Below are 123,294 nucleotides of genomic sequence, written 5' to 3' on the forward strand. Positions count from 1 at the left end.
AGTTCAAGCCCTAGTACTGGCTTAAAGAGTCTAGGGAATTTTTCTGCCCAGGCTGGCTCTGAATCACGATACTCAGATTTCAGCCTTCTGAGTACCTAGGATTATAGGCATGAGCCACTGGAGCCCAGCCACCTCTGCCTTTTGTGGTTATTTTACAGAGGAATTTTCTTTTTCTACCTAGGCTGGCTTTGAACCAGCTAAGATTACAAGAATCAGTGACTACTGCCCTGTACTTTGTAAGACAAAAATCTTAACAAAAAGAGCTGTTAGTAAAACAGATTACTCATAACAGATCTCATAACCATAATTAAAAGGCAGAAAATCACAGTGACATAGGGATTACTAAGCTAAAGAACCTTCAGCTGGCTTTCTAGGGACACATTCTAGAAACTCTAGCTCTTCACTGAAGTTTTCAAGTATTAAAGAGGTAATAGATTATTCTGTATTGTCTACATGAGGAACTTTAAGAGGTGTGCTATTTACCTTCCTCACTGTAGAATATTCTCAGAACACAGCCTCTCCAAGCTAACAGTTACTTAGTGATGACTCAATATCTACATGAATGCCATGTGACTATTAATTTAAATACACATTGTAAGTATCTGCACTGCAATTATGCGTCTTATGACATGGAGAGAGAATTTTCCCAACAGGAAGTTTCTAGAAGCTGGGTGCAATACGTCTAATAACAGCATGCACACAAATCTTTTGAACAAGCAGTCTGCATACTAAACTGTTCAGTCTGCAGTAGGCATCCACAAAGGTAAACTAAAATGAGCCAAGGGAGAAGTCTACTGGCCACATGGAGACCAAGAGGCAACACATGGTTCAGCCAAAACTCCTAACATGTACAACTAAGAGTAAATCCTGGATCTGCCCTATCAGTTGGATGACCCCAGAATAGCTACTTAATTTCTGTTTTTTTCTTGTAACAATTCTGCATAAGAATTTAAGTCACCCAAATGCTAGAGGGGATGTGGAGAACAAGGAACTCTACTCCATTGCTAGTGGGAATGTATACTAATACAACCACTTTGGAAAGTAGTCTGGAAGCACCTCAGAAAGCTAAATATAGACCTCCCCTATGACCCAGTCATAACATTCCTAGGCATCTATCCTGAACAACAGGAACCAATATACAAAGACACATGCACCTCCATTTTTATTGCAGCACTGTTCACACTAGCCAAGATCTGGAAACAATCCAGATGCCCCACTACTGATGAGTGGATACAAAAATTGTGGTACCTATGTACAATGGAATACTATGCAGCCATTAGAAAGGACAAAATAATGGTATTTGCAGGGAAATGGGTGGAACTAGAGCAGATTATTTTGAACAAAGTAAGCCAAGAACAAGGAGACAAATAGCACATGGTCTCCCTGATATGTGGATGCTAAAGCCAAAATACAAGAAGATATGGCAAAGTAACAGGACTCAAGAAACAAAGGACAGCCACCCATTTTGTCATATCATTGCTAAATGACTCCATGTTCTAAGCATATTATGGTAGATATACGCACACAACAGAGGGAAGCTAGGAGGAGGAATAAAGTGGGAACAGACCACATAAGCAAAAGGAAAAATGTAAACATCACCTGATGTGGAAAAAATAACCTGTATTGTCAAAACTCATAGAACTCACAAACTGTATAGACCATGATAATGACAATTTGCCTTGTAAAAGTTAAAATGTGTTTGTGACTTTAACTAAGTATCACTATTCCACAATACTGTGAAATGTGTGAAATTTATGTAATCACCTAATCTCAATAAAAGAAAAAAAGTGAGAGAAGGGATGGGTTAGGAGAGATGGGTGGCAATGTTGTCAGACACTTTGTACTCATAATACTGTTTTGTAAAATGGGAACTTCTTTGTACAACTACTTAAAGATAACAAAAAAATAAAAATAATTTAAGTCATCAATTTTGCATAAGAATTAAGTTAGGGGCTGGGAAGATGGCTCAGTGGTAGAGCTCTTGCCTTGCATGCCTGAGGCCCTGGGTTCGATTCCTCAGCACAAAAAAACAAAAAGAAAAAAGCCGGAAGTGGCGCTGTGGCTCAAGTGGTAGAGCGCTAGCCTTGAGCTGAAGAGCTGAGGGATAGCACCCAGGCCCAGAGTTCAGGCCCCACAATCGGACCCCCCCCCAAAAAAGAATTAAGTTATAAGATTTGACTTAAATAAGTTATTTAAGTCACGAGACTTAAATGAATTCAATGAATTATGAGACTGGAATGTGTGCTAACATACTCCTTGTAATCCCTGCATTAGGGAAGCAAAGGTAAAGAAGATCATGATTTTGAGGCCAGCCTTTGTAGGATGGAACCTAAAACTAGGAGAAATCTATCATTTATCAGTCTGGTATCGGACTGCTAAATAGGCTAAGAATCAGAAGAACTAAATTGTACTTACTGAGATTTTAGGAGAATTTCCAGACACTCCAGCTTCTCTAGAACTCCTAGTGCTTGGCCACATCTGTCTTTCTGCTAGTAACTGAAGATAAGAGTCTCACAGATTTTTCTGTCCTGGCTGGCATTGAACCGTAATCCTCAAATCTCAGCCTCCTGAGTTGTTAGGATTACAGGCTGGGTCTCTTAGGCCTGTATGTCTTAAGAGAAGCAGCAGTAGGAAACTGGTCCTAGATTATACACGATAACAGGAGCTTTCTGGCTCCTTGCATACCTCATTTCCAAAAGTTCAACAGGACCTTGAAAACTTCATGACCTCCCAAAAAGCACGTAGTTTCTGTGTCTTCAACTCCTTCTACCCCCAACCATTCTTCTTGCCTTTAAACCTTATGTGATAGCCATAAGGGCCTTTCCTGATAGCAGAACTGAGCCTTAAACACCTCTGCCTCAAGACATTATCAGTGAAGGTGCAGGGGCCTAAGGCAGTGCCACCTTTCCTGGGAATCAGATCAAACCACCGCATCCACATAGGAACAAGCTGTCCTTTGGACTAGCACTAATGCAAGCCCATGACAGCTGGTGTTCTGAGACAGTTGTGTTCGTTTACGAAGGAATGTCCTTGGGTCTGCCTTTCACCCAAATACCTCCCTGTGAAGGTGGGAAGAAGAGTATTTACCAAAACAGTCTTTAGCTATTTCTGGTGGTACTAGAGTCTAAACTCAGGGCCTTGCACTTGTAGGCAGGCAGACTACCACTTGAGAGCCATGACCCAGGTGTTTGAGTGGTGTTGAGATTCAACACAGCTCCTCACACATTCTAGGTGTGTGTGTGTGTGTGTGTGTGTGCGTGTGTGTGTGCTTGAATTCAGACACTGTCCTTTAGTTTTTGTACTCAAGGCTAGTGTTCTTCCGCTTAAGCCACATGTCTACTTCTCTGGCCTTGACAGCTGCACAAGCTAGTTTACTTGGATCGCTGCCTCATCTTTCTTTTTATGGGCTTCAGCTTGCATGTGCATCCAGTTCTCATGGCATAGAGGTTTCTAAGAAGACAGAGCTCAGGCTGAGAGTCTTAGTATTACTATACTCTGTAGATTTGTACAGTATTTAGAATTAAAAGTAATGAAAGGCTGGGAATGTGGCTTAGTGGTAGAGTGCTTGCCCAGCATGCATGAAGCCCTGGATTTAATTCCTCAGTACCACATAAACAGAAAAAGCTGGAAGTGACACTGTGGCTCAAGTAGTACAGTACTAGCTTTGAGCAAAGAAGCTGAGGGACAGTGCCTAGGCCCTAAGTTCAAGCCCCAGTAGGAAAAAAAAAAGTAATGAAAATGGTGGGGGAAGAGTGTCATGTATTGCCTCACCCCTATCTCAAATAATTAAAAAAAAAAAGGCAAATTCAAAGTAGGAAAGCAGTCAGGCACTGATGGCTAATGTCTGTAATCCTAGCTACCCAGGAGGCAGAGATCTGAGGACTGAGGTTCAAACTCAGTCCAAACAGGAAAGTCTATGAGACTCTTATCTCCAATTAACCACCAGAAAGCCAGAAGTGGCTCTGTGGCTCAAGTGGTAGAGCATTCATTCACCTTAAGCTAAAGAGCTCAGGGACAGGGCCCACACCCAGAGTTCAAGCCCTATGACCAACCAAAAAAAAAAAAAAGGAGGAAAGCATAATCTACAGCAGCTATCACATACCACTTTTCTTTTTTGGGCTCACATACTGTCTTCTCATAAAGCTTTTCAAAGTTAGACAAATATGACCTTCAGCACAACATTTGGGAATTTTTTTAAAGTTAATAAATAACCAACTGTGTGATGGAGGAAGAATAAAGTTGAGTATGTGTGGGTGGTAGGGTTTGTTGTTGTTTTTGCTTTGTAATTTGCTAATTATTAGTAATTTGCTATTACTAAGCAAAAGGAAGGCAGGAATTTTTCCCCTTGTCTTCCAATATAGAAAGATAATGTAGCTCAGTGGCACAGAACTTGCCTGCCACACACAAGGCCCAGAAGGGATTTTGGTTTTGTTTTTTTGGGGGTCCGGTCGTGGGGCCTGAACTCTGGGCCTGGGCGCTGTCCCTCAGCTCTTCAGCTCAAGGCTAGCGCTCTACCACTTGAGCCACAGCACCACTTCCGGCTTTTTTCTTTTTGTTTATGAGGTGCTAAGGAATCGAACCCAGGGCCTCATGCATGCAAGGCAAGCGCTCTACCACTGAGCCACCTTCCCAGCCCGGGATTTTGGTTTTGTTTTGTGTTTTTTTTCATCACATACCACCACACACAGAAAAGAAGGAAAGGAATGAAGATTTATGTCTTTCAAACAGGACTTAGAGGGCATCTGGACCCTACTTCCCTCTATTTCCTTTCCTTATCTTCTTTCCAATACAACTACGTGGGACCCTACGTGGGAACTCTGCCTGCTCACTGAGTCTTCCCTGTTCCCTCTTGCCCCTCTGGACTGCCTTGGAAACAGTTCATCTGCCTCAGCACACAGTGATCTTGCTAGAAAACAGCTCAAATATCTATGGAAGCGGATGGCTAGTGGGGGAGTGACATCACATACTATCAACATTATGCTCATGGGCTCTGTGACTACAAAGAAGGCTAAGACTGCACTTTGGATTTCAAATAGCACTTGCCCACCATGTATGAGGCCCATGAGAGAAAGATAAATGGAAAATCAGAAAAAGATAAACAGGCACACCACTGTATAAACACTAATTGTACAATACAGACAACTGTAGTAAAGACAAAGCTTATGTTCCAAATTTTCTAGAACAATTCTGTTTTGTTTTTAGTTTGTTTTATGCTGGTACTGGGACTTAAACTCTGGGCCTGGATGCTGTCCCTTAACTTTTTCACTCAAGGCTAGCACAGTACCACTTGAGCTACAACTCTACATCCAGCCTTCCTGTCTGGGTTGGCTTCAAACCATGATGTTCAGATCTCAGCTTCCTGAATGGCTAGGATTTTAGGCATGAACCATTGATGCCCGGCTTCCAGAACAATTCTGATTTCAAATATCCTTTTCCACCAGTTTCTTCACTACAACTGTACATTTGGATCATGAGTTTTTTCATTTTTGGTAGGAAACATACAATCATAACAGCTACTTAAGAGGTAAGCTGATCAACTAAATCAACAGAAGTCAAATAGCATATAATAATAAAAAAGAATAAACAAACCAAATAGCATGATGTAAAATTGTTTTAATCATGCTAGCACCTTCCACAGTACCAGCACAGTGCTTTAATAAGCTCTTAAGTAATTGCAGGATTGAATATGAAATGTAATAAACCAGGCGCTGATGACTCACACCTGTCATCCTAGCTACTCAGGAGGCTGAGATCTGAGGATTGCAGTTCAAAACCAGCCTGGACAGAGCAGTCTGTGAGATTCTTATCTCCAATTAACTTCCAGAAAACTGGAAGTGGTGCTGTGACTCAAAGTAAGAGCTCAAAGAGAGCACCCAAGTCCTGAGTTCAAACCCCACAACTGACCAAAAAAAAAAAAGCAATGAAATCAGAGTCTCCTAAAACTAAGACAGCTAATCAGGAGAAAGGTAGAAACCCAGAACACTTGAAGAAGTTTAGGCAAACCAGTTACAGGACACTGGTCTCTGTTGTGCCATCCTTCTCCAAGGCCCTTCTCAAAGTTACTGAAAACTATGACAATAATTAGGCCTGTGATACTCCTGGGAAAGAAATAAATCTATTCCTGTGACAAAAATTAGTTTTCCCACTAAGCAGAAAGAAGAGACTATCTTCCCAGTTGCTCTCTGGCACACAAAGTGACAGCACAGTTATCATCACACAATTACCTCTTTCTTCTCTCCCTGTAACTTTCTTCATGTATCTTATTAACTTATATCTATAAACTCTGTCCATATAATCAAGGAAATCGCAAACAAGAGTCAACTAGAAACTCTTAAAAACCAGATTTCCAGTCCTACTCTCATATTTACCAAATAGGAGTTTGGAAACCTGTGTCTTAGATCAACCAGGCGCCAGAGACTTTAACATTTACCAAGTATTATCAGCTCCCCCCCTCCCCCCTTCTTTCTCTCTAGTCCTAGGGCTTGAACTCAGGTCCTGGGTACTGTACCCAAGCCAAATTTTGCTTAAGGCTGGCACTCTACACTTGAGCCACAGCACCATGTCTGGCCTTTTCTGTTTAGGTGGTACTAAGGAATCAAACCCAAGGCTTCATTCATGTTAGGTAAGCATTCTACCACTGAGCCACCTTCCCGGCCCCAACAGCCTCTTTTTTATTTTTGTGGTAATAGGGTTTGAACTCAATTCAGGAGCTTGGGTTTGCTAGAGCTACACCTTGAACCAGCCCCTTTTCCACTATTACTTGTCAAATAGGGTCTTGCTTTTGGCTGAGGCCAAATCCTCCATTTACGCTTTATGTATAACTGGGATGACAGGCATATGGCACCACATCCCACTTTTTACTAGCTGACAGTCCTTGATTTAAAATATTTGCTTAAAATAGTTATACCATTGTAAGAATAGATGGTTAAAATGGGCATGGTAATATACATCTGTAACCCAAGCACTTGGGGGGCTAAGGCAGGAGGATCTTAATATGGACATGCAAGGAGAAAAATGGTGAAATCCTGTCCCACTCCAGGTCAGGTGGTCATAACTGAAATTTAGATGTCATTTTAGATACGTTGGGCTGTTTATAAATGGCTTCCCTTTACAACAGCTATATATCTTGCCTCATAATAACCCCAAGTAACTACTCTTAGTTATTACTATTAATATTACTTTAATAAGAGTAATATTATGTTGGTATGTGCCTATAATCCTGGGGACTCAGAAGATGGATCCTGAGTTCAAAGTCAACCTGGCCAAAAAGATATCAAGACCCTGGTCCCAAATCAAAAACAAATGGCAGCTGGGCGCTGGTGGCTCACAACTGTAATCCTAGCTAGTCAAGAAGCTGATATCTGAGGATTGTGGTTCAAAGCCAGCCCAGGCAGAAAAGTCCCTGTGAGACTTTCACCTGCAATTAACCACTCAAAATCTGAAAGTGGCACTGTGGTCAAGAGGTAGAGCACTAGCCTTGAGCACAAAGAGGCTCAGGGACAGCACCCAGGCCCTGAGTTCAAACCCCACAACCAACGATAAATAAATTAATAAATAAAAAGGATCTGGGTTCAATTCCCTCTACCACAGAAAAACAAAACAAAACCCCACAGCTAACGTTATTATTAAAGGAAAGACTGAGAAGCCTGGCCCCAGTGGTTTATGCCTGTACTCCTACTCAAGAGGCTGAGATCTGAGAATCTTCAATGTCTTGTATACAAAAGGGAATGTGGTCTTGAATTTTCACTTAATATTTTTGGCAGAACTGGGGATCAAACCCAGGGCTTTTGGCATGATAGGTAAGCATGCTACTACTGAGGCACATCTCATCTCCAGAATTCTTGATTCTCCGTTTAGCTACTATCCGAGAAAAAGGCTATGTCGTTTATGTTTGTAACTTTTTAGTTAACTATGACCAGCAACGTAGGCAACTTATAGGTCAAATTTTTCATCTTTTTTTTCTCCAAGGAGTGACAAGGTGAGTTTTACATTTCATGTCAAAACATAACAATTCCAATTTCTAAAAGATCTGCTCTCTGTAGGAATTATATTCCAGTTTTTGGTGCAATCTACATGCAGAGCCCAACTGTCCTATAACAAGTCACCTACTTAAAAGAAATTTGAAAATGAAGGCAGCCCTAGGTGTCTTATTGAGGGGTAAGCTAAAGGTAATAAACATTAAATTTTATGTAACTCACTGGTATTGTCATTTCTAAGTAGGTCCTATTCTTGCTTCCTTTGACTCAAAGCAGCTCAACTTATTGGCCCAAGCAAAGGAAAAATGGAAGTCAAGTCATTCAAAGGGGAATCATAGGATTTACTCTTTATATCCCTAGCTGGATTAGGTCATTCAATGAACACAAGGCCCCCATATTCCCAAACCTACATCAGTGTTTTGGCTCTAAGACTATTTTTGGAAACTTTTTCCTTTTTTTAGTTGGTCATGGGGCTTGAACTCTGGACCTGGGCACTGACCCTGAGCTCTGCAGCTCAAGGCAAGAGCTCTACCACCTGAGCCATAGCACCACTTCTGGTTTTCTGGTGGTTCATTGGAGGTAAGAGTCTCACAGACTTTCCTGCTTGAACTGGCTTTGAACTGTGATCCCAAGTCAGCCTGGCTACACAGAACAGGCTCTATTAAAAAAAAAAAAAAAAGCAAGAAAACAAACAGAAAAGCCCACATACACACATGCAAGAGGCCCTAGATTCCGTCCCATCACCAAAAAATGATATACACTTGTTAATGAACACCATGCCAGAAATTCAAAGGCACAAAACCATTTTATATCCTTTTACTTGACAGGAGTGAAGGAAGACCACTTCAACAATGTAATCCATTTCCAATTTCTACAACTCCATTTAGGAAGGAGCACAGTATCTATCCGGAACCAAACTGCCGAGTTCAACATCACCTGTGCTATCTTCTTGATTGTGGGATGTAGGTCAAGTTACTTCCCATGAGTCTCTTGTTGATCTCCTTTTACAGACAGGAGAAATGATCAACTCACAAGATTTAGGGAGAGCTTGAGAGCAAGAGGTCTTGCTCTCAATTATAGTGCATTATAAAAGGTTACCTTTCAAACCCGGTCTTGTCCAGTTTATGGCATCATCAACAAAGCACAGTAAGAAGAACAGCCACCGGCCACGACAATTGGTCCTTCAGAACCAATTTAAGGGGCGTGACCCACAGACAGGCCTCATGCAAAGACTGTGCAAGGCGGTCCCGACAGCTTTTACAAGGCAATTAGGACGCCTAAAGCACAATACTCAGGAGGTGACTAGTGAACTCCTCATCCAGACTAACCAGCTTCACTTACAGGTCATTGCTCCTCTTGCTGAATTCTGCACTGAAGGGTACCAGTGGCTCATGCCAGTAATCCTAGCTACTCAGGAGGTTGAAGATATGAGGACGGAGGTTTAAAGCTAGCCAGAGCAGGAAAGTTCATGTGACTCTTCAATTAAACACCCAAAAGGTGGAGGTGGAGCTGTGGTTCAAATGGTAGAGCGGCCCCCCCCCAAAAAAAATAAGCTCAGGGGCAGCCCAGGTCCTGAGTTCAAGGCTCCAGGCCGGCAAACACACACCTACACACAAAAGGACACCGGAGGTCACCCCCAAAGTCCCCACGCTGATGCAAAGGGCGCCTCCCACGAGGTGAGTCACTACAAGGACGGAGCTTGCGGCCGACAGCCAGCGGGACAGCGACGCCGGGCTCCGGTCGCGGACCCCGGGGTCCCCTCGCCAAGCTCACCCAGGACGCTGCGAGGGCTGGGCCCCACGGGACATCAGGGAGCCGCTGAGGCGGCCCGGGCCCCCCCAGGAGAGGCTTCGTCCTCACCTGACACTCCCGCCGCCGCCCGGGTCCCCGCGGTCGGACGCTCCTCCGCCTCCCTCAGCGGCTTCCGGCCGCCCCCCGCCCAGCGTCCCCTCAGCCCGGCGCCCCGACGAGTTCCTGAGGAGCCCCGTCAGGTCAGGACCCGCGGGGTCCCGGCGGCGCTGTCCGAACAGACGACAGCAAGGCCAGGGAGAACGCGGGTCACTCACCCCGCAGCGAGTGCGCTCCCCAAATCCGCCAATCCCCAAGTCAGCGACTCCCTCAGCGGCGCCGCAGCCGAGCGGGCGAGCGACAGGACGGCGCGACGTGTGCACGCAGCGCGTGGGCGGGGCCTACTAGCGACACGCCCCCAAACACCACGCCACGCCCCCTACGAGAGGCGGGAGGCATTAAACAAGGACTGAGGTTGTTTCGCTCATTGGCCGAGCAGTCGTCTTGCCCGGGTAGTGGGCTCCGCCCCTCGCAGGGGAAAAACAAAAACCCCATCATCTTGTGGGTTATCTCAAAGGCTAGATTATAACTAAAACAGCAGCCGCTTTCTGACTTGACCTCATAACTGCAGTGCCAGGCTGTTCAAAAGTTGTTTCAATGTCTGCCTTGTTCCAGATACCATTTCCGGTGCTAAGAATCAGCAGTGCCAGCAAAACAGATGCTCTGCAAGATGACCTTGGGGGCTGGGAATGTGGCTTCGTGGTGGAGTGCTTGCCTAACACGCATGACACCCTGGGTTCGATTCCTCAGTAACACACACACACACACACACACACACACAGCCGGAAGAGGCACTGTGGCTTAAGTGGTAGACTGCTAGCCTTCCACAAAAGAAGTTCAGAGACAGTGCTGTAGACCAGAGTTCGAGTCCCAGGACTAGAAAAAAAAAAAAAAGATGACTTTGGTCTGGGATCTTGATACAAGTAAGGAAAAAAATAGTGATCTTAAGCCAACAGCAATAATTTTTTAGGAGTCATTTCAGAAGTTTGATTAAACACAAGACCTACCACGTAATAAAAAGGATTGTAATCAGTGCAAGTCCTGACAACTGCAAACGTGACTCAGGCATACCCAAGCACTGCGACAGGCCGGACTTTGGAGGTTAAGAGTCATAGCCACAGGCTTGGTTGGCGGTAAGAGAGAAAACGCAATGAGTTTTTTTTTTTCCTTTCCTTTTTTTGTTTGCTTTTTTCCTCCCGCCTCAGGCCGGGCAGCCTCCCCGACACGTGCACTAGAGGAAGAAGTGATTTGCAAGATTTTTCCAGGCGTGCGCAAACACGTTTGCATCCGGCCAGGATCCGGACAAACCATCTGGGCCAATATGTGGGGAAGAGCAAGGTCTGCGGCGTGTAGGGCCATGCTCAAGACAAGGACTGCGGGCGTCCAGAAGCCGCGAACTGGAGGGGGGGGCTTCTCGGGTACAACGCGGCCTACGGGGGCTCTGCCAGGATGGGTGGGAGCTGGAGTGGGTCAAGCAGCTCCTCAGGGCAGAACCACCCCTCGGCAGTGGGCTCTGCTGCAGGCTGGCGGGGGGGGGGGGGGTGCACCAGAGTCCCCAGGCAGGGCCCCGCCCAGTGGGCGTTTCCCATTGGGCAGCTGCGAGGGAGGCGGAGATCTCGCTTGCCAGAAAGAGGGGCGGTGGGCGTGTCCGGAAGTGGGCGGGCCCTGTGGTGGGCGGGCAAAGGGGGCGGGTTGCAACCACCAGCCCGCTCTTCTTTGGTGCGCACGCGGTTCTCCGGCAGTTCTGCATCCAGACCTTTGTCTATTTCCACTTCTGCAATCCCGCAACCTCAGCCTTGGGACCTCGCCCCTCGCCTGGAGCCCTTCATGGCGGACCAGAAACTGGTGGTGGTTTTTGGAGCCACAGGTGAGCCGGCGGGCCAGGCCTGCGCGAGCCACAGCTGCTCTATCCTGGGTCTGCAGGGACTCAAGGCGCAGAACTTGAGTGCAGATGACTTTTAGATTAAAAAAAAAGTTACATGTACAGGATACCAAATTGTATTTTCCTACGCCCCTCTTCCATCAATTAGCAAATTTCTGGGGTTACCTCCCAGTAGACACTATCTTGCCACCCCACTTTTCTTTTTGTGTGTTTGTATGCATGCATGCATATGTGTGTGTGTGTGTGTGTGTGTGTGTGTATTCTTTTTCTGTGCTAGGGGTCAGATTCAAGACTTACCACATGCTAAACCTAAATTCTTTCACTGAGCTACACCTATGAGGGATTTTTTAATGGTGTTTTTTTAAGAAATTAGTTGTACCAAATGGCTTCAGTTCAACATATTAACTTACAAGTAGAATAAGGATTTTATTTACTACTTTGCTTTTTAAATCCCCTGATATTGAAGGCTTGATCTCAGGGCCTTGTCCCTTGCTAAACTTTCTTCCTAGGCTGGCACCATACCTTCAGCGTTTTGGATTGTCTGCTCCTCCTGGCTCCAAACCTCAATTCTCAGATCTCATCTTTATGAGTAGCTAGGATTACAGCCCTGCTTGCTTGTAGGCTTTTTAAACGTGTTTTCTGTTCCAGGCATGGAACCCAGGGCCTGGAAAAGCACTACCCTGTACATGAAAAGAAAAAAAAAAAAGGTAGTATCCTCCTGACACTGAGGAGGCTGAGGCAGGAAGATAATACAGTTTGAGGGCAGCCTTAATTTCATACAGAGGCCATGCGACAAGAAACAAACAACCCCGACTAAAGAGTGTTGGGGTTGTTGAGCTGGGGATGTGGTTCAGTGTTAGAGTACTTGCCTAATAATCTTTTTTTTTTGGGGGGGGGTGGGTCCAGTTTGTGGGGCCTGAACTCTGGGCCTGGGTCCTGTCCCTCAGCTCTTCAGCCTACCACTTGAGCCACAGCGCCACTTCCGGCTTTTTTTCTTCTGCTTATGTGGTGCTGAGGAATCGAACCCAGGGCCTCATGCATGCAAGGCAAGCGCTCTACCACTGAACCACCTTCCCAGCCCACTTACCTAGTATTTTACAGACCATAGGTTCTATCCCCAGGACTGAAAAGGTAAATGTTATGTAAGTGAATTATATGTGAATACACCACAGCTCCTTGCTGTGGTGCAGCAGTCGCTTCTGAGCTCTGCTTTCTCAGGACTGTCAGTAGTGACTCTGGAAGTTTTCTGACTCTTCACAGGTGCCCAAGGGGGCTCAGTGGCCCGCACACTCCTGGAAGATGGAACATTCAGGGTTCGAGTAGTGACCCGGGACCCTGGGCAGAGAGCAGCGAAGGAGCTGAAACAGCAGGGTGCAGAAGTAGTACAGGGAGACCAGAGTGATGAGGCCAGCATGGAGCTGGCTCTGACTGGGGCTCATGCCACCTTCATCGTGACCAACTACTGGGAAAAGTGCAGCCAGGAACTGGAGGTCAAGCAGGTGAGGGCAGATGGGAGAGGCGTCTTTGACCCTAGTTGATCTGCTTTGCTAGGAGCCAAGCACTGCAGGCCTTCCTCTTCTCAAACCACCTGTAACCTTTAGCACCAGAACCCTGGGAGGCAAACTACGTGGAGACCACAACAGAGTGGACAATCTCTGGGTGAAACAAATTGTGTGTGTGTGTGTGTTGACTCTGGGGCTTGAACTCGGGACCTTGGCACTGTCCCTTCGTTTTTTTCATTCAAGACTATCACTCTACTACTTCAGCCATATTTCCATTTGTGGCTTTTTAGTGGTTAGTTGGAGATACAAGTCTTACAGATTTGCCTTTCCAGGATGGCTTCAAACCTTGATTCTCAGATCTCAGCTGAGTGGGTAGGATTACAGGTGTGGGCCATGGGCACCCAGACAAATCTCATTGTAGTCCTTGAAAACCTGTGTGAGCATCCAGGATCTACTGTGGTAAATGACCATATTTGTGGTCTTTTTATTTTGTTTTTTTCTTTGTTGTTGGTGATGGTGGTCATGGGGCTTGAACTCTGGGCTTGGATGCTGTCCCTCAGCTCTTCAGCTCAAGGCAAGCGCTCTACCACTTGAGCTACAGCGCCAGTGGTTTAGTGGAGATAGGAGTCTCACAGTCTTTTCTGCCCGGGCTGGCTTTGAACCATGATCCTCAGATCTCAGCCTCCTGAGTAGCTAGGATGATAGGCATGAGCCACCAGCGCCCAGCCATATTTGTGTGGTTTAAAATCACAGCATACTCATACTCCCTCTCCAAAGGCCCTAGAGGGGGAGAATCTTTCCTCACCTCTTCCACCTTCAGTAGCTCCAGGCATTCTTTGGCTTGTGACTGTATCACTCCAACTTCTGCCTGTCTTCATATGGTCTCTTCATGTGTCTTCTCTTATTCCCTTTTTTGAGTTGTTTTCAAGATAGAGTCTTGCTTTATGCCCAGGTTGGACTGTCATCCTATTTGTGCAGGTGTGCACTTAAGCACCAAGTCACTGTGCTTACCCTATAGCTTAGGAGGAAAAGTCTGCACTACCAGTGCCCAGCCATTGTCAAGATGGGACTCCTTCTTGACTTCATGAACTCCATGAGACTTCATGAACCTTTTTTGCCCAGGCTGGGCTTGAACTGAGATCTTCTGATCTCCATGTCCCAGGTAGCTAGGATCATAGGCTTGAGACACTGCAGCCAGCTTTGTTTTTGAGATAGGGTTTTGAACTAATTTTGGCCTATGCTAGCCTTTGACCATGATCATCCTAGCTGTATCTCCTGTATAGCTGGGATTCTTTTTTTTTTTGGGTCCGGTCGTGGGGCCTGAACTCTGGGCCTGGGCGCTGTCCCTCAGCTCTTCAGCTCAAGGCTAGTGCTCTACCACTTGAGCCACAGCGCCACTTCCGGCTTTTTTCTTTTTGCTTATGTGGTGTTGAGGAATCAAACCCAGGGCCTCGAGCATGCAAGGCAAGCGCTCTACCACTGGGCCACCTTCCCAGCCCAGCTCCTATATAGCTGGGATTCTAAGTGTATAACTACCATGCCTAACTCCTGACTTTTATTATAATTATTAGCATTATTAAATAGTTGTACAAAGGGGCTATAATCCCTTAAGTCAGGTTTTGAGTACAATGTTTCTTGGCCAATTCCCCCCCGCCCCCCCCCCGTCTTCATTTTCCCTGTCCTTTCCTTCCCAAGTTATATAATGTATATTGACTATAATGACTATAGTTACTCACCCTTCCTCTCTCCATTCCTGTGGCACCCCCCTCCCTGTGCCCATGTTTCAAAACATATTTTCACTTCCTGGTATTTGTTTTGATAAACAGTATTTATTTTTTCTAGTTCTGGGGCTTAAAGTCAGGGCCTCTTGCTCAGCTTTTTTTTTGCTCATGGCTGGAGCATTATCACTTGAACAATTCCTCCAGTTCTTTTTGCTGGTTAACTGGAGATAAGAGTCTTATGGGACACTATGTTGAAAAATGAACTTTACAACTTGGGGAGGGGGAGTTGGGGAGGTGGAAGGGATGGTAGGGGAAAAACAAAGAAGGTAACAATGCTTGATAGGAAAAGTACTCATTGCCTTACTCATGTAACTGTAACCCCTCTGTAGGGTATTTTTACAATAAAAAATGTATTAAAAAGTCTCATGGATTTATCCGTCCAAATTAGCTTCAAACTTCAGTTCTGCATAGCATATGGAATTATAGGCAAGAGCCAGTAGTGCCTCTTTGACTCTTGTAAGGACACTTGTATTGAATTAATGGTTAATCTAGGATGATCTCATCTCAAGATCCTTGGTGACATCTCCAGTGACCCTCTCTCAAAATAAAAAATCCTTACTTAGGAGGCTGAGATCTGGGATCGCAATTTGAAGCCAGCCTGGGCAGGAAAGTCCATGAGACTCTTATCCCCAGAAAACCAGAAGTAGCGCTGTGGCTCAAGTGGTAGAGCGCAGCCTTGAGCACAACGAGGCTCAGGGACAGTGCCCAGGCTGAGTTCAAGCCCCATACCAACAAAAATAAATAAAAGATCCTTAGGTTTCACAGATTTCTTTCAGAGATGGTCACATAATCTTAACAGCCAGGCTCATTGCTGAGTTTGACCAGTGGGGTCTTAATCTTGTGATCTCTCCTGTCCACCAGGGAAAGCTGTTGGCAGATCTGGCCAAGCGCCTGGGCCTCCACTATGTGGTCTACAGTGGCCTGGAGAACATTAAGAAGCTGACGGCAGGGAAGCTGGCAGCAGGCCACTTCGATGGCAAAGGGGAGGTGGAGGAATACTTTCGAGACATCGGCGTTCCCATGACCAGTGTGCAGCTGCCCTGCTATTTTGAGAACCTCCTCTCCTACTTCCTGCCCCAGCGAGCCCCAGATGGAAAGAGCTACTTGTTGGGTGGGTTCCCCCACAACTCACAGTTCTCACCCTGTGAAGCTGCAGGTGTAGCTGAGAGGTGTAACTTGTCATTAGGGTAGTCCTGGTGCAGGCCCTGACTCTCTCTCATTACGTGCGAGCTCATCCTCATGTGCAGGCACTAGCACTGGCAGAGAGCTAGGGGAGCCCTAGCCCATGGAAAGTAGAATCTGGAACCACTAGTAGGCCACTGGCATGGTCCTTTGTAGTTTGCAGAACTATTGCCAGGAATTTATGTCTCTTTGTTGGGCTCCATCCCCCTGGGTTCTTGGGTGATTTGGACAGACCACTTTTCCAGGGTGAGGAAGACTGGTGGATGCTGAAGTGCTATTGTCATCACACCTGGACGCTGACCAGGCTGATGGATGCAGGTTCCTAGAGGACTGACTGCTGAGAAAACCAGTCCCAACCCCCACAGAGGTACTCTGTCCCTGCTAGCACATCTCTCTGTCCCCACAGACCTACCCATGGGTGACGTCCCCATGGATGGCATGGCTGTGAGTGACCTGGGTCCTGTGGTACTTAGCCTGCTGAAGAAACCAGAAGAGTACGTGGGGCAGAACATCGGGCTCAGCACCTGCAGGCATACTGCCGAGGAGTACGCCACACTGCTCACCAGGCACATCGGCAAGACTGTACACCATGCCAAGGTGGGCTGTCCCCTCCCCAGGGCTGTGTGTTCCAGCGCCTGCCAGGCAGGGCTACTTGAATCCCAAAGGAACTTTTGGGGGTTTGTAAGAAAGGAGTCTGTAGGGTTTATGCAACCCTCTTAACAAGGCAAATCTAAATTCATAGTCAGGGTGAATGTCTGTGTCATGCTGTTGCTGGGAGCTAAGTGTAGCCAGAGTGAAATTTTTGCCTTAGAGGTTTTGACCAAGGTGGGGGATAGAAATTTCTGCAAGAATGGACAGCAGTCCTGGCTGGACAAAGGCCTGACCTGTCCTCTACTGTGCCTGAATGGGTAAAACAGGAAGTTCCCCTACCCTCACTTTTCTCACAAACTTTCATGCCTTGGCTGGCTTTGAACCATGATGCTCAGATCTCAGCCTCCTGAGTAGCTAGGATTACAGGCGTGAGCCACCGGCGCCTAGCTCCCTCAGGCTTCTTGTTCAGACCCCTGAGTGCCTTGTTTCTTTTTAGAAAGTAGGACCTACTACTCATGTAAGAAACTGAAAAATACCAAGTTTTTGCAGCTCCCACTCAGACCTAAGCAGAACCACAGAGGGAAAAGGAGGGATGGAGGGCCCAAGCTTCTAGATTCACATCCAGGTTCTAGCCCTAATCCACCAATGTGTGAGCATGGTAAGTCCCTGGCCTCCCTTATTCATAAATGGGTATATACAGTCTATCCCCATGGGTGGCTGAGGATTAACATGGTAGTTTGTGTTAGAGCTTTCTTAGCACTTTCAAAGGAAACTTTGAAATGGACACTAAGGAGTCAAGTTACATTTTTTTTTTTTTTAAGAGGGCTTAGGTCAGGGTTGTGAAGATTTGAAGATTCACTTCTGTAGGGAAAGGCAACCGTTTTGACTTTTGAGCTAGAAAGTGATGTTGCATTTTCTACTGTTTTGAAAGGCTTTCATTTTATGATTTTGAAAGAAGATCTAAACCAACTAATATCAAATAGATCTCCAGGGATACTGGCTTCCAAACTTTTTATCTTTCTAGTACAAAATTTTCACATGACTGCAGACTATGGCCAACAGCGACTGGGGGCAGGGTGGGAAGCAGGTCTAGCTTCTCCCCACATTGGAGACAAGATGGAGCAACATGGGTTTTCTGTTTCCAGACAACTCCTGAAGACTATGAGAAACTTGGCTTCCCTGGGGCCCGTGACCTAGCCAACATGTTCCGTTTCTATGCCCTGAAACCCGACCGAAACATCGAGCTGACCCTGCACCTCAACCCCAAGGCCCAGACCCTAGACCAGTGGTTGGAGCAGCACAAAGGGGACTTTGCCCGGCTGTGACCGGCCTATCTGGAAGCCCCTCTAGTGTGTGTGGGGAGGCTTTAGAGGCACAATCATCTGTCCTGTGTACAAGTTTGTTGTTGTTTTTTTGAAACAAAGCCATTGTTCTTACAGATGGTTTCAAAAAGAAAAGGGCTCTGTCTCTGGGACGTGGGTTGGAGTGGCAGCTGTTGGGCACCGACAGCATGAAAAACCCAGCAGGAGACATGAAATGGCTGGTGTGGGAAGATACTTGTATCTCTCTCTTCCCTGAAATAAAGGGGAAATGGGAGAACTGGCTAGCCAGAAGGTAACTGCAGAGAAGAATATGTTAACGTTTACGTGTGGAGTATTCCACCCTGGCCAAAAGGGACGCCTCAGACTAGCTCCCACCATCCTCGGTACACAGATGTTAGATGTGCACTAGGCACAAAGAGGAGCCTCAGCATCAACAACACCCTGTACGCACCCCTTGCATCTCCAGAGCCAGTGGCCATCTGCACATTTATTTTGAATAGTGACAGACTTGGAAGGGAAAGAAAAAATTAGAAACCCCTCTCCTTTTCCCTTTCTGTGCATCTGATATAGCCCAAGATGGACAGAACTTTCACAATAGTCAGGAGGGTGGGAGGGAGGATGGCAAAGTTGTAGACCACAGGACAATGGTGCTGCCTACAGCGAAGACCATTGTGGTGAACCAACTCCAACTTGGCTCCTTTTGAAGAACACAAGTTACCTGCTGAGATTCCATGATCAGTGAATGTTAACCTGTGTATGAGTTTGTGTAATCACTATCAAACTCCACCCTGACCTATGAGCTGAGGTATAAAAGGAGTAGCATCCCCATGAGATTTGTTCTACATCTAGAAAACAGGCATTTCCTTGACACAAAAAAACAACTTATACCCTCTGCCTTTAGAAGTTTATATGGTGAGAAAGCCAAATAGAAACAGAGTAGACACAGTTGACACCAGGGCTGCAAAAGACCAGGCCAGAAAGCCGGGCACCAGTGGCTCATGCCTGTAATCCTAGTCATTCAGGAGGTTGAGATCTGAGGGTTGCAGTTCAAAGCCAGCACAGGAAGGCAAGTCTGTAAGACTCTTATCTCCAATAAACCACTAGAAAACCGGAAGTGGCACTGTGTTCATGGTAGAGCACTATCCTTGAGCACAGAGGCTCAGGGACAGTACCCAGGACCCAGAGTTCAAGACCCAAGACAGACCAAAAAAAAAAAAAAAAAAGCCATACAATGGATTGTTTTTACTATACTGTGTAATGACATTCTGATTCATTCTATAGCATAGATAAGCCTGATGAATATTAATTGAAAGAAGTCAGATTCAAAGGATCACATGTATAGGAAATGTCCAGAACAGGCAAGTCCACACACAGAAAATAGAAGATGAACCATCAGAGACTAGGGGGCACCAGAGAGCCAAGAATGAGTGAATGCTAACCCACACAAGGTTTCTTTGTAGAGTTCTAAAATTGGTGATGTTCAATCAATGTGAACTAAAAGCCTTCATTATATACAAATTTAAAGTATGTGAAAGATATCACAACAGCGTTATTGCCGGAGAGATGATGTTAGTAAGATCCCTGTGTAAAAGCCTAGTATCTGAGCCAGGTACTGGTGGCTCGTACTTGTAATCCTAGCTACTCAGGAGGCTGAGATCTGAGGATGCTGGTTCAAAACCAGCCTGGGCAGGAAAGTTGGTAAGACTTATCTCCAATAAACTACTCAGAAAAAGCTGGAAGTGGTACTATGGCTCAAGTGGTAAAATGATAGCCTTGAGACAAAAGAAGCTCAGGGAGAGTGCTTAGGCCCTAAGTTCAAGCCCCAGGACCAGCAAAAACAAACAAGTGTTTTGGTTCTCCTAGAAAGGCCAAACTCAAAGGACTGGGTTTGGAATCCCCAAGAATCCCTTAGGCTGGAGGAGGAACAGGTGACTCCAACAGACAGGGCACCTGGTCTGTACCTCTTCTCACTGTATAGACACAGGTGCAGGCCATGTCCTTGGCCACATGACTGTAAATCTACCTTACTCTATTATGTAAAGATCCTGACCCTTTAAGAGTGTCATGCTTGGGCTGGGAAGGTGGCTCAATGGTAGAGCGCTTGCCTTGCATGCATGAGGCCCTGGGTTTGATTCCTCAGCACCACATAAGCAGAAAAAAAAAAAGCCAGAAGTGGCGCTGTGGCTCAAGTGGTCGAGTGCTAGCCTTGAGCTGAAGAGCTGAGGGACAGCACCCAGGCCCAGAGTTCAGGCCCACGACCGGATCCCCCAAAAAAGAGTGTCATGCTAAACAAGCAGAATTCTAGCTAGAAGATACAGAGTATGTGTTTAATGATGCTTAACAAGCAAGAGTATTTAAACAAACCATCAGAGATGTTTTCATCTGCCTCAGAGCCAGCCCAAGGATACACAGCAGGATAGGCCAGGGCAGTTTTGGCACAGAGGTGGCAAGGCTTGTGGGACTAGCAAAGGTTCTGGTTTTTGTTTTTTGTGTGCAGCCCAGGCTAGCCTGGAACTCGTTCATGCTTCTCTTGCCTCAGCCTCCTGAGTGCTAGGATTACAAACCTATCACCAAGCCACTATGCTTGGTGAAAAGGATTCTAGTCTGCTGAGGGGTTTTGATGATGGGGAAGGGCGCAAAGGTCTGAGAAGGCAGGAGCTGAAGGCTAATTCCCCAAGAGGCCACTTTGTCCACTCCATTACTATACCTGTCCCAATGGATCCTCCTAAGATTTCAGCAAAGGCTGAACAGCCATCTACCTTCTCCCTATTTGTAATCCCCAGAGGTCACGGGCCTAGAAACAACCTTTTTAAAAAAAAATTACTTATTTATTTTGCCAGTCCTGGGGCTTAAACTACAGGGCCTGGGCACTGTCTCTGAGCTTCTTTTGCTTACGTCTAGCACTCTACCACTTGAGCCATAGCACTGTTTCCAGCTTTTTCTGATTATGTGGTACTGGGGAATCAAACCCAGGGCTTGATGCATGCTAGGCAAGCACTCTTACCACTAAGCCACATCCCTAGTCCTGAAACACCTTTATTTTAAATATACCATATTGCACACTAGCTCAGAGGGCACAAAGAAGTCTGGAATCAAATGCTTAGAAGCTACATGTAGAAATGAACATGAAAGCAGAAGTCTGTAAATGTTGTATAGCACCTTCTACCTGAGGAGGCCTCACAGCAGCAATGCTATCCTTCTAGACAGAGGACAACACCTTCCCCCCCCCCTTTGTTTCCCCTTCCACCCCCCCCGTCAAAGCATCCCCCCCCCCCCCCCCCCCCCCCCCCAGTCCGAGGGCATGAACTCTGGGCCTGGATACAGTGTCTAGCTTCTTTTGCTGAAGGCTAGTGCGCTATAATTTGAGCCACAACACCACATCCAGCTTTTTCTGAGTAGTTTATTGGAGCTAAGAATCTCATGTACATTCCTGCCCAGCTGACTTAGAACCATGATCCTCAGATCTCAGCCTCCTGAGTAGTTAGAATTATAGTCATGAGCCACCAGTGCCCAGCTTGTCCCTTAGCTTTTCTGCTCAAGGCCAGCACTCTATCATTTGAACTTTTTGCTGCTTGACTGGCTTTGAACCAGAATCCTCAGATGTCAGCCTCCTGAGTAGCTAGGATTACAAGTGTGAGCCAATGGTGCCCAGCTATACACCTTCTTCTAAAGTCTTCCTAGAATCCCTCTTTCCAAGTACAGAAGTAAGACTCTTCCCACAGACCTATGCTTTCCTGAGACACTGTCTAACCTCACTGCTTTATCCCCACTCTCTAGAATTGTGTCTGAGCACTATGTGAATGAAATAGGGGAAAATATCTCAAGTTTGAAGAGAATCTCTATTGAGCCTTTCTTATCCACCAGCTTTTGTGTGTGTGTGTGTGTGTAAGAGAGAGAGAGAGAGAGCGCACTAAGGCTTTCTTGGAAGCACAGGTGGGTTAAACTCATCAAACTCTCAGTGGCTTACATCTATAATCTTATCTACTCAGGAAGCTGAGACCTAAAGGATAGTGGTTTGAAGTCAGCCTGGACAGAAAAACCTATGAGGCTTCCTTTCCAAAATAATCAGCAAAAAAACAGGGCTAGTGGGGCTGGGAAGGTAGCTCAGTGGTAGAGTGCTTGCCTTGTATGCATGAGGCCCTGGGTTCTATTCCTCAGCACCACATAAGCAGAAAAGGCTGGAAGTGGTGCTGTGGCTCAAGTAGTAGAGCGCTAGTCTTGAGCTGAAGAGCTGAGGGACAGCTCCCAGGCCCAGAGTGCAGGCCCTGCAACTGACAAACAACAACCAGGGCTGGAGGATTCACTCAAGTTGTAGAGCACACAAGGTCTTGAGTGTAACTACAAAAATAGGTGAAAACTTTCTGAAGGTAATGAAGGAAAAGGAGCCAATGTACATCTTAGCACAGACTCTCCAAGTCAGCCAGGTGCGAGAGCATTTGCACAGGAGAATACTGTTCGATGGGGTACCCTGCTTTGGGTTTGGGCAGTGGGGGAACAATACTGTCAAGACACTATACCAGCTAAGCTGCAGGGGAGTAACCTTGTGGAGGAAGGCAGCTGACCCTCCAGTCACCCCCTGTGGGACTGCCTGCAGGTTGTTTGAACTCTTTCAAAGAAGAAATGACCACAATGTAGGTTTTAAATATCTTTTGCAGTAAATAATCTTATTTACATTGATACAGAATCATTTTACATTCTTGAGTCAGACGCTAATAGTGCTTTACTTTTGTAAATTATAAACGAAAATACAAAGGAGGCTACTGAGAAAGTGTTCTTCATTATCCTCTCTTATGCTAGTGCTCAAAACCTTGAAACACATGGACAATGACATGTTACCAGTATGAAGCTACTGCTACCAGGCTGAGGATGGATTGTGTACTCTAGCTGCACGGTGGGAGCCTTCACTGGCTCACACTGCACTCTGCTCTCTTGAGCAGACCTTCACATAGGAAAAAGACAATGATTCATAGCATAGCATTGAGTAATTTAAACACACAGTATAAGTGGGGAGAACGAAACCCTCCCAGCACAGCTCCAAGAACCCATAGCATCTGAAGTCTGCCCTATGGGGCTACAGTGTAGTCAAGTCCTACCACACCAGCAGCAGCTGAGGCAGGTGGCCATGTGAGGTGGGCAGGAGGAAGAACTGTCCTTTGCCTGGCCCCAGTACCCGCTTTCCAGCTGCATGGAACCTTGTGGACTAAGAACACACTCCAAGAGGAGAAACATGCGTTGGCAGAGCCTACTGGGAGAGAGCTGACCTGGTAGGGTGTGCAGTCCTCTGTTCCTGAAGACAACCTGTCAGGAAGGACTTTTTCCAGAACCTCTAGGAACTTGCTGAGAGGAAAATTAATCACATCACAACTTGATGCAGCTTAAGGCTTCATTTTTAAGCAGTAAGCATGGCCTTTAATTTTTTTTTTTTTAACTAAGATCACCATATTTGATTCCAAATTAGAGTTTTACTACTGCAAGAAGAGTCCAAGTGTCTTACCCTGCCTAAGCCAGAAGTGGAGAATCTTCTACTGGTGGACAGAAAACTTCTACCAGCCCTCGGGTGCTACATGTCACTGCCCATGGCTGCCTACTGTGACCTTTCTATGCAGAGGTGTTGTCACATGGTTGTGCTGTTGCCGGGCGGTCTGGAGGGCTCTGCAGGCAAAGGCTCAGTGCTGTTGCTCTGGGATCCTCCTATCTCCGAGGTCCTGGCCATGAGAGAGGCTACTGCTTCCAGCCTAGTTTCCAGTGGACCGTTTTCCTGAACCAAGGGGACAAACGGTTACATTTCACAGTTCACAGAACACACTCCTGTCCTGTCAGAGAGCTTCCATTAATCCCTGGAGAGCACCAGGAGTGCACAGGAGAACACATAGTAGTACATTTCAAAACACCATAGTGTGCAAGTACTACCCCCACAGCAGCCCCAGAGTTGGCACAACGCTACACTGCCCAGGCAATGGGAAACAAGCAGGAGGTGGAGGAGATCTGAGTTCTAGGCTTGGTTCTGCCATACGCAATTCACTCTTCGTGACCATGGGCAAGCTGATCCCACCGCTAGGATGGAGAGCCCCTGGGAACTGGCTTAAGGAGGGTCAAGTGGCAGCCCCCAAAATACAAATTCCCCAGGTAGGAATTTGAAGCAGCCTGGTCAGCCCTATGCTGGCTGACTGTGCCACATTCTCTTCCTACTGGCTAAGAAGATGCCAGATTCATCACTATTTTCAACTGGTACCTCTTGCAAATCCTGGGGTGGGTGGGGTTGAATAAAATGTTAAAGTGAGACAAAAGGGGATTAGTTCACAGAGGGAAACAAAGGAAGAAACCTCACAGGTTTTCCTACCTCAGCTGGGATGGGTATCAGGAGATAAAAATTTTCTTAAGTTTGGAAAGGAATCCCTCTTTGTCCTCCCCAGCCTCACGCCTAGCATTGTTTCCTTCGGAGCTATCCATGGTCCTGCCACCTGGGCACAAACAGCAGAAAGAACTGGGGTCAAGGGTGCTCTCTTTCATGTGGCACATCCCCAGCCCCCACCTACCCATGCCTGTGTGCTCAGGCGGTAGCACTCAGTCAAGAAACAAGTAAATGCTACCCCAGAAACAGTGGGAGGTCACTCCCACATTGGCAAGGGCTATCTGAACTGTCTCAACAATTCAAATGGGCTACTCAGAACTCTGTTATCCCAATTCCTCTTCAACTCATGGACCCACAGCAACCAGTTATCTCTAATCTGAACAAAAAGTAAATAATGGAGCCAAATGACAGATGACTTCTAAGCCACGCCACACTACTTACTTAGGGTAGCATTCATTATCATAGATGTGATGTAACAACATGGAGGCACAGTTCAGGTGGCCCCAAAGTCAGTTGGCAGGGGAGCAGATCTGAGTTCAAGTACAAGCAGCCTGAACCTGAAGCTCAGGCTCTTTTCATGCTACTAGCAACAACAGATCCTACTTCTAGGTCCACTACCACATTCCATATGCATGCACTTGTAACGTGCCCGGGAAACGCAGTAAGGAAGTCACTGCCGTGTGAAATCCACTATTGAGTGCACTTCATCCTGTCTACCACGCCAGCAGGGGGCATCTGTGGCTCTAAGCAAAGTCTCTGTGGCTGGCTCCCAACCCTGACTGCTAAAGGTACGAGCAGCCCCAGTGATGGGTCCCCAGGGCCCAGGCCAAGATTACCTACGTAACGCTGCTACACAAGATTCACAATGATTTGCAGTGACGTGCACACCAACATTTAGAACTTACAGGAATACTGAGTAGTGTGCAAATAAAATAGTCATGGTCTCCTTGAACTCATTCTGAGTCAAATGAGGCCTTTCACAGGCCTTTCCAAAGCATGGACAGAAGGGGTAGAAACCTCTGGGTTCTGCACAAGCAGCATAACTGGGGCTCACTTCTCTGACAGGCAAAACTGCAGAGCTCAGGTGTGCCCTTACAGAAAGAACAGCCACCTAAACAGCACTCTCAATAAGGTCTGGATAATTGTCAAAGCTGCAGGGACTGTGTCCAAGTTCCAGAGCTGCACAGAGAAAGATTCAGGCCCTGAACAGCACGCTGAAAAACTGGGGTGCTTTCCTTCAGTTCTTGGCAACCTCTTGCTTACGTAAAGACTTGAGTAACAAAAAGAACCCTTTTGCCAGGTGCGGGTGGCTCACACCTGTAACCCTAGCTCCTCAGGAGGCTGAGATCTGAGGATCGCGGTTCAAAGCCAGCCCGGGCAGGAAAGTCTGTGAGACTCTTATCTCCAATAAACCACTAGAAAACCGGAAGTGGCGCTGTAGCTCAAGTGGTAGAGTGCTCGCTTTGAGCTGAAGAGTGCAGGGACAGCCCCAGGCCCAGAGTTCAAGCCCCACATGGACAAAAAAAAAAAAAAAAAAAAGAGTCCTTTTAACAATCCATAAACTGTACTGGACCTCCTAAGACAGGAAGAGTATGGAATTTTGTCTTACCATTGGTAAGCAGATGGCAAAACTTGGTGAAAGGTATTGTATGTGACACTTGCTTTTTTGATATATGACAAGCACTGTGTTGCAGGCTTTACTCACACAATCTTATTTAACTGCTCAGAAAGCCTATTAAGTGGTATTACTACTGTCCTCGGTTTAGTAACGATGAGGCAGGTTCACAGAGGTAATCTGCCTAAGGCTTCACTGCCAACAATGATAGCTGGGATATAGAACACCCAAGCTCTAAGTGGACATAAAAACACTCAGCAGGCTGAGAATGTGACTTAGTGGTAAAGCACTTGCCTAGCATGCATGAAGCCTGGGTTTGATTCCTCAGTAACACATAAACAGAAAAAGCTGGAAGTAGCACTGTGGCTCAAGTGGTAGAGTGCTGGTCTTGAGCAAAATTAGCTCACAGAAGTGCCTAGGCCCTGAGTTCAAGCCCCAGGACTAGCAAAAAAAAAAAAAAAAAAACACCTACTCAGCATCTGCCACTCCCACCTCCCCCAACTCTGCCACCCCACCACAACCAGGAAGTGGTTTGTGCCTCATAACTATAGATACACCACAGCCAGAGTGGTTGAAGTCTGCAAGAGTTAAAATAAGCACCTGGTTAGCTAGTAGGTGGTTCAAGGAGTAGAACAAAAAATGCCAAACAAGCTAGACATGGTGATGCATGCCTAAAACCCCAAACAAAATAATGCAAGGAGGTAGAAACATGTGCAGCTGAGGTAATGACTCCTGGGTGCAGCCTGACCTGACTTGAGCAAGGTCCCCATCAACGGAAGAGCCTACCTCCCGGAAGGGGGCCAGTGGCCGCCAATGCCATCATCAAGCAGGCAGCTCCAGCAGGCAGGGGAGCTGATGGCAAGTCACCAATGTTCAACTAGTCTCCCAATACAGCATGACATCTGAAGTAACGTGCCTGTACACTGCAGGAAGAAGTCAAAGCTAGCCTGCTCTAAAAGACAGAGTCCTCTCCAATACAGTTTTCACTGTGGCTTGCAAACATCCTGGTGCCCCAGCAAGATGTTCAGGGTAGGGAATGTACAAACCCATCCAAGTCACCTCCTTAAGCTGTTACAAGAAGCTCTCATGGAGGAAAGTGCCCAGTCACAAGGGAAGTGGCAGAATCAAGGCTAGAAATCAGAACACTTGCTCTGAGACACAGAGCTGCCTGGAGAGGAAGTACTCCAGCACCTCCTTGGCACATGAACACAAGCTAAGAATGGGAGAGAAGCTTTCATAGGGAGGGGAGATTCGAGACTTCTCTCTGGCTGTTCCTGCCCATACCTCCCTCTCTCAGTAGTGCTTCTGGGGGGCTTCATGAAGCCTGACTGGAAACTGCAACATTTCGCTCCAAATTATTCACCCTCCAAGGGACTACGAAGCTCCCTTATGCCACCATGTCACCTCCAGACCCCTTACCGGTGCTTGTGTGGGTCACGCCATTCACTGTCCCCTCCACATCTGTCTCGTCCTCAGCGTAGCTCAGAATCAGGCTCTGCTGCCGGCTGGTGAGCCTCCTGTGGACCCAACACAACAACAGTGCTTCCTCTGGGCATCACCACACAGACAGACAAGTTGCTGGTCTGGGCAGGAGCGTACCCACAGCCAGTAATAAGAACCTGAGGGCCAGGGACTCAAAGCTCCCAAAGTACACCAAGTCATTTAAACAACTGTCGAAGTGGCAATGCTGCCACAGTTATACGAGGGGCCTACAAGTAAGCATGTAATGAAGCAACAGGCAGGAGACTATGGAAAGGATGAGTGCTGGAAACCAGCCTCCAAGCGAAGCCAGTGCACACCTAGTTTTGGTGTATACCCAGCCTTAGTGCATACCCAGCCTTGGTGCCCACAGCATTCTGCCCATAGCAACTCAGTAGCAGCTAAGCATCTTCTATGTGTTATTCACATCATTCCCCCACAATTCAGTGAGGCTGACCTCTGGTATGTCTACTCCACAGATAGGGAACCTGGGCTACACACACCTGATGCCCAAGACTGGGACTCATAGGACCCTGAACTGTTGGCATAGGGCTTGGCAGGTGACAGGCTCGGAGGGTGCCTGGAGCATTGTGTGTAGGGAGGGTGCAGGGGGTAGGCTTGGCCACTGAGCTAGAGAGGACACTTACTTTGGAACTCTGATCTTCACGTGAATGTAATGATCACCATAACCATAGCTGTTTATCCGGGGTATGCCTTTCCCAGTCAATCGAATCTTCTGGTCTGTCTGAATTCCAGGGGGAATCTATATTGAAAGGAAAGCAGTACATTCCTTGGTCACCACTACCCAAATGTAAGCCATTTCACTACACAAAAACAATCCTGAAAGGACTCAAGGAAAAAAAGACTGCATTCAGGAGTATGGAGCAAGCCCATCAGTAACCATGAAGGCAATGGCTGAGTTGCAACCAGAACTTGAGAGCAGGAGTTATGTGGGGTGAGCCCCGGAAGCAGAAGTGAGGGTCAAAGCACTGGACACAGGGATAGAAAAACACAACTCAGGATCCAAGGCTGAGCTTGCTCTAGGGCCCTCACGGGGCTGGAAGGCATGGACAGGGATGACCCTTGGATAGAGGCAGCAGTGTGTCCACAGTGTCCACTCCATGGACAGGGGTCACCCCAAAATCCCCACACCGAGTCTGGAGAAAACCCTAGGTAAATGCTAACAGTGGTGGGACCTGGAGATAGAGGAGAGAGGTTCAGGTGGAACAAGAGGCTGTGTACTACTGCTGAAACCTGAGCGGAGGAGACATAGCTCCTGAGGATCTGCTACCATCATCAGACCCTGAGGAAGCAGACGCAAAGAGCACCAACTTCAACAACACACCTCTGTGTCACAGTTTCTGGGATTGCTAACCAGCAAAGGAGGGGACCCAAGTCAGGAACTGCTTTAAATGGCAATACACCAAGGCCTGGGCTTATGATTCTCACAAGGAATAACCTAAAGCTTCTAGTGTCCACCCCAGGCCTCTTCTCTCAGAATCATTGACAGGCTAGATAGAGGCTTACAAGTCTCATTTCCCACTTCAAAGAAAAAGTTGCTGGGTATTGTCTCATGCTTATAATCCTGGCTACTCAGAAGAGTGAGATAGCCTGGTCACAAATGTTTGTGAGACCCCCCCATGTCAAATAATAAAAAGTTGGGTATATGGTGAAACACACCTGTCATCCCAGCTTACAAAAGCATAAAGAGAAAGATTGTGGTATAGAATTGCCTGGGAAAAAGTGAGATCTTATTTGAAAAATAATAAAATCAGAAAGGGCTGGGAACATGTGTCAAGTGCTAGAGTACTTGTCCACAAGTTTTCAATTCTAGTACTGCCAAAAGAAAAAAGAAAAAAAAAAGGCGCAACAAAATACTGCTGGCAATGTCATCCTTGTACCCTCTTACCGTCACATTGATGGTCTCGTACAGACCCTGGGCTCTTGCTGTCCCCCCAAGAATAGCCTGAGCTATTGAAATAAAAAGGTCGGAGTGGATATCTGCGCCGTCCCTCTGGAATATAGGGCTTTTCTGTACCTGAGGCCAAAACACAAGATGATTGTGACCATCACAAAATTCACCGGCATGAGCCACATGGCTTGGCAGGCCTGAGCTTTCTGCACTTACAGCTCAGCACTGAGAAAGACCTGCATATCACCAATGTGTGCTAGCCCCTCACAGCTCTGGAGGGGACACAGCCTCCATACTTGCACACTGCAGAGGAACAACATCTACCCCTTCCTCACAGTGCCCAATTGGAGAGGGAAGAGAATGAAAATTAGCTTTTTTAGCTTCTTTTTTTTTAAAACTTCTATTGCTTTTGCTATGTATTTCCATGTCCCTAAATACAGTCCATCTCATGTATCTATGACAGCTCTATGGAGATGGTATTTAAGGCAGGAAAGCCTCCCAGGACTCGCTTTCTTCTCTGTTTAATGACAGACAAGGTGACTTGTGCTCTCACCTGTGGCTCTGGTGGTATTCTGATTATTAGCAGCCTTCGCGCTGTCACTCAGCAATTTGCAGACTATTCTCTTATTCAAAACCAGCAAACCGTTGGAATCTTACAAACAGGGCTGTCAAATCACCCCTGTATCTGTCACGTGTAAGTATACCCTATACGTTTACAAGTGTTTTTCTCAGGTACACATCTAGGAGTGTAATTGGTGACAGAAGCCATTACTTTCTTTTTATCTGCATATTATAACATATAAAACTTTAGCTTAGGGGGCTGGGAAGGTGGCTCAGTGGTAGAGTGCTTGCCTTGCATGCCTGGGTTCGATTCCTCAGCACTACATAAGCAAAAAAAAAAAAAAAAAAAGCCAGAAGTGGTGCTGTGGCTCAAGTGGTAGAGTGCTAGCCTTGAGCTGAAGAGCTGAGGAACAGCGCCCAGGCCCAGAGTTCAGGCCCCACGACTGGACCCAAAAAAAAACAACTTTTAGACCTGGGGATGCTTGCAGAGTATGCCAGAGGGCCTGAGTTTAATTTCTGACAACACACACACACACACACACACACAACTTCGTTGTAACTTCTTCCCATCAACAGATCTCTGTATGTTCTTGTGTCTTGTTTCTAACTTGTAAACATCATGAGGAAGCTTTATTTTCACATCAAGCACAAAACCTCCACAAAACAGTTAATAACCACATGAACACAGCCATTCTTCCCTTTAAAAACAGCAACACATGCACCCACAAAACTCAGGCCAACAGCAGCCTCAGAGACACTGGGAGGGCAAAGACCCAACAGAAGGTAAATAGCAAATGCCTACCCTGAATGTGACAAAAATCTCTCGTTTTCCCACGGGCATCCGCACAGTCTGGCCATCCTCAACTCCTAGAAGAATCAAAGTTCCAAAAACAGCAGTTAGGTGGCACCTCATACAACACTGACTTCCCAAACGCCTTGCTCATTCCCAATCCTTGTTAATGGTGGCTCTCATTGAATGAAGACAGAGGGAGGGGAGAGGTGAAAACCACAGACTGGGAGCTGCTCCTTCACAAGCTGAAGTAGAGTGGGCACATTTTAAAGATAACTGGTACAAAAAAAAAAAAAAAGATTTCAAGAGCCCATGTCTACAATCCTAGCTACTCAGGTGGCTGAGATCTGAGAATTGAGATTCAGAGTCAGCCTAGGCAGACAAATCCAAGAGATTCTTATCTCTAAGTTTAGCAAAATGCCAGAAGTGGAGTCATTGTTCAAGTGGTAGAGCACCAAAAATGAACAAAAAAGCCAAATGAGAGCAAGAGGCCTTCTGTTTAAGACCCAGTACCAGCAAAAGAAAAAGGTGGGGGGGCTGGGAAGGTGGCTCAGTGGTAGAGTGATTGCCTTACATGTACAAGGCCCTGGGTTCCATTCCTCAGAACCACATAGGCAGAAAAAATGGAAGTAGCTTAAGTGGCTCAAGTGGTAGAGTACTAGCCTTGAGCTGAAGAGCTGAGGGACAGCGCCCAGGCCAAGAATTCAGGCCCCACAACTAGCTACTCAGGAGGCTGTCTCAGGATCATGGTTTGAAGCCAGCCCAGACAGATAAGTCCAAGACTCTTATCTCTAATTAACCACCAGAAAACTGGAAGTGTAGTAGTTTTTTTTTTTTTTTTTGGTCTGGTCGTGGGGCATGAACTCTGGGCCTGAGCACTGTCCCTCAGCTCTTCAGCTCAAGGCTAGCGCTCTACCACTTGAGCCACAGCACTACTTCCGGCTTTTTGCTTTTTGCTTATGTGGTGCTGAGGAATCGAACCCAGGGCCTCATGCATGCAAGGCAAGCACTCTACCACTGAGCCACCTTCCCAGCCCCTAGAAGTGTAGTAGTTCAAAGTAGTAGAGCACTAGTCTGAGTACACAAGCTCAGGGACAGTGCCTAGACTCTGAGTTCAAGCCCCAATATCAACATAAACAAATAAATAAAATAAAATAAAAGATTCTAGGAGATTTTAGCTCTTTCTCTAGCCTGAACTCCAGGGCCTCAAACCAAGCTCCTGCCAGATCACACAGGGCTCAGTGGGCCTGGCCATCTCCTGAACATGGGGCGCTCTGGGACCCACCTGCAGGCACAGGGATCACCACTCGCTTCTTCTGCTTGGCTTGTCCTGTTCCTCTACAGATCACACAAGGATTTGTGATAATAGAGCCTCGGCCACCACATCTCCTACATGTGGAACGCATCACAAAAGGGCCAGTATTGATGGTTTCCTAATGAATATGAGGGGGGAAAAACGGTAAGCAGGCAAGTACACTGACTCCTGAGAGAAATGTTTGGCTGAAGGCTTTTCTGGTGTGCACGTGCACCTAAAGAATACTAAGAACGGGCTGGGAAGGTACCTCAGTGGTAGAGTGCTTGCCTCGCATGCATGAGTCCCTGGGTTCAATTCCTCTGTACCACATAAACAGAAAAATCTGGAAGTGGTACTGTGGCTCAAGTAGTAGAACACTAGCCTTGAGCTGAAGAGCTGAGGAACAGTGCCCAGGCCCAGAGTTCAAGCCGCACAATGGACAAAAAAAAAAGAATACTAAGAAGCCAGGTGCTGGTGGTTCACGCCTGTAATCCTAGCTACTTGAGGAGGCTGAGATCTGAGGATCACGGTTCAAAGCTAGCCCAGGCAGGAAAGTCCGTGAGACTCTTATCTCCAATAAACTACTTAGAAAACCTCAGAAGTGGTGCTGTGGCTTAAGTGATAGACCGTTAGCCTTGAGAACAGAGAGGCTCAGGCACAACGCCCAGGCCGAGTTCAAACCCCACGACCAACAAAAAAGAGATCATATTGTCTGTTTGAACTTGTAAATACAGACTTTACAACCAATTTTTTTTTTTTTTGGGTCCAGTCGTGGGACCTGAACTCTGGGCCTGGGCGCTGTCCCTCAGCTCTTCAGCTCAAGGCTAGCGCTCTACCACTTGAGCCACAGCACCACTTCCAGCTTTTTTCTTTTTGCTTATGTGGTGCTGAGGAATCGAACCCAGGGCCTCAGGCATGCAAGGCAAGCGCTCTACCACTGAGCCACCTTCCCAGCCCTACAACCAAATTTTTATAGTTCAGTTTTAAATATTCTTTCCATGTCTTTTTGGCTATGTAGATTATGGTGGCATTAAACACTTGATCTCCTACTTCAGCCTTCCGAGTGTTAGCATTACAGGGTTGAGTTACCATACACAGCTAAATAATTTATATCATTACATATTCTGAAATCCTTCCTTCCTGCCATTAAGGATCAAATCTAGGACTTTGCACATACTAAGCACATGCTCTAACACTTTTAAATATTGAGAATCTTTAAGCAGAAATGTTTTCCACATTATATGGATTAACAATTCTAAAATGGTTAATTCTTTAATGTGTGTTATATGATGGAGAAAATGATTAAATATTTTGGGGATAATCACAGCCAGGTTTATCTTTGTTAAAAACTGTAAGCTGGGGACTGGGAAGGTGGCTTAGTGGTAGAGTGCTTGCCTCTCATGCATGAGTTCCTTGGTTCAATTCCTCAGCACCACATAAATAGAAAAAGCTGCAGGTGGCAGTGAGGCTCAAGTGGTAGAGCACTAACCTTGAGCTGAAGAGCTGAGGGACAGTGCCCAGGCCCAGAGTTCAAGCCCCACGACCAACCAAAAAAAAAAAAGTAAGCCAGGCACCGGTGATTCATGCCTATAATCCCAGCTACACAGGAGGCTGAGATCTGAGGATCACAGTTTGAAGCCAGCCAGGGCAGAAAAGTCCATGAGTTTCTTATCTCCAATTAATCACAGAAAAAGCCAGAAGTGTGCTGTGGTTCAAAGTGGTAACATGCTAACCTTGAGCAAAAGGAGCCCAGCGTTCAAGCCCCAAGACTGCCCCCACCCCCCAAAAAAAATTAAGTGTGAAATGATTAGGTTAAATTCAGTCTGTGATGCACATATGTGCACATGTATATCTATAGCATTTGAACAGACAGATAAGGAAAGAAATGCATGTCTATACAAAATACTGACTCAGTGACTGAGAGGGCTGAGGGGCAGTCTTGTAATAGGAGCAATTAGTACTTCCAGGTGTAGATCTTGGTTTCTGGCCCATCATATACTAAGCAGAACCAGGGCTCGGTGGATAGGGCTAACTGCAGTATTGATAGTGCAAGTTCAGCTTAATAAACTTTGTTAAAAGGCAAGGTAAGAAAGTGCTGAACCTATGGTCAGAAGACAACACAAGGACATAGGACCAGATGGAAGGGACTTCAAAAGGCCAAATCAGGGACAATTTAAACACTGAAGTAGGGCTGGGAAGGTGGCTCAGTGGTACAGCGCTTGCCTTGCATGCATGAGGCCCCAAGATCGATTCCTCAGCATCACATAAGCAAAAAAGAAAAAAGCTGGAAGTGGTGCTGTGGCTCAGGTGGTAGAGTGCTAGCCTTGAGCTGAAGAGCTGAGGGACAGCGCCCAGGCCCAGAGTTCAGGCCCCATGACCGGACCCCAAAAAAAATAAAATAAAATAAACACTGAAGTAACTATACTGACTATAACATAGGAAAAATCCTTGAACTCATACAGCTATAAATAAATAAATAAACAAAGATGAAAAGAAAAGCAGCATACCATCAATGACAAAAAAGCAAAGGGGGCCAAATGCTTCAAGTGGGTGCATCTGAATAAAAGGAGAGAGAATGATGATACTTGAAGTAAAATCTTAATCCTGATTTTCAAATTCTCTGTATTTCCCAAAGTACATTTTCTAAGACAATGGTTTCCTTTTGCCATCTGTACTGTTGTCATGGACAGAGAACTAGTGCAAAGTGCAGAAGGTTCTAGATTTAAATACTCTCTGTAGCTATGAATTTTCAAAGCCTAGGAGTCCTTGAATAAAAACCTATGGGAGCACATAAAAACAGAGCGGTGTAAGTAGCAGGATTAGGTGGTAGGAGGGTGGGGAGCCTGCAGGGAAGACGGGGCACACCCTTACCATGCCTGAGCCACCACAGTAGTGGCAGTGCTGCACCTTGGTGCCAGGCTCATTGCCCTTGCCATCACAGCGCTCACAGGTGTCCATGATGTTCACGGTGAACTCCTTGTTGACACCCTTGGCAGCCTGGTTGAATGTCAATTCCATGATGTACTTTAAAAAAAAAAAAGAAGAAGCATGGCTTGTCAGTCTTTCCTTGACAATAATCACTGGGATGTACCATTTGAGGACAGAAAGGCACTGACTACCACTTGCAGCTACTCTGTCTCTACTACTGTTCTTATGTAAGTCTCCCAGGCAAGAATGACTGGGACTCAGTTGGCAGGTTTTGTTCTACTTCTCAGGAATTTTTTTTTTTTACTTCTCAGGAATTTTAACAGATAATATATGTCTTAGTTTCAGTGAAAATTTAGTTTCCTTTTGTGCTTCACAGCCACAAGATGAGCAACTATATTCTACCATGCATTCCTCATTGGGATATGAGGTCAAGTCAGAGGCCTAAAAACAGTGGGGCCATATATATATATATATATATATATATATACAGTCAAATGAATGTGCTCAATATTATCTATAATACTTTTCAAATGTTGGACTTACTTTCCCCCAAAAAGCTACCTCAAAATCATTCCATTTAAGCTGCTTTGCCTCTCTCAGAAAAAGAAACTGACAAAACACTGTTTACATCACCTTTGGAGGAGTCTTCAAAATAAGAAACTTACTTCTTGCGGTTGATCAAACACACTCTGGAAATCTCCAAAGGAAGATGATGAAAACTCCCCAAAGATCTTCCTGAACAGCTCCTCTGGGTCAACAGAGGGCCCCCCCCTCCAATAGCTCTGTCCAGAGCTGCTGGCCCCAGGATCAAAGCCAGCAGAACCGTAGGCATCATACTGTTTCCTCTTCACCTCATCACTCAGAACCTACAAGAAAAGCAGAGTTATCAGGTCTGGGAAGGTTGCTCAGTGGTAGAGTGCTTGCCTCGCAGGCATGAGGCCCTGGGTTCAATTCCTCTGCACCACATAAGCAGAAAAAGCCATAAGTGGTGCTGTGGCTCAAGTGGTAGAACACTAGCTTTGAACTGAAGAGCTGAGGGACAGCGCCCAGGCCCAGAGTTCAGGTCCCACAATTGACCCCAAAAAAAAAAAGCAGAGTTATCAGAAATTTCTGGTTTTTTTGATACCCAGGAACAGTGATAAAATTCACACCAAGTAACCTCACATACAAAAACATTCAGTGGCCGGGCGCTGGTGGCTCACGCCTGTAATCCTAGCTACTCAGGAGGCTGAGATCTGAGGATCGCGGTTCAAAGCCAGCCCGGGCAGGAGAGACCGTGAGACTCCTATCTCCAATAAACCACCAGAAAACCGGAAGTGGCGCTGTAGCTCAAGTGGTAGAACGCTTGCCTTGAGCTGGAGAGCTGAGGGACAGAACCCAGACCCAGAGTTCAAGCCCCACGACCGACAAATAAAAACATTCAGTGAGGGCTGGCACGTAGCTCACTGGTAAAGTGCTTGCCTAACAAGTGCAACATACTGGGTTCGGTCTCCAGTACCAAAACACACACGCACACACGCACGCATGCACGCACACACTTTAAAAACAAACAAACAAACAAAAAACAGCTGGGAAGGTGGCTCAGTGGTAGAGTGCTTGTCTTGCATGCACAAGGCGCTGGGTTCAATTCCTCAGCACCACATAAGCAAAAAGAAAAAAGCCGGAAGTGGCGCTGTGGCTCAAGTGGTAGAGTGCTAGCCTTGAGCTGAAGAGCTGAGGGACAGCGCCCAGGCCCAGAATTAGGCCCCACAACCGGACCCAAAAAAAAAAAAAAAAAGAAGAAAGAGATAAAAAAATAACCAAACCTAGAGTTCCCAAATACAGCCACAATAAATTGCTTAGGGAGTTAAGTCAATGCAAATTTCTGGATTCTGTTCTTCATTGAGATTCCAAGGTAATAGACCTAGTATGAGGTCTTGGAACCCTTTTTTTGGGGGGCGGTCCGGTCGTGGGGCCTGAACTCTGGGCCTGGGCGCTGTCCCTCAGCTTTTCAGCTCAAGGTTAGCGCTCTACCACTTAAGCCACAGTGCCACTTCCGGCTTTTTTCTTTTTGCTTACGTGGTGCTGAGGAATCGAACCCAGGGCCTCAGGCATGCAAGGCAAGCGCTCTACCACTGAGCCACCTTCCCAGCCCCTTGGAACCTTTTTTTCTGTTTTGAGAGTACCAGGGTTTGAACACAAGGCCATGCATTTACTGGGTTTGCATTATTACTTGAGCCATGCATCTAGCACTGCTTTTTTGCTGGAAATGGAGACTAATGGGTTGGCTTCACCTCATGCGGCTCCAGATCTCCACCTCCTGAGCACCTAGGATTATAAACATGAGCCACCAAGACACAGCTATGGCAATTCCTTTCCTTTCTTTTTTTTTTTTTGTCAGTGTGGGGCCTGAACTCTGGGTCTGGGCGCTGTCCCTCAGCTCTTCAGCTCAAGGCAAGCGCTCTACTACTTGAGCTACAGCACCACTTCCTCCTTTTCTTTCTTTATTTACTTTTTTGTCAGTTGCAGAGCTTGAACTCTGGACCTGGGCCTGGACACTATCCCTGAGCTCTTCAGCTTGAGGCACTCTACCACTTGAGCCACAAAGCCACTTTAAGTTTTCTGTGGTTAATTGAAGATAAGAGTCTCAAGAACTTTCCTGCCCTGGGCTTTGAACCATGATCCTCAGATCTCAGCCTCTTTAGTAGCTAGGATTATAGGCGTGAGCCACCTGCGCCCGGCTTGTTTGCTTGCTCCTTTCCTTCCTCCTTTTTCTATTGGAGGTGCTGTACCTAAGCTCTTTTGCTTAAGGCTAGCACTCTACCACTTTGAGCTGCAGTGCCACTTCCAGTTTTTGAGTGGTTAATTGCAGATAAGAGTCTCATGGGGACTTTTCTGCTTAGGCTGGCTTTGAACTTTGATCCTCGGCTTTCAGCCTCCTGAGTAGCTAGGATTATAGGCATGAACCAACAGAACCTGGCCTCACTTTTTTTTTAATAAAATCAACGTGACTTGGTGCCTTCACACTAGACCTCTGACACGCCAGGCCATCCTGTGAACAAAGCAAGCACTGATTCATGGACACAGCTGAACAAAATGACTGCACACATTTACCTCATAGGCTTTTTGAACTTAGGGGCTGGGTAATTTACCTCATAGGCCTCTGCCAGCTGAGAGAATTTTTCCTTGGCTTTGGGATCATCCTTATTTGTATCAGGGTGGTATTTCTTAGCAAGCTAAGGGGAAAAAAATTATTAAAGACATAGAATGGTTACCAAAATAGAGCCCAGAACCCAAATAACAGCCACAGTTATACCTTTTTTGATTTTTGAGACAGGATCTTATTCTGTAGTTCAGAAGAGATTTATACTAACAATCCTCCTACCTCAGCCTTCTGAGTACTGGGATTATAGGCATCCATTACCATGCTCACCCTACAATTATTCTTTATAAATGTTTTGTTTCTGAGCCAGTCACCAGTGGCTCTCACCTGCCACTTCCCAGGAGGCTGAGATCTGAGGATCATGGTTCAAAGCCAGCCTGGGCAAGAAAAGTCAATGAGAATCTTTTTTTTTTTTGGCTGGTCGCGGGGCTTGAACTCTGGGCTTGGCGCTGTCCCTCAGCTCTTCAGCTCAAGGCGAGCTCTATACGGCTTGAGCCACAGCGCCTCTTCCTCAATGAGAGTCTTATCTCCAATTAGTTACTAAAAAGTCAGAAGTGAAGCTGTGGCTCAAGTGGCAGAGTGCAAGTCTTGAGAAAAGAAGCTTGGGGACAGCACCCAGGACCTGAGTTCAAGCCCCAGGACAATCAAAAAAGTTGACTTTCACACTCTAACTTAGCCTTTCCGCTTAAATCTGGTGCTCGTCTACTTGAACCACTGCTCCACTTTCAACTTTTTACTGATTAATTAGAGATAGTCTCTCGAGCTTGTCTGCCCAGGCTAGCCTCAAACCTAAGATCTCAGCCTCCTAAATAGCCAGGATTATGGATTACAAGTGTGAGTCACTGGTGCCCAGTTTACTTTTACGTTTTTGTTTTTTTTTTTTTTTTTGCCGGTTGTGGACCTGAACTCTGGGCCTAGGCTCTGTCCCTCAGCTCTTTAGCTCAGGGCAAGCGCTTGACTGCTTGAGCCCACAGCGCCATTTCTGGCTTTTTCTGTTTATGTGGTGCTGAGGAATCGAACCCAGGGCCTCATACATGCAAGGCAAGCACTCTACCACTCAGCCACCTTCCCAGCCCTACTTTTACTTTTTGATTCTGGGGTTAAACCCAGGGCCTCTCACAAGCTAAGCACACACAGAATCTATAGCTGTGGTCTGTTTTGTTCCTTCACAGGTACATGCTGGCTGGTCATTTATTCACAATTTCCATGGAAAAAAGGATCGTTTTGCTAAATAGTAACTGACTATACAATTTCATATACTAAGAATGTATCCAGCAAAGTCCACTTTTCTGGAATCATTCCATGGTTCACAGAGCTTCATGTTCCCCATCCATGTGGTCTGTGCCTTGTACCTATCAGGCCCAGATTAGACCAAAGCTCTCTTTATAGTCTTTTTCACTAAATCTGAACAATACAGACCTGATAATAGGCTTTCTTGATTTCTTTCTGGCTGGCATTTCGGGGCACACCTAATATCTGGTAATAATCTTCTTTGGCCACAAAGGCGCTCGTGTGGAAGGAGGCAGTACAAACAAAAGGGTAGCTTTTAGTTCCTGAAAAAGAAAAAAAGTAAATCACTCTGGGATTGTATTCAACAAAAGGAAATAGGAGTAAATGGGCAGCTGCGGTACACCTGTGAAGGACCTTACAAACCAGACCATGACTAAGAGATCTGTTCCCTCTCAACATACTGGAAACTACAATTACCCACTGCCATAGATAACACAACAAAGGGTGTTGTTGATTCTGTTGGGTTATACTATTGGTGTAGTCTCATTATACCACCACAGGAATAGTAAATACTTCAGATAGAGGGGCTATCCCAGGGAAATTATTAGAAAAGGATTCTCTTTTTAAGTTATATTATTATCTTTAAGTAGTTGTACAAAGGGGTTACCATTCAACAAATCAGCTTATTAATACAATGCATCCTGATCAGTGTCACCTCTTTCATCATTCTCCCCCACCCCTAGAAAGGGATATAGCTCCCTCTCTTAGATTGCCTAAGCATTTACTACTGTTGTATATTCCCATAGGCTGGTCTCATTCACTTACAATCCTCCTTGTCTCAGTAATGTCTTAGTAATTTTTTTTTAATCCCCACATCTTTCTTCTATCGTACAAGCCTGGGGATCTGCTTATAGGTTGTGTCTCAAAATGTGGTCCCTGGACTAGCAGCATCATAGCGTGTTGAAAATGTAACACACTGTAAGGTACTGGTGGCTCAAACCTATAATTCTAGCTACTCAGAAGGCTAAGATCTGTGGATCACAGTTTATATCCAGCCCAGGCAGGAAAGTCTATCTTATCTCCAATAAACTACTCAGAAAAAGTCAGCAGTGTGCTGTGGCTCAAGTGGTAGACTGCTAGCCTCGAGCATAGAGAGGAACAGAGCCCATGCCAAGTTCAAGACCCAGGACCAGCAAAAAAAAAAAAAAAAAAAGCAACATACAAGTTGTTGGCCAAAAACCAACAACTCTGAACCAAATGTCCTGTTGATTAGAAATTGTCCATTGATATAAAATCTCTAACCCTAAGATATTTAGGGTAGATGCCTGTGCAAATGGCATAAATTTACTTTCAGCAATTCAGGTCGTGGGGCCTGAACTCTGGGCCTGGCACTATCCCTCAGCTCTTCAGCTCAAGGCTAGCATTCTACCACTTGAGCCACAGCACCACCGCTAGTTTTTTCTACTTATGTGGTGATGAGGAATCGAACCCAGGGCCTCATGCGTGCTAGGCAAGCACTCTACCACTGAGCCACATTCCCAGACCAAGATTTTAGACTCTAATTTGGGAGGTGAGTTGCTGAATTTGGGACATGAGGTGTGGTAATAGACTGCAGCTTGAAGAATGTTACTTTTTTTTTTGGCAGCACTGGGGTTTGAATTCAAGGCTTTGAGCTTAATAGGCTGGTACTCTACTACTTGAGCCATATCTCTAGCCCAGATTGACACTTCTCACAAGTGTATGGCACCTGATATAAACATGCCAATCACAGGCTATGGGGTCACTTGGGGAAAAAAGAAAAACTGATTCTTTTCCTTAGTAATAGCCTCACACTAGGTTTAGGACTTAGTTCCTATCTCTCTCCGTAACACAATTATAAAAACGCTCTAGAGGGAAAGTAGGAGAAAAATGAGGGAAGTAACAAGTTTGAAGAAATGTACTTATTACCTTACTTATGTAACTGTTGTAACCTCTCTGTACATCACCTTGACAATTTTAACTTGGTTAAGATAATTATTTTTAATGCTCTGGGTAGAACATTTACCTAACATTTACGAGTTCAATCCTCTACACTACGAAGGAAAAAAAGTGCTCTGTAAATCTGTACAGATGTAATAATAAATTTAGTTTAAGAAGCTAGGCATGGTAGCACATGCCCATAATCCTAGTACTTAGAAGGTTCAAGTAAGAAAATGTAGATGTAACCAAACCCATACTGAATTGTACAAAGGACCACAAAACCACCAAGACCACAGCTAAGAGGCTCAAAGAGATTAAATCATGCACCCAGATTGCAATCTGAGATGTAAATTGTTATTATCACTCATACACTTTTTTTTTTTTTTTGCTAATCCTGGGGCTTGAACTCAGGGCCTGGGCACTGGTCCCTGAGTTCCTTTTTGCTCAAGGCTAACACTCTACCACTTTAGCCACAGTACCACTTACAGCTTTTTCTCTTTCTGTGGTAATGAGGAATTGAACCCAGGGCTTCATGCATGCTAGGCAAGCACTCTACCACTAAGCCATATTCCCAGCCCCTTTCTTTATAAATTTAGGTAGCTTAAATATCACTTGCACAAAATATAGGGATATCTAACAACAATTCAGAGACATGGTCATTTGTTCATTGCTTCCTTCTTTTCTTCTCATTAAAACGGACGTCATCCACTAGATAAGAAAACAGCATGCTTAAGCATTTCAAGGCTTAATACATGTAATTTTCTATTCCAACCATTAAGGAAGGCAATTTTCAAATGAAGGCACTGCTGTACTGTTTTTTAGCTTTGTGATTTTGTACAAGTTGTTTAACACCTAAACCAGTTTCTCTGAAAAATCAGTGACTGTCACAGGGACCTAGGAAGATAAACCATATCTGACACACTGTTACGAGCTCAGTCTACATTAGACTGTGTTATTACACGGATTTTAGGCTCTCAAACGAAAACAAAACCTGTTAACTGCACCCTTCGATTTACACCGTGTGGAGAAAAGGGCAAAAAGCTATGAAATGATCATTCATCCACACTTGATGACCTTGATCAGTTCCTCGGTTCAAAGCCTCCGTTTTCCATTCTTTAAAACGGGGGTGGCGATCCGCAGCTTATAGGACTTCCCGAGTGCCTCAGTTCACTCACCCAGTGGCACTCGCCTCTCCCTTCCCCTCTCAAGGAGATGGAACGGTGGGGAGATGGGGAAGGCGTGAGCAGGGCAGCAGCGGTCTGGAGAAATGTTGACAGAAAGGTGAAGGTTCACGGCCTTTGGGGCGTTTCAACACCCCGGGCTCCATGCAACTCTTCCCCCTAGACGGCATGTGTACGTCGCCATCCGGGCCTCCCCGCCTCCTGCTGGCCTGTCTCCTAGCAGTTTCGCACGGTAGTCGAAGACACCTCTCTCCCCGCTACCCCTGTGGCTGGAGAAAGGCGAACCCCTCCTTTCTAGGCCCGGGAGCCGCAAGTCTGCCCTCACCTGTGAGGCTGACACCGGGCCTCAATGTCAGCAGCGCCGGGGGGCCGCGAGCACCCAGGGAAGGCGCGAAGGCAGCGACGTTCAGCTTGCGAACCAGTGTCGCCCCCACCACGCCCTCCCGAGGTGACCGGGCCCCTCTCCCCGCTGTAGCCGGCAGCCGGCGGGTCCCCACGGCCACCAGCAACCAGCGTGTGGAACACCGTGCCGCCATCTTGGCGCGGGGACACTGCGCCTGCGCCGCCCGGCGCACTGGGGCGGGGCTTCTGGGGGCGGGGCCTCCGCGCGCACGCAGAGCATAAGCGTTGCGCACGCGCAGATGATCTCCGGACGCTCCTGGTATCCGGCGTCTGCTGAGGTTTACCTTGCAGATGTCTGCACGGTAGGCTTTCCTTGTAGGATCTCGCAATTCTGCATTGGACAAGGCAAATACTAAGCCTTATCTGTGAACAATGTGGCTGAATGTAGCGACTGTAACCGGCCCGCGGGTCCTAGCAAAGGGAAGAACTACAAATCCCGATAGGCAATGCGACACTGGTCTCGCAGATCCCAGCAGGCAATGCGCGGCTGCCTTCTTTGACCCTTAAAAGTTGCAGCTTGTTGCGTCGGTCAGTTTGCCAGCAGTTCTCCCGCTGTATTCCCCGTCTAGCAGGAATGGTAGCGCTTAGCTGTCTCCTAAGCACGTAAGCCTTTTCCAAAGCTCTGTCGAGTTTGCTAGTTTAGATGAGAGCCGAAAATGAACACAAAAATGAACGTCAGGTTTGTGAACACGTACTATGTCAATCACCTAATGCGTATCATACATCTATCTTCTGTTAAATACGTTCAGAATATTGGGAACACCAGGATGAATGTTACAGCAGAACTTATCTAGAGGAGCAAATCTCAATGGAGAGAAAAGACACCTTCCTTAACGAGTACCGTTTTGAATGCTTTCAAAGATATAAACAGTTGCAAGGGTAAGCAGTCATTCTGCTTCTAAAATGGGGTGTGCAAGGTTTGGGGTGTGAAGAAGGCATGGTTTGAATTGCACTTTGATGGAAAGTGCTTTGAGTAGGGCCACAGTATTCCAAGTAATGTAAGGACTTCAGAAGCGACATATGAAGATGTGAAAGTTTGGACATCTGAAGATGTGAAAGTTTGCAGAAAGTTTGCCCTAAAAGTAGGGTGTGTAACTGGAGATGAGGCTAGAAAAAGAGATCTGCCTGCTCATTTGCAAAGAGTTTGAATTTTTCACACTATCACCTTCCCAGGTCTTAGGAAGGGATCCTGAGACCTTGTGAATGGGTTTAGGATTATCAATGCTCCTCCCCTAAGGGCATACCTAGAGCATTGTTCACAAATGTTTTCTGTACATGGGTGTTAATCTAGATATATATGCATAGCTTTCATCAATAAGATTCAGGTTGGGTCTGATGCCAGTGGCTCAAGCTTGTAAACCTCCCTGTTAGGTGGTTGAGATCTGAAGCACGACGTGATCCAGTTATTAAACATGGATGAAGTGTAACATTTACTGTATTCCTAGGACATGAAAATATTAGGCACAAAGCAGGGCAAGATAGATGACCCTTATGTAGAACCTATTGTGACTTGAGCTTGGCTTCCTAGCAAGGGGAAGTGGTCTCTTGTGTGGAACGTTGGCACTGTAAGCTAGGGTTGCCTCATGATACAAATGCAGTTGACTCGGTAAAAGCCATTTGTGGCATCTCTTTCTGGCCCAGGTGTCATATCCCCAATGTCTTCTTCCTGTGGCAAAATTCCTCTCTCTTGTAGGAATCATCCAAATCTGAATTTAAAAATCCAGAGCACAGTTGACAAGCTCTTTTCTCAGAGTGGACCTTTAAGAGTCAGGTTCCTTGAATTCGTGGCTTAGGCACTCTCAATTGACTTTTCTGCCCCAAACTGGAGCTCAACCATTTGAGCCACACCTTCACTTCCAGTTTCTTGCTGGATAATTGGAAATCAGAGTTTCATGGATCAGTCTACCCAGGCTGGCTTCCAACCAAGAACCTCAGATGTCAGCCTCCATAGTAGCAAGGATTACAGGCCTAAACCACCTGCTCCCTCCAATCTACTTAAAGTAACTATTGTGGGAGAGCGCAATCAGCCCACTGGAAAAAAAAAAAAAAGTCTTGGGAACAAACTCAGAAGAAGCAATCACAACCACGAAGCACGATCCCCCCCCCCCAAGCACGCTGGAATGTCCGTGGTAGGGCGCAAAGCCGAGATGTACGCGACCTCTCACCCGCCCCGTAGCGTTTTTTAGGTGTGTGGGCGTGGCTTCATGGGATTGCCATGTGGTGATTGGCCAAGAGGCGGGGCCAGCGCGTGAAAGAAGCGGTGGGGCGTCGCCAGGCGGTCCGTAGGCGGTTTCGATTGGATAGCGGCGCGTTGGGGCGTGGCGTCGAGCGGCGGGCCGCGGGTGGGGCCCGGCAGGCAGCGGGAGTAGCGCGGCTTTCGGCGTGCACCTGAGAGCCGACGCCCCTCGTCTTCCAGGCTGCGCCGCCGCAGGTCTCTACTGCCATGAACCGCTTCAAGGTGTCCAAATTCCGGCACACGGAGGCCCGGCCGCCACGCCGGGAGGTGAGCCTTCGCCCCCGGCCCCTCGCGGTCCGCCCCGCCCGGCAGTGGATACCCGGTGCCGCCGAGTCCCCCACAGCCTTCCCCCCCGCCCCCGGGGCGCCTCCTTCAGGCCCCGGCCCAGCGCCCTGGCTGGGCTGTCGCTGCCGAAGAGAGCAAAGTCCGGAGCTGTGGTGACGCGCTCTGGGCCGCTCGGTGGTCCCCGCGGAGTGTCTCGCCCGTCCGTGTCGTCCCCGGACCCCGGAGACTGCGCATCCCTCCTGGCCCGGGCCAGGCCTGAGGCCCGCGGGGCTGCCTGACTTTCCTGCTTCCGGTCGGCCTCGCTGAGGAGCCGGGGCTGGGGCGCGGCGGCGGCTGCCCCCCGCGTGCCTCGTCCTCCGTGCGGTGCCATCCAGGATCGACTCCGTCCTGGGCCCAGCGGTGGCAGACGTGCCCCCTGTTTTCCCTGGCGCCCCTCGGCCGGGCGGCCCTCCCCTCCCTCGGGTTTCCGCCCGCGCTTCCTCCTGTCGCTGCTGGCGCAAGCTCTTCTCTGACTCTCTCAGTGATGCTTCCAGCGGCAGCTGGGTGTGGCTTGGGGGGAAGCCAGAGCTAGTGGAGCCCAGAGAAGCTGAGCCCCGTGCTGAGGGCTTCCATTCCCAGAAGCGCCGCCGGCCGGATGAAAGAATGCTGAGCCCTAGTCTGTCTCCACTGTGTTATCTGGAAGGTCTGGGAGTGTCCTCAGCTAATTGGGACTAGGAATTGACCTCTGGTGATCCCATTAGTGAGCCAGAGCCAGTCGTGGCATCTCTCTTCTTTCTCTCTCGTCTCTCTCCTTGACCTTTTTTGCTCAAGGCTGGCGTTCTACCACTTGAGCCACAGCTCTACTTCCTGCTTTTGGGTTGGTAATTGCCGGTGTCTCAGCAGGTTTCTTCATCCAACTGCTACCCTCAGATCTCAGCTCCCTGAATAACAAGGATTACAGGCATGAGCCACTGGCACTGGGCTTGACTTCCATTTCAATTTTTTTTTCTTTTACCAGTATTTTCTCTGCCCTACTATGTGCATTACCCAGCTTCTGCGGCCACAGCGGTAAATGTGATAGCATTTTCCTTCCCCTGTGGCACTTAGATATCATGAAGGAGACAGCCAGCACACAGAGAGAACTGGTTTAAGGACATTGCAAATTTTCATCAGTGCATTGAAGAGCATATGAGAGGCTGGGTTGGAGACAGCAAGGTAGGGGTTAACCTTAGAAGGGTGGTGGAGAAGGCTTGAAGGAAGTGGCAGATTAGTTGAAGCCAGAAGGTTGAGAGTGAGAAAGAGCCTGGTGGAGGAGTGGAAAATGGAACAAGTTGGGTGGCGAGCTTGGTGACCAATGAGAGCCCAGCAGTCCTGCAGGAGCCTGGGGACCACAGGAAGAAATTGGGTTTTATTCTAAGTGCAAATGGCACTTGTTCAGTATTTAGATTTACAACAAAACTGTTGCTCTGAGTGCAGTAAGTACTACATGAGGGATTTGGTGCTTGCTCCTGGATGGGCCTCCAGCCAGCCAGGTAGACTATAGGACCATGGAACCCGGAACTGCATGGCGAGGTAAAAAGGATTTATATCTGGGAGTCAGGAGAGCAAGTGATCTGCTTTTCAAAGATATGGTTTTGTCACTATGCAATAAACACGATTCAGGAGGGAAAAATAATACAAGGTATTCGTGTTCTATCAGTGGCTAGTAGACACAAATGAGAAATTTAGATGGTGATGCTGTAATGGAGGGAGGGGACAGGGAAAGTGCTGTCAAAGTAGGAAATAATAAGGACTTTGTTCATCTTAGTTTTAGAGAAAGTGTTACCGTGGAGCCCCACATGTTGGGAATGTTAAACGTCTCCTTGTGGGAACAAGGCATTCACTTACCTAGGGAACTTGGTGGAAGTACATGTTCTAAGGATTCTGGGCCTTGGTTTTCCCCTCCTGAGTAAGGGTGTTTTCTCTCCCAGTGTTTGGAAAGGGATCTGAGGGGGTCCTCAGCAGAGGGCTGGGGAAGCTGAGCCCATCTTCTCTTTTAGTAACTCACTCTGACTTCCTCTGCCTCCCTCCCTCCATCTTAACAGAAACAAGTCCCCTACCCACACACTTCCTTCTGACAGCCTCCTCCCCCTTATTAAGGAACTGACTTGCTAAGCAAAATCACCCCCTTAGGTTATTTCAAGAACATTTTTTTTCTAAGGGACTGTGTGAGCCAGAACAGGGTTTGAGCCAGAGGAATGAATCTATTGTGGTGCAGCTTTAAGATAGAATTCACTGGGCTGGGAAGGTGGCTCAGTGGTAGAGTGAACCCAGGAGGCCCTGGGTTCAATTCTTCAGCACCACATAAGCAGAAAAAGCCAGAAGTGGCTATGACTCAAGTGGAACAGCACTAGCCTTGAGCTGAGCAACAGTGCCTTGGCCCAGAGTTCAGGCTCCACAACCGACAAAAAAGAAAAAAAAGAATTCACTCGATTATGGTCACTGCTTTAGGCATGAGCAGAGAGACTCAGCCCTCACCTTGTATTTCTTGTTCTTTTCTAGGCCTGGATCAGTGACATTCGTGCAGGGACAACCCCCACATGTGGCAGCCATATCAAATCAAGCTGTAGCTTGATTGCCTTCAATTCTGACCGTCCAGGTAGGGGTGGTGATGGTCATGGGGGAATAGGTTATCATAGATAGGATGAGGAGGAAGGATAGGCTTAAACCAGCTGGAGAGCAGGAGCAGTGATGGTAGTGGGCTGGGAGAGTTCAGAGGAGAGCACCAAGTAGGGCTTCTATCAATACAAAATGGTTAATGTAATCAGATTGATTTATTGATTGATTGTGCACACGCGCGCACGTGCGTGCACACACACACACACACACACGTGTGAATATGAATACTGAGGCTTAGGGCCTGGGCTCTATCTTTTAACTTTTTCATTCAAGGCTAGCATTCTACAACTTAAATCACACCTCCACTTTTGGATTTACAGTAGTTAATTGGAGATAAGAGCCTAATGTAACTAACCCCTCTGTACATCACCTTTATAATATCAATAATTTTTTTTTAATTTGAAAAAGAGGCTTGTGGCCTTTTCTGCCTGTACTGGCTTTGAACTAAAACTACCAAAAATGCCGGAAGTAGAGCAATGACTCAAGTAGTAGGGCACTAGCTTTGAGCAAAAGAAGCTCAGAGACAGGGGGGGAAAAAAATCAAGAAGCTGGGCAGGATGATGTATATCTGTAATCCCAGCCCGTGGTAGGCCAAAGCAGGGAGATCTTGATTTCTGGGCCAGTCTGAGCTACATAATGTGAGCCCATCTTGGGAAACCCATTGGCTGCTTACTATAATATAGACTTCAATCAATTGTTTGAGAAGCCAGGAGCTTCCGGTAAAGCAATATCCAAAAATTGACACATGGTATCACCCAACCTCTCAGTCCCACTCTGCTGCCTTGGGGGGTTGGCTTCTTTCTCTGGTAAAGGTGGGAGAACTGTCAGTGGCCAGAAAGAAAATTTCTCCTTCCATCAGCCTCTCATCCCCCACACAGATGTACATCTTATTTGGGGAAGAACCCAGCCCTGGGCTATTTGCTGTGTCTGTGTCTACTGGTAGACTGAGACTAGGAGTCTACCTGTAGACTACCAGGCTGAGTTTTGGGTATGACCCTCTCTGGAGGCTCTGATCTAGGAGTTAACTGGTCCCCATTAGACCCAAAGTCAAAGCCTCTGAATTTGTTTCATAGGTGTGTTGGGTATTGTACCTCTGGATGGCCATGGAGAGGACAAGAGACACGTGGCCTACCTGGGCTGCCATTCAGGTGAGTAAATGCTTGATTCAGGAAGCCTGGGACTCCTCCAGCTTTTCTGGGGACAGGGAATCATACATACTTGGTGTTATCATCCACACTGAGTGTTCCTACAAGGTTCTCAGTCTCAATAGGTTCAACCTGATTTAGAATTTGGGCCTGGGCAGAAAGAAGGAAAGCCAATGCTCCAGGTCATCAATCAGGAGGAGGGGATGAGCAGCACCAACCGTGGGCTTGAGGCTGGCATTGGCTTCTGTCACTACTGAAGTCTCATCTTGTATAGCTCTTAGCCCTGTGTCCTCTCCTGGAGTGCCACCAGGCACCCTCCTCAGCCAGGCTGTGCAGGACCCTTCAAGGAGGTGGCCGTATTGGCTGGCAAGGTTGGAGATGGGTCCTTACAAAGTGCTTTTGTCTGCTGTGGTTGCTTCTAGAAATGCCTGGCTTTTTCTCTGGAAGCCTGCCTGAATTGAGGAAAGTGTTTGTCATAGAATGTCAGCAGCACCTGGCAGACATCATCTCCCTTGTGTAGCTCCCACCCCAGCAGCTATGGGCCCAGGCTCTGGCTTGTGTACCTGGTCACTCTATGGGAGGCCATGGAGTAGAACTTGATGGTGGTGGTTGAAAAAGATGACCAAGATTTCTCTAGAGTGTTCTATATGTTAAATTTTACAATCTCAGTTTCTGACCTAAACTTATAAAAAGAATTGTTGCCAAGTACATATGGCTCATGCCTGTAATCCTGCCTACTCAGGAAGCTGAGATCTGAGGATCCAGTTCAAAGCAAGCCTGGGCAGGAAAGTCTATGAGACTCTTATCTCCAATTAACCACCAAAAAGCCGAAAGTGAAGCTATGGCTCAAGTAGTAGAGAGCTATCCTTAGCAAAAAACCTAAGGGACATTGCCTAAGCTGTGAGTTCAAGCTTGAGGAACAGCACACATATATATATTTTTTAAAAAAATAAAGAATTAAGGGGGCTGGGAAGGTGGCTCAGTGGTAGAGTGCTTGCCTTGCATGCATGAGGCCCTGGGTTCGATTCCTCAGTACCACATAAACAGAAAGAAAAAAGCCAGAAGTGGCACTGTGGCTCAAGTGGTAGAGCACTAGCCTTGAGCTGAAGAGCTCAGGGACAGTGCCCAAACCCAGAGTTCAGGCCCCACAACTGACAAAAAAAAAAAAATCTCTAGGATTTATCTGCTGAGGCTGGCTCCTAACCTTGATTCTCAGACCTTAGCCTCTTGAACAGCTAGAATTATAGGTTGTGAGTCACTAGCACCTGACTTGTAAATACTTCTATTGGAACAGAGTCCTTCCACTCACTGGTGTATAGCCTGTCCTGTTTCTCAAAAGGACAGAATTGAGAAGGTTATTTATTTATTTTTCTTGTTTTTTTTTTTCCATTGTAAGGATGGAGCCCAGGGCCTCAGGCATGCTAAGTAAGCACATGGTTTACCATTGAGCTTTGCCCTCCACCGTCCCCCGCCCCCCCCAGAGTTGAGTAGTTTTGACAGAGACTGGGTGTGAACTGAACTGGGTACTGCCTGACCCTTAGCAGGAAGAATTTACTAGCTTCTGCTCTGCAGATTGGCCTTTTCTAGACATTGTACCTGAATGGAACCATACAAGACATTCTTTCAAATCTGCCTTCTTTCACTCAGCATAATATCGTCTTCATCTCTGTTGTATCATGCAGTCGCTTGACAGTTTTCTCATTTAAAAACTTTTTTTTTTGGTTGGTCGTGGGACTTGAACTCGGTGCCTGGGCGCTGTCCCTGCACGCTTCAGCTCAAGGTGAGCACTCTGCCACTTGAGCCACAGTGCCACTTCCAGTTTTCTTATGGTTAATTGGAGATAAGAATCTCACAGACTTTCCTGCCCAGGCTGGCTTTGAACCGTGATCCTCAGATCTCAGCCTCCTGAATAGCTAGGATTACAGGTATGAGCCACCAGAGCCCAGCTAAAAGCTTTTTGAAGTAGTTTTTAAGGTAAACCATTTTTTAGCCGAGAAAACTGAGGTTTGAGGAAATTAGGAACTTTCCAGTATTCATACAGCTATGTGAGTAGAACCAGACTTGGAAGAAGCCAAGACTCTGATTTTTTCTTTTTTTGGGAGGAGGGGGTGGGGGAGTTGTCCTCAGGCTTGAACTCTGGGCCTGAGTGCTGTCCCTGAGCTTCTTTTGCACTATGCCTCTGCTGTGTGCATATGTGTGTCTGTGTATGTGTGTGTATACTGGAACTTGAAGTTGGAGCTTCAGACTCTCACTCAGCCTTTTTGCTCATGGATGTTACTCTACCCCTTGAGCCAAAACTCTAGTTCCAGTTTTTTTGTTGGTTCATTGGAGATCAGAATTTCTCCAATTTGTCTTCCCAGGCTGGCTCTGAACCTTGATCCTCACATCTCAGTCTCTTGAGTAGCTAGGATTATAAACATGAGTCACCAGTGCATAATTTGCCTTTTGATAGTTTCTACCCATAGGGGAGCCACCCCATGTTGGTGATACTTGAAAGGTGAGCACCCTATTGCCAGTATACTCTAAAGAGAAGCTGCATTGTGCAGTTTGTGCCATTGGTGTGGCAACTCTTCAGACCCTCTCTCCCTGTCTATAGGAGCTCTGCCAGGAAGCCCTTTTAGAGGTAGCTGAGTTCAGTTTCTGCAGAACTTTCCCTAAAGGCATAGGTGCCCATGGCAAGAAAAACTGGGACAGACTGGACTAAGGCTATAGTCTACCTATTAGTACTCCCTTCCTTCAGCCTAGCAGCCAGCATTGCAGAGCCAGACACCTGGAGTAGTCTGGTGTGCAGGCCATTGAGTGGCTCCTGGTCCTCTCCTGCTTCTGGAAAAGGCAGTATAGAATCAAATTGCTAAGTACAATTTCTAAAACTGCCTGGACCTGACCCATAGTCCACCTCTTCTAAGCTGTGTGCTTCTGAACAAGTTACTTCTCCTCATCTTCCCATCGGGGTGATGCTACCTGATGTGCTATTGGTAGGAGTTGAGGAATCTATGCACAGAAGTACTTAGCACAGGTACATTCATGTCACTCAACTCCATTACTGCATCCCATTCCTTTCAGAAATGCCAGGCTACCAGTGCCATTGGCAGGCCCAGCTGGGATTTCAGGCAGGAGCCATTGCAGAAATGCCTTGTCGATGTCTACTCCCCTTCCTCTGTCTCCTCTGGCCAAGAAGAAAGTAACCCTTTCTCAGCCTCACTGGGATGCAGGCAGAGAGGATAACAGACAATGGCTAGGCTGCTGCTCACTTGGGTGACTGAAGTCCTGCCCATACTCCTCCTCTCTCTGCCCACCCTCCATCTTGCATCTCTATCCTATTCCACTAGCCCCATTTTCCCTGTCACTGTGGCTCACTCTATGCTCCACATCCTCCTTTCCCACCAAAGCACCGAAATCAGCTCCAGTTGCTCACATCAAAAGAAGGATTTTGGGCTGGGCGCCAGTGGCTCACGCTTGTATCCTAGCAACTCAGGAGGCTGAGATCTGAGGATCACAGTTCAAAGCCAGCCCCTGGGCAGGAAAGTCCAAGAGACTCTGATCTCCAATAAACCACTAGAAAACCGGAAGTGGCGCTGTGGCTCAAGTGGTAGAGCACTCACCTTGAGCTGAAGAGCTAAGGGACAGCGCCCAGGTGTAGAGTTCAAGCCCCACGACAAACAAAAAAAAAAAAAAAGGATTTTTGGGGAGGAATTCCTGGGGGGGCCTTCCACAATTGTAGGCCCAGCTGGGTATGTTACTTAGGAGATATGTGCTGGCAGCTGTGGCTGAGCAAGCTCAAGGAGCTTCTGCCCACCTGATGCTGGGGTTCTTGGAGACACTTCCCAGTGTGTGTAGAGGATGTGAAGGTCATTTGTCCCCTACCATCTAGGGGACCTGGCCATGGAGACCTTCAACTGCTTCTGTCAGGACATTAGATATCACCTCCAAAGTCCTGGTCTTTGTTCCCCCTGGAGAGGAACCATTGGGTTGGGACTAAGATATATATTCAGTGGATCTAACCACTCTTTTCCCACAGACCTGGTCACTGACTTGGACTTCTCTCCCTTTGATGACTTCCTTCTGGCCACTGGCTCGGCTGATAGGACGGTGAGTGGGGCCAGTTTGAGTAGGGGCCATGTCCTATCCACCCTAACCTGAAGCCTTCTGAGTCCCCAGGCTCCTGTCCCTTCTCCTGGGGGCCCCCAAGTATCTGCCGAGCTGTGGTTTGACTTTCCCCTATGTTTCTGATTGTCCAAGGGAGGTGGGCAGGGGTGATAAGGGAGGTTAGAGGGGACAGCAGAACCCCTGGTCCCACTTACATGCCTTCCCCACCAGCCTCCAAATGTAACCTGTATCCCTGTGCTGGGGGCCCTCCCACTGTCCCAAGACACAAAGTATACAGCTACTTAGCCCAAATTGCTGAGGCAGTGGGGTGTACTGACAGGCCCAGTAGTGTGGTCCTAGTGGCGATCTGCCTTGTTCCAACATAGGATCTTACGGGGTGGGGAAACCCTGGGTGAGGACCCCAGCCCTGCCATAAACTGCATCTTGCCCATAGGTGAAGCTCTGGCGGCTGCCAGGCCCTGGCCAGGACCTGCCCTCAGTGCCTGGGGTGGTGTTGGGTCCTGAGGAGCTACCAGTGGAAGTACTGCAATTCCACCCTGCTGTGGATGGTGTTCTGGTGAGCACAGCAGGCCGGGCTGTGAAGGTGTGGGATGCAACCAAGCAGCAGCCTCTAGCAGGTACTACATTGTGCAGCCCTTTCTCCTTTTTGGGGGGTCGGTTGTGGGGCCTGAACTCTGGGCCTGGGCGCTGTCCCTAAGCTCTTCAGCTCAAGGCTAGTGCTCTACCACTTGAGCCACAGCACTACTTCTGGCTTTTCCTGCTTATGTGGTGCTGAGGAATAGAACCCAGGGCCTCCTCCATGCAAGGCAAACACTGTACCACGGGGCCACCTTCCCAGCCCTTCTTCTCCTTATTGGTGTTAGTAACTTGAATTAAAAAATAGGTGTCAGGAACAGGGATGGGAGCTCAGTTGGTAGAGCACTTGTTTAGCATGCCCAGGTAGAATTGATCCTAAGGCAAGCAAGGTCCAAGCCAGGAAGCAGAGACTTGGAGCATTGAGTGGAAACACATGGCCTGATGAGAATAGAGGTGAAGGAAGAAACCCTTGGGTATAGGTGTAGCAGATCTGGAAGGAGTTTCTGGCCCTTCCCTGTCTTAGCTGAAAGGGACCCTTGCTGCAACCTTTCTTTGGGCCAGACATCTCCACCCAATTTCTTGACTGTGGTTGTTTCTCTGCAGAGCTGGTGAGCCATGGAGACCTGGTGCAGAGTGCTGTCTGGAGCCGAGATGGAGCCCTTGTGGGCACGACTTGCAAAGTAAGGAGGCAGTAAGGACTTGTGACGTTTGTGTGTGGACAGCTTATGCTGTTTAATCCTTGATTCCTTTGCAGCATTTGTGGAGCCAAATAGCACCAAGGTTAGGAAGGCCATTTTTGAGCCCTGTCCTCTACCTGGGAGCCCTCTTAGAAAGAGCTTGAGGAAAGCCTCCTGCTGGTCCCCGGTATGTGCCATTCAGCTCCCTTCCACTTTCAGCCAGCCTCATCCAATGTCTGTTTGGTTTGTCTGAACCATCTTCCTCCCTATGAGGCTGGTGTTCAGCAGTGTCTGTACCCAAGCACTGGGCCAGCCTTGTGCTGGTACAGCAGCCAACTCACATCAAGAGAGTACAGATAAGAGGGTGGTTTTACCGGGTGCTGGTGGCTCACGCCTATAATCCTAGCTACTCAGGAGGCTGCGATCTGAGGATCACCATTCAAAGCCAGCCCAGGCAGGAAAGTCTGTAGGCTCTTATTTCCAACAAACCACTAGAAAACCAGTAGTGGCACTGTAGCTCAAGCAGTAGATCGCTCACCTTGAGCCGAAGAGCTTAGGGATAGCGCCCAAGCCCAGAGTTCAAGCCCCACGACTGACCGGGGGAAAAAAAAAAAGAGGGTGGTTTTGACCTGTGACCTGCCTCTGAAAGGGACATGCAGCCTAGAGCTGGTCAGATTTTGGGAAGGTTTGGTCTCTGCCAGGGGCTTCAGAGCAGAGTCCAAGAAGGAGTTGATTTGGGGGGCAGGGAGGGCAGGAAAAGCACACTGACTGGAGGAGGCCGCTGGTATAGATGTCTTCAGCCACTTGGAGATTCACACCTGGAGAGACAGGTGCTGAGGCCTCTCACGTGAGGGGAATGAGCATTTCACCTGTTGCCATAATGGCAGCAGATGAGCAGTCAAGTACTAAATGCCAGAGCAGCCAGCGATGACCTAAGTAAGCTCTCTTTTGCCTGCCATGTGGACAGAATATAGCCAAGGTGGGCAGTGGGAGAGATTCAGGTGGCAGAGGGAGAAGTATAGGTCCCGGGGTGGGGGAGTAGGGAGGGGGGATTGTGCTATTTCTGCGGAAGGAAACAGTTCTAAGCTCAAAACCTCAAGCTGCAGGAATGAGGAATGGTGGGAGCAATGCTGTGGAGTGACCCTCTGCTCCTGTTTCCTGGACTCAAATACTCTCCCTGTGGGTATGCAGCAGCATTAGCAAGTCAGACCTGTCTAGCACACAGACCAGCAGATGCCTAAGTCCTACATCCACTGCTACCTTCCTTAGCTGAAAAATATCCTCGGTTCAGCTGCCAACACACAGCCCTTGCAGTATGGTGTTGGGGAGCTGGAAGTGTCCCCTGTGACTACAGGTGGAGATGTTCATGGTTTGCCATGGGCATCTGAGCAGAGCCCCTTGGTCAGCGTCAATGTCCAGGCGGAGCTGAGCTATGCACTGGTTTATATACGGAGACTGCCTATGCTCAGGGCAGGCTGATTGGGGTTGGTGTGGGACAGATGCCTTCCCATCAGAGCCTGTCACCTGCCTCTCCCTCTTGGTTGGGAGACCTCCCTGTTGCTGGTTTTTACTCCCTTCCAGCTTCTGGTGGTGTGGAGCAACTCTGTTCCCAGGGCCACCCCAGCCTCTTCAGCTCCTTCCTTGCACTTTGCCTTAAGAAGGGACTTCCCCAGGACCAGAGAGTAGAGGAAGGTGTCCACTAGAGGGCGTGCCGGCCTTTTGGATGACTGGGACAGTTCTCCATAGTCCTAGGTCCTGTCTAGTGAGTCCAGGGAAGACAGGGTAGCTGCAGCTCAATTCCACTCCTTTACCTGACCCAGAACAACTTCAATGTTCACTCGGAATCCTGGTTTGCATCTATATTAAACTACTGCCCTCAATGGCTCAGCTACCTTCATGGAGCTTACTAGGTGCCAAGAACAGAGTTATGTGCCAAAATTTGCCAAGAGATGGAACCAAAGCATCTAACTGGTGGAAGAGTGGATAAACCAACAAAACATGGCATATACACACAATAGAATACAACACAGGGAAGGACAGGGGCTGGGAAGGTGGCTCAGTGGTAGCCTGCTCCTGCTTGCCTTGCATGCATGAGGCCCTGAGTTGCATTCCTTCATACCACATAAACAGAAAAAGCCAGAAGTGGCACTGTGACTCAAGTGATAGAGCACCCGCCTTGAGCTGAAGAGCTGAGGGACAGCGCCTAGGCCCAGAGTTCAGGCCCCACACCCCACCCCACCCCACCCCCGTCAAAAAAAAAAAAAAAGGAAGGACATCCTGTTATAAGCTATAACACAGCTGGATTTGAAAACTTAGTGTTTCACTATGCTAAATGAATCAACTAATACATGATTCTCCTTTTTCTTTATTTTTTTGTGTCAGTACAGGGCTTAAATCAAGGCTTCTCATTCTCACTTGGATTTCTTGCTTTTGTTATAGCTTAATTTTTATTTCTTTATTTCCTTATTTTTATTTTTGCCAATACCACCACTGCCTGGATTACTGTAGCTTTTTTTGTAAAATTAGATTGTATTAGTCCTCTGGTTTTGTGTTTCTTCAATTTTGTGTTTAAGTGTTCTGTGTTATTTGTTCCCTCCTCCCCCAAAGGTCTTACTGTATATCCCAGGCTAGCCTAGAACTTCTGATCCTCCTACCTTGGCCTCCCAAATGCTGTGATTACAGCATCTAAGCTTTAGAGTCAGATTGTCAGTATTGACAAGTTAATTTTGATTAGGATCATATGGTAACCATAGAAGAAATTAGCAGAATTGTTATCTCAGCAACTTTAAGTCTTTATGTCCAAAATTGGAATATTTGTCTATTTATTTAGATCTTCTATTTGTGTATGTGTGCATGCGTGCGTGTGTGTGTGCGTGCCAGTACTGGGGCTTGAACTCAGGGCCTGAGCACTCTCCCTAAGCTCTTTTTCTTAAGGCTGGCACCCTAGCACTTGAACTATAGCTCTACTTCTGGCTTTTTGTGTTTAATTGGAAAAAGAGTTTCTTGCACTTTTCCGGCCTTGGCTGGCTTCAAACTGCAGTACTCAGATCTTAGCCTCCTGAGTAGCTAGGATTACAGGTGTGAGCCACTGATAGCAAGCTTTCTTTGATTTCTTTTCATCAGAATTCTGTAGTTTCCCTCATATTTGTTGATACATATTTTGTGTGATTTATGACTTAAGAATTTCTGGTGCTGATATAAACAGTAATGGTTTTTTTTTGTTGGTGGCTTTCTTTTTTGTTTTGTTTTATTTTTGCCAGTTCTGGGGCTTGAACTCAGGGCCTGAGCACTGTCCCTGAGCTTCTTTTTTGCTCAAAGCTAGTACTCTACCACTTGAGCCACAGCACCACTTCTAGCTTTTTCTGTTTAGGTGTTACTGAGGAATGCAGCCAAGGGCCTCGTGCATGCTAGACACGCACTCTACCACTAAGCCACATTCCCAGCCCCTGTTGGCTTTTTTTTGTTCTTGTTGTTTGGGTTTTTGTGGGTGTATATGCCCATCCTGGGGCGTGAACTCAGGGCCTGAGCTTTTCTCTTCAAGCTTGGTGCTCTACCACTTGAGCCACATCTCTACTACTTTTTTGTAGTTTATTGGAGATATGAGTATCATGGATTTCCCGTGCCCAGGCTGGTTTTGAATTGCAGTCCTCAGACCTCAGCCTCCTAAGCTGCCTAGAATTATAGGTGTGAGCCACCAGCACCTGGCAACAGTAATGTTTTTAATTCAGAGTGGAATTGTTATGTTCAAAAACATGAAAATGGAATCTGTGATACTCATGCTAAGATATAAAAAGAAATAACTAGTCAGCCAAACTCCCCACCCTCGTACCCAGCATTTACACCTTGGCCTGTGCTGGTTAGTAGCTTTCTCCTTGCTCAGCAAACTCCCAAAACATGGTCACATAAATAGAGATTTTTGTTTATTTTGACCACAGTAGATTCACACCATGCCATGTTATTCTGAAACTTCCTTTTTGTATGTAACAATTTATTGCCACCAATTATGGCCAAGCCTATAAATAGTGAACACAGACTGGGCCCTGCCCTGTCTGTGCCCAGGTTGTCTTCTTTTTTTCCTGCACGCCGCACCCCCAGGTGTAGTGCTTCTGCCCCAGTTCTTTTTTTTTTTTTGCTCTGTACTAGGGCTTCAACTCAGATCCTCACATTCTTCCTTTTTTTTTTTGCTCAAGGCTGGAGCTCTACCACTTGAGCCATATCGCCACTTCTGGCTTTTTGCTGGGTAACTGGAGGTAAAAGTCTCTCTGATTTCTCTTCAGAAGCTGGTTTTGAAACATCCTCAGATCTCAGCCTCATGAGTAGCTAGGATTACAGGTGTAAGCAACTGGTATCTGACTCTGCCCAGTTCTTTTTGCACATATATTGTGTATACAGCATATACATTATTCCACAACTATAAAGACTTACAGGGCTGGGAATGTGGTTTGGTGGTAGAGTGTTTGCCTAGGATACATGAATTCCTGAATTTGGTTCCTCAGTGCCACATACACAGAAAAAGCCAGAAGTGTCACTGTGGCTCAAGTGGTAGAGTGCTAGCCTTAAGCAAAAGAAGTTCAGGGACAGTGCCCAGGCCCAGAGTTCAAGCCCCAGGACTGGTAAAAAGAAAAAAAAAAAAAGACCTATATATAGGTATAGACATTTTATTTTGTTTTGTTTTGTTTTTTGGGTCCGGTCATGGGGCCTGAACTGTGGGCCTGGGCGCTGTCCCTCAGCTCTTTAGCTCAAGGCTAGCACTCTACCACTTGAGCCACTGTGCCACTTCTGGCTTTTTTCTTTTTGCTTATGTGGTGCTGAGGAATCGAACCCAGGGTCTCATGCATGCAAGGCAAGCGCTCTACCACTGAGCCACCTTCCCAGTCCAGGTATAGACATTTTATTTCAATACAGTTTCTCACCTCCCTACCCCCATATCTATTTCCATCCTGGCTCGGGGGTAATATGGTCAGTCACTGTTACTGCTAGGAGGATGGTTGAGAAGCGAGGCTTTCTAGTTAAAAGTTCTGGAAGTGCAGAAATGACATTACATGAGCCAGGCTGGGCCAAGCTCAGGGCTGGACAGACAGGATGTAGCCAGTAGCCTCTATTTCTCTGTGTATTGGGGGGGGGCAATATGGGTTTGTTTGTTCAATTGTTTGTTTTGGGTTTTTTGTTTGTTTGTTTTTTGGTGCTGGTCTTGGGCTTGAACTCAGATCCTGGGCACTGACCTTGAGCTTCTTTTGCTCAAAGCTAGCCACTTGCGCTACAGTTCCATTTCTAGCTAATTTGATAGTTTAGTGGAGATAACAGTCTCATAGACTTTCCTCCCTGGGCTGGCTTCAAAACATGATCTTCAGATCTTTTTTTTTTTTTTTTGGGGGGGGGGGTCCGGTCGTGGGCCTGAACTCTGGGCCTGGGCACTGTCCCTCAGCTCTTCAGCTCAAGGCTAGCACTCTACCACTTGAGCCACAGCGCCACTTCTGGCTTTTTTCTTTTTGCTTATGTGGTGCTGAGGAATCGAACCCAGGGCCTCATGCGTGCAAGGCAATCGCTCTACCACTGAGCCACCTTCCCAACCCCTGATCTTCAGATCTTAAGCCTCCTGAGTAGCTAGGATTATAGGCCTGAGCCACCGGCACCTACCAAGGAGGAGTTATGTTGATGGTATTGCTTCATAAGGCTATTGGAAAGATGAGGAGCAGGCGTGTCTGATGTGTTTAGCGCATTGTGTGTGCACAAGGAGGTAGACTTGTCTCTCAGTGCAGTCTTGTAGGTAACTACATAGGAAGGAGACATGCCTTGGTGTAAGGAGGAAGTTGGTTGAGGAAGGGTCCCTGGTATGTGGTGACCCCTTGCATACTGGGGTATGGGACAAGCAGAACCTGGGGTCAGGGAGACAGGCTGGTTCCTAGGGACCCTCTGGCTCTAAACATCTATACTGTTTCCTTCTGTGCCTTTTCAGGACAAGCAGCTGCGGATCTTTGACCCCAGAGCAAGTGACAAGGCCTCTCAGGTAAGTTGTGTGGGAGGTAGGGTCGGTGGAAGGCAGTGTGCAAAGTGAGGACCCTGTGGTTCCAGCACAGGCAGGGAGGGGCAGACTCGGGCTCCCGGCATGGCCCCAGGGAGGCGGGCTGCTGCTTTTGGTGCTGCGCCTGTTGGAAGATTTGTCTGGGGGCGTGAGTTCTGGATCCTGGGAGGGCATAGCTTTGATCACAGGGTGCGGTGCAGCCAAGCAGCCCACGGGCTTGTTGATAGAGGCATCCTCTGGCTTCAGAAAACGTAATATGAGATTCCAGCTTCCTCCCCTCCTCTGAGACCCCACTCTCCCTGCCTGGCATAATCAGCAGAGACCAGCTACAGAGAAGCAGAAAGACTCTGGCTCTGTCCTCCGTGCCCCTAAGGTCTTACAGTGCACCCTGGGGTGGGCAGGCCTGCCAGCTGCACCGGAACCAGGGGCTGTGGGTGGTTGGGCCTGTGTACCAGGTGCACAGAATGCATGCAGCCATAGGTTCAAGCAAGGAAGCTCAGCCCTAGGATCCTGCAGCAGGCACAGAGCCACTGGGGAGTCAGTCTTTCTTCCAACAGAGGCCATGTAGGCAGCAGCTAATAAGCCAGACACATGGCCCTGCCCTGTGATTGCTGGGAGGGTTTATGGCTTCACTGAGCAACTGGCCTTGGAGCTGAGGTCTGAATTTCAATAGGAGACACACGTAGATGGCCCCAGCTTGTTACCAAAGAGGCACAGGGGAAACAGGGCATGTGAAGGTCCTATTCCTTGTGCTGTGGGACACCAATAGAGAGTTTTAATCAATAAAAGTGATGAGTGGATTTATATCTCTTAAAAGAACTTTCTAGAAACTGACGTTTCTTTCCCCAGGGAGGTGAAGTGTAGGGTTCTGCTGCCAACTCTTAAGGAGGAGCTCCCCAACAGAGATGCAGGCCCATCCCTCTTCCCATTTCCAGGACTGATTCACTATCAGGGGTCAAGGGTAAAGTTATCTAAGAGCCAGGCTCTAGTGGCTCATGCCTGTAATCCTGGCTACTCAGCAAGCTGAGATCTAAGGAGAAGTTTGAAGCCAGCTTGTGCATCAGTGTCTGAGAGACTTATCTCCAATTAGCAGCAAAAAGCCAGGAATGGAGATGTGGTTCAAGTGGCAGAGTACCAGACTTGAGTGGAAAAGCCAGGTTTGAGCTTGAAACTCTCAGTTCAAGTTCCAGTACCAGCACGTGTGCACGCGCGCGCGCGCACACACACACGTAAACTGATCTAGCCCAAATATGGCAGTCTAGGGGTGGGGCTGCCCCTCATTTTGCCCTCAGAATCCTCTCCACATGGATGGAACAGCACACCTTACACCTTACTGGTGTGCTGGCCAAGACAATGTGGTCAATTGCACTCATTCCAGTTGAACTGAGAATATCTGGCAGGTAAATTGAGCCAGGCAGGCGGTTTAACATTTCACTTGGTACCTTTCTTTGACCTTTAATCACTGCCCTCCCTGCTTAAGTGTCTGGGCATTTCGTGGGCACCTGCATTCATGCCCACTGGGCCTCAGATGGGGCCAGCTCCCTGAGTATATTCCTCCTCTCCCCCTCCTTGGTGGGGTCCTCCCAGCCTTCCTCCTCCTTCATCCTGTTCTCAGGGGTGGGCGGTTATTGAGGATGAGGTGGAGCAGGAATGGCTGCCGGCCAGGGGGCTCCCCGTTCTTGAAGAGTGCAGGCGCAGCTCGGGTCTGGGTCTGGAGGAGCCCCTGGAGGGGGGCTTGGGCAGGAGACCTGGGAAGAGCGTGGGCGGCTCCCCCAGCTGCTGGGACGGTGCCAGTGCTTGGCCCTGCCGCTGAACTGTGCTGAGCTGAGCAGCGGGGGCTGCAGTGGCCTGGAATGCTGCCCTCCGCCAGCCCTGCCCCCCACTTCCGCCCAGGGCATCTGGCCCACACCTGGCTTCTATTAGGAAAACCGCTGCTGGCGGCCAGGGTAGTGTGAGCTGAGGGGCCGGCTTGGGGAGAGGCCTCAAGAGTGCCCTCTCTGAGGTCCCGCTTCTTACCTAGTGGCTAGGGAGGAAGGTGATGCCATCTTCTCTGTGTCTCTTCTCACCTGAGCCTCCCTGTCCCCAGAGCCTGGAAGCTACACATGGAAGGGGGACCCTTTCCTCCCCCTATCCTTTGAGCCCTGCCTTTGGCCACCAGAGCCTGAAGGAAGGGACCTTAGGTGTCACCTCCTATTCACACTCTATTTTTATTTATTTTTGAGATGGAGTCTTGCCGTGTTGCCCAGGTAAACCTTAAGATCCTAGGCTCAAGCCATCTCCTGTGTCAGCCTCCTCAGTCGCCAGGATACTGACAAGTACCATCTTGCTCTGCTTCTGATTTTATTTTTCAATGACATTTATAGCTATTAGTTTTGTCCCCACACTTAGAATGTATGTCCCTAATCAACCTTCTAGGAAGTCGGCTCTTGGTTCTTTCTGTAGTCCAGGCTAGGACACTGAAGCCCACAAGCTAGAATTGCAGGGCTGGGCTGCGTCTGTCCCCCTAGCCCCACTCTGCTGCCCCTTCACCTAGAAAGAGCTCAAAGTGGAGGTGGGCGAGGCCCTGAGCCATGGCTATCCCAGGCAGCGGGGTGATAATGGGAGCAGGGCTGGGAGGCCTCAGTCAGGGACAGGAGGGATCCGGGACCAACCCTTTCATCTCTCTCTTGGGTAGAGGAGCCAGTGCTGTGAACTCCATCCTCTCCACCCTGTGGCAGGGCCTGGCCCGGGCCGAGCAACTCAGTATTGAGCTGGATGAGATAGGATAGATAGTGAGAAGTCTTTCTCCTAGAGAAGTTCCCCTCACCCTAGAAGGAGCCCAGTGCTGCCCCAAGAGCAGCCACACCCCACACAGGAAGTGTTACCATGGCAATGGAGAAGGGATTTGGCTGTGTAGCAGCTGGAATGCGGAGTATGTACCTCTTCCCCCCTCACCCCCAAGCAGGGCTGGTGTTCAGCAGCCTTGCCACAACCCTTCTCTTCTCTTCCCTAGACCAGGTGTGGTCAGGGGACTGAGGGGCAGCAAAGCCCTCTTGGGACTTCAAGAGCAGGACGTTCTGTCATCTGTGGGGACAAAGGCCATTCCCAGCAGGACTGGCTTGCACCCACCCTGCCTCTGGGTAGAAACACCCAGCGTGGCTCCAGTATCTTCCCCATGAACCTCTTGTAGTAGAGGAGCCAGCAGTCAGCAGAATGCCTTCCCAGAGCACAGAAGTTTGAGAACTGGGAGACTTGAAAGGAGGGATCATCCTCCCTAGGGATCACCGAGGCCAGTGAAGAGCCTTCAGTTTGGAAACTGAGCACAGCTCCCGTGATGCGGGGCCAGAGTGAGGGAGGGCGAAGGTAGGAGCTCTAGAGTAGGCCTTCCTGAGGCTCTGGGCAGAGAGCTGGTTGTGTTCACAGTTGGAGTGTCTTCCCTGGTACTCTCCCAGGCTCCAGGGGCTCGCCAGACCCCACTCCACCCAGACACCAGGTGCTCCCCACAGTGTGAAGCAGCCTGGGGCTGTTCATGGGAAACCTGAGGGCACCTGGGTTAATGGTGGTCCTGGGCTCCCCTGACTTCTGCCACTTGCTCTCTGTGACTGCAGATTTCCTGCCCCATGAGCCCTAGGCTGCCTTGTGCTGGTGGGGCTGATAATGGGCCCAGCCCACCAGGACTGGAAGTTCAAGTAGCCTAGAGCTGTGGCAGGAAAAGACACTTCTGTCTGCTCCACTATATGACAATGTAAGCCAAGGTGTGTTCCCCCCAGGCTGTGACTCTGGAGGAAAACAGCTGCCCCACAACTTGCAGGCTGGGCCTGCTGTCTCCCTTACTATATTGCCCCGCAATATAGTCTTATAATGACAGAGTCTGGAATGACAGCCCCTGGGAAGGTGGCTCAGTGGTAGAGCGCTTGCCTTGCATGCCTGAGACCCTGGGTTTGATTCCTCAGCACCACATAAGAAAAAAGAAAAAAGCCGGAAGTGGCACTGTGGCTCAAGTGGTAGAGCGCTAGCCTTGAGCTAAAGAGCTGAGGGACAGCTCCCAGGCCCAGAGTTCAGGCCCCACGACCGGACCCCCCACACACACACACAAAAAAAAAAAGTTTTTAAAAAGCACCTTAGCATGGTTTTTATTAGAGATGAGAGTCTCACGGACTTTCCTGCCTGGGCTGGCTTTGAACCGAGATCCTCAGGTCTCAGTCTCCTGAGTAGCTAGGATTATAGGCGAGAGCCACCTGTGCCCGGCTCCCCCTGCATCTTCTTTAATCTGTTGGAAAAATGAATTAAATCCATTCATTCTTGGGGTTCAAACAATCTTGCATTCATGGAATAAATCTACCTCGTTCACTGTGAAAAAAAAAAAGCACCTTAGCAAATGTAGTTGCACATGCCTGTAATCCCAGTAATTGGGTAGAAGGATGGCAAGTGTGACATCACCCTGTCTCAGTAACAACAGAGCCATACACAATTGATATGCATCAGGCATGTTGCTAAACACTTAAGCGTTAACACCTATTCTGTGTGGCAGTCATCCAGAAGAGGTCCTGTGGCGGTGTTTTTACAGATAAGGAAACTGAGGCATAGAACTGCTGTATAACTTGTCTTGGGATGTGGTAATGGGAGCAGGGCTGGCTTTCCCCCCATGCAGTCTGACTTTGCTCCTCTGTGGCACTTCAAGTAACCATAACTACAGCGCTGTGGCTAGTTAGTTCAGTGGGTCTCCTCATGTACATATTGCATGGACTTGGGGCTGTAGTGCCCAGCATTGTGTGAGCTGAATACTCACAGTGAAAACAAATGAATGAGCTTGTTCTTCATAATCTGAGAATCATCCGGCCCCTCTGTCAGCTCCTGCCCTGTGGAAGCCTCACATGTTTACTAAATGGAATGAATGAATGAATGAAGTGCAGACCGGTTGGACGGCATCTGGCTTGCCACTTACACAGAGTATTTGTACCCTGAGCCCTTGTGGTCCTTCCTACCCTCTCTGGAGTGTGAAGGGTAGGGCTGGCCAATGCCCTGACCCTTGTCCTTACCGAACAGCCCATTATGTGGAGAGGGGGGCCTGGTTCTCAGGCGCTAGTCCTGATTTCCCGTGCCACTGTGGCTGAATGAGAAGGGAGCAATGAGAAAAGCCCCTTGAAGGACACAGTGGAGCGTTTCCAGCGGTCTCCCACGCTAGGGGCCGCCTCTGTGTGCTGGGGAGGGGGCCCTGGGCCAGCTTCTGGAGGCTGCTTCCCTCCCTCATTGATTCCCAAGGAGATCGTGGGAAGTTCGGAGGAGGCTGGCCATGGTTGGGGTAAGCTATTTTTGGTAACAGGGTCCTTGTCTCAGGCTCCAGGGGCCAGGGTGACTGGAAGGGAGCTGTTAGCATTTCCTCTGGCTCCCTCCACTCCCCCCCTGCCAGGGCCTAGAGGGACAGGGCCACCGCCTGGGATGTGAACTTCCCTTTCCTTCTTGGGGGCCTTAAGTCTTCCCACTGGCAGCTCCAGCACCACAGAGAGCCGTGACGGGTACGGTGTTGCCCTCCCAGGACATCCCCCAGAGCTTGGCCCAGGCCTTCCCTCCTGCCCACGGGCAGCAGCCCTCCTAATCCCAGGATTTGCACGGTGCTTTGCCTGGCAGAGGACCCGCCCTTCCACATGGACTCCTTGCCATGGTTCCAGGGACTGAGTGGCCACATCTTGAGTCCTGCTTACAAATGAGAAAAATGAGTTCCAGGAGGTTGTGGGTCACAGGGTCACACAGCTCTTGGGTGTGAGGGCCGAGGGCCAGAGTTGGAGACCTCCCAGCCAAGTGCTTCCTGTGGGCACCTGCAAAGTGCCAAGCCAGGCCTTGCTGCCAGCCCTCTCAGGGGCCAGACTGAGCCTGGGCCTCATCACCTCTAGCTGTAGCACTGCCCACAGGAATGGGAAGCAGGGTTCTTCCTGTTTACACCCATAGCCTCCAGGGAAAAGACTGGCCTGCTCCCTCCCACTCTGTTGGGTGCTCAGGTGGATGGGTGACAGCAGAACTTTGCAGCTCCAGGCCACTCCAAGGGATCCTTGTCCCCGGCAGGGTTCCTGTTAGCTTAGCTCTATCTCTTGTCTCCTGCAGAGCACTCAGGCCCATGAGAACAGCAGGGAGAGCCAGCTGGTATGGACAGGTTCCAAGGAGTACCTTGTGTCCACTGGATTCAACCAGGTAGTAACTCCTCCAGCATGTGCAGGGCATGGCCAGACAGGCATGTCTGACCCTTCAGGCCCATGCATAAGGGGTGAAGCCATTGGCCATTGGGGGGTGGTGGTGCCTGATGGTCAGTTCCAGGCCTATCCATATACGGCTTGGCTGTGCAGCTGGGTCTTAGAGTCTCAGGAGACTGATGGTGGTGGAAAACTGGCAGATTCCATTTGTAATAGCTAAGCCTGACCCTGGAAGCTGTGTTGGCCCCATAGGGACCAGAGTCCATGGAGGGATCCGCCTCTTGTCCCTTGTCACCTAAGGGTTCTTAAAGGGGCAGGACATGAAAACCCAAACTCTCCCTCCTTGGCATGACTCCCCCTCACTGCCCTGGGGCAGGAGTCTACTGCAAGACTGTGCCCTCAGGCCCTGAGTCCTGGGTGTCCTGGCATGGGGCTGAGGTCAGGCTTCTCTTAAGCTTCTTTATGATCTCCCCCACAGATGCGTGAGCGGGAAGTGAAGTTCTGGGACACCCGGGTCTTCTCCAGTGCCCTGTCTTCCCTCACCCTGGACACTTCACCCAGGTAAGAACTGTGGCATGGTGGGAGACTGGGGGCTACTGGCCCAGATGATGCTCTGAGTCCAGGCCTAGTGTACAAGTGCCTCTGGTGAGGACCCCAATCTAGCCTGTCTGTGAAGCGGGGCCTCGCTGCAATGTGTAGCAGGTGCCCGAGCTGGGCTTTGACGTCTTCAACAAAGAACCCTGGCCTTGCCTTCCAGGAGCCCTAACCTCACCAGCAGTGGGCATGGGGCAGCCCCAGGCAGACAGACTAGCTAGATTCCTTGTTTCCACCTCCTCTCCCCGCTACCCCAGTAGAGTGGCCCTCTGTCACTGGGCAGCTTCATGGGATGGAACTGACAGTAGTGTGCTCTGGGGAAGGGGCTGAGGCTGCAATGTGTGCAGAGATGTGCCTGATGTTGCTGTGGATGTATCTGTGAGGCCGAGGGCCCCAGAATATCTAAGAAAGAGGGCATGGGGCGGTATGAGGACAGACGAACAGGTTTAGAAGTGCTTGTGGCACTTGTGGGTGAGCTTGGACTCTTGTGGTCTGTATAAAGGGCTCACCCAGCTCCTGACATCTGGTGGTCTCCATGTGTCTAGTCTGACTACAAATGAGACTGGTGCCCAGGCAGCATAGGAGGTCCAAGGCACCTTGTCCTTCTACCCTCCCCCCCCCCATTCCCTGGAAGCATATGGAGGAGAGTTTGTAGCAGGGTTCAGCCTACCCCATCAGCTTTGTGCAGAGATGGTCTTGATTCACAGTGGCTCGGAAGCCAGCTACCAGGAGGCCCACAGTGCATTCTGCATTACCATCTGCTTTACAGCCGAGGAAACAGGTTCCAGGAGGCTTAGAGACTTAGTCAGGCGAGGCTGTGGGGTGGAGGCAGGAGCATATGCAACCCCCTGTGCTGAAACCTCTGCCTGTCTCAGCTGTAACTCACGAGGTCCCTCTGCCGCAAGGAGATTGGGAAGTACTGCAGCCAAGAAAAGGACCTTGTTTGGCTGGCTTGTCCATCCTTTTCCTGCTTGGATTTCACAACTGAGGAAACTGAGTCACAGAAGGCCCAGTGGCCTGTCCAATTTTAGAAGCAGCTGGATGGTGTGAGGTGAGAAAGACTGAAGGATCTTCCTTGGATCCTCCAAAACAGCCCTGCACTGGGTCCCTGGCTGAGAGGAGGGGAGTGGACAGGAAGACAGAGATTCTTTGTCCTGTCCTCTAAATCAGGAATAAGACACTGGGGTGCTGGCAAGGCCCCTTGTACAGATGAGTAAGGCAAAGCTGGCTGAGATTTAGGTCTTCCTTGAAACCACATGGCAGGTACGAGGCTAAGGCAGGTTGTCACCACCCTTCTTCCTCTGCTGGCATGGGGCTCAGGACTGGGTTCAGCTGGGCTCCCCTGTCCTGGAGTGGCAGACCTTTCTGGGCCAGATGGCCCCTTCCCTACAAGCCATCAGCAGAGGCCTATGGGATAGTGTAGGCGTGAAGGGCCTGGGCATCAGCAATCCAGTGTGCTTCTGCCTACCACTTCCTGTGTTTCAGGCTCCACCCTTGCTAATGGTGGTGACTGTCTCCCCTCCCCTGCAAGGCAACCCCTGCCAGGCCCTAGTGTGGCCCCTGGAAGAGTTAACGATGCCCAGACCCTACGGTGCCACCAGCCAAGGCTGACCCTGTAATTATAGCAGTTAAGAATAGCCTGGAAGGACCAGTGAGGGCTGGAATTTGTCAAATCACTCCCAGATGGGCAGCTAGGCCAGTGGTCCACCCCTGTCCCCCAGCCCTGACCTTTGCCTCGGTGGCCCAGCATCCTCAGCCAATAAGCTAGGACTCTCCGGCCTCTGTGAAGCCAGCAGATGCCAAGGATGCATGCTAGCCTCCCAGCTGTTCTGAGAGATGGTGGGTTCTCTGGAAGCAAGAGCCCCTGTGAGTGGAGATGGAACGTGCTCAGGGCGTCGGCTGTGGGCACAGCCATGGGGGAAGGTTGGCAGCCGTGTCCACCCAGTCGCCGCTGCTCTCTTCGGTTTTACAGATTTTCCATCTTGGTTTGAGCAGAACAGCATGTGCTTTTAAGAGCTGCAGGGGCCACAGGTCAAGCTCAAACTCCTCCCCCATCCTCTCCCAGGGCCTCAGTCATGTTCCCATCTCTGTCCTCTTGTCATTCGTGCCTACAGAGGAGCACATCTCGTTGGGGAGAAGGGGTGACTGGAAGCCAGGCCAGCCTCAGGCCATGTGGAAGGGTCAGGCTGCCGTCCTAAGAGGGTTGTCCAGAACTTTACGTGCCAGGCCCTGTAATGTGGGAGGAGAATGAGAGGGACTGGCAGAGCCAGAGCAGCTCATGCTCTGCCATGTCATGCAGGCACACCTGTCTCAGATGCTCTCCTCCTGGGTGACGGGCCCGAGAGAGTGCAGCCATGACAGTGCCCCATCCCCTGTACCGGCAGGGGTGAGCAGGGTACCCCCACTGTAGTCCGGGGAGCACATGTTAGGGTTCTGTCCCTCTTGTTCAGAGCAGGCTGTTTCAGCTCTGTTTTTCTGTAAAGTGAGCTGTTAGTCATGGAACAAGTAAAGCCCTCACAACACGGTGTGGGACAGGAAGGACCTGGTGATTGTGGGTTACTGCCTCCTCCCGTCTGCCCTGATCCCTGGCCTGAAGTTGGCGCCATTGCCCTGGGTAGGGGCTGCATCTTGGCTTCATCCTCTCAGGATGGGGGCGCTCTGAGTACCTTTCTCTGGATCCTGCCACCCCACCCCCCTGCTATTCCTTTAGGCCAGGTTTGCTTTTGCAGTGAAAACATTTACTCAGCAGCCACTGTCTCCGGCAACAGCCCACAGGCCCACAAAGGGCCCTTTGACAGGACTGCGGGGAGGGGGGAGGACATGGACGCTGCCCTAATAGGACCCAGGCTTACAGGAAATCCACCTGGGCTGCTGCCGCCACTGCTGCCGCCGCCACCACCTCCGCCTCAGGAGGAAGGGGCCCATTGCCACCACCCACTACCCTCGTGACCCGCCGCCACCTCCCTCTTCAAGCCAGAACCCTCAGCAGCCGCTAATTGAATCCAGAGCCTCGCGTGGCCAAGCCTGACTCGGTGCTGACATCAACACCCCAAGCCACAGGGTCTGGTCTCCAGGCCTGGCTGGGCCCCCTCCTTCCCACTGGGAGGTGAGGCTCAGAGCCAGGGCCATGACCTAAGGAGGACATCGGTGTGGGGCCTCCAGTTCACTTTAGGTTTTGCTGAACCTCTCCTTTACCCCTCTTCTACCTTCCCCCAAGAACAAGAGGAAGAGCTGTGTATCCATCAGTCTAAGCTCCCCATCCCCAGACAGGCCATAGCTGTCTTCCACATCTGTGGCCCTGTCCTCTCTTCTCCAGCCTGCAGTCTTTCTGGAAAACACCCCTAAACTCCTAGGAGTCCCAGAACAGTTGAGCACTTCCCTCGTACAGGGGCTCTATGGAGCCATTGAGACTAGCCCTATCTGCAGTGCAGACGGAGCCCCTGGCCCTTTCCTGTATCAGCTGCAGATCTGGCTCGGCCCCTCCCTTTTGCCCATCAGGGTCTTTGGCTTGTCGATCTGTGCTTCCCCACTCCAAAGCCCTTCTGTACAGCTGGGGTAGACACAGCAGGATTTTTCTGCTGAGCCTATACCAAGGGTAGAGGAGCAGCAGAGGGAATTGGAGCCACGTTCCTACCTGGCCAGCCTAGGACTCTTCAGAAGGTTCTGGAGGCTCCCTGAGCCCAGGACCAGCCATAAAGTCCTGGAATGAGAAAGTGTAAGGTACCCATTCTCTAGGGAAGTTAATGAATTTCCCATTGAATCCACTGAGGAGGGGATGGCTTCCCTTGGGGGTACTCTATATGCTGCATCTGCTATGAGCCATTCCCATCCTTACCACAGACGCTGGTGTGGATGAGGCTGTCCTAACTAGACCCCTTTCCTGAGACTGAGGCAGCCCATCGCACCCAGGCCTCAGCCTCATGTCGGGCCAAGACCCTGAGAGAGAGGGTCACCCTTCTGGGGAGGTCCATGACAGTTTGCCAAACCCAGGCCTGGAGCTTGCTAGGGAGAATGGATCTGGAGCTTGCTGGGGAGAGTGGATCTGGAGCTTGCTGGGGAGAGTGGATCTGGAGCTTGCTGGGGAGAGTGGATCTGGAGCTTGCTGGGGAGAATGGATCTGGATCTTGCTGGGGAGAGTGGATCTGCTGGGGGGTTTTGTGTTTTTGTGGGGCTTTCTTTGTTGTTGTTTTTTTGTTTTGTTTTGGTCAATCATGGCGCGTGAACTCTGTGCTCTGTCCCTCAGCTCTTCAGCTCAAGGCCAGAGCTCTACCACTTGAGCCACAGCGCCACTTCTGGTTTTCTGATGGTTTATTAGAGATAAAGAGTTTCTTGGACTTTCCTGCCCAAGCTGGCTCTGAACAGTGATCCTCAGATCTCAGCCTCCTGAGTAGCTAGGATTACAGGCCTGAGCCACTGGCACCTGGTGAGTTTTTTTTTTCTGTTGGTTGTGGGGCTTAAACTCAGAGCCTGGGTACTTACCGTCCCTGAGCCTCATTGTGCTCAAGACTAGCACTCTACCACTTGAGCCACAGCGCCACTTCCAGTTTTTGAGCGGTTAATTGGAGATAAAGAGTCTCACAGGGACTTTTCTGCCCAGGCCAGCTGCGATCCTCAGATCTCAGCCTCCTGAGTAGCTAGGATTACAGGCGTGAGCCACTAGTGCCCGGTGGGCTCTGGTTCTTTACGCGCTCCATACACCCAACCCATGTATGCACCCCTGCTTGAGTCCAAGACATTCACTCCATTTTATCCTTTATTTTCTTACAAAAGGCCTTCATGTCATCGTTTGTCTTACAAAAACCAAAGTCTTTGTCACTGAGTTTGAAAAACATTTTCCCAACATAAATGGGAAAGGATCTTTTATAAATATATTCTAAAAAAATGGAACTGAAGCAAATCCACACGTGCCCAGAGCACCTTCCCTTCCAGTTTCCTGTACTTCTAGGGCCAAGGCCAGGGCCAAAGGGCCCGCTCCACGACTCCTTTCTGGGGGCTTCCTTCACTGGCCCCCAGTCTCCATGGTCAGCTGCGGGGAGCCTGGAAAGGCCCGGGCCGCGTTACCAGCACACGGCAGGACCCACATGCCCTGGCATTGCACTATGCAGAAGACAGCAGTCGCCGTCCTGTACACACTTGGGCTGGGGCTACCAGAATTCATTGCCTGGGCTGCAGCAGCTCACAAATGAGTACACTTAGCCCAGAGAGGGACAGAGGCTAACCGTGGTCACACAGCCCCATCCCACATATGTCCCGGTGATACATGCTAAGAACTCACTATGGCAACAAGAGGGTGCTGGCTGCTCCATCTGGCTTAGATGTAGCACTTAGCAGGGACAGCCCCTTGGAGGCTGGGCCCCGAATAGCCCATGAGTGGGAATTCACACTCAGGTCCACCTGGCAGGGCATCCCCACTGTCCTCAGTAGCCTTGGGGCCTGGCTCCAAGGGGGCTTTCACCCCCTCCAGCTCCAGGGGCCCAGCCCCTGGTCCCACCTGCCCTTTGCCCTGAGCTGCAGCTGCTACGGCCCGTCCCCGCCGCACACAGTAAGCTGCCCCTGCGGCAGCCAGCGCAGCCAGGAGCACAGCGGCCAGGGCGGGTGCAATGAGGAGGGGCAGGTTGCCCTCACGGGCCTGGGTGACAGGGGCGTGGTTCGACCGGACCGCTGGGGGTGTGCGGGCCTCTCCGCAGGCCTCCTCGCCTCCTGGCAGCCGTCCGAGCCCTAGGGGTGTGACGCAGATGGAGTAGGTGGCATTGGGCTGCAGCTGAGTGACGGTGTATTCTGCCAGCGAGGCAGGCAGCCGCAGGGTCACCAGTCGCTTGTCAGGGCCCGACAGGTTGCGGTAGGTGAGGCGGAGGCTCCTGAGCTGCACGGTGCTGCCCTGCAGGTAGCGCTGCAGCCCCACGCGCAGGGAGGTGGGGCTCACTGGTTCAACACCAAGGGGCAGGGGCCGTGGGGGCCCTGGTGTGGCCTGTGGAGTGGGGCTGGGCTGCACCGCCTGCCCTACTCGGCTCTCGCAGTACAGGCCTGTGACACCCTCGGGGCACAGGCATTCCAGGTGGTGCGCTGCCCCGAGGCGGCAGGTGCCTCCATTGAGGCAGGTGGACACAGGGCAGTCCCGGGGCCGGGGAATAGGCTCCATCGTCGTCGGCAGGGCAGTGGGCGGCAGGCTGGGGGCTTCCGTGACTGGCGCGGCGGGGCTGAGCCAGGTCGGGACTGGGCTAGAAGGCAAGGGTGTGGGCTCCCCTGCCTCAGTCCTTGTGGTGGGCACCGTGGCTGTAGTGGTGGTGGCGGGGCAGCCGAAGTCCGCATAGTCCAGCTCTAGCAGCAGCCGGCCAGCATTCTTTGGTGGAAAGTGACAGCGAGTCTCCTCAGGGCTGGTCAGCGTGATGTGGTTCTCTCGCACCCAGGGCCCAAACCAGCTCAAGGAGCATACACAGTTGAAGGGGTTCCGGGCTGCTGCCAGGAGGCGCAGTCGGGGGAAAAGGTGGGAGAGGTCACTGGGCAGGGCCTGCAGGCTCAGGTTGCTCAGGTCCAGCTCCTGTAGGGCAGCCAGACCCGCCAGGTCCTCGGGCCGCAGCTGAGCGATGCGAGTGTTGCCAGCGAGCCGCAGGCGTGTCAGGCCCCGCAAGCCTCGGATCACAGACGGCAGGCGCTCCAGCTGGTTGTCAGACACATCCAGGTCGTGGAGGTTGCGCAGGCGGCCAAAGAGCCCCTCGTCCAGCTGCTGCAGCCCCAGACCGGCCAGCCGCAGCGCCTCCACATTGGCGGTGTCCAGGACACCAGGCTCCAGGGCCAAGAAGCTGTTGTGGCTGAGGTCAAGCAGCAGCAGGCGGGGCAGTCGAAGCGGGGGTAGTGTCCGAAGCTCGTTGTCCTGCAGCTTGAGCTCCAAGAGGTGGTCAAGAGCATCAAAGGCGCCTGGCTGGATGTGGCGGATGCGGTTCTTGCCCAGGTATAGGCGTTCGAGTCGCCGCAGGCCGCGGAAGGTCTCGTTGGTAATCTCGCGCAGTTTGTTGGCAGTCAGGTCCAGGTTGCTGAGGTTGACGAGCGGCTGGAAGATGCTGCCGGGTAAGCTGGCGATCTGGTTCTGTGACAGGTCTAGGAGCTGTAGATCTGGCAGGCTGGCAAAGCTGCCCGGGTCGAGCGTGGTGATGCCGTTCTCGAAGATGTACAGGCCTACTGTGTCAGGCGGCACGTCTCTGGGCACCGTGCTCCCCTGGCGGGCAGTGCAGAAGACAGTCTGTGGCTGGTTGCACTGGCAGCCAGATGGGCAGCCCTGCACCTTGGGCTCCAGGGCCAGCAGTAGGAAGAGCAGCAGGGGCGGCGGAAGGCGGCTCCTGGAGCGCATCTTCTGTCCCTGTGTGCAGAGTGGTCGTGAGTCAGGGCCTCGAGGGCAGCTACGCCAAGAGGGCCAGAAGGGGATTTACCACTCCCTGCCCCCAAATGCAAGAGCCAGCACTATGAGTCAGGTCCCCAGTGCCCCCTGGCCAGTTCCTGGCCCATCCCCATTACTCCCTCATCATGTGATTTTTATCCTTATGGTGTCAGCTATCAGGAGCAGGCAGTGGGCTGAACAAGACCAGCAGCGACTAGCACATGGATGGACTGATAGCTTCTGGGTACTCAGTGACCACACACCATTTCCCCGGGCTGAGCTCAGGCGCTCCTGCTGACGGCGGTGGACAGGGAAGGGGGCAAACCAGGGAAGAAGAGGAGTCATGTGTCCTGGAGCAGCAACCCCTCCTTACAGCAAGCGTCTGGAGAGACGGGGCGGGCAGGCGGCCCAGGCGCGTAAGCAGAGAAGCTGGCTGCCCTGGGCCGCTGGCCCCTGCGCCACGCTCTGTGTCCCTCCCTCCTCAGAGTGGGGAGAGACCGCAGCAGGAAGACTTCACATGGAAACTATGGGATCGGTGTTTTTCCACTTGTGCAGTCAGACCTGCCCAGGACGGGGGCTGCGAGCCACCAGGATGTGGCCAGTGGCAAGGCTCCTGAAGGCGGGGCGGAGGGTGACTGCAGTCTTTGGCAGGTGCCCCTCTCCTGAGAAGGGCGGAAGGAGGGAGGAAGGTTTCCTCTTCATACTCCCCCACCTCCAGGTCATGATGATACAGTCCTCATGACCTCAGGCCTGGCTCTTGCTAGGCAGGCTCTCATAGCATGATGATAGAAACTGGAAGGCTCAGGCAGGGGACGCTGGTGTGGGGTGGTGGCTAGAGGCAGTGCCAAGCTTAACAAGCCCTGCAGTCTCGTTCCTCTTAAGTTACCATAGCTGCTGTGGGCAGAAGACGAGCAGCAGCTACCTCTCAGCGGTGACAGTGCCTGCTCTTGCCACATGCCAACACTGTAAGGCACGCAGACACCACTGGTTACCATTCCCAGGTGTCAGGAAAGGGGGCCCTTCGAGGAGCCAGGGAGACTGAGCTAGAGCTCGAGATGTTAGCTATCTATCCCAGGGCAGGGCCCCACACGCTCCCCGTGAAGGAGACACTTAGACCTGGATTGAGCTGCTTCCTAGCTGGATCCTCCTGAGAGGAGATAGGTCCAGATAGGTCCAGGCTCTCCTGGGAGAGCCTTGGGGCCGCGCCACATGCTCTGGCAAAGCCCTTACCCTGTGCCCCAGAGGTTCCCAAGCCCTGTATAGGGTGCCAGCCCGTCCCTAGGCAGACAGACCTACCTAGTGGCAAGTGCCCCCTCCCCCTCCAGGCGCCTGCTGCTCACACAAGGGTCTTTTGTTGCTGGAGCTTAGGCCTCCCCTCCCCCTCCATGGCCATGGCAGGTAACACGACCCCCACCCAGCCTTCCTGTGCCCTACTGCCTGCTCCCTCAGGCACAAGGAGGAGGAGGAGGAGGAGGTGACAGGCAGGAATGGGGGTTAACCAGGACAGTTGGGTCTCTGGGGTCTTGAACCAAGTCTAGGTGAAGGAGGAGACTTTGTTGCTCAGGTTGGGCCTACCCTTCCACCAGAATTGTCTCCCCCAGGACCCTGCAGCCTGAACGTCCTTGCTCACTAACAATGATGAACACTGTGTAGAGGCTACCTGGGAGAGTTCTTATCTGACCCTTCAAGTGCCCCCCCCCAGATGCCCTCCAGGAGTCTATGCAGACACCTCACTGAGGCCAAGGCTCTGTCTGACTGGACTCCACGGTTTCCAGCAACCTTATAACTTATCTCCGCTGAGGGAACTTCTCTACCCGGTCTTACCCTCAGCATCAGGTAAAGCAGGTACCAGAGCCCAAAAGAGCAGTGGGTGGGGCCTGGCTTGTGGATGTGGACTTCAACTGACCTCCAGACACCCATGTCTTTGTGAGGCTGGGGTGCCCTCTGAATGAGCCTTCTCACAGTCCAGTGGGAGGAGACCCTGCATGTGGCCAGCCTGGCCAGAGTACACCTCTGTGGGCCTTGTGTACGGTCATGGTTAACAGTCCTTGCTCCAGACAGGTGTCCTGGCACCCAGAGATGTCAGGCTGTGAGACCACAACCAGTGGCCTGACTGTCACTACCTTAGTTTCCTTCGTATGTCCTGCAGGACAAGGCGGCCATGAGCTAGGGAAATGTTTCCCACTCTAATCTGTTGGGCCTATCTGGATATACCATGTTTACCTGGCTGGCAGGTGAGCTATGGAACATGTGTCTGAGTTGGTAAGAGAGGGGGCTGGGTCTGGAGGGGCTAGTGTCCTGGACGAAGTTTGGAGACTCCACAGAAAGCAGCTAACCATTCCCCCAGGATTCAGAGTGATATCCTTGGTCTGAGCCTAGCCTCACCCCACTCAACAAGGGGAGACTAAGGCAGGAGTTGATACTAGGGTCTCTGGAAACCCACTTGAGTTTACAAGCCACAGGCTGGTAGATAGGGGGCTCCACCATAGGTTTCCTGGCACCAAAAGCAGACTGGGAAACCCCTGGAAGAAACCTGGCCAGAGCAAAGGCTGATCATGAAGAGGGACAGCAGGGGATAGGCAAATCCCCAAGCCTGGTGTGGGAAGCCTGCTCCCTTCACCCTCTGCAGTCGTCCTATTTTGTAATATTGTTTGACTTTAAACATTAAGTTCCTTTTAGCAAGTTTGTAAGAGATGTTCCACTGGTCTGAGGGTGCTGAATCTGCTGTGTGCGCATGTGGGGGTTGGCACCGCCATGCTGTCCAGTGATTACATCTGGCTCCAACAGGGGCAGGGCCTTGGCTTTGATATCTGATCCTGGAGCTGAGCCAGGGAGGGGAGACCTTTCCTTCTGCAAAGGGTGTTCAGAGTTCTGGAGCAGCAGGGCAACGGGGAGGGGAGTAAGGGGAGGCCTGGCCCCATCTTAGGGTAGTATTGAGGCCAGATACTGAGGCCCGGGCTCTCCAGCACACAGCATATTCAGAATGGGGTATGACCGACAAGCTTCTCAGCCAGCTGGCAAGATAGTCTTGCCACAAAGCCCACCTCAGCCCCCATCTGTGCCGTGGGGGCTGGTCACAGGGCCTGCTCCTCGGGATGGCTTAGTTTGCACTAAGAGTATTTGCCAAGAGGTCAGTAAACATGAGCTACCGAGGATGTAAATGGGGAGCCCTGCCTGCCTCCTAGGGAGAGACCACCATGGAAGAAGGGGCTATACAACACTTCCATACCCACAGGGCCCAGGGGCCCTGCGGAGCCTCATGCTGAGGCTGCCTTCTATTCTCAGGGTGGTAGGGAAATGGAGGTGGGGTGCCCTTAGTCATATAAAAGGGTGTGCGGGGTGAGCTGTCCTTTGGCCAGCCCCTTGTAGCATATGACCTCTAGGAGGGGCTCTGTGTGTAAGGGTGTCTGTCATCTCAGCTCTCAGGGGAACCCAGAGCGCCCCACGCCCTGAGTGTGCTATACACGTGTGGGTACCCCTCATACACATGCTCCCAGGACAGGCAGAGACAGGAAAGAGGCTGGGGTAGAACCCAGGCGTTTGGGTGGCCATATCAGCTGTGAGACCAGCCCATCTCCCTGCTGCCCGGGAAGGCCATGTGCCCAGCTGGGTGAAGGAGGACTGAGTCCACACACACCCTCCTGTGCCAGCCACTTCAGAAAAGGTGCGGGGAGAGGGGGGGCGAAATGGGCCCTGTGGGCCTGCCCTGTGGCTCCGGGCCTCTACCTCCTGGTGCTGGCCCGCCCAGCACTGCACTGGGCCAAGCCTGGCAGCAGCCCAGACTCAGGAGTCTGCCAATGCCCCCCCCACCCCCCAGGCAGGCGGGACTGTGCCGGCAGCCAGAACTGCTGGCTCTGGTTTCGCTGACGTGTCCGACGAGGCTCAGGGCCCCGCTTGGGTCCACCCCATCTACCCCCTTCCCTGGGACACAGCAGCCCCTGGCCCAGCAGTGCTGAGAGGTCAGGGTTTTCTGTCCTGAGTCGTCACAGGGCCTTAAGTCTCTCTAAGACCACCCCAGCTAGTGATTAAACTATAGAGGATCCCAGGTAGGCTTTGCTCATTTTCCCTGCTTTGTGACTTTACCCTAACTCCCTGCCCTCTCTGAGCCCCCACTTCCACTTGAAGCCCTTAGGGGTTGCAGGTCAGGATCACCCAGAAATGTTTTTTAAAATCCTTACTCCCTAAAAGACCACTTAAATAAGAACTTCCCAGGTAAGGTCCAGGCAGCATTGGGAAAACTCCTCTGGCAAATGCTCTTTATCAGAGAGTGGCCAAGGGAATAACTAGGACCGCAGGTTCTGGATCCCAGAGCAGGTGTAGACAAGCTGGCAGCTTCTTCCCCCCTCCCAGGAAGAGGCTGGCCTGGCCACTGCCAGACCTGTCAGCCCACAACAGGAAGACCAGTGACTAAGACCAGTCCCTGGGCTACGTGAGCCCTCAGGGTGGCAGGACAGGCCGTCTCAGTCAGGAGAGGTGCCACTTATTGGGCAGGGACATCTGTGGCCCCAGGAGCTATGCAGTGGCTGCTGCCCAACTAGAAGTGGGCCAGTCCAGATGCCACTGTCAACACAGGGCAGGTGTGATGCCACCAAGGGCTGGGCCCAGATGCAAGGCCTCCTCACTGCCCTGTCCCCACCCAAGGCCAAGCACTTATTAAGATTCCAACCTTACAATTAACCTTGAGTTTGCCAGAACACTACCTTAGTCACCAAGAAAGGCCCCCAACCTGGGCCCAGGAATCTAAGAAGAAAATGGTCCTGTGGGAGGAGGGGTCTTTCTTACATTTACCAGAGCCCATTAACCACACAGAGATCTGGCCACTCTATGGGAGAAATGACCCTTCCTAGGAGTCTATGGACTTGTCGATGGGTAGGTGGGCCTTGATCATTGAGCCACAATGCTGCTGCCCACAGCCATCACTGCTACCGTGCTACTGAGGCCAGAGGCCAGCAGAGCCCTAGCCTGCCCCAGCTCCATCTCAGTGCAAGCCGGCTCCCTCCTTCCTCCTTAATGAAATCTCTCAGGCAGCCTCCAGGAATGTCAGAGCCTTATTGCATTCCCCAGGAGGAGTCTGCTGGGGGGTGGAGGGCTGTCCCTAACCTTCCAGGAGAAATGGCCCTTTGCCTGTCCCCACCCCCCACCCCCAAACCGAGGTGGCTTGAGGGAGCCTCCTCCAGCCTCCTCACACCCAGGGAGGCTGGAATGAGGAAAAGCGGGGGAGGCCTGTGGGCCTGGACAGCAGCAGGCTGAGGGGTTGGGGAAAGCAAGCCGGCTGACTCTGGAATGTGAAAAGCGATAAAAAGGAAGGAGGCTGAGCCCCCGCCCCTCACACTGCACACCGATTCCCCAAGCACCCCTGCCTGCCCCAAACACAGCCCTGCTTCAGTCACGCGCACAGACACACGCCCACACCAGACACACGCCCACTGGGCTGCGTTCCTGCACACACACACACACACACAAAACCCTCATACCCTCCCCCTTCTCCAAGAACTCACGCAAATTCCATAGCAGTGAGGGGAGCTGGTTTTCTTGGCAATACACAGCCTTGGGCTCCCCAGCTCAGGGAGAGGCGCCGAGGGGGCTCTGGGAGGGGTCACTAACCCCCTTGCCATGAGCTCAGGACCTGCCAGAGGTCAAGGATGCTTCTGTGGACAGCCTTTGTCCGCTTTGGGCTGCCGAGATGGGCAGGATAGCCCTTGCTATCCTGTTCCAGAGGCTGTCCACTTATAAGCCTCAATGAGGACTTCACTCTCTGCCTAGGACTTATCCTAGTTCCCCCACGGCTGTAGGTGAGAGTATCAGTAATAAAAGCTGAAACGGTGGGCATCTCCCTAACTCCAGGCCGTCTGCCAGACCTAGCTAGGCACTGTCTGAGGGGATCCAGCACAGAGCCCCACCTCCCCCATTTTTAGAGTGTAAGGAGAGAAGTGTCACATCGAAAAATGTCTGGGACACAGGCCCCTCTACCCCCAGATGACCCTCCGGCCCCCCAGGTTTCAGGTGGCTGTTCTAATGGACTTGCACAAGGCTGGGGGAGGTGGGACGGACAGTGCCCAGGCCCTGGAGGCTGGCATGTGTGCTCCTGGGTCCTTTCCCTCCCTTGACCGGGAGAGGCTAGATAATGGTCTGGAGGGAATCCAGCTGGGCTGCTCATTACCAGAGCCCTCTTCCTGCCTCTGACACTCTGTTTACAGAAGCCTAGGGGGCTGATTCCCCCTGGGAGAAGACAGTAAACTCTTCGGGACTGCTCTCCCATCCCCCCACCAGCCTGTCCCAGCTCTGTTGGGCTCTGCCAACAGCTGGGCCCATACTGGACTTCATTGCCCTCCTGGAGGATGCCAGCCCGGCCACTCCTGTTGCCGGCAACACCGAAAGTCTAGCCTAACAGGAAAGGATCTTCAGGATTTAGGCCTGTTCTTGGTTTTAGCTTCCGGTGCCTCTCTCTGAACCTGTGCAGAAGACCAGCAGAGAAGACACCTGGACCTGGGGGCCCATCCTGCCCTGCAGACTCCACCCCTGGGCTTCCAGCAGAAGTGGTCAGCGACCCTGGTGTGGTAACCGTTAACAAATGGGGAGGAAGCAGAATGGTTGGCACCAATCAGCTGGCCTGCCAGTGACCACAGGGAACCTCGGCAGTCCTCAGGCCCTAGAACTGCCAGCCCAGGGACACAAAAGACTAGGCTGGCTATAGGCCATTAAGTTCGCAGCCCAAGCACAGCCCTCCCCCCTCCCTGGCAGAGGCAGAGATGCAGAAATGGGGTGCCCTGTTGTCTGGAGCACTGGCTAGCCAAGGTGCCTCCCCCACCTCGGGGTGTGGGGTGGGGAGACCCATCAGCCACCCCGCCACAGCCCCCCTGCATGTGTGACAAGACCCAGAGGGGGGACACCCCCCGCCCCGCCGGAGGGAAAAGTAAGCGAAGACTATGGCTGGGTCATCCCCTGAAAGGGGTTTGATTCATAAAACTGGTCGTGCCGGAGGGCGGGCCGGCCGTGGGAGGAGGAAGCGAGGGAGGGGGTGTTTATTTTGTCTGCTCGCGGCCACTGAACCATGAACACGCGCGCACCCAGGCCAGCCGTGGGGGGCGTCGCCCCGGGACCGCCATGGGCGGGGACGCGGGGACCGTGCGAGGCCGGGGACCGCCATCCACCCCGGGGTGCGGGGGCGCGCGGTGCGGGTCTGCGCGCGCACGCTGGGTGCACGGAGCCCACCAGACCCGTTCTCGCCCGCAGCCTCCCTACTCCCCGTCTCCCAAATACTCACCGGCTGGCGGTGGCGGCCGAGGGAGCCGGTAGGGGCGGGCCGCGGCCTCAGTCCTTGGCGACCGGCCGGGCCCTGAGAGGTCCGGGGTCCCGGGGTCCCGAGGCAGCGGCGTCCCCGTCTCCCCCGCCCCGGGCTTGGGCTCTGGAGTCGGCTCGCAGGAGGCGGGTCGGGCCTTAAGAGTGGGGGGCGTGGCTGTGGTGGGGGCGTGGTCCGTCGGCAAGGGGCGTGGCTCCTCCCCATTGGCTGGGACGGGGCGGGGCCTGTGGTCATCCGCCCACTCCTCCGCCGAGGCGCCTTGGACCGTTCTGGTCTCATCTTCACCCTGTCACACCCCGGCCTGGTCCAGGAGAGACTTCACCCCACTGGTGGGAGTCAGAAGGCCTGGGCTCAACTCTGCCTCTAGTTTACTATGTGACATTAAGCTTTTCGCATTAAAAGCAAGCAAATACCAACAGCAAGTTAGAAACCACATGCCTCTGAGTCACCGGACAAGGTGAAGGTAGATGCAAGGAGTGGACCCCGGGGCCTGTGGGGCCTACGAGAGGCAGGGGTATGGCAGTCGGTGGGCTGGGATAAGGGCTTAGTTCCCATGACCAGTCTAGCCTGCCAGCGCTAAAGACTTTTCAAGACAATCCAAAATCCAGATTTTGAGGCACAGCCTCTCAATGTGAGTATTGTTAGCCGCTAATCCCAATTTCAAACACTCCTTCCAGGAGCTGCTTACATACGACCTCCTTAAAACTGGGGTCCTAGCCTCAGGACAGAACAAGCTGGAGCCCTTCCCCACATTTTAGATGGAGGACAGATATGGAAAGGGAAGTGGCCATGCGCCCAAGGCCCCAACAGCTACTGGCAGTTTCCAGTCCAGAATGTGCCAGAGGTGGGGGTTAGGGTGGGGGGATTGGGTACTTCTGTAGCTGTGGATGGGGCTTGTGTTTCAGTTCACTATGGCCTTTGATTGGCTAAGAGGGATGGGTGCCAGGGGGTGGACTAGTCCAGAAAAATCCCCTGGCTTGGAGGATTCCAGGAAAATGCTCTGTCCTCCTCCCCCTCCATGTTTGTGGTCAGAGTCATGCCTCAGAGCCTTTGGGGACCCAGGTCAGCAAATGAGCTTCCGGACACCATACCCCCTTCTGCCTGGGCCACAGCCAAGGCCTTTGGCTAGGCCATGCCAGTTGGTCCCTGGAGGCCCCTGCCTCCAGAAAGCAGGATGGTCTTGTGTCCTCTTGTTGTAGGGCCTAAGCAGCGTCAAACTGTGACAGTCACCTTTTAGATGTCTCCCCTTGGCCCTTTGGCCTCCACAGGGTCCTCTCTCCAGGACAGATGGTGCTCATCGTCACATATATTCTTGTGTCATGGGTGTTTGCACGGCCTGTGAACCTCTGTTCTTGAGCAGAGCTCACTGCTGAATGTGTTTCGTTTGGCCCACATAGCAGGTTAAAACTTTGAGGGCGCTGCCAGCATTGAAAAATCAGGTGGTTTTGTACTAAAATGGGACTTCCCAGCTTGCCTCGGACAGGAAGTCTCAGCCGGGGTTGAGTGGCAACCCCTTCTGGCCAAGGCCTGGGCAGCTTAGAGGTCACTCTGACCCCCACCTCCCCTGTTTTCTCACACTGGGCTCTCCACTCAGCCAGCTTCCTGCTGGCTCAGAAGCATGTGCGTTCAGTGCTATGTGACTTCGGGGCAGACTGTCCCTGAGCCTTCATTGCACCATGAGTCCTCAGAGGCCCTGGAGAATATTCCACTGATGACCCACAGGAGTGATGTCCCAGGCTCCAGCCTGATATTCTCCAGGCCTCAAAGCCATTTGCCTCTGTTGCCAGTTGCTCAAATGTACTCCCTACGTAAGGTGTCCCCTGCCCTGATCCCAGGCCATAGGCTCATGTGAGTCTCCTAACCCTCCAGAGACTCCTGGGTAGCCTCCAAGAAACCTCCCCAGCTTTCCCAATCTGTAGATCACAGGAGATCTGGGAGAACTGGCAGCATTATGAGGGACAAAAGCCCCTCTTGTTGGTCCATCCTCTTAACTTGAGCTGAAGGCTAGGGGCCGATGTGAGCTCTCGGGCTTCTAAGACTTGGAGTCAGGGTCAGAGGCCTTGGAGATGGAAGGCCCAGCAGTGGGTGAGGCACAGGCACTGCTCCTTACCGTCTCTGGCTCTCTGCCAGGCCACAATGCACTGCCTGCATTCCAGACGCAGACCTAGGTTGGCTGTCTTCATGAGGCCTGCCCGTGCCAGATCTTGGCCAACTCTTGGCACTGGATGTCATGACCCCATTTTCCAGTGCACGCTGTGCCATGGACAGGAGGATGCTCCTGCCTGGCAGAGCTGCCCAGATGGCTCTGCCTGAGGCAAGGAGGACTGGCCTGACCTGTCAGAGGAGCCAGCCCTGCTGGCTGGGCCTTTCTGCCCCCGCATCCCGAGTGCCTGAGTCAATGGGCAGGGGCTGATGCGGCATAGTGTGGGGTGGGCAGGGAAGCCGTCCATGGCCCAGTAGAATCCTCAAGACTCATCCTGGTCTCACCTAGGCAGCAGAGGGCCGCCCCCCCCCCCCCCCCCCCCCCCGCCCTCATGCGTCCCTTGTTCTCAGCCTTGACCCTGGGTCCCATGTTTCCTCCTGTCCTACTCTTCCTACCTGAACCCATCCAGTGCAGCCTCTGATCAGTGACACCCTGGTCCTACCCCCCCCCCTTTGCATAAAACGTGCCATCAGGGACCCGTGATAAAACTCACTAGAGAGCTTGTCTGGAATGCACAGGGTTGGCCCTCAGCACCCCAAAACAACCTCAGCTTTTGTTGCTCAATCTCCCAATAAAGTCAGAACTCCCCCATTCTAGTAGAACACACGCCCCTCCACCTGTTGTTGTCACAGCCCAGGTCACCAGGAATGTATCACTCTTCCTGCCCTGAGTGGCTTTGCATCCACCCACCACAGGACCCTTATACATGCTGCTCTTATTGGAACTGTGGCCTCTTGGATTTTTCTCCTAACATTGGGACCATAGGGAAAGATTTCTCCTGAGCGGCCCAGCCAAGGCTCAGTCATCCTGTCCCCCCATATTGAGATTCATTGTGGGAGTGTGTCTGCCCCTATGAGGCAATGAATTCCTTATAGACAGACAGGTTTCTGTTGGGGTCACCTCAGATCACTCTAGCAGGCTGAGCAGGAGGCTAGATGCACAATAACTAGTCAAGACATGACTTTTTTTTTTTTTTGTCGGCCATGGGGCTTGAACTCTGGGCTTGGGCACTGTCCTTGTGCTCTTCAGCTCAAGGCGAGCACTCTACCACTTGAGACACAGCGCCACTTCTGGTTTTCTAGTGCTTGAGTGAAGATAAGAGTCTCACAGACTTTCCTGCCCAGGCTGGCTTTGAACCTTGATTCTCAGATCTCAGCCTCCTGAATAACTAGGATGACAGGTGTGAGCCACTGGCGCCCAGCTTATAAACGTTCTTTAAGAAATGGATGTGAGTTAGAGGCCTCTAGGAGCTACTGCGGGGACCGGATGCCAACCCACTGGTTCCAGCTCAGTGTGGGATGTGCCCAGGCTACACATCATCTCTGTGCCGCAGCAGGCAGTGATGACAGGGCTGAGCCTGGCTTGCCCTGCTGGCCTGAGGTAATTAGGGCCTGTGTTACTCACAGGTGTCCAGCCCAGGGCCCTCCAGGAAGTTGTGGAGACACCAGGGCCCCACCCAGCTCCTCACCCATTCTGTGGTGTGGGCAGGAAACTGGTGGGCAGGGGACAGGGAGGTTGAGCCCCTTGTTACCTGGGTGAGGGACACAGGCAGCTGCCGCAGCTGGGTAACCTGAGGGGGACTGGGGGGGGTGGCGCGGGACAGGGCCCTGCTGCCAGGGTGGTGAGGTTGAGCCAGGCCCAAGGGTCCCCAAGGACAAGAAGCCGAGACCAGGGGCAAGGTAAAGAAGACTCACATCCAACTTCTCCTGACCCCTCCCCAATTGCTGCAGGACAGAAGGCAGTGCTTCTAAGCCCGGGGAGGTCTCAGTGACCTTCCAGGGCCCAGAGAAGAGAGGTATGAATCCCTGGTCACACACAGTTGGCAGAGGCTGGGCCTGGCATAGGGTAGCTCCAGTCCACCCTTCACTTTCCCAGCTGCCATCCCACCTCAGAGACGGGATGGAGGTATCCTGCCCACTTGGTCTGGGGAGGCCAGGAAAGCTCCGCCATGGTCCCTTCTCCCCAGCATCTGGCTCAAGCCTCGGGTCTGGGACTTAAGAGACTACCAAAGGGGCATCTATGCCTCTCTGGGGCATCCAGAGGACCCATAGCATGGTGGGGGGTGGAATAGTTGGTGTCACCTCAGTGAAGACCTAGAGTGGGTGGCTGGGCCCCGCTGTCCTCAGGCAGCACTGGGGCCCTGGTTCTGGCAGTGTCCCCCACACCCTCCTGGCCGTGATGGCCTCATGACTAGCCAGGCCAAGGGCAACAGGACCGATGGCATGTGAGGTGAAGGTCCCCAGTGCCCGGGTCCTGAAGGGAAGCAGGTTGAGCAGCTGACATGGGGTTGGGCACAGGAGGAGTCGGAAGGGTTAAGTGGTTCCTGATCCCTGGTACTTTCCAGGTCTCTGATCTGAGATCGCACGTGCTGTCCTGTAACTTTCATCCCATCCCCTGGCCCTCTCTCCCCAGGTCTCTGATACCCCTGCTGGACCCAGACTCGGGACTCCTGGTCCTGGCTGGAAAGGTAAACAAGAAGCTGCTCCTGGTGCCATCAGCCACCTAGAGTCTGGGCCCTCTTCTGCTGGTGTCCTCTTTACTGTACCCTCTAAGAGGAGTGCCTAAGCCGCATGCTGGTGTTGAGACCTATAATCCTAGCTACTCAGGAGGCTGAGATCTGAGTAATTGCAGTTCAAAGCCAGCCCGGGCAAGAAAGTCTGTGAAACTCTTATCTCCAATAAGCCACCAGAAAACCAGAAGTGGCACAGTGGCTCAAGTGGTAGAGTGCTAGCCTTGAGCTGAAGAGCTGAGGGACAGCGCTCAGGCCCAGAGTTCAAGCCCCATAACTGAGAGAAAAAGAAAAAAAAAAAAGAGGACCTAGAAAAGTGCATGCTGGCCCTGAGGGGGTCCCCCCTCCCCGCGCCACTGCCATTCACCTCTTCACCTGATCAGCCAAATGATCAGATGATGTGGTCCTAGACAGCTGGCTTCAGAGCTGTGTTAGCACACAGTGGGCAAGCCATAAATGTTCCCGCAAACACTGGGTACTCGTCATGTGAAATTGGTGGTTAAACAAGTGAGGGAAGGTCTGCCAAGGGCACAGCTCAGCACCCAACAGTTGGTGCTCCTAGGTGGCCCTCATGGCTCTGTGGCTTGGGTCCCGGGAGGAGCTGGGAATCTGGTGTCGGAGCCAGGCCCTGCCCAGGCCACCAGGGCACAGCCAGCAGATGGAACTCAGACAGGGCTTGTTTCAGGGCGAGAGTCAGCTGTCCTGCTACGAGGTGGCTCTGCAGCAGCCAGCACTGAGCCCAGGTGAGTCCCCGCCCCTCTCCAGCCTTCCCCTTCCATCCTTTTCCTCCCTCACTGTCCCCGGTGATGTCCTTGGCAGTGACTCGGTGCGTGCTGGAAAGTGTGCTGCGGGGGGCGGCCCTTGTCCCCCGGCGGGCGCTGGCTGTCATGAGCTGTGAGGTACTCCGTGTCCTGCAGCTGAGTGATACAGCCATCGTACCCATCAGCCACCATGTGCCCCGGAAGGTGAGGAGGAGTTTGGGAAAGAGACTGCGGGCGGGGGGCGGGGGGGTGTCTGAGAGATGAGGGCCTTACCACCCCACCTGCCCATCACTAGGCTGTAGAATTCCATGAAGACCTATTTCCAGACACCGCCGGCTGTGTGCCTGCTTCTGACACCCAAGCCTGGTGGGCTGGGAGCAACCAGCAGGTAGGGCCAACCTTGCCTCTTGCTTCCACCCAGCTCCACCAGCCCCTGCAGCTCCAATATAGCCATGTGCAACTTACTGGACCGGCTGTTCCCTCCACTCACCCCAGCCCTCATCTAGTCTACCCCTTCAGAGTTCCCTGCCCACGTACTAGCCTGTGGTGCTCCTTGCCCTCAACTGCCAGCCTCTCCACAGGTGCAGAAGGTCAGTCTCAACCCAGCCTGCCGGCCCCAACTCAGCTTCACTTCCTGTCTGGTACCCCCTATGGAGTCTCCCCCAGATACCACCCAGCCTGTGGAGACACCTGGGACCAGTGCAGACCCAAGCGTAAGTATGAGCCACGCTACCTTCCCGTGGCTGATACATGACCCTGATGGGTGCACTGTCACTTGAACCATGCCTCCATTCCTTTTCAGTTCATTTTTCAGATAGGAGCTCATGCTTTTGCCACAATCCCCCTACCTCTATCCTGTCCTAGCCAGGATTACAGATATGCACCACCATGAAAACACACACACACACACACACAGCCAAGTTCTATTTTATGCTAGGATTACAGATATGCACCATCATGAAAACACACACACACACACACACACACACACAGAGCCAAGTTCTATTTTATGTGCCAATCTTGGGGCTTAAACTCAGGATCTGGGCACTGTCCCTGAGCTTCTTTTTTCTCAGGGCTAGTGCTCTATCACTTGAGCCACAGCACCACTTCTGGCCTTTTCTGAGTAGTTTATTACAGACTTTCCTGCCCAGACTGACTTCAAACCATGATCCTCAGATCTCAGCCTCCTGAGTAGCTGGGCTTATAGCTGTGAGCCACTAGAGCCTGGCTTAGCCAAGTTCTTTATCTTGTATGCATTCCTGAATCTGTTATGCTTGACAATTAGACAAGACCATACATAAGGACTGGGTGTGGTGTCACCCACCTGTGAACACCTGTCATCACCAAGTGTTCTCCCTCTTGTTCTGTATCGTGAGCCCTTCTGTTTAGTGATTTTGTTTTTTGATAGAGGGTGTTTCTGCCCTGGCTGTTCCCAAATTTATGTTTCTTCTGCCTCTACCTCCTGAGTGGCTGGGCTCACAGGCATGTGTCACCATGCCCAGCTAGCAGTGTTCTAAACCCTGATGTCCACTAGCAACATTGTTCTGGCTTCAAACACTTTGGCAGCTGAAACTTCCTGGCACAGCCTCCCACCAAGCTAGGAGCCAGGACCTGCTACCTCTGTCCACATGGCCTGAAGCCCAGTCCCTGCCACCATCCATGCCAGCAGCAGAGCCTGTGCCCAGTCCAGTGTCCCATGGCCAAGAGAGGCCCACAACAGGAGTTGGCCTGGCTCTGCCTAGCCAGCGCACCAGGGATCTGATGGCTAACTGGGTCCTTCTCCCCAGGAGGGCTTCTCTTCCCCTCCCAGCTCGCTGACCTCACCCTCCACACCCTCCAGCCTGGGGCCCTCATTCTCCAGCACCAGCGGCATTGGTACCAGCCCCAGTCAGAGGTCGCTGCAAAGCCTCCTGGGTAAGCTGCTCAGGACAGCCCTAGCTGTCCTCCGTCCCCCTCAGCCAGATCCAGGCTCCTTGGAGTCATTTGTTCTGGGGTGGGGGGGAGACAGAGAGCGAGCTTCTGCCCTGTCCCACAGGGAGGACAGCAGGCAGGCCGGCAGGCCAGGCCCACAGTGACAGGCTCTGTGTGTCCTCTATCCTCTAGGCCCCAGCTCTAAGTTCCGCCACGCTCAGGGCACTGTCCTGCACCGAGACAGCCACATCACCAACCTCAAAGGACTCAACCTTACCACACCTGGCGAGAGCGATGGCTTCTGTGCCAACCGGCTGCGAGTAGCCGTGCCCCTGCTCAGCAGTGGTGGGCAGGTGGCCGTGCTGGAGGTGAGGGGCCTCACCCCATTAAGGTTGCCTCTCAGCTGCCTGTAGTTGGCAAGGATGCTCAGGGCATCAGCCACCCACATCATCTCTCTGAGCAGGGGCACGTGCCAGGCTCCTGCCCATCACGTCCCACAGTCCTCCCAGCTGGCCCATGCTGTGGGTGCTATTCTTATCCCCATTTTACAGATGAGAGTGAAGAGGCACAGAGAGGTTTAGTGACTTGCCCTGGTCACACAACTGTGTAAGTGGAGCTGAGTTTGAACCCAGGCCACCTGAACCCTAAGCCTGAGCTCTTTCCACTACTCCACGCTGCCACCCCCTCACTTTCTGGGGCCTCACTGTTGGCACCTGGGACTCAGAGCATGAGGGACTAAAGCAGAGGGCTTGGGCCATCCAGCAGTGGGTGCATCTGCTACGGAGGGGTGGGGGCCTAGGCACAGTGTGGCCCTGCAGTCCTAGGACTCGCCCTTCTGCCTCCTCCTGATGGGGCAGGGGGTGGGGTGCCTCCCCAGCTGCGGAAGCCTGGCCGCCTGCCCGACACAGCGCTGCCCACGCTTCAGAATGGGACAGCCGTGACTGACCTGGCCTGGGACCCTTTCGACCCCCACCGCCTAGCTGTGGGTAAGGAGGCTCCCCCCACCCCGCCCCCTTCCCCACTGGCTTGAGGGAAGGCCACAGATCCTGAAGAGGCGGGGCCCGGCAATGAAAGCTGCTCCTCTCTCTGCAGCCGGGGAGGATGCCCGCATCCGACTGTGGCGAGTACCCCCAGGGGGCCTGGAGGATGTCCTCACCACACCGGAGACTATACTCACAGGTTAGGGTGACTCAGGTAGAAGGAGTCTGCGGGGGCTGTGACTCCTGAGGGGCTCAGAGTCACCTATGGTCCTCCCCAGGTCACACAGAAAAGATCTACTCTGTCCGCTTCCACCCACTGGCGGCCGACGTGCTGGCCTCCTCTTCCTACGACCTCACCATCCGCATCTGGGATCTTCAGGCCGGAGCTGAGCTGCTGAGGTTGCGGGGCCACCAGGACCAGGTAAGACAGCTACTAGAGCAGACAACCCAGGCGTGTGGTGAGAAAGTTGCCCCTTAACCCCCACTTTGTCCCCAGATCTTTGGTCTGGCCTGGAGTCCCAATGGACAGCAACTGGCCACTGTGTGCAAGGACGGGCGTGTGCGGGTCTACCAGCCCCGGAGCAGCCCTGAGCCCCTGCAGGTGAGTACACAGAGGCTAGGTGTTGGCCCACTGACCCACTTGGGGAGCCCTTTCTGGGCCTCATGTGCTGTTTCTCAACAGGAAGGCCCAGGACCTGAGGGAGCTCGAGGAGCTCGTATTGTCTGGGTGTGTGATGGTCACTGTCTTCTGGTGTCTGGCTTTGACAGGTGAGGATTTGGGGATCCCTGCCCCCCCCCCGCCCCATCTCCACCAGAGTCCCCTTTCTCCACAGTCAGGCCTGCAAAATAATTTTCTTCCCTTCCTTACTCAGTGGGACCCGTGGCTAGATGGGTGGCTGGTTGATGGGTAGGTGAGTTGATGGGTGCGTAAAGGGGTAAATGAGCAGATGGATGGACGGACAGGTGAGAAGATGTACTTGGGAGGGAAAACTGAGTCAATGAGGAGCCAGGGGTTCAGGCCAGGCCCGGAAAACCAGGCCTGATAGGAACTAGAGGGGCACAGGAAGCCCAGAGCCAGGCCAGCGAAAGAGGCCTGGACATGGACACCTGGAACTTTGGAGGTTGGATCAGGGAAGGGTCCCTCAAGGTTGAGACCATCTGGGCTGGGTCAACCTGGAGAGGAGGGCATTGCAGGACGGGAAGGCCGGAAAGCTGCCCAGCTGAGCCGAGGGCAAGGAGCAGCCTGTGCGGAGAGGTCCCCAGTTAGGAGGCTAGCAGTGGGCTAGGCTGGGCACCCCCCTGCACTGAGGAGGGTAAGACAGAACAAGAAGTTGGGTTGGGACTCCACTGCCCCTGCCCCTGGCCAGGCCAGTTCTGAGAGTTGGAGTTGGCTTTCCTTTTGCCTACTGGCCCTCAGGCTCCCAGCCCAGAAAGGATGAGGGTCCCTGTGGGCATCTCTGCCCTGCCCCAGGCCTCTTCCAGCCCTAAGGACCTGCTTCTGCCCTGACCCCCTGGCAGCCGAAGTGAGCGCCAGCTACTGCTGTACGCAGCTGATGCCCTAGCGGGTGGCGCCTCTGCGGTACTGGGCCTCGACGTAGCTCCCTCCACCCTGCTGCCCAGCTATGACCCAGATACCAGCCTGGTGCTCCTCACTGGCAAGGTGGGCTGGGATGGGTGGTGGGGTGTGGGAAAGGCTGGTATAGCTAGTCCCTTCACTGTCGCTTTCCATCCTCTGTCCCCCAGGGTGACACCCGCGTGTTCCTGTACGAGCTGCTCCCTGAAGCCCCTTTCTTCCTGGAGTGTAACAGCTTCACATCATCAGACCCCCACAAGGTGGTACCCCCCACCGGGCCATCCATCTTCTGTCCCCAGTTGGGACTGCAGAGCTTCCCTGCCCCCCTGTGGTCATGAGAAGAAGTGCAGGAGCATGTGGGGTTGGGATCAGATTCAGGGAGACTGGCTGAAATTATCCAGGACTTTTGAGGGCTGGTTGTTATGCAGGGTCAGTATTAAAAATCAAACTTTATAAGGTTAAGCTATGTGAACCTGCAGTACGAACATACAAGCAATTCCATGAAAAAAAAAATAAAGGAAGTAGAGCTTTGGCTCAAAGGGATAGAGCTGTAGCCTTGAGCAAAAGAGCTCAAGGACAGCACCCAGGCCCTAAGTTCAAGCCCTATCACACACACACACACACACACATGCACGCACACACACACACACACACACACACACACACACACATATGCGCGCGCGCCAGGCACTGATGGCTCACACCTGTAATCCTAGCTACTCAGGAAGCTGAGATCTAAGAATCATAGTTCTAAGCCAGCCAGGGCAGGGAAGTCTGAGACTCTTATCTCCAATTAACCTCCAGAAAAATGGAAGTGGAGCTATGGCTCAAAGTGGTAGAGCACTAGCCATAAGCAAAAAGAGTTCAGGGACAGAGCCCAGGCCTGGAGTTTAGTCCCTTCACCACCACCACTACCAACAACAACAAAAACAAGCAAAAGGAGTTGGTGGCTCATACCTAACTCATGAGGCTGAGATCTGAAGATTGCAGTTCAAAGTCAGCCCAGGCAAAAAATAAAATAATAATAAAGCCAGAAATGGAGCTATTGATCAAATGGTACAGCCAGGCCCCAAGTTTAAGCCCCAGGACCAGCAGGAAAAAGAAAAAAAAAATCAAGGAAACTAGGCATAGTGATGTATGCCTATAATCCCAGCTACTCAGGATACTGAGGTAGGATTGTGATCCAAGACCAGCCTGGGCAAAAATCAGACTATAAAGGAAAAGGACTGGAGGTGAGGATCAACTGAGAGAGAACTTGCCTAGCAAGAATGAGGCCCTAAATCTCATCCTTAGATAGGGCAGAAGAAGAAAGAAAAATAAAAAAAATGGGTCCTGTGTTCGATCACTTGGCGATGTCACTAAGGCTATGCACCTACCCTGATTCTGGGTTAAGTGACCCATCCATCCTTGCTCAGCTTGGTATTCTGTGAGTTGAGTTGGCAGCTTGAGACGAGCCATGGTTGCAGTTTGCCCTCTCTGTTCACGTTACCAGCACGCCACTGTCCAGGGCCAGTCTTTGGTCACCTGGAGTGCTGTGTGCCCAACCAGGAGCTTTTGGCTCCAGCTTCTGCTTCCTTGTCCCCCCAGGGTTTTGTCCTCCTGCCTAAGACTGAGTGTGACGTGCGGGAAGTAGAGTTCGCTCGATGCCTGCGGCTGCGCCACACCTCCCTGGAGCCTGTTGCTTTCCGGCTGCCCCGAGTCCGGGTGAGGTTGGGTCTATAGACTGCAGTGCCAAGCCCTCCATCCCCCATTGGTGGGAACTTAAGTTCTTGTCTGGCCCTACCTCTAGCCCCTCCCCTATTCCCTGCTTTTTGAAGACACCTGCCTCCTATTTTAGCTGGAACTCAGGGAAACCCTGGTATTGGGGGGGGATCCCCATTGCTGGTGTGTCCTGGTCTCTGATCAGTGTTTCAGGATGGCTACCCCCCCTTTGCTACAGAAAGAGTTCTTCCAGGATGATGTTTTCCCCAACACGGCCGTGAGCTGGGAGCCGGTGCTCAGTGCCGAGGCCTGGCTGGGAGGCGCTAATGGACAGCCCCGGCTACTCAACCTGCAGCCCCCCGGCATGACCCCAGGTAGGAGAAGGGTCCAGACTGGGTGAGTGAGAAAGCAGGAGTTGGAGGAAGGGACAGAGGCCCAAGTCCAATCTTTTGACGCTATGACCACACAGAGACCCCGGTCTCTTCCTGAGAATAGAGGGTCAAAGTCTCCCGACCTGTCCCTGTGCTCCTGTTTCCATCCCAGTTCCCACCCCCAACTCACATGTGTATGTGCCCACGTCTCCAACCTGGTCCCTGGAACAACCTTGTGAAGAGGGGCTTGGATAACTGTTAAAGATACTCCTTGGGTCTCTACCTGGAGGTGCAAGTCCCCTGGATGCTAGCACCCGGAACTCCACCCAAGGGACTCTGATACCTTATCCTTGCCCCTCCTCAGTGAGCCAGGCCCCCCGGGAAGCCCCCACCAGGAAGGCCCCATCCTCAGCACAGTACCTGGAAGAGAAGTCAGACCAACAGAAGAAAGAAGAGGTAGGTGTGGGGAAGAACTGGACTGCAATGCAGTGAGGGAGAGCATGTGTCACACTGTCTCTACCCCAGAGCTTGGAGGGGGAGCATGGAGGGGCATGGTGCTACCTCCGGGGCATAGGAAGCCAGGGGAGCAGCAAAGGGCCTCAGCCTGGCCAGCCCTAACTGAACCAAAGCTGGACGTTGGCGCAGAAATGGCAGCATCTGGACCAGGAGTCACAATGCCTTGGTCTCTGACTGCCTAGCCAGGCATGGTAGCTCCTACCTATAATGCCAGAACTCAGGAGACTGATGCAGGAGGATCAGAACTTCAAGGCAAGCCTGGGCTACATACACGTCTGTGCAAAAAACATGTCTTGTATGATAGAATAGCTGCCTAGCAAGTCCAAGGTCCTGAGTTCAAACCCCAGTACTGCTCCCCCCCAAAAAAAGGTCATAAGGATATAGTCAGTAATAGAGCATTTGCCTAGAATGCACAAAGCTCTGAAGTTGATCCATAGCACGACCAAAAATGTAAAAATTGATGTATGCTAATAAGCAAAATCAACTTTGCCAGGGCTCTAGTTGAAATGGCTCTTTTCCTGACACTGTTGGGGTTAAGCTCATGAGATTTTGATGTGTTCCTGAGGTCAACGCTCTTCCTGTCTACTTTTGTAGCTGCTCAATGCCATGGTAGCCAAGCTGGGGAACCGTGAGGACCCGCTGCCCCAGGACTCCTTTGAAGGAGTGGATGAGGATGAGTGGGTGAGTGGCAGGCAGGCCCAGCTCCCAAGCCAGCAGTACCATTCCTCCTGAGCATCCTGCAGCTCACCCCCATCCCCGTCCTTCCTAGACCCCCTTAGCCCCCTCCCACCTCTTGGTTTCTCATCCCAGGACTAGCCTGCTCACCAGGTACCCTGGGCCTCAGATGCCACTGCCGCCTCCTAGAGCACACCTCATATCTCTTCCAACTGGAGGCTGCCACTCTGGCCCTGGTACACTTCTCCCAGAAGCCCTGGCCTCCTGTGGAGCTCGGGTACTTCCACAGCTGCTGCGCCCACCACATCTCCAAGGACTGTCCACACCTCTGCTTCCTCTGGGACGAGCTGCCTCTCCTCAGCCGCCTGCTAGCATGTGGAACCAAGGGATGGGGGTTAGGGGGTCAGCAGCATGTCCCTGGGCAGGTTCTGGGCTCCCTATTTCCCCTATCCTTTCTGCCGCCGGGGCTGGCTTTGTCTAGCGTTTTCAGTTGCTACATGCCAACCCATCTTGCCTGCTGCCCCAATTCTGGTCAAGGGTGTTGGGGGCTGGCCCTCCACCACACTGGGAGCAGCTCCAGCCTCAGGGGCCTCGGACCAATTACCCTGCTTCCCAGGGCAAGTCAGGAGAAGAGGGTCTCACCCAACTGATGATCCCAATTAAGGGTCATGGGGCCCCTCAGGGACCTGGGTATTCTCAGCAATTAAACTTTTCTAAGCTGGCCATCTCCTGTACTGCTCTAGTCTGTGAGGCTGGAAGGGGGGAGGGGAGGGGAGTGTGAGTGAGTGAGAAGGCCCTGGGTGCCTGTGGGTCTCAGCCTGACTTTGATCTTAAGGCCTTGAATGCTGTAAACTTGTGAGTTCATTCACTTAGCACTCAGACAGCTAGCAGTACTCTGGGTGCTTAGGTGCTGTAATGAACTGCAGGAGAGATGGGACTTCAGGTATTACAGCCTTTGACAAAGGAAGCAGACTTCATGAGCAGAGTGAGGATGGACAGTCAGAAGATGAACTATGAGGAAGGAAATAACTTGGATGCAGAAGCTGGTAGAGTGTTGATGGGTCGAGAAGGGGACTCTCATGTAACCTGAAAGCTAAGACCTGAAGAAGCCTGCCACAGAGAGACCGGGAGAATGGTTTGCACACAAGGAAGCTCAGCATAGTGCTGAGGGAAGAAGGAATTTGGACAGCCAGAGGAAAGAAGGGAGGAAAACCACAGGAAAGGACAAGAGAAGAAAGGAGGGGGAAAGAGAAGGGAGTAGAGAGGAGAAAAGAGGAGAGGAAAAAAGTCAGTGGTCCAGAATGTAAGCCCAAGGTGGCCTGGTTTTCATCCATCTGCCATACACTTGGGAAATGGAAAAGAAAGATCAAAGTCCTAACCACTGGGAATTCTATTAGGAGTGGACTATGAAGAATAAGCAAAATTAACAAATTAAAGGATAAAGGAATTATATATTAGGGTAGAGGATAAGAGCTCTGGAGACAAAAAAAAAAAAAATAGAGGTGCTCAAAAACAAAGGGACACCAGTTGCAAAAGGCCACATTCCTGTGGGATGTCCAGAGCAGATCAGTCCAGAGGGACAGAATGCAGAGAAGTATTTCCTTGGATTGGGGAGGGAATGGAGAACCACTGCTGATGGGCTGTGGAATTAGATGGTACTAAAGGTTGTGCAGCCCTATGCATATACCAAAATACACTGGATTGCTCACTTTAAAAAAAAAAAAAGAATGAGGTCTGGGAAGGTGTCTCAGTGGTAGAACGCTTGCCTTGCATGCCTGAGGCCCTGGGTTCGATTCCTCAGCACCATATAAGCAAAAAGAAAAAAGCCGGAAGTGGTGCTGTGGCTCAAGTGGTAGAGCGCTAGCCTTGAGCTGAAGAGCTGAGGGACAGCGTCCAGGCCCAGAGTTAGGCCCCACGACCGGACCCTCCCCCCAAAAAAAAAGAGCTATGTGGTGTGTGACTGTCTCATTGGAGCTGTTATTTGAAATATATGAGATGCATAGACCAAGGAAAACCCTGTGAGAACTCAGCAAGAAGACAGCCTTCTGCAAGTTAAGAGAAGAGGCTGGGGGGCTGGGAAGGTGGCTCAGTGGTAGAGTGCTTGCCTTGCATGCCTGAGGCCCTGAGTTCAATTCCTCAGCACCACATAAGCAAAAAGAAAAAAGCCGGAAGTGGCGCTGTGGTTCAAGTGGTAGAGCGCTAGCCTTGAGCTGAAGAGCTGAGGGACAGCACCCAGGCCCAGAGTTCAGGCCCCACAACCGGACCCAAAAAAAAAAAAGAGAAGAGGCTGGGGTTGGGAAGGTGGCTCAGTGGTACAGTGCTTGTCTCCCATGCATGAGGCTGTGGGTTCGATTCCTCAGCACCACATACACAGAAAAAAAGCCAGAAGTGGCACTGTGGCTCAAGTGGTAGACCGCTCACCTTGAGCTGAAGAGCTGAGGGACAGCGCCCAGGCCCAGAGTTCAGCCCCCACAACCCACAAAAAACTAAAGGGGGAGAGAGGCCTCTCAAAGGGTCTTAAGCTGTCAACACAATGATCTTGGGCTTCTAAGACTTTACAATGATCAGAGAGTAAATGAAGTGGGTGCTGCTGGCGGTTTATGCCTATCATTCTACTCAGGAGGCTGAGATCAGAGGATTGAGGTTTGAAGTCAAGCTGGGTAGAAAAGTTCACAGGACTCCCATCTCCTATTGATCAGCAAAATGTCAGGCTGGAAAGCATGGCTCAAATGGTAGAGCACCAGCCATGAGCAAGCAAGCCGTCAGAGCACCACTTGACCCAGTTCAAACCCAGTACTGATGCACGGGCGTGCACACACACACACACACACACACACACACACACTTGTTTACCCCCAACTCTCCTCAAAACATGGGAGCGTGGAGGGCAGTCACAGGCCTCATTTGGGCACAGATGTGAAGGAATGGAACTGAGTTTTTCAGGTGTCTGGGAAAGTTTCCCCGCAGAAGGAATCTGGAATAGACCTATTAAGTTCCTGATTTTCTCAAGTATGCCCGAGGATTTGGTGCCCTCCTTTGTGTCCTGTTCCCTTATTTCCTAATGTTTCAACCTAAAAAGTTCTGGCAAGGGAAGAAACGGCGCTGCTTGGCGCCGGCTGACCGCGCGGGCCTGGGCTGGCCAGGGAGCCCCAGGTGGGCCCCGCCCATCGCTAAGCCCCGCCCTCGGAACAGCCCCGTCCGTCGTACGTCACGGCAGGTGGCGCCCCGCCCCCTTGGAACTTTGAAAACGCGCATGTTCGCCGCAGCCTGACGCATGCGCTGTCGGCTTCCTCCCCGTGACCTCTGACCCGTCGCCCGCCCTTCAGCGGGGCCCACGGGGCTGAGAAGCCGCAGCCCGCGCACCCCGAGGCCGAGAGGCCGTCATGGTGAGGCTCAGGGCGGCGGGCGAGGTCCGGGGACGGGAGGGCGCGGCGGGAGAAGGGAGGCGCGTTCCGGCGGGGCTGCGGGCGCCGGGCGCTTCCCCGCGTGCCCGGGTCCGGGCCGTGGCGCCGGGGTCTGAGGCGGGCGAGGGCGGCGCCGGGGGCGGCCGCCGCGGCCCTCAGAGCCGGGGCGTGAGGCCAAGTTCTGCCGCCGGGAGCGAGCGAGCCCCGCGGGCCGGCCCTGCGCCCGGGCGCTCCGCTGTGGGCGGCGTCGCCCGCCCCTTCAGCCCGCTTGGCGGTTGACCATTCAAGCCAACGGCAGACCTGGGATTTGAACTGGGATCCGGACCGGGGAGACGGCGTCTCTGTGGTTACCGCCCCGGCGGGTCACCTGGGGAAGCTTTAAAAGGCAAGTCCTGGCTGAGCTCTACCCCTGGGGGTTCTGTGTGCCCCGGTTAGTTCGCGACTCGGTAAGGTAGCCGCTGGCTGCCGGCTGGCGCCAGGCCCGTCTCACGAAGCCATGCCGTTCTTGCCCAGGAAGGGCCTGCAGCTTAGAGATTTAACTCCTCCAGAGACTTTCCCCCAAGAGTCAAATGCCAGGTTTGAGCACAGGTCTTTCTGTGTCCTGAGAACGCCTGTTTCTCACCACCTTATTTATACCTTGCCATTGTAACGGTCCCTGACTTATTGAGGACCTGCCATGACCCCTCACCGACCTGGATCATTGATGAGCGTTAACTCACTGAACTCTGAGTCTTCCTCAAGGCCACAACCTAGGGCCCTGGAGAAGTTTGTATCCTAGAAGAGAAAGAAGGGTGACAGTGCATGCCCAGGAAAATAATGTAGGGTGGGAAGATACAAGTGGAAGGGGCCCAGGACAATTTCACAGGGGGTTGGGGTGTGCCATGTGCCCTGTCCCATGCCCAGGATGTTGAGTAGAAAACGCTGCCACGTGTAGAACTAAGTTGAGGCTGGAGGGAGAGGTTTAAATGCCAAGCAGGAAGTAGACTGGATTCACAGACAAAGGTGAATGAAGTACAGGGGGTTAGGAGGTATTTTGGAAACTTTATCTAGGGGAGGAGGGGTGTGGGGGGGGTGACTGGGTTTGAGATCCCAGCTTTAGCCAAAACAAAGCTGAGGGCAAACTGGTAAAGTGTGGGACACTCATTCAAGTACACACTGGACACCTGCAGGTTACTGTCAAGGTTCTGAAAATACTGTGGCAAATGTCTGACCTTCCTTCTGTCTAGCTGTGATGCATTGCAGCTGTTTGCTGGGCCTGGGTGATCAGAGCCACTTCCTATTTCAGAATCAGCCTGCCTCTGTGCCCTGGAGGAGCACCTCACACAGGGCTGTGTCTAAAAGCCAAGATCCTCCTGGGTGCCTCCCCCACCTTGTATGTGGTCCTTTGCCACAACTTCAGGGCTTTGGGCCCACATGTGCCACATTGCTCCCCACACCAGAAAGCATTTGTGCTGCTTCTCATAGTGGGTGCCAGAGATGGAGCCTTGTGCATCTTCTGACCTGTTACCTGCCCGCTGCTTGGCCTGAAGTTCTTGGTCTATCTGTTAGTGATGTTTTGGGGAGCCTTCTGGAAGGAGCCTCAGCCAGTGGCTGTTTGGATCACCTGTGGTAGCCACAGCTGGTAGAGTTCTGCTCCCCAGGACTCCTCAGCTGTAAGAATGGCTTGGCCAAAGCCAGCACTCAGGGAATGTTGGAGCTCAACTAGTGGATGAGAGGGCTGACTGGGCCACCTGATCACCAGATATTAACAGCAAGCAGGATCTGGACCAGAAACAAAGCCAGCTGTTGCTGAGTTCTGCTTTGGACCTGCCACTCTGATTTTCCACTGTTTTATGTACATTGCCTCGAGGGTCCTAGAGACCTCCTATAAGGAAAAATTTTCTTCCTTCCTGGAAAAATTTTCTTCCCTCCCTCCTTCCTTCCTTCCTTCTTTCTTCCCTCCCTCCCTCCCTCCTTCCCTCTTTTCCTTCTTCCTTCCTTCCCTCCTTTCTTTCCTCCCTTCCTTCCTCCCTACCTCCTCTCCCTCCTTTCCTCTTTCCTTTTTCCCTTTGCTTTCCACCCTCCTCCTTTCCATCCATCCTTTCTCATTGTGTCATTAAGCTGTAAGCCCAAGACCAGCAGTTTACATCCACAATTTGTTTAACCTCTGTGACAGTTGTATTATTGTGCAGTTTTTATAAGTAAGGAAACTGAGATTCATTGGGGTTGAGACTTTCCCAGTCACACAGCTTGCACCATTCTGCCTCCCCTGGAAGAGGTCTCCCACAGGAACCTTGGTGTCCTCAGACATCCGTCCAGCTCCCCTGGCTGGCTGGGGTAGCTGCTGAAGTGTTGCAGGCCATCCTGCCTCCTCTGCAGCCATGGAGGTCTGGGCAGGAGCCACACACAGGCCACCAGACACTTCGGTTTGAACTCTGCAGGGGATATTGTTGTCATTGTTGTTTCTTGTTGGATTGTTTTGTATGTGTGGTGCTGAGGGTAGAATTCAGGGCCTGTGCAAGCACAGCCCACAGCCTGTTCTGTTTTTATTTTTGTTCTCCCCCCTCCCCAAGTTATGGGGCTTGAACTTGGGGCTGGGAGCTGTCACTGAGCTCTTTTTTGCTCAAGGCTAGTGCTGTACCACTTTGAGCCACAGCTCCACTTCAGGTTTTCTGGAGTCTCATAGACTTTCCTGTCTGGGCTGGCTTTGAACCTCAATCCTCAGATCTCAGCCTCTTGAGTAACTAGAACTACAGGTGTGAGCCACAGCGCCCAGCTTCAGCCTCAGTTCTTAATCTGCATTGTTTATCAACAGCCATCTGCCTCATAGAAAAATTACCCGTGATGATTAGAAGGTTCTGTCTGTCTGTGGCAACAGAGGGCTTTCTATGGGAGGTGAGGTTCTGAGGGGTTGTAGGCTGCGGAATCTGGCTGTGTGATCTGATACCCCGTAGAGTCACTGGCTAGCTGGTTAGACAAAACCAGCATTCCATCTCAGCCTCCTGTCCCACTTGGCATGGCTTTAGGCAAGGAGGGCAGAAGTCAGGTGAGATTACCTAGTCAGCAAGTACTCCCTGTTACAGCTGGCTCGTTGGGGTTGACTCTGGGCTTGCAATGAAATCAGGGCTTACGAAATTTCCACCTGCTTGACAAACCCACTGGTGTTTATTCATTCCCTTCATGGCCCATATTCACATCCGGCCTGTTAGGGAAGACAGTGCCTTCGGTCCCACTGGAATCTTAACAGCCCTCTTGAACCTCTGGATTGGATTTCTGATACTAGCCAACTTGCTGTCGCCCTCCTAGGCCCCAGAATGCAGTATAAGGTTCTTCATGTCTCTGTGCTCCTGTGCTGACCTGAGGGTAGCATAGACAAGGGCTCTGAGCGAGTGAACCAGCAGCTGACCTGATGAACTAACCAGACTCTCCCTGATTGCTGCGTCTCTGCCTCTGCCTCACAGACTTTAGCTCCTGAGAGTCAAGGCTGCTGTGCTTTGAGTAGATCCTGAGTAACTTCTTTTTTTTTTTTTGGGGGGGGTCCGGTCGTGGGGCCTGAACTCTGGGCCTGGGCACTGTCCCTCAGCTCTTCAGCTGAAGGCTAGCGCTCTACCACTTGAGCCACAGTGCCACTTCCGGCTTTTTTGTTTTTGCTTATGTGGTGCTGAGGAATCGAACCCAGGGCCTCAGGCATGCAAGGCAAGCGTTCTACCACTGAGCCACCTTCCCAGCCCCTGAGTAACTTCTTCTTGTACCCACTGAGTGAAATGCCAAGTCACAGGACTTTGAATAGCCTTGAAAGAATTAAGGATGGAAGCCGGGTGCTGGTGGCTCACGCCTGTAATCCTAGCTACTCAGGAGGCTGAGATCTGAGGATCGCGGTTCAAAGCCAGCCCGGGCAGGAGAGACCGTGAGACTCCTATCTCCAATTAACCACCAGAAAACCGGAAGTGGCGCTGTAGCTCAAGTAGTAGAGCGCTCGCCTTGAGCTGAAGAGCTGAGGGACAGCGCCCAGGCCCAGAGTTCAAGCCCCATGACCGACCAAAAAAAAAAAAAGAAAGAATTAAGGATGGATGTTTCTCCCTGGCAAGGTGAAGGCTGGCCCAGAAAAGTCTCAGCAGTACAGAAAAGCCATCATTGGCCCTAAGTGGCAGATGATTTGGTGGTTGACCTGGGACTGTTGCTGTGTTCTGGCTCCCAGTCCAGTTTCTTCCTAAAGCTGTTGCTCTTCATCTCCTGTAGCCATGTGCCCTGAGCTCCTCTCTGCCTTTCCTGAGAGCCAAGTAGGGGCCCCCTCTGGGGGGCTCCAGGGAGTATCTAAAGAAGATGGCTTGTCACTAAAGTCCTGTATGTCCCCACCCTGATTCCTGGCAGCCATGCCACTGGCAGCCACCTCCAGGGTGGTCCCACTGCAGGCCTTGTGGTACAGCCTGGTAACCAAGTGCCTACTCTGCCCTCAGGCCAAGTACCTGGCCCAGATCATTGTAATGGGTGTGCAGGTGGTGGGCAGAGCCTTCGCTCGGGCCCTGCGACAAGAATTTGCAGGTAAGTGTGGACCCCTACTCCCCCTGGGCCAGGAGCACCTGGCCAGGCCACATTTTTTTCCTAGCGGCCTTGCTGGTTATGAATGTGGGGATTGCTCTGTTGCTGGGGTTCTGCATGCTGGTGGCACTGTCCTGTCTAGTCCCAGGGGCAGTGGGAGACTTTAGGACAGTCCCATGTAAGGGAGCAAGGTCTGTCTCCAGTGAGGCTGAGTTTCCATGGGCACCCTGGCAGGAGGCAGCAATCTGACCCACCTGCTCACTTCTTTTCATAAGTAAAGTTTTATTGGCACATAGTCACAGCCTCTGGCTGCTTTTAAGGAGAACTAATTCTAACAAAAACTGGCTGAAGAGTTAAAAATCTTTTCTCTTTGACCTTTAAGGGAAAGTTTACTGGCTCCTGACTAGGCTCACTGAAAAGGAGCAGCCACCTGTGGCAGCCTGCCTTAGTGATCTGGGCAGCAGCAGCGTGTTCAGGTCCTGGCCGTTAGTGCTCCTATCCTGCCTGCTGTGTCTTTACTTTGGTCATCATAGTAACCTAAAGCTTCCCAAGTTGCCCCTGGGATGAGGATGAGGGTGGGGAAGGATCATCTGAGGCCTGGGTTGGAACCAGGAGCCAGGTTTGATGGTTATACCCTGCTCTTAGCATACTGTATGTATGTCCATCCTCTGCATCCCCACCCCCACCCCTCCCCAAGAGAAGCCAATCTTGGCCACCTTTGTTTCTGTATGTCTCCTCTGTGCCATCTTGCCGGGGTGAGCCATCCAGTTGGAAGGCTCAGAGGAGGCAATTCTGGGCTGCAGAAGGCTAAGCAATCACTCGTGTCCACACAGCCAGCCAGGCAGCAGCTGACGCCCGGGGACGTGCTGGGCACCAATCCGCAGCTGCATCCAACCTCTCTGGCCTCAGCCTCCAGGAGGCTCAGCAGATTCTCAACATCTCCAAGCTGAATCCCGAGGAGGTCCAGAAGGTGAGGCCACCAGACTGGCTCCTGGGGGGATGTGGGGGGAGGCTGGCAGAATGGGCAGGGCAGGTGCAGAGGCTCTGGCTGCAGCTAGCCACGCTCTGTGGGAGAAGCCACGCTGTTTGGGACATCTCCGGCCCCAGGCAGGCTGGCTGCAGACACCACAGCTGGCCATCGGAGCCCCCTCAGTGGTTGCAGAGCCTCCTGGGTTGCCCAGCATGGCTTATGGGTCTCAGGTTGAGGCCTTTAGCCTCCCTTCCTTCCTCACATCTGCTTGCCCATCGTCTTACCTTGAAACTGCAAGCTGCTCGTCATCTTCTCTTCCTGCAGAACTATGAACACCTATTTAAAGTGAACGATAAATCTGTGGGTGGCTCCTTCTACCTGCAGTCAAAGGTGAGTGCTCTGCCACAGACCTCTGTCCTGCCTCGCAGGGGCCCCTTGGTTCCAGGCAGGGCACCTAGCAGGTAGGCATTTGGCAGGCAAAGTTGTGCCAGAGTCTCCCCCTGGAGCCCCATCCTCAGTCAGTGTCCTCTCCCCAAGTCAAACTGCCACTCCCTCTGGCTGCCCAGGGGCGACGGGGCACAGGAGCACGTGGTGGTGGTGTGCTCCATCCAGATCCCAGAGCAGTGTCCCTATGCCCACTGTCCTCCAGGGAGGCACCCGAGCCTGGGACAGGAAGGGAGAGGCCTCATGCAGGCCAGGGGCAGAGAGCACAGGTTGTGCCCGCTAAATCTTCCTGCTCTCCTCAGGTTGTCCGGGCCAAGGAGCGTCTGGACGAGGAGCTCAGAATCCAGGCCCAGGAAGACAGAGAGAAAGGGACGACACCCAAAACGTGACTGCTCAGCCCCTCCCACCCCAGCCCACTCCTCATAATTTATAGCTTGGTAATAAATGTCTTTTCTGCATTTCCAGAAAGCGGGCTTGCCTTCTTTCCTGGTGGTGCTGGGACCGGGTGGCAGGAAGCTTTGGCAGCCTAGGGACAGACATGGGGGTGAGGTTCATATGTAGCCCTGGGCCACTGTGTGGCCAGCCCTTTCTCCTGTGTCCTGTCCTCTCCCAGCCAGGCCCAGACAGCGGGGGTGGCCTAGGGTCAGGTGGCCCAGCTCCTAGGATGTCCACCACACAGAAACCATCTTTACAACTCACTTTTATTGTTTCTTTATAAACTTCCTCTCACATGGAGGAATATATTGTTATAGTCATTAGCTTATCTCTTTTTTTAAAACTCTATGCTAACAGCAATGGAGCCAAGAGGAGGAAAACAAGCTACAATAGAAAGGCACTTAGAACCTGTTAAAATACTGACATCCGGAATGTGCAAGAACAAACTGACAACAACAAGTACACCGGCCCTTCCAAGCCTGGTCTATCACCAAGTCACATGCTGAGCTAATGTCACCGTCCAGTGCCCTGTTCCTCTGCTCCTGGCCTTGAGTCTCAAACCCCAAACCCCCCCAGCCAGGGACTTAAGGCCTGGGGCCCTAACAGGGTGGGGGCGGGGTTTCTGGGTCCTGGGTGAGGCGGAAGGAAGGAGACCAGCTCCCTCCCATCTTGCTCACAGCCCCTTCAAGGGGTAACTAGCCTGGGTCCTGAGCCTAGCTTCGGGGTGGGCCAGGTCAGGGTCAGGGTGACCCCTCTGGGACAGAAGGGCAGTCCAAGAAAGGGTAGGGTCAGCAGAGCTGCTTAGAGGAGGAGAGGGCTACCAAGGACCTCACACACACACACTTGGCTGCTCTTTTGTTCTACAAGTAGGGAAATGGGAGGACTTGGCCTCTCCACAGGCCAGGAACAAGACATCTGGAAGCTGCTGGTGGGAAGGAAGCAGTGAGTGGACTGTGGGGTAGGAGGTCCTCTGTGGGAGCCCAGCATCCCTGGATTGCACAGTGGGGGTGCAGACCACATGGGGCCCCAAGACGGGAACCACTAAAGGAAGCCACCCTGTCACAAGTCCTCCTCGGGCCTGCTCTTCTCAAGCTCAGGGCTTCCAGGCTACAGCCCCCAGAAAGCTCCTACCTCTAGGCCCTCCCTGCATGCTAATGTCGTCGTACCTGCAGGCCAAGAGCTGCCTCCCTGCCTAGGCTATCCCCAGCCAGCCTCCTACTCCTGGGCTGGACCAACGCTCTGAGAACTGCTACAAAACAGCACTGCCCAGGCCGGGCCCAGCAGGATGAGGCCAGAGCTCACCCCAGCCCCAGCTCCTGTTCCCTGAGCCCAGGCTGGCTGCAGCAGGGGCCTGGGTCACTTGGATATGTTGCCAGGGCTGCCTGACACCTCCCTTCCTTAGCACAGGAATCCCATGGGCCTGCGTCCCACGCTCCCAGGCGTGGTGCCCCTTCCAGCAATGGATGCGGGATGGGGACAGCTGGCGGAGCGGGCCTTCCTGCCCTAGAGAGCTGGAAGGCACCTTGTCGTAGGGGTGGGTGGAGAGAGCAGGCTTCTTCCCTGTGGCTCGGGAGGAGGGCCAGGGGGAACGGGTCTGGACAAGCCAAGGCAGGAAGTGAGGGAGGCACCAAGGTGGGGGGACAAGGACTGAGGTGGAGGACAGAAGCTATACGGCAGGGCCTGGAGTGAGGCCTGAGCACCTAAGAGCACAGCTCTCCTTGGACAGCAGGTCCAAGCCAAGCCCTCCCTCAGGAGCTGGAGCCAGCAATGACCTTCTAGCACCATCCTTGCTGCCCAGCCCTCCGGGGCTGTAGCTGCCCTGGGAGCACGGACACCCAGGCCCTGTGGCAGTAGGACATTATTGCTATTCGCAGAAGAGTTTCTGTTCGTCGGGGGACAGCGCCCGCGGCGGCCGGCGGGGCTGCTAGGCAGGCGGCTCAGTTCACCACGGCTGGTTTGAGCAGCACGGAGCCAGGTGGGATCACCACCCAGCCCGGAGTTAGTGCTTCGGGGCTGCTGGCTGCCGAGTTGACACCAGTGGACAGGTCCAGCACGGTGCCTGGCAGCAGGGGGAGTCCATCAGGGTTGGGCCGGGAGCGGCTGCTCTCCGTCCTGTCAAGGGGAGTCTTGCGGCCCTCCATGCCCAGAGCCCTGGAGGGCACTGACCCCCGCCCCTTCTCCCCCTCAGCCTTGCCGCCAGCGGAGCCGGCGAGGAGGGAGACCACAGGCAGGCCCAGTCCACCAGCCCCAAAGGGCGAGGGTAACAGTGGGTTCTTGGCCAGATTGAGGGGCAGGACGGGGCCTGGCAGCCCTGGACCCATGCTCCCCCCTGCTCCAACCCCCCCACCGTTGCCACAGGCCAGGGCACTGAGGTCGAGGGGGCCAGGGGGCAGGGGCAGGGGCAGGCCAGGCAGGCTGGGGCCTCCGAAGAGAGCAGCAGGGTTGGGGATGATGATCTGGGCCCCACTGACGTAGGGACCGCTGTCGGGGGTGGGCAGGGGTGGTTTGGGAGGTGGGCGCAGCTGCAGGAGCTCCTGCTGCTCCTGAGAAACGAAGTGGCCGTGGGCCTTGATGTGCTTGCGCAGCGAGCTGGGGTCTGTGTAGCGCTTGTGGCAGCCAGGCATCTTGCAGTAGTAGGGTTTGTCCACGTAGTGGGTGCGGGTGTGCTTGAAGCGGTCACTCGAGTTGGAATAGCGCTTGTTGCAGCCTTCGTAGGGGCAGACATAGGGCTTCTCACCTGTGGGAGTGAGGGTACCAGATCTGACTGTGCAGGTGGCAGGCAGAGCAACCCTATCAGGCCCCAGTCCACTGAGGTCCTGCTGTGTGTCCTTGGGTTCCCCCACCACAGACACGAAAGCTGACAGGCTGAAGGGGAGCACCTGGCCCACGGCAAGTGCTGACTTGCTAACTATGCTTTGTTTTGTTTTGTTTTTTGCCTTACTCAAAGATGAGTTTTTACCAAGGGCTGTTTTGAGGACTGAAACTCTCTCACCAAAACTTCGTAAGTAGCTAAGATTATAGCCAAGTACCATTGCATCCAGCTGTGTATTCATATGGGGTCTTAGAACTGTGGTCCTCTTGATTTCTGCCTCCCACTTAGCTACATTAGCGGCATGAGCCACCACTGTTAGCCTTCTTTAGTTCTTTGTTTTGGTGGGGGAGAACAGGAGGGTCTTTTGTGGGGCTTGAACTCAGGGTTTGGACGCTGTCTCTGAGCTTTTTATGCTCAAAGCTTAGCACTCTACCATTAAGGCACAGCACCATGTCTGGTTTTCTGGCAGTTAACTGGAGATAAGGGGGTCTCGTGGGCTTTCCTGCCCGGGCTGGCTTTGAACCATGATCCTCAGATCTCAGCCTCCTGAGTAGCCAGGATGACAGGCATGAGCCACCAGTACCCGGTCTGTGCCAGGAGGCCAGAACTGGCTCTCCTGTGGGTTCTGGGTGCCGTGAGGAATAAAGCAGCCCCATCTCTGCCGTCCCGTAGGTGTCACCAGGCAGGTGGTACAGGTGGGATCACTCACCAGTGTGGGACCGGTTGTGGATCTTCAGGTTCTCCAGGCGGGAGAAGCTCTTGTTGCAGGTGGGGCAGCGGTGCGGCTTCTCGTTGGTGTGCGTGCGGATGTGGATGAGCATCTTGTACCTGCTCGGAGGGGAGGGAGGCACTCAGCCCACTGCAGCCCCAGCCCTGCCCTCCCGCCCTCGCCCGCGCCCTCACCTGGCATTGAAGCCCCGGCCGTGGCGGGCGCAGCCCTCCCAGTGGCAGCAATACCCTGCATCCTTCTCCGGCTTGACGTGGTAGTCGTTGACGTGGTCCACCAGGTCTTGCAGGAGCTCAAAGAGCTGGTTACACTGTAGGGGGCCAGGTATGGTTCTCAGCCCACATGGGGCCGTGGCCCCCGGCCACACGGCCGTCCTAGACACCCCCTTCCCCACTCACCTTGGCCCAGCGACACACCAGCTGCTTGGGCAGGGGCAGCTCTGGCGAGAGGCACTTGTCCTTGGTGGGGGTGAGGAAGGAGGACGTGGGCAGGTGCAGGGCTCCCCCAGAGCCCAGGGGCAGAAAGAACTGAAAGGAGCTGGGGACGCCATCCAAGTAGCGCAGGGGCTGGAAGTCCTGTAGGGTGAGTTATGAGGAAAGCTAGTCCGTGTCCCAACTGGGGGCCTCAGGCAGGCCCAGCTCCACACCCCGCCCCCTGGGGGTAGGCTGAATGGAGCCCCCTCAAATGCTCAGGTCCTAATTCTTGGTGCCTGTGGTGTGTGACTTTGTTTATAGACAGGGTCTTTGTGGACAGGAGTTAGTTAAGAGGAGGTCCTGCTGGATTAAGGCAGTCTTAAGACCAATGGCCAGTGTCTTGTATGAGGAGGTCAAGGAAGGTTTGGACAGATGCACGCAGATGGAGGGTGAAGACACAGGCGAGGTTGGAGGGGTCCAACACCAGACTAGCACTCGAGCTTTGAGCCTCCAGAAGCAGAGGGAGGAAGGGGTCTCCCCTGGAGCCTCTGCGGGAACCCAGCCCTGCCAACACCTCCAGACTTTAGATTCCAAAAGTGAGAGAAGGCCAAGTTTCTGGTAGTTTTGTTTTTGAGGTGTGTGTGTGCTGAGGCTTGAACTCAGGGCCTCAAGCTCTTGCTCAGCGTTATCCCTCCATGGCTGAATCCCACACCACTTGAGCCAGTCCTCTAGTTTCAGCTTTTTGCTGGCTAACTGGAGATAAGAGTCTTGAGAATGTGTCTATCTGGACTGGCTTCAAACTAAGATCCTCAGCTCTCAGCCTCCTGAGTAGCCACTGGCAGCTTGAAAATGTCTGTTATTTTAAGTCACCCAGAGAAGCCCACTGCACCTTCTTGCCTGGAATCCTCACCCCTCCTTACCGGGGCTGTGGGCATAGGAGGCAGGTCCCCATTGCCCTGGCGCTCAGGGGACAGGGAGCTGCTGCCATTGGGGGAGTCCAGGCCAGACGGAGGGGACAAGCTGAGGTCCACCAGAGGGGCTGCAGAAAAGCGTCCGTCTACCTTCTCAGGGAACTTGGGGTTCAGCAGGAAGCCTAAGAGAGAGGCACAATTGGAGGGGTGGGGCAGAAGCCAGGCGTCCCAGTGGGCCAGGTCCTAGCGGCTCTGGATCCCCACTGGGACCCCCAGCCACAGGTTTCAGGGAGCAGCTGCTACGGCTGACAAGGTGATGGCATCACCCATTTTGTCTAATCTTCCGCAGTGAGCTCTGCCACTGCGCAAGACAGGAAGTGGGTAGCACCGTCTTCTGGACAGGGCTGGTCTGGCACAGTGGGTAGTGGAGACCAGAAACCTGAACACAGGCCCCTGGCTGGCTGTCAGACTGGCAGGAGTCCCTTCGCACTCTCCCCAGCTCTGCCTACCTCAGAGCTCCCCTCTGTAGACAAGAGGGGCTGGGCTGGGCTGGGCTGCCTTCACAGCCAAATGGCACATCTGGTTTTCAGGATCCACTTGGAGGCAAAAGATGGAGTGTTTGCCACGCCAGGTCTGAGCACCAAGACCTTTTGAGATGCACTTGCTCAGTCTGGTCCCCAAAATTCTCGCACCCAAGCTGACCAGCAGCCCAACCTCAAAGCCCACGCCCCTTTCCACGTCCTGCCGGAGGTCAACTAGAGCCTTCCGGTCTGAGCACCCTGCCCTGCCCAGTGCCATACCTGAGGTGGGGGAGCCCGGGGAGCCCGGCGTGGGGCTGTCATCTACCAGCCCCAGCTCCCTGTGCAGTGCCCGCTGCCGGGCCGCACCCAGTGTCCTCTCCCGCTTCTCTCTCGCCGCTCGGAGCTTGGTGATGCTCAGCTTCAGGTCGAGCGGCTCGTCCAAGGAGTGCATGGCGGTGGGGGGGTGGTGAGGGAGGAGGCAGCAGGCAGAAGGGTGCCCAGTGGGTCTTCAGGCAGGAACCTGCGGAAGGACGGGAGCTGTGCTGGAAGAGTGGGACCCCAGGCAGGCTGTACCGGCAAGAAGCAAGGAAGATGTGGCTGGTGGCTCATGCCTGTAATCCTAGCTATTTAGGAGACAGATCCGAGGATCGAGGTTCAAGGACAGCCTCCAATTAATTATCAAAAAGCACTAGGCAGCAGTGGCTCATTCCCGTCATCCTAGCTACTTAGGAGACTAAGATCTGAGGATCGCAGTTCAAAGCCCGCCCGGGCAGGAAGTCCATACGACTCTTATCTCCAATTAACCACCAGAAATATGGAAGTGGTGCTGAGGCTCCCGTGGTCGAGTTCTCACTTTGAGCTGAAGGGCTGAGGGACAGCACCCAGGCCCAGAGTTCAAACCTCAAGAACAACAACAACAAAAAAAGCTGGAGGCATTTGGGTTCCTTTGCATGAAACTGAGTGGGGAATTTTGTTTCTTGAAACCAAGTCTTCTTATGGAGCCCAGACTAACCTCAAGCTTACAATCCTCCTGCCTCAACTCCCCAGTGCTGGGATTATAGACATGCGCCACCACACCTAGTTGAGACTTGAGTTTTGGCGAGCTTGGATGCGGCCAGCGTGACTCAAGGGTAGTTCTCTTCTCAGGAGATGGCTAGCCAAGTCCTGGTAGTCAGCTCTGGTAGGGCTGGCAGCCATGCCTGGGAAGCCTGTCAGCCTGAGTCAGAAGATGCAGAAGCATGCCAGGGGACCAACAAACGTCCTCCAAGGCAGTGGTTGCTCCTCGGCGACCCACTGCCGGTACCCACTGCGCCCCGCTCTCATCTCTTCCCAGCAGGCCTCCACAGCACCAAGGGAAGAACCAGGCGGACAGCTTGAGCCAGGGAAGCCACGCAAGGCTTGGCCATGACTGCACACTCCACCTTTCACGTGAGGCAGAAGAGAGACATCCACACAGGGCCAGGAGAGACGCAGAGCTCCCGGCTGCCACCAGGGGGCAGCTGGGGACTGTAGTCAGGCGAGACAGGGCAGGGTTGGCAGAGTACAGGAGCTCAGTCATCTGTAACTTTTTTTTTCTCTCTTAAATCGGGCACAGGTGGCTCACACCTGTAATCCCAGCTATTCAGGAGACTGAGGAGCTGAGGATTGAAGCCAACCTGGGCAGGAAAAGTCTGTGAGACTCTTATCTCTAATTAACTACCAAAGAGCCAGAAGTGTTTATCACACTGGTGATGATGCTCTCAAGGGTTTCATTCTGTAACTTTCAGCCTTCTAGAATATCTCACTGGCAGCCAGGCGCTGGTGGCTCACGCCTGTAATCCTAGCTACTCAGGAGGCTGAGATCTGAGGATCGCGGTTCAAAGCCAGCCCGGGCAGGAAAGACCGTGAGACTCCTATCTCCAATAAACCACCAGAAAACCGGAAGTGGTGCTGTAGCTCAAGTGGTAGAGCGCTCGCCTTGAGCTGAAGGGCTGAGGGACAGCACCCAGGCCCAGAGTTCAAGCCCCACGACCGACCAAAAAAAAAAAAAATCTCACTGGCATAGTTTTCTTCACATATAATTAGGTTCACTGACCCAGGAACATCAGCTCTTCCTCCCAAGTTCCGCTTCCCCCACGCACAAGAAGGCACCCTCCCACCCCATGCTACACCTGGCCTTCACACTCTGCCTGCTAACCAGGCCGCACCATGCCACTCTCTGCATTTAAGGGGCGGATGCAGTGGGCATACCCACTGTCTAGAAAATACTTGGGACATTTCACCATGTGCATCCTTAGAGGCTGGTGTGGCCTGCACGAACCTGGAGCTTCCCAAACCCTCCCACTGGACAGAGAGGGGCCGAGGGTAACCTCTACTTCCTTGCTCATCCCTTCTCTAAGGCCAAGAACCCTGGCAGACTTACTCCACCCCCATCTCTGCCCAACCCTGCTCATCATCCCCCCATGTCTCCCACAAGCTCCAAGCTTCTCTCCAAAGCACACAGAAAACGAGATGGTCCCTTCCCTGCCTTGAGACACTGGCCGCTTGTGGGGACCCACGGCAGGCCCCACCGCATGGGCTGCAGAGAGTCAGGGCACAAGGAGGCTGCGGGCACCTGCTCTTGGCCGGGGACGCAGGGCCAGGACTTTCCCTGTTGGAGCCATTACGTGTGTGTGTGTGGATGTGTTTTCTCAAGCCAAGCCTGGACCAGAGGCTCCCAGGAACGCAAAGCAGATGGGGACCGGAGTGCCAGCAGCTGCCCCACCCCTCAGAAACTCAAGACCCTGGCTGGCAGGTGAGTCCTGGGTCTGTTCCTATACTCCTGAGCCATGAGTTGCCCTCTACCTGACCCTCTACCCCCAGTTATGTCTGTCTGTCTGTGTGTCTGCCTGTCCTTCCACCTGTTTATTTTTAGACACAGATCCAGTCTAACCTCCCCGAAGCTCTACTGTGCTGGGAGCCATGAGGGGGGAGGAAGGAAGTAAATATTTATGCTGATTAAGAATTCAGGAGCCAGGAAGGGCTGGTGGCCTGGTCCCTCTGCTGGCCCTCCCCCCCACGGCGTCTCCCCCCCCACCTTCTAGAGAAAGGGGATCACAGGGCAGGATGCTGCTTCTCACTGGCACCCTTGGCACCTGCCCTACTGTCCCATCCTGTCCCTCCCACACCCCACAGGGAGCCAGGGCAGAGTCACAGAGCCAGGGCACCTGAGGTGGCGGACGCTGGCCCCAGGAGAAGCCCATCTCTCTGGGTGCAGCTAGACACCAAAGCAGGAGGGGGACTCCAGTGCCCCCCCCATCAACAGGCCCAGTCCTCAGGGACTCCACCCCACCCCCAACTTCCTGCCACTGGATTCTGCCCAGGGAGGCAGGGGTTCATGGACATAGAGGGCCAGGCATGGGGAGGAGGAGGAAGGAGCCGCCCCAAGCCCACACCTCCCAGCATCCCCCTGCCTAGGTTTCCTCTGAAGTTGGTCCCCCAGGGAAATGGCCTATAACCCCACTCATGGTCTGACCTTGGCCAACCTCTAAGTGGCCCTTCCCTGCCCCCCTCCCCGGCCGGCAGCAGCCAGTCTGCGCTTGGCTCTGCCTCTTTGTTCCTGGCTGGTGAAGAGGACAGGCTAGACCCAAGTTCCTGCTCTCCTAAAAGCTGGGGCCCAGCCCTCGCACCCCAGGTTTAATGCTGGAGGGAGTGAGCTCCCTCCTGCCATGCCCACCCTGAGGCCCCCTGGGTGAGATCTGGCCCCAGTGTACCTACTGTCCCTCAGAACTGGGCTGTCACAGAGGCAGGTGCTCCTGGGGCGGGGGGGCGGGGGGGGCTCTCTGCTTCATTCTCCCTTCTGGGGACGGCAGTATCTCTGTAGCTGCGATCTCTGACCGAATGCTACGTCTGGGAGTAGTGTTCACCCCAGGCCACTGGAGGTGCTCGCCACACCCACCCACGAGGGCAGCAGGGAGGCCACACCACCGTGGCGAGCTGCCCCAGACCTGCACAGCTCCCCGTGCTGCAAAAGGAACTAATTAAAGGAGAGGAGCGGAGGAAGCAGGGAGGGAGGAAGCGCGCGGGGGTGGCGGGGGACCACCGGGGACGGAGGGGAGGGGGCGAAGGCCCTCCCCCACCCCACCCCAGGGCGGGGGTCACCCAGAGGGTGGGCTGCCCTCCCCTGCGTACCCCCTCTACGGGGCCGAAACAATGGCTGCCATTGTGCGCCCCTGGCCTTCCTGCACAGAGGCCCCCAGCTGCAGCGGAGAGGCAGGGGGAGGGCGCCCGGCCCAAGGCCCACCAGCCATTCCCCAGGGCGCGTCTGGGAAGAAGCCCTCCATCTCTACCCAATGCCCAATGGGGAAACTGAGGCTGGAGGTCACTAAGCAAACAGGAGCAGCTAGAATCCTGGGGAGGGGGGGCAGCAGACTGGCCCTGAGCCTGGGGGAGGGAAAGGGGGGCAGAACAGCGGGGTGTCTACACTGGCAGACAGAGGACAGGGGCCTTTGAAAAATGGGGTTGCATCCCTAGCCACCCCACAGCAGTCTGGGGCCTGGTGAGTGGCTGCTATGGACCAGTGTTGGGCAAGGGCAACACGAGGCTCCCCCCCAGATTCCTGGGATAGTCCCGAAACTGCCCCTTTGGTTAGCTGTGTCTGGTACTGCCTGGGACTTGGGGTTAAAACCTGCAGACACACAGCTCACAAGTGCATGTACCTGTTAGCTGGGCCTTCTCTGTGCGCGCCACGGACTGTGCACACTCTGCTCTCACAGAGGGGGAACTGAGGGCCAAAGAGGAAGGCACCTGCCCCAGGCTACAGGAGTAGATGAGTCGCAAGTCGTGGGTACAGGCAGGATGACAGTGCCCACTGTCGACTGCTGACAGTCCAAGGACATGCCAGCCAGCACCTGCTAGGGCAGGGGCTGTTTCATTCCCATTTTACAGATGGAGAAGCTGAGGTTCAGGGGAATTCAGTGACTCACTCAAGGTCATGGGGCTTTGTCCATGGCAGAGCCCGGTTTCTTAGCAGCTCCTGTGCCCTTAGACATGGGGGAAGGCAGACAGGGAGCTTAGGCTAGGCAGCCCCTCCCTAGAGGGGCTAGAGGCGGAGCCCTGAAGAGGCGGGACAGGCAGTGGGTGGGCTGGAGGGGCTGGACGGGGTGGAGGGCAGGAGGGGGGGTACCAGGAAGTTTGGAGAGCTGAAGGCACAGCCCTTGCCAAAGAAAACGGCCTACAGCCCTGCATTCCTGGGAACCAGCTGAGGCTCCCTGCTCAGCCCAAGAGCTCCACCCTCCTTGGCCGCCTAGCATGGGGGGCTGCAGGACAGGGGGGCAGGGCCTCTGGCCAGCCCCCCTTTCCTGACCAGGGAGCAGTGCAGGGCTCCAGATGCAGGTCAGACCACCACTTGAGCCCCCAACCCTGCTCTGTGGCTTTCTGCCCACGCCGCCTGAGCCCCTCATGTAGAGTGGCAAAGTAAGGGGACCCTGAATGGAGCTTTGAGGAAAAACCATGTGCTTGCTGCACATCAACCATTACTTAAGTGTTTCCCATGGGGGTGTGCTAGTCAGCATCTCCAACAGAGCCTAGCACACAGTAGGAGCTTCAGCATCACCCTCACGTGCCTTGTGGCTGTTTATTGCTGAGTGACCCCCAGTCTTCATCTCGCCCCAAACCAGAACTTTGGGTTTGTCAAGGCTATTGCCCATGTGGGAGTCTTAGGCCCCCACTGGCCTCTGGAGCCGGTCTGAACCGGAGGAGCTGGAGGGAGGTGGCTCAGCTCAGGGCCTGGACCTTGCAGGTCCCAGGAGACGGCCTGGGCCGGCAGCACTTCCTGGATGGGCCTGTGGGGGTTCCTCTTCCCTGGGAACTTCTGGCGAGACAGAGCGCCCCTCCCCAGGGAGTGGGAACAGAAATATAAACTGTCACGGGGACCTCAGGAAAAAACAAAAACCCCCAGCTCAGCAGTGGCCAAGTTATTCCAGAGTCAGGTACCTGGCCACAGCCTCCCGTGCCCCGCAGGCTGTGGGGCTCAGGCCCTGTCACTCATCTCTGAGCCTTGGCTCCTTGATGGCAATTCAAGAAGCCACCATCGTGGTGGGGGGGGGTGTTCAGGGCACCCTCAACCCAAGGCTCCTGATGAGCCCTGGAGCGGTGCCTGCCACACAGAAGATGCTTGCCAACTGGTAACCCTGAGGGCTCATTCACACACCCGGGCCGGGGTGCCCCACAGAGCACCCCCTGGCCTGCTGGTGGGGAGGGCGGCCCGGGGTGCACGCATGCTCGGACACACCTCCGCAGCTGTCCTGCTGCAGGGCTGGTATGGCACAGAGGCCTCCCTGCGTCCCGGTGGCCCCGGGCCCCCCTCGGTGGCCCCCACCCCCAGCCGCCTGCAGCCACCTTTGCACAACTATGTCTGGTATTTTCCTGTCTGCCCAGCTCGGGGGTGGGGGGTACACGGGGCCATGAACGCCGCCTGCACCTGGGCCTCAGCCAGAGACGAACCCGCCAAGCGGCCCCCACACTGCCTGCCTGCCTGCCTGCCTGGAAGGGAGAGAGGGCTGGGCCGGGCCAGCCAAATCCCTGGGAGGGGCAGGCACCGAGAGAGCCAGACAGCAACACACACCCAGCCAGGCCAGGCACAGGCAGAACTGCCATGGGGGGGGGGCGCCCTGGGCGCTCAGCAGAGCACTCTGGAGTCTGCACAGCCATGGGCCAGAGTCCCATAGGACGTGAACTGTCACTCCCCCCCACACACACACACATGTCACACCTGGGCACACACGGGACTCAAGCGTCACCATGTTCCAGGGTCAGGATTCAAGACTCAGGAGGCTTCATGGGCAGGAGCGGGGAGGTAGGTGTGGGGTTCAGTCCCCCAAAAGAAGGACACTACACTTTTCCCAAGCCATGCCTGGTGATGGACAGATGCCACCAGAACTTCTGAGGAGTCCGGGGGGGGGGGGCGTCCAGTGCCTGTGGTCCACCTCTTCCCACGGCCTTGGGGCAGGCACCAGGCCACCAGGTACCACAGCACCTGGCAACTGGGAACAGGGGGCGGCTCTGGACTTTGGCCCTTCCCTCCGGCCTCATCTCATTTATGCATTCCAACCCAGGGGGCCCGTGGGTAACTCAGATGGAACGGGCCTTAAGGGCACCCAGAAGCACTTAGAGACAGGCTTCTGTGCTGAGGGCTGGGGGCAGAAGGAGCCCAGGGTTGGTCCTCCGTGGCCAGCGACCAGCCGACAAGCCTCCCACGCACCATCACGGTTCCTCTCGTGAGTGAGGTGCACTTCTCCCCATTTTCACAACGAAGTAGACGGCCAAGGTGACAGTTCACAAAGCAGCAGTTTCAAGTCCAGTGTCCTGGACCTCAAAGCAAGCATGGCCCCAAGAAGCCCCCAGGAAAGGCCATCACAGGGGGCTAGGCAGGGACCTGGAGGACATGAGCGACCAAGGCCTGTTCTGCAAGAATGCCACCGGCCATCAGCCCAGAGCAGCCCTTTCATGGGCTTTCCTTTCCCCAGAGCCGGAGGCTCATCCCACAGCTCCTGCTTCCCAACCTCACACCCTCGTATTTTTCAGCTGCCATTCCCTTCCTCTAGCAAGTCTTCTCTGATCTGCCCTCTCCAGCTCCAGCATTTGCAGCTACCTCCTCCTGAGTGCCCAAGTCAGCCACCCGAGGCCTGGCCTTTTCCCTGCTGCTTAAGGCAGCAGTGGCCCTCAGCCCAGGTCCGGGCTAAGGCATCACTAGTGCTGCGATGTCACCAGCCCTGGAGCGTGCTGTGTGCCTGGCGCTTGCAGTGCTGCAGGCGCTGCCCCCTGACCTTGGGCTCCAGGCATTCACGTGGCATTTGAAGCTTTCTCCCAGGGGCAGGGACCAGGGCCCTGGACAGCCCCAAGCCCACTGGGGATGAAAAGACAGCAGACAGCACCCCGGCCTCAGAGCCCCATCCCTCCTTCCGGAGGAAACTGAAATCCCCAGGACTCAGTTATAGAATCAGCCCAGACCCGATTTGATGTGGGGCAAGGCCCTGGGCCTTAGATCCCCACTGGTTGGACTGAAGCCGGAACACGCTAGAACCCCTTGACCACTGTCCTCACACGGCATCGTCACACGACCCCCTCACTTCTCACGAGCACCTGGTCTTCAGTGGGTGTTGGCTGTGAGCGCATGGGTAAGTGGGTTCACTTCTTATGTCCATTATCCAGATGCAGTGTGGGTAGGAACTGGACAACCTGAGGCCCAAAAGGGGGAAGTAGTTCCCAAGGTCAAGGTTGGAGGCTGGGCCTGACACAGAGGTCGTTTCTTCCTACCTGTAAGGGGGAAGGGGTGAGGAGGAGAGACAGATGGACAGAGTGACCCTCCCTGGGGAAAGTTCACCTCCCCAGTTTCATCTCCTGTGAATGCCTCCCCCAGTCTGGGCCCAGAGTAAGACCAAGCATAGAAGCCCTCACACACAACCTCCAGCCTCTACCTTCTGACCTTCTAGGCCACCATCCTTCCTCACCCACTTTGGGCAACAAAACATTCAGAACCAGAGTGGCCTCCAAACTCAGCCTGTCGTCCCCTTCCAGAGGGAGATGCCCATCACGCAGAGCCCTGGCAGACTTGGCAGACAGACTCCAGCGCCATGCGGACCGGCCCGGTGGGTGAACAGTGAGTGGTTGCTTTTTTTTGGGGTGGGGATGTATGGCCCGTCGAAGAGCAGGGATGCCAGGCCAAGAGTCGGCAGCACCGGGGTGGGAGGAACACCAGAGGATGACAGGGGACATTGAGGACTGGGGGTGGGGGAGGGGGACACTGCAACTGGGGTCACTGTGCCTCAAGTGTGGAAGGAGACGCGGGGGGGGGGCTCCAGATAGAGAGGACCTAGAGGAGAAGCAGCCCAGGCAGGCTGAGACTGGTCAGCCAGACCTACGGGGGGCTGGCAGCAAAGGAGGAAGATTGGAGGGGTTTCCTCTGGTCACACATGCTCCCCCCCCCACAGACACAACTAGCCCTTGTAGTGGGGGGGGGAGGACAAGGGGCACGGGGAAGGGATGGGAGCGGTGGACTTGGGTGGATTCCAGGCTAAAATGACATTTCAGACTCCTAGATGCCACCTCTCCTTTGTCCCTCTCTGACATCAAAGTGACCTTACACCAAGCCCCTGGATGTCCCAAAGCCTCATTTCTGTCTCCCATCCCCAGTGGGGAGGGGGCATTCCTGGCTGAGCACTGGTCTGTGTGCGCTGTGCTGGGTTCACAGGCTCCCCCCCTCACCCCCCCCCTGAAAGGGACTGTTTTTCCTGGAGGCTCCCAGTCTGGGCTGACTCAGTAGGCTGGGGTCTCCTGGGGCCTCCACCGTTTCCCCACCCGCCTTCAGTGGAGGGGACCCAGGGCTGGGTGTGAATCCCCTCCCGGGCAGCCATCTGCCAAAGCTGGAGCATGCTAGCACACACACACACACACACACACACACGCATCACACTCAAAAGCTGGGGCGCCTCCCTGCCGTGGGTGCTACCTGGCCCCTCAGGCAGACAAGACAAAGAGCGTGAGAAGCCAGTGCTACTGGACAGTCCCTACAATGGCCAGCCTCCAGGATCTTCACACTGGAAGAGTCTCAGCCCTCCCATCCCCCACCCAAGGCATGGAAACTCCCCTCCTCCTCCCCACGCCCCTCACAACCCTCCAGCCCTGCCCCTCGCTCATCAGAGCCTGTCTCCCTCCCACCAGGGGTAGAGGATGGAAGGCCAGCGCCAAGGCTTCTGCGCCTGCCCAGCCTGGAGGCTCAGAGGAGGTGTGCCAGCTGGGACACCAGAGAGGGGTCACCCAGGTCGGCCTCTGTGAGAGCAGCTCCTGATAAATGTCCTGAGATCCTCGAGCCTCAGAGCAGCAGAGAGCAGTGCCCCCGTGCCTCCCCCATGGAGAGGCCTGGAGCCACAGGCCTGTGCAGGGTTCACCTGCACAGGAAGGGTCCGTGGGGTGTGCAGGGTGCAGAGCTGTCAAGGACAGGGCCCCTTGCTACTCCCAGGCTAGGAAACTGGCGGGGGCCCCCAACCAACACAGGCCCCATGCCCCTTGACCTCTTCCCATCCTGAGCCCCAGTTTCCTCATTGTCTAGTGGGGATACACAGACCTCTCTCACAAAGCTACGATTCCAGGTAAGAGCAATGGCCCCTACAGTGGAAGGCATTTGTGCTGGTTGGATTTTCCCCCCAAAGGGTGATTAGGGGTCCCCCCACTAGCACCTCCACCACCAAGACCGGCAGCTCATTCCTGTCCCTGAGATCAAAGCAGTGGCCAACTCTGGCCCCATCAACACTAGAGGTGTTTGTCAAAAATTGCCCAGTCCCAGACCCCAGCCACACCTGAAGTAGAATTCACCAGGGTGGGGACCCAGGCAGCCACCTTGGAAACTACCGAGTCAGCAGCTGTGTCCTAGAAGTCTGGTCTAGGCGGTGGTCCCTGTACCTAGGCTAGGGCAGGGCTGGGGGTACGCCACCCCTACTTGGGTGTCCTCTAGGAGGTGAACTCCCAGGACATGCTAGGGACTCGGCCCATCTCTGGGGACCTTTCACAGTCCGTGGGAGAGACAAACAGGCAGCGAGGAGGCTCATGGTCCTGGAGACTGCAACCTTCACCGCTCAGCTCACTGCCGGCCTTGCCAGCGAGGATGTCCCCATCCCTGAGGTCAGTTTCAAAGGGAGGGTGTCCCAGCACCCTCTAGGCCCCGGTTGCCTGCTGTGAGCTATAAAATAACCATCAAAACCTGCACCCAGCAGGGAGGAGATGGGGGGCTGGCCTTCTGTGGCCTCAGAAAAGGCAGTACCCCCTCATTCCACCCTGCTCAGGGCCTCTCTTCTGGAATCCGAATTTCCCACTTGGGCAAGGGGCCTCCTAGGCCTCTTGCTGGATGCAGGAACCTGAAGAGGTGCATAGGGCTGGGGGTGGGGGGTGTGCTCACCAGGAGCAGGGTCCCAGATCAGTTCCCAGCATGCCTCCTGAAGAGCCCCACCCCACATGCCTCCCAAAGAAAGAGCCGCAGGCCCCAGCCCTAACATCTGGTCCCTCAGCCACAGCTGCTGGCCCCCCCATCCCGAGATTGCCCCAAACGCTGCCCAGTGCAGGTTTCCGCCCCCTCGCCCGAGTGGGAAATTCAGATTCCAGCCGAGTCCAGCTGGGTAGATGGAAAGGCACACAGGGAAAACACATTTTTCCCTCCACACTGCGCCAACACAGACCCTGGGAGGATTAGATGGCCCAGAGACCCTCCCACCGCCCAAGACCAAGGCCAGCCAGAATAAAGATGGAGGGGCACTGGGGGCAGCAGAGGTGGCGTCCAGCCTCCCTCCAGGCCCAGGGGAGGGGCCCTGGCAGACCTTTGTCTTCCGGCTGACCAATGCAGCCTCTAGTTCTCCCCCCCCCACTTGCGCTCCTAGGGAGGGGGGCCTGGGCAGGAGAAGCAATGGCTGTGGCCACCCCTTCACAGCTGGGCTTTTTAGAAACAAAAGCTTTGGAGATGTGGTCCACTCGATTGTTTAAAATGAGGTTTTGGGATGTCTGTGGCATCCAGTTATTCATGCTGGATCCTCCCACGGATAATTGAGAGTTGGCTTTTGTTGGACTTAGCCGCCCCCCTCCCCCCCCCCACAGCCTCCAGCCCCAGTCTTCTCAGGAACTCTTGAGTTCAGGAAGCTCACCTTGTCTGACCCCTCAGTTTCTACAGATAAGGAAAGTGAGGCCGGAAAGGGGAGGAGCCAGCTCCAGGTCCCTTGGTGATGATGCCAGGATTTGAACCCAAGACATCAGACTCTCAGACCAGGGGCTTTTTGAATTCATCCTACAGACTGAGGCGTAGTCCCACAAATCCCCCAAAGCCACTGACCCCAAAAGCAATAGTGCCTGGAAGTGGGGTGACTCACTGTCTGGCTTCCCAGGACACCCCCTCCCTATCGGGAGAGGGGGACTGGCAGGTGTCCCTGTGCAGAGAGCCAGAAGCAGGGAGAGGCCCCCCAGGGGACCTGGGACAGGGTCACTCAGGGGCCAAAGAGCCCCAGCTGGAGGGATTTAGCACAAAGGTCAAAGGTCACAGACAGGGAAGGACTGGCAGGCATAGGGGGTCAGGGGGGTCAGCGTTAATGGCAGCTCCGGAAAGGAGGGGGGAAGGGAAAAGGCTAAGAAAACAGGACTCCTTCCAAGGGGTCCCCACGCCAGAAAAACCAATGTTCCAACTGTGTGGCACTGCCTCCTGCCTGGCTGGCAGCAGACAGGGCCAAGACGGGCTGGGGGCAGGTACAGAAATGGGCTGGGCTAGACTAAGCAAGAGGTGACCTGGGGGGGGGGGCTCAGGTGCAGTCCCTCCCCCCCAGTTAAGGCCCAGCCAGCTGGGAGGCCCAGCCTGGGCAAGGGGGTGGGAAGCAGGGGGGAGGGCTCCGAGGTCACCAGGGAGGGACGCGTGGGCCGGGCTGAGACAGCTGTGATACTATGCCCCAGGATGGGGGCCTGGGGAGGGGTGGGCGGTGGGAAAGGGGCGCATTTCCCTCCCCCCCCCCCGAGCATGGGGGGGGGGGGCTTTGCCAGACCAGAAGAGGGCACAGCTGACTTCCCCCGCCTTCTCCCTGCCAGGATGCTAAGACAGCAGGCCGGATAGCTGCCTACCACACTCAGAATGGCAACCCCCAAGAGCCACTGCCCAGGAGGCCCTAGCTCCGGCCCAGACCAAGACCCGCAGGAAGCCCAGGCCTTGGCCAGGTCCCCGGCCGGCCTGGCTGCCCCCTCGGTGTCAAGTGTTCCCTCCAGAGCCAAGATCCTGGGCCGCGATGGCTGGGGTCCCAGGCCTCCTCCCAGGATCCCTCTCCAGCTTCCCAGGCCCCAGGGCAGGGCCGGGCAACTCCCCGCAGCCGCGGCTCCCCGCCACCCTCGGGCAGGGCTGGGCGGCCGGGCAGACGGG

At 52.5% G+C, this 123,294-nt stretch overlaps 6 protein-coding genes across 10 annotated transcripts in view; 2 read left to right on the plus strand and 4 right to left on the minus strand.

Moving 5' to 3' along the window:
* The window catches only part of Hmox2 (heme oxygenase 2), an 18,856-nt gene extending 8,728 nt beyond the window's left edge, over positions 1-10,128 (minus strand). The window contains exon 1 of the mRNA XM_013011765.1: positions 10,043-10,128. The gene's annotated coding sequence lies outside the window, so the exon portion shown is untranslated. The remainder of the gene's footprint in view (positions 1-10,042) is intronic.
* A 1,416-nt stretch (positions 10,129-11,544) lies between these two features.
* On the plus strand, positions 11,545-18,436 carry Nmral1 (NmrA-like family domain containing 1). 2 transcript variants are annotated; one of them, XM_013011437.1, is made up of 5 exons: positions 11,545-11,691; positions 12,967-13,205; positions 15,851-16,100; positions 16,578-16,768; positions 17,908-18,436. In XM_013011437.1, exons 1-5 carry the CDS (start codon positions 11,652-11,654, stop codon positions 18,085-18,087), a joined length of 900 nt encoding a protein of 299 aa, XP_012866891.1. In that variant the 5' UTR covers positions 11,545-11,651; the 3' UTR covers positions 18,088-18,436. The 2 variants fall into 2 exon arrangements, with proteins under 2 accessions (XP_012866891.1, XP_012866892.1); XM_013011438.1 differs by having other exon boundaries at positions 16,578-16,775; positions 17,847-17,959.
* Positions 18,437-22,716: 4,280 nt separating this feature from the next.
* On the minus strand, positions 22,717-43,140 carry Dnaja3 (DnaJ (Hsp40) homolog, subfamily A, member 3). Of its 2 annotated transcripts, XM_013011695.1 has the most exons (12): positions 42,853-43,140; positions 39,577-39,710; positions 38,147-38,230; positions 35,681-35,881; positions 34,959-35,111; positions 32,079-32,226; positions 30,806-30,870; positions 29,440-29,568; positions 28,178-28,293; positions 27,471-27,568; positions 24,425-24,545; positions 22,717-23,842 (listed from the first exon to the last, which is right to left on the minus strand). In XM_013011695.1, exons 1-11 carry the CDS (start codon positions 43,061-43,063, stop codon positions 24,442-24,444), a joined length of 1,443 nt encoding a protein of 480 aa, XP_012867149.1. In that variant the 5' UTR covers positions 43,064-43,140; the 3' UTR covers positions 22,717-23,842; positions 24,425-24,441. The 2 variants fall into 2 exon arrangements, with proteins under 2 accessions (XP_012867149.1, XP_012867150.1); XM_013011696.1 differs by lacking the exon at positions 24,425-24,545.
* Positions 43,141-44,952: 1,812 nt separating this feature from the next.
* Positions 44,953-105,042, plus strand: LOC105982112 (mitochondrial import inner membrane translocase subunit TIM16). 3 transcript variants are annotated; one of them, XM_013011561.1, is made up of 31 exons: positions 44,970-45,432; positions 47,971-48,067; positions 49,161-49,235; positions 53,251-53,321; positions 53,773-53,956; positions 54,519-54,595; positions 60,549-60,599; positions 66,693-66,779; positions 67,257-67,339; positions 86,660-86,714; positions 87,442-87,499; positions 87,576-87,721; positions 87,813-87,905; positions 88,099-88,230; positions 89,305-89,431; positions 89,621-89,796; positions 90,306-90,414; positions 90,521-90,607; positions 90,687-90,829; positions 90,905-91,009; positions 91,091-91,176; positions 91,927-92,068; positions 92,152-92,241; positions 93,569-93,685; positions 93,921-94,056; positions 94,418-94,509; positions 95,164-95,250; positions 103,085-103,169; positions 104,000-104,136; positions 104,461-104,526; positions 104,883-105,042. In XM_013011561.1, exons 1-31 carry the CDS (start codon positions 45,373-45,375, stop codon positions 104,967-104,969), a joined length of 3,141 nt encoding a protein of 1,046 aa, XP_012867015.1. In that variant the 5' UTR covers positions 44,970-45,372; the 3' UTR covers positions 104,970-105,042. The 3 variants fall into 3 exon arrangements, with proteins under 3 accessions (XP_012867013.1, XP_012867015.1, XP_012867014.1); XM_013011559.1 differs by lacking the exons at positions 103,085-103,169; positions 104,000-104,136; positions 104,461-104,526; positions 104,883-105,042 and adding an exon at positions 95,380-95,967 and having other exon boundaries at positions 44,953-45,432; XM_013011560.1 differs by lacking the exons at positions 44,970-45,432; positions 47,971-48,067; positions 49,161-49,235; ... (22 more) ...; positions 94,418-94,509; positions 95,164-95,250 and adding an exon at positions 98,545-98,630.
* Positions 72,113-82,134, minus strand: Vasn (vasorin). The gene is made up of 2 exons (XM_013011562.1): positions 82,009-82,134; positions 72,113-74,726 (listed from the first exon to the last, which is right to left on the minus strand). The coding sequence occupies exon 2, from the start codon at positions 74,715-74,717 to the stop codon at positions 72,684-72,686; it is 2,034 nt and encodes a 677-aa protein (XP_012867016.1). The 5' UTR covers positions 74,718-74,726; positions 82,009-82,134; the 3' UTR covers positions 72,113-72,683.
* Positions 105,043-105,273: 231 nt separating the features above from the next.
* Positions 105,274-110,919, minus strand: Glis2 (GLIS family zinc finger 2). Its single transcript, XM_013011766.1, has 6 exons — positions 110,679-110,919; positions 109,888-110,060; positions 108,953-109,129; positions 108,731-108,864; positions 108,537-108,655; positions 105,274-107,752 (listed from the first exon to the last, which is right to left on the minus strand). The coding sequence occupies exons 1-6, from the start codon at positions 110,848-110,850 to the stop codon at positions 106,953-106,955; spliced, it is 1,575 nt and encodes a 524-aa protein (XP_012867220.1). The 5' UTR covers positions 110,851-110,919; the 3' UTR covers positions 105,274-106,952.
* Positions 110,920-123,294: the final 12,375 nt, after the last annotated feature.

This window comes from Dipodomys ordii, unplaced genomic scaffold, assembly GCF_000151885.1.
Source record: "Dipodomys ordii isolate 6190 unplaced genomic scaffold, Dord_2.0 Scaffold14, whole genome shotgun sequence".
NCBI classification, from domain to species: domain Eukaryota; kingdom Metazoa; phylum Chordata; class Mammalia; order Rodentia; family Heteromyidae; genus Dipodomys; species Dipodomys ordii.

Bases quoted from the DNA above. Each gene is read 5' to 3' on its own strand.
- Nmral1 (XM_013011437.1), top strand. From the start codon at position 11,652: ATGGCGGACCAGAAACTGGTGGTGGTTTTTGGAGCCACAG. The intron at 16,101-16,577 runs GTGGGTTCCCCC...CTGTCCCCACAG, and splicing joins TGGAAAGAGCTACTTGTTGG to ACCTACCCATGGGTGACGTC. The intron at 16,769-17,907 runs GTGGGCTGTCCC...TTCTGTTTCCAG, and splicing joins AGACTGTACACCATGCCAAG to ACAACTCCTGAAGACTATGA.
- Dnaja3 (XM_013011695.1), bottom strand. From the start codon at position 43,063: ATGGCGGCACGGTGTTCCACACGCTGGTTGCTGGTGGCCGTGGGGACC. The intron at 35,882-38,146 runs GTAAATTACCCA...CTTTTCTTGTAG, and splicing joins AGCTGGCAGAGGCCTATGAG to GTTCTGAGTGATGAGGTGAA. The intron at 32,227-34,958 runs GTAAGGGTGTGC...CATATTCATTAG, and splicing joins ACTGTGGTGGCTCAGGCATG to GAAACCATCAATACTGGCCC.
- LOC105982112 (XM_013011561.1), top strand. From the start codon at position 45,373: ATGAACCGCTTCAAGGTGTCCAAATTCCGGCACACGGAGGCCCGGCCG. The intron at 87,500-87,575 runs GTGAGTCCCCGC...TGTCCTTGGCAG, and splicing joins GCAGCCAGCACTGAGCCCAG to TGACTCGGTGCGTGCTGGAA. The intron at 91,177-91,926 runs GTGAGGATTTGG...ACCCCCTGGCAG, and splicing joins CTGGTGTCTGGCTTTGACAG to CCGAAGTGAGCGCCAGCTAC.
- Vasn (XM_013011562.1), bottom strand. From the start codon at position 74,717: ATGCGCTCCAGGAGCCGCCTTCCGCCGCCCCTGCTGCTCTTCCTACTG.
- Glis2 (XM_013011766.1), bottom strand. From the start codon at position 110,850: ATGCACTCCTTGGACGAGCCGCTCGACCTGAAGCTGAGCATCACCAAG. The intron at 110,061-110,678 runs GTATGGCACTGG...CCTCTCTCTTAG, and splicing joins CCCGGGCTCCCCCACCTCAG to GCTTCCTGCTGAACCCCAAG. The intron at 107,753-108,536 runs GTGAGTGATCCC...TCACTCCCACAG, and splicing joins CCACAACCGGTCCCACACTG to GTGAGAAGCCCTATGTCTGC.